The sequence below is a fragment of the Spea bombifrons genome, chromosome 1 (genome assembly GCF_027358695.1).
Source record: "Spea bombifrons isolate aSpeBom1 chromosome 1, aSpeBom1.2.pri, whole genome shotgun sequence".
Classification (NCBI taxonomy): Eukaryota; Metazoa; Chordata; class Amphibia; order Anura; family Pelobatidae; genus Spea; species Spea bombifrons.
In genome coordinates, this window is record NC_071087.1 from 14,189,392 (window position 1) to 14,333,570 (window position 144,179).

Sequence of the window (144,179 nt, forward strand, 5' to 3'; positions counted from 1 at the left end):
CCTTGTTTAACCAATATTACTAAAATGATTACACTCATTGCCTTTTAAGCGATATAATAGTGCTTTTTACACAACGTTTTACTTTTATTACAAAATAAAGGTTGGCTGTTCTACAATATATTTATATATATCTCTAAACAAAAATTATGTGTGTATGTAGTTAGGTAGGTAGATATGTATATGTATGTATGTATATATATATATATATAAATGTATTTATTAGTGATCTACTTTTAAATTCTGCTGTTTAGCACATTGTAAAACAATAAAAAAAGCCTAATATATATGTATATAATATATAATCGGAACACCCAGTTGTCTAGAATACTTTATAAACCCCTTCATGACTTTTCTGGCATCTCTCGATGTGTTCTCATTTTAATGTATCCAAATAAATAATATATTGCATTTTTTTAAAGGCTTTCTTTTAAAGCCCCATCCCAACATATAACCAGTCATTTGAAATGAATGAAATGTGACTGAGTAGGTTAAAATATAAACAAATATTATTTTATATATATATATTTTTTTATATAAGTTTCCTGCGTTTTTCATTCTACCAACTAACCTAAAACTAAACTGCCACAAAATATCCCGTGTTAAAATAAAAAGTAAAATCGTCTGTGCCAATGGGCTTTTTAAGTGCTCGGTTTTCTTAGAATTGACTAATTCCATTAGCGATCCACACACGGATGCGCATGTTTGCGGATCATTATTGGATTCATCTTTTTTTTTTTTGCTTAGCTGTTGCAATGTATATCATGGTGATTTATTAAACTGATGTGTGCCTGTCGTGTCGTGTTACCGTTAATGCGGTTTACAGCTGTTGTCGTGGGTGTAATGTGCTGAAGCTAATAAGCTGTCGCTCGGAAGATGTCTCTTCTATATAATTCTTTGTTTCCATGTCACAGAGAGTAGTGGATTTAGAGTTCTTGGCACAAAACGGTGATAGTTGTGGAATCACTAAAGAAATCAAAGGAATCTTCCTGCTGATTCCACCTGCCTTACACATCATACTAACATTCCAGCCTACCCTACTATCCTGTTAATCCAACTACCCTACTCATTACTTCCCATCAGCCGATTTTAGTATATTGGGCATAAAACGATAGTTAATGTTATTTTTCAGTCCACCAAATGCCATGTTGAATAATATAAATAAAGCCCTAACAAAGTCCGCTTAGATGTGAATTAGAAATCTGGTTGGCTTACCGTAGAACATCAGGAGTGATGGAGATGGACACAGGGTTAAAGTCTGGCTGAAGACCACACTTGGTCGCCCAACTATGTTCAACATACACCCGACGTAAAAAACCTAAAGATTATAACATGTGAATGCTTAACTTTTTTTTGTGCAAGTGACATTTAGATGTTCTGCTTTGTCTTCAGTGCAGAAATAGCGAACCTGACGCATGTAGATTCCTATTTGGAAGCCTGCCGCATGCGTATTTACAAAGATTCGACAGAGATACTCCTCAGGAACATGGCGTCTACCTCAACTCTTTCGTCTCAGGGGGAGAAACGGTTAAATAATGTTCTGAGTGAGCATTGGATGAACCTGGAGAACAGAATTCAGGAAGAGCGTCAGAGGAAGATGGTGGCTTTGACCGCCGAATGTAATCTGGACACCCGAAAACAAATGGACATGCAGTATCGCAAACAGAAGGCAGCAAGTGACGAGGCTGAAGACCTAATGAAGCACGTTGGAGAAAAGGTAACTTTTTTTGTGGGCTAAAATGATGTTTAATAGAAAATATGACCTTTAAACTGCTACAGAGCAGGAGCCCAACCATACCTTCTTACAGCCAGTAAATTAAACCATTTGAGTGTCGTCTTCTGAAGAACATTTTGGACTACTTGACCCGTTCCAACTCTTCCAAAAGAATTTTTTTTATGGCAACGCTAATGAAGTCCATTCCGCATACGTTCGTTAGTCAGAGTGTCTGGCTGCGTGATCAAGACTGAGTCATTCTGTTGTTTATCCCAGGCAGCATCGTAAGGAGGCAGGGTGTTTGTCTAGTAGATTATGCAAAAACAGAATGAAAAGAAAAACAGAGCAGTACTTAGACAACTCATTTTAAATCTGATGCTAGTCATAAAATTGGCGGGACTTCCCCTTTAATATCTGAACAAATAACTAACTCCGTGCACTCCAGCATTTTTGTCATACATATCATGGTAATATTTGGCGATGTAGCCTATGAATCCAATGATACTCACGTCATGTATGCTGTAGGGTGCAAGGCAAACCATATACTTGGAAAAGGCTACAATTCTGCTTTTAAATGGTATTTCATGAAAATTTTCTTTTTTTCCTTTTTTTTTCTTTTTTTCTTCTTTACACTGCTTCAAAACAATCCTTAACAAGTGTTATAAGATCAATAATTATTTTTCAAAGTTTACGAGTAACTCTTGACATTTACAGAAACCTTTCTAAAAATATCGTACCCTCTTTGTATTTAATAGAAACATTTGGCTTATAATGCATGGCACCTCCATAAGGCTTTTGCCTCCACCAATGGAATAGGTCACTCGTGGAGAATAAGTCTTCTTTTGTCACTTTGGAAGAAGAATACGCTGCTAACTGACCCTGAAGACGTTTTCATTCTTAAAGGTCTTCTTAAATACCACCAAGCACACAAAAACCTTCAATTAGCATATCCTAAAATAATATCGCTAATGCCAAATCTTTTTAAAGCACCATAAAAGAAGACAAAATATGCCTGGATTGGAGAATGCAAAAGAAGATTTGTAAAGCAGTGATAATTATTGAAAGACCCTTAAACCGTTTAGATATTAATGATGTGAAAATGTTAATGGAAAATATATTTTTCTTTGAGCATTAAATACGTTGCTGTATGTACCCAAAGCAGTATGGGCAAGCTTGGAAAGGTTACAAATAAGTGTCTGGGGGCCAAGGCACAAACGTAAAGCCATTAAAATAAACAATCTAAGGTTTTTCTTTTTGCAGTAACAATCTCTAAATAATACTATGGGGTTTATTCACTAAGGGAGACTAGTCATTAGCGTACCTGGGAACTCTTGGGGTTTAGCCCGGAGACTCAAAGCTGGAGCCATAGCTGGAGCCATAAAGTTCTCAGGTAGGGTCATGAGAGTTGCGGTTCCAACTCCCTCATTCGCTATTGATTATGAAGGGCCAGCACTAGCCTGGAGCGAAAGACTGAGCTGGCCCTGAGCTTCACCTACGTCAAAGGGTGACGAAATCTCACTGATTTAACTATACATTATACGGGGCCAGCCAAGCTCTTCCTGCAGCAGAAACTCAGTTGGGTCGGACTTTCATAATGTATAGTGAGGTCAAGGAGCTGAAATACAACTCTTCAAACACTCCTACTGACTCCCCCTTTAATGAATATACCCCTTCACTTATACCACCAGGTTCTATATGAGGCACACCAGTATATCTATACAGTAGAATCTTTTGTAATGGCGTGTCATATTTCCCACTTATGGTTGCCATTTCTTAGGTGCTCACAGATTACAGGCTCGCTCTAGACAAGCTGCACGGATTAGAACAAGCGGAGATGAAGAGACTTCTCCTGTGTAAACAAGAAGAAGAGTTTGCAAAGGCCTACAGACAGCTGAGCGTCTCCCACAGAAGCGAGCTGCATGGGGTCTTCTTCGGTCAGATGCAGGACTCTCTTTCCAAAGGGAAGATTAAATCCGATGTTCAAAGAGCGCTGATCGAAAACTATTTAAAAATCCAGGTAACGGCGCTCCAACGCCTGCATGGCTGCAGCATTATAAATTATAATATTGTGATTATCTCTACGTGTTCTATATGGCAATTAAGTTCGTTTTAATAATCGTATACATGCTTTTATGTTACTGTTTTTTAAAGTTATTATTTATTTTTTATCTTAAATGTGAAATAGTGGACAAGAAAAGGAACAAAAGTGACTAATTGTATGTGGGGTTTTTTAAAAATTTTAATTTGGAAATATAAAATATAATTTTTTCCCAGCTGGAGTCCCTTTAATCCTTTTTCACGTTTAGGTTAAAGCGTTAGTAAGCAGGATAAAACCATCTGCATTTAAGAGAATATATATGATATATTTTAGTCTGGTATGTGCCCAGAGGCCGAGCTGGCGATGACAAGGTGACCCTGGCACTTTAAGGCATGTTACATTTTTATACTCCGGAGTGGCAGATTGAGGGAGTATCGGGGCACTGTTGGCCAGCGGCCAGCGTGCCAGACGGTCAGTGTCTGTATCAAAGCAGGAGATACTCAATGCTCTGTTAATTCGTTAAGATGACAGCAGCTTCTCATTTTCCGTATTTAAAGGCTGGACCATGCCCAAGGCAACCCAAGGCTCTTGGGCTTGACTCGCCCGCGCAGATTGTCTTTTTTTGTTTCTTAATGGTAACTTCAGGCAGAGGTCGAAAGACCTTCCAAAAAGACTTCTGAGGTTGGACCAAGAGGTGGGTGAAGCTGTGGAGATAGCAGGGAGAAAGCAAAGGGAACCGAAGCTGTATTTGTATTCTGTAGACGGTAAATGATTGACGGTTCTGGTTCAATAATATGCAACAATGGAAGCACCGTTCCATTTATATACATATTTGACATTTTAGAAGTACGTATGAGCGACTTATCTTTAGGCAGAACGTCCCCTTTAGCTGCTACACCATGTTGGAGAGAGGTATATATCCCCTAAATAATGTTAACCGGGCCTTTTTTCTGTTGTAAATCTTTTTTTCATGTTTTTCATGTTTCTTAATGATTTCAGGAGGAAGAGGAAGATCTTTTTGATTTCATGCAAGCCTATAAAAAGTATCTCACGAGCAAAAGGCTTGCCGTTCGAAAGAATTTGCTCTACAACGTCCAGCTATGTGACAGCAGATCCCGCTGCCTGTTAAACACGGCAGCAACGCAAATAGCCAGTCTTCTCAACAAGACGGAAAGGTAACCAAAAAATACAAAGGTCGTTTCCGATAAACTCCGCAAAGGATTACATGTTTGCGATCATTCCAATTGAGGAGACAGGGATCCGTTTGCACAGATGTTTGGAATTACGCATCAGGTTGACTACTTTAGCTGGTTGTTCTGTAACATGAGGTTGGTTTTCATCATCTGGGCGTTCAGTTCTCCAACTGAAGTGATTGCATCTCAAAAAGATGAAGGACGGGAGTCAATATTCTTGAGCATTATAATATTTGCTAGAAAGTAACTGGTGGATGGAGGATCCAATGCTTTCAAAGAGTAGCAAAAGAGATAAAGAAAAGTGTGGATGTGAAAGAGACAACAGCTAGCCTGAAGCATATAAATACTGATATTGGAGTGGTGCTGAAGGGCCCAGTATGTACTTACCACAAAACAAAAGACCAGTATGTACCTACCCAGCAAATACTATGTAAAAGCACCTATATAAGGCATGACTATTGGGGATTCCATCACATTATATGGCCATAAATACCCCAATCTTGGCAAATCCCATCTAATTCTAACATGGCTATATTACTGTGGATTAGAGCCCTGAGCCGGACTGTTTTCTTAATCCCGCTCCCGCTGAATTTCTGACTATTACCGTCCACTCCGGCAACGTGTGTGTTGCACTCCTGCACGCAACATACAGTATGTGTCCAATGCCGCCCACTCCCGCAACATATGTGTCCAATCCCACCCGTTCCCGCAAACCTCATTCATTCCCTCATTCACAGATACTAATCATTCACAGATACTCATTCATTCCCTCACTCGTTCATACAAACTCCACCACCCCCTTACCTGAACTGCAGGTTCTGCCGCAGGACTGCCTTCACGTTGCTCGCACACAGCGTCTTCTCTTGTCCCGCCCGAACGGAGCATAGTCATGTGACGTAAGTTCACGTGACACCGCTGGGTTCCTGGGTGGAACAAGAGGAGCAACGTGAAGGCAGCCCTGCGGGAGCGTGCGGGATTACTGGGACCCGCAGGTGAATTGCCTGACCGCCGTGCCGGCAAGTTTTTTGGCCTGATGCAGTCCTCTATTGTGGATCTGTACCAGTAAGACTGCATTGCCAGTTAATCTACTGAGACAACAATTTAAAGCCCTATTTAGACTCAATTAAAAGAATGATAGGCTATTCATATTGGAAAAACAGATCTCAATCCAGAACAAATACCAGCAGAGACCAGCAGGATCTTCTATTTTAGTTTTTGTTAGATAAAGCTTTTCAACATGATTTGGGAAGCCAGCTACAAAATAGCTTCTCCAGTTGAAGAAATTGCCATCTTGTGTGTGTGTGTGTGTGTGTGTGTGTGTATCTCATGATCTACCCACTCCCTCCCTACCACCCCCCTTCTCACGATCTACCCACTCCCTCCCTACCCCCCCTTCTCACGATCTACCCACTCCCTCCCTACCCCCCTTCTCACGATCTACCCACTCCCTCCCTACCCCCCCTTCTCACAATCTACCCACTCCCTCCCTACCCCCCCTTTGTAGGTCACTTACCGTCAACTCCTTGCCGCCAGTGAAGCGCCGGCACCCGAGACAAACGCCTCACGCTCCCAACACTGCACTCTGGGCAGCGCTGAGGCAGGCGGCAATGGCGACGGCAGCAGCGGGGAGCGGAGGCATCCTGGATTTCTGTCAGTCAGGTGGCCCAAGAGTTGCCGAGCGGTCGTTTTCAGCAGCCGCTCGGCACCCCTTGGGCCCCCCTGACTGGCAGAACTCCAGGGCCCGGTCGCAGTCGCGACCCCTGCGACCCCGGTAGTTCCGCCACTGCTGGGAACATATTTAAATTTTCATATACACACAAACAAAACAATTTTGTAACTTTAAGTAAATCAAATGTTCAGCGTTGCAATTTCATGACCGAGCATATGCACAGTGACACATTTTATCTTTTATCCATCAATGTAACAGATGGTTTTTACATTCAGATACGTTTTTTAGGCACAGCTTGGAAGATAGAGGTAAATGAATTAGTTTCTCATTCATTTGGTTTAAAGCTGTTAGGTGTCATTCATCTCTCAATGTGCATCAAGGCTTTATTTGAATTATTTTATTTAGCTTAATATAAATCCATCATCCAGAAGAATAGCGATGGATCACCTTTTGGCTGCTGCCTGTGGGGGATAATGGGACTTGTAGTTCCTCAACAGATGCTTTGCCACGGGTCACCTACAAAGGTTCTAGAACAAATACTAAACATCTTAAGTAATCTTTCAAAAAATTACAGCTGTGGGAATTATGATGGAAACTGGTGGGAATAAACAATTTAATCTTCTAGCTCTGCATAATCCTTTAGAACAAAAGCAGTTTTAAATTAAAAATCATATATTGAAAAGTGTAGCGAACCTTTTTCTTTGGGAAAAATAAATAAAAAGCAATTGCATGCCAAGTTACTCTCCCTCCTAAGCACAGCAGTGGTGTTTATGAATATATTGAATTACGTGTAGGATATATAGGATTTTATACGGAAAATATGTTTATTGGTTCTGTTGTGGATCAACTGTGACGCAGAATTTAACCTTTTTAATTGCTGATTTTCTTTCCCTTATTATATATTTTTACATATATATTTTAGTATTTATTTTTAATGTATTTTTTAATACTTTCAGGGCTGGACATATATCTGAGAGCCAAGCAGAGCTTCTGTTACAAAAAGCACAAACTGAAGTCCTGAAGGTGAAGCAAAAATTGGAAAATGCATTGAAAAACGAAAAACGAAAATTACACCAAAAACTTAGCGCCAAGAGGAAACGTCATGTCATACAAAAGGTAATTACGGGGATCTTTTACTCCAGTTTTGCATAAAATAAGGATGCAAGAATAGTGTGATCTGCTGGAGGATTTTGTTCTGTATTTGCAGTCGTTGATCAACTCTCTCCTCTTTTATCTCCTCTGAATATAAAGTAAGAGCCATCTGGAACCGGTGATAAAATGGAGCTTTATATTTCCATGTAACTCATTTATCCGACGTAACAAGGTCTTAATGAACAGCTAGTTTGGAGATTTAAAGGTCGTTGGATGTTACTATATCACTTTGATTTGTACCTGGGAAAAGTTGGTTACTTGCTCAAGAAAATACAGATTAAAAATTAAAATTATTTCCCATTCAGGTTCTTTTAAGTTTCAGCAGTGAGTAGGACTACTAAACCATTGTTGATGGCCAGATCCCTACTGGAAATCCTCTGCATAAGAGGATCTAGCATTGAGTTAATCGTGATACGCCTTTAAAATCCCAAATGGCTGATATTTAATTACATGTGAGAGATATAAAAAAAAAAAAAAACAAGGAATCCCAAACCGGATACTTGAGAGTTTGATACCTTTTTTAACGGGCCAACAGATTCCTAGACCGTCACATGGAGTTCATTAGGCTTTTATGATGTGATGTGCAAGCAGACTAAGGCGTGATGAGAAAAATATGCATAATAATAGAAGGTGTCTTCAACTTTCTTATATAAAAAAGTTTTTTAAAGCAGAATTTGTGACATTGGTCCTTAAGATCCCCAACAGTGTTGTTAGGGTCCCCTTAACATAAATAATAGGGGCAGTTTTTTGTTTGCAGAGATGTAAATTGCCCCAGAAATTGCCTGTCTATACCACCTTAACAATACAATATACAGTACATGTATGTTTCTATAATAACACAAAATTAACTAAACTTGCGACTGTCTGGTCCAGTCCAGTGTGTACTTTTTTTGTGTATTTTATTTTTAACATTGCGTGAATGACGGTTTCAAATTATTGATACATTCCATTATTTTTTCTATTGTCTGTTTAGCTAAAAGAACAAAAGAAGGAGCAGATGACAATACAGGAGGTGTCCAGAACCACCAGTGAAGTGAAGCATTATCTGGAGCACTGGAAAAAGCTTTTTAGTGATCAGTCCCTAGAGCTGGAAGAGATTTTTGAACAGCATGACAATGAGGCTATAGAAGAACTGAAATCTCTGGAAACCAACCTGGCTGAGAAAGCGATTGAAGATCTTCACCACATTCAGAATGCTGTAATTATGCAAGAAATGTCAAAGCTCAATGTGCCCAGACTGCATCTCCAACAAGTGCTTGAGGAACACAAGAGAGAGAGCGCTCTCCTGGCTCAGCAGCTGGACAAAGAAGAGTGCGACAAGGCAAATGATGCAAGAACATCTCTGGAGAGCACCAAGAGAAAGCTAGAAGACGAGTTCAAGCTCACAATGAAAGAACAAAGGAATCTGAGGCACTGGGAACATTTGCTCTTCAAGTATGTATCCATCTGGCTTGTTACTGTAATAAAATACTAAGCTGGAATCACTTTTATTTACCTTTTTATATTTATGTTCTAATAACCCGTACAGATATAGACCTAGCAGGCAACATCTTGAGCCATGTTGATTTTCAAATATAGCTTCATGCCACCACCTTCTCTGTATATGAACGTGTTCCTGGGAAGAGGCTGGGGCAGTGAGACCGTATGGTAGTCAACCTGTCCAGCATCTACTAAGGGGGGCTTGCAGAGAAAGCATTTTGCATCCTTATGTCAGAAACTCTGAAAGAGACTCATCTGAACTGGGGACTGTCTTTGAGGCGTATACCTATTTGTTATAAAAATTGATTTAAATCGCTGACTGCGTCACATTTGTGGTGCGATCACACCTTGTGATCTCATCTAAAGTCTTAAGAAACGATCATTCTCTGCATTTAACTGCTTAGTTAGAGAATCTCATTTTTATAAATGTGAAAAGGTCTCATGTTCTTTTAAACAGTTTTTTTTAACGTTTTAACCCTTGTGAACAGGAGGATCCTTCTGTTACCTCTTTGCCTCTCTAAAGAAGATATACACAGAATAAGACAAGAATTCCAATGTGGCTTCTCACAAATGGACATCACTTTGGCTCTACCAAAGATACAGGGTAGACGCTTGCTCCAGACATACTTGGCCGAATGGAGGCGCGAGCAGCTACAAAAACTGGACCAACGCTTGGTGGAAATGGAGAAGGAGGTAAACTCGCGCCATGTTTTGACCTAGAAGTCATGTTTTGCTGTCTGTGTTCCACATTAACATATATAAGCGTCACAATGTAAAGGAAAGGCATTCACAATCACTAGAATGTTTAAAAATGTAAGGATCAAGGGGTCTTTTCAACTTCCAGCCTGGGGGGGGTCAAACCCAGCTAAGTCACAAAGAAGTATGATCGCTCCATACACAGGCCCTCAGGAGAACCTATATTGCTGTTGGGTCCTATTTATTTCAGTCAGAACATCTTTGAAGGCTGATAGCCCCAAACCCATGTCTAATTCTTTTTGCATGAAGCATGTATTTTAGGGAGCAGCACAACTGATTTTGAATTCAATATTCCAATACAAAGATTTCAAAAAATATTAATAGAAGAGAAAATTGTCATCTCAAAACTACCATCCCTCCAATCCACACAACGTAGAAACCAAACATAAAAAAAATGCAAAAAAAAAATTATAATAAAATTCTAATTACTTTTGTGCCGTTGAAATACCAGCGGTAGCTTTTATTTTTAAAATTTGGATTTAATTTCTTTTTTCCTGTTATCGAAGTGCCCCAGACAGTGTACTTCTCCGCTTTCTCTGCCGTCACGCGTTACAATCTGCCGGCGTTCACAAAATCCTTAATCAGAAGAAAAATATTCAGCCTTTCGTTGATGATTCTCAGAAGATTGCCTTTTTTTGTAATTGAGTTTTGTGGTTTGTAAATGAGTTATAGGACAATGGTCAGCCTCTAGACCTTTTCCCCGGCAGATAAATAAAAGCGCCGGTGCTTTAAAGAAGCCACGGGCTACACTGTTTATTCTCATGTAAAGATATTCAAGAATCGGGAACAATTTGATTACATGGCAGTGATTTGAACAACAAGATTTATTGCGTTGCTTGTAATCCCTATATTACATCGGCAGACATGTCATTATTTGTTAATGACACTTCGCATTTACTTCTTTTTATGGAAAAGCTGTCAAGCTCTGTCTGTGCTTCCGGTGAAATTAAAATATCGTTCAATCATGTCCGTGCCGACTGGTTAGATCATGTTCCGCAGAGGGGTTTAGCAGCCGTAACCAAAGTAGACTTTCTATAATCTGTCTCTATAAGCCCTGCTCGCTCTAGTAGGACTATATGCTGTATCTGGTGTATGTACTCTATCATATAATATACAGAAGGGTAGACAAGTGGAACAGCCTCCAGGCTGAAGTGGTAAAGGCTTATGCAGTGAGGGAATTTGAGCATAAAGCTATCTCGAATCTAAGACAAGATCAAGAACTAATTAAGACTACTCGTCCAGTCCACCACTTAGGAGGTGCCCCCACTTAGATCTTGCGCCCTAGGCCAGCACCTTGCTGAAGATATCACATAAGCCTGTTCACTAAACAAGGTGTCGGTAGGAGAGGTGGGGTTCTCACTGATTTAACTATGCATTATACAGGGTCAGCCGAGCTCTAACCGCAGCAGAAGCTCATTGGTGTTGGACCTTCCTAATGTATGGAGAAGTCATTGAGTTGGAACCAAAACTGTCCTTCGAGCTGTCCCGTCAACTCACCCTTTAGTGAATATACCCCAGTGTTGGAAAATAATAATAAATAAAATAAATTACAATAAAATACTTATGCAGACTGAGATTCTCCTGCGACTCAGAATGATGTGTCGTATTTCTTTCATTTCTTTTTTATTTCCAGTCATATTCCAGGAAGAAAGATGCTCAGGAAAAAACCATAGAGGCGCTGAAGAAATCTGTAGAGGATAAAATTCTGATTTATGAAGCCCAAATTTCAGACGACAAGATTAAACAGGTAACGATAACGAGAAGCGACCGCTGGAGCCCTTTTCAGACTTATGCGGTTTCACGACGGTTTGCTTTTGATCTGAACTTAAGTCCGGGGCGAGGAAATACGTCTCCCGTCACCAAACGCCATCTATTTAATCACGCAGGGAGGACTTCTCCTTTGGGTGAAATAATGCCCGGTTTCCTTCCCCAGCTGACTCTAGCGGTCTGGGTGTTCAGAAAGAGATGGAAATATTAAAGGAAAAAGCTTTTACTAAGAAAATCTGTTAACCCTTTAGGTGCTTGATTCAGGAAATGTATTAATTTAACCCTTTCAGGTGTAGTGACAGTGGACTTATCAACATATCTGAATTTTAATTGTTGAGGCAATACCTTTTGGTAACTAAAAAGTTGAAACAATGTCAAACCAAACTCTGTTTTTCTAGGTAGTCCTGTATGTTTTTCCACGTGTGTTTCCCTGTGTTTGTCTGTAAATGGTGATATAGACTGACGGTCCCTCCGCTGTCCCTCGCCAACGACACCATTATTTATCCTCATTAACTGTGACTTTGAGATGTATTTGTAACGAGGCTCTTTACTGTATCTGCGGAAGCTATCATCGTCCCCTATACGCCTCTTATTGTTTGTTACACTGGCATTAAACGCAGCTTGTTCTAAAGGTCCTTTTAATTCTTCTCTACTTCTTGTTTCTTGTGTTTAGATTAACGGTAAATCCGTATTCACACTGCGTAAAGCTTTCCTATATAACCCACCGGGCTTCACGCTGAGAAGTGGATTGTCTGTGCCGTGTTTTATCCTCCACTTGTCCGCCTCTGGTTTCCATTTACATGCCCTGTTTTATTTATTTTTTTCTCAGAGTTTACCTTGTAACACTTCTTTACTTTTCTGGGATGGTTTAAAGGTCCCGAGAGTGGATTTTATTCCTGAGCAATCTCAGACCAGAATAGCTTTTTGTTATCTTATACTATTGCTTGGCCTCTAAATAATTCATGACGAGTTTTTCTCTGCACCATTAGATAAACGGCATTAAACCATCAGCTCCTCAAATAGAACTTTACTGTAAGTAGATAATGGATTCTGCATCAATTCTGGGCCCCCATTGCTAGCTCTGTTGAGGGGCACTCGGTGACCCTGCTCTGTGGCTTTACATGGTCTTCTGCTTCATAGCTGAGTTGCCGATGGTCCTACTTTCCAATAATATCGCTTACAGTTGCCCGTGGAATATCTTTTACTTTATATCTATGATCCAGTCTGTCTGTCTAAACATTACGTACCATGTTGGAGCTTTTAGTGAATTAAAGCCTAGTGTGAAAAGAGCTGCTGTGGTCCGTTGCTCCATGGAACGACTGTTTCAGGTGACCGTGTGAACATGTTTTCGTATTTCGCAGGCCCGAGCGGAGCTGCTTCTCCAAAGGGTTCATCGGTTAAAAGCCAGGGAGTATAAACTGGGGGAATATATAACTTCGATGCAGTCCCAAAGGACGAACAGCAAGTGGAAGGCCCTGGAAATCCACACGGCTCTCCTGCATCTACAGTCCTTGCTCTTGGAAGAGACGTGCCGGTCCCAGATTGGGGATAAATCGGAGTACGAACTCCTTCTGGAGGCTCAGAGTCGCGTGAGTACAGAAAACCTCTGAGATAACATAGATTATGTAGTAACAGCGCCTTGGGTTAGCTGGCAGACTCCTCGGTGTACAAATTGAAGACGTTTGTCCCTCTTTTCACCCTGTAGAAGGAAGAAGTAGGCTTAGGGAGTTATGCATAAAAACTGATCTTGGTGCAAAGTTTGAACGGTATTCTTATCACCATAGCAACCAATGAAATGATCCAAAATTCTTAATTGGTGTTGCCCACCGCTTTTGATATGTCGTCAAACCCATGTACATGGGAATTCCCCGTTAAAGACTTTGAGGCTATGTGTAAAAAAGCACTCCTGGTGGTAAAAGTGAAGTCATCAGCAGGAAACATTTCATTGGTTGCGATGACGATTGCACCACCCTTAAGACTTTGCACCAGAATTGCTTTTTTTTATGGAGAACTCCTGTTGTGATTGGGGTAAAGTAAGAACTTATTTTCTTACTAACGCCTAATGTGCTTTTAGCATGTCCCCATCACCACGCGTGATAAGAAAAGGGTTACACGATGTACTAAACTCCATCGTAAGCATTATTAGTTAGTTTATACGATGTATTATAAATCCATATTTGCACATTGGTGCAGTGAGACTATGAATCATGTGAGACGGTTGTTTTCACGCATGTTGCTGTAAGTAATTATATTATATTATAATTATTATTATTAATAAGTTAGAACATAGTGTAGTAATGCCAGGAGTGGGAAGGTTCTCAAAGGATTTGCTGTGTTAAAAAAGGTACAAAAAGTTAACTTGACTTTGCCCTTTGTGCAAGACGATTAATTGTTGTCCTTGAGGTTTTAACGTTCAAGAACGTCTTGTACACGGAATCTGAATAGCTTTCTGCAAAAATATATTATGTCAGAAACCAAGGATTTTCCTTCACTGTCCTCTCTCAGGTTGTCCTTCCCATGTCACTCATAGATAGGGCGACCACATCAGCCATGTTTTCATGTACCGCTAACCGGCATGAGTATAGCGCTGCCCCCTGCCGTAGGGATGTGGGAGTGACTGGCTCCTTTCTGTGATCTTATACATTACACATACTGTACGGCGTTACTGGTCACCTACTCCGAGAGGCTTTCCAGCGCCGAAAACCTCCAGCCTCAGTCTGTGTTCTGCGATCTCCTTTCAACTATTGAGCGCCAACCTGTGCTACCCACGGCAATCTTGTTCTCAAACCAGGATAATGTATTTTCTCATCTCTAATGGATCACCTCGAGGGCTCAATGGAAAATAAGCCGCAATACGTGTGTGTGTGTGTGTGTGTGTGTGTGTGTGTGTACATGTACACTACTGTTCAATGTTTTCATGAAAAGCAAGGTAATTTCTGGCTGTAACATAATTGCAAAAGAGGATTTCTAATGATCAATTAGCCTTTTTCAACTTAAACTTGGATTATTGAACACAACGTGCCATTGGGACACAGGAGTGATGGGAGTGATAAAGGGCCATTGGGACACAGGAGTGATGGGAGTGATAAAGGGCCATTGGGACACAGGATTGATGGGAGTGATAAAGGGCCATTGGGACACAGGACTGATGGGAGTGTTAAAGGGCCATTGGAACACAGGAGTGATGGGAGTGATAAAGGGCCATTGGGACACAGGACTGATGGGAGTGATAAAGGACCATTGGAACACAGGAGTGATGGGAGTGATAAAGGACCATTGGAACACAGGAATGATGGGAGTGATAAAGGGCCATTGGAACACGGGAATGATGGGAGTGATAAAGGGCCATTGGAACACAGGAATGATGGGAGGGATAAATGGCCATTGGAACACAGGAGTGATGGGAGTGATAAAAGGCTATGAAATATTCAATTAAAAAAATCTACCGTTTCCAGCTACAGTAGGCTTCAGCTTCACATTCAATAGTACTAAATCCAAACAGTGGGAGTAACAAAAATACCTTTTTTGTATCATAAAAACCAAGCCAAGCCATCCCTCTTCACCCTAGAATACATCCAAAGGTCCTCTACTTCATCAGAAGTTTTATTGTTACTCCAGGTGCTTGGGTTTATAGATCGTATCTGTTAATAGGATTACAATGACCCTATTACCCCCGTCTTACAGGGCAGTCTTTTGTAATGTAGAGGCCCTTATTATAAGGAACTAGGCTATTCCAAGGAACCGCACATTCCGTCTAAAATATATCCTTGATTATATATAATATGGTTAAATTAAACTCCACTAACTCATTTATCAGGAGACTGCGACAAGACGCGTGGAAGCAGCCATACGTTCTATAGACGTAACACGATATCATTTGCCTTTAGGGGACATCTTCCGCGTGACGTCAGCCAGACCTTTGGTTGTTTGCAGTAAATGAGGATCACTAATGGGAAATGTTACTTTATGTATATATATATATATATATATATATATATATATATATATATATATATATATATATAATCAGTTTTATCATTTTATCCCGAGGACGCTAATTTTTCCATTTTGAGTATTTCTCTTTTATTTTTTTAAACTTATTAGGAAATCAGGAAAATCGATCAGAATCTGGAGACTTGGATACAAAAGGACGTAGTTGCTGACAAACAGCCGGAAGCGGATAATATCAGTATCTCGGCAGACGCCGTTCCCGATGAGTCCGATGACCTGCCGCTGTCCGCTGCGCTGCGGGTGGCTCTTAATAGGCGGAAACATGTCACCAACCTTTACAGAGACAGGTGAACACGTCGCAGTGTATCTATCTTTAGAATGTTGGGTTATTGTGTTAAAAATTATGCAAACTGCCCATCTGCTTAATAATTATGTTAAAATATTTAGTAGCCCACAATTGACGTTTTTGTAACTTAATCGGCAAACACACTTTGTGTATCAAAAATGCTAATTTATGAGTCGCAAGAATTCTATTTTAAAATGCAATAATGTTCTGTGCGGTCCAGAAAACCATAAATCCTTAATTCAGTCACTGTATGGGAGAAAAATCAGTATGTTTTTTATTTAGTAATAACCCTTTTTAAGCTATAATATAAATATGGCTTTTTTTTGTTTTCTTAGAATGCAAAGAGAAGAGATGGAATACGCTGTACTAGAGGATCAAGAAGAAAAGATTCAAATGGATGCGATTCTCCAGCTATACAACCAGGTCACTTTTAGCTGATGTTACATTTGGGTTTTCTACAGTACTTATGTCTATCTTATATTGATATACATATATAACATTTACATTGTGAAACTTGCTTGGAAGGGAACCATAAATGAAATTTAATATCTGAATTGAGAAATGTTCTTCTTGGTGCGCACGTTCTCATGTCGAATATTCAATTAGGTCTATTGCTTTCCCCAAATCTCATTTTACACTTCGGTACACAGAATAAACATATGGTGTTTACAGATAAAACATATCTATGTTACGATTTAACGGTATGTGTATACCAGCGGAGGCAGCCATCTTTACTTACTTGTCGTAGAATCTGCGCAATTATTCCCCCTCACTTATCACCTTTATTGTTAAGTTGCTGATTGTTGGTTATTGGTTTCGGCAGCCTTTGTAAGGGTTGGAAGGGAGAAGAGAGAGAACTCTCATGGGAAATGTCATCTTATCTTTATTATGTATGTTTTTATATTTATGATAGAGGGTTTTCATGGGGGGGTAGTGGGTTAAATTGGGAATTAAGAGTTTAGTGTAGGGAGAGGAAACATGTACGTATATATATGTATTAATCTATCTTACTGTTGATGCCATTAGTGTTGTAGTGGGAAGCACTGTGTTGGTACTCTAAGATGAGCATTGGGAAACTGTGTAGGTGCCAAATATCCATGCCTGACAAATAGCTGTTGGTCGAGTGTGTCAGACATGGAGTGCTTGACACGATGCCACTCATTCTTCCAGAATATCAGATTGACGGCTTATTTGACTAAACGAGCCAAGCTGCCGGAAGGGATGCTGCACCGAGTCTTGAACCTGTTGTTGCCTTCCAGCATGGAGAATGAAATCCTCTCTGTTCTTTATTCAGTGGGTCATAAATATTCAGGCAATGTTACTGAAACTGACAACAGCGAGGATGGGGCTGACAGCCGGGGAAGGAGGTAAGTGCATATCAAATTCTGCTAGCAAAATCCAGTTGTGACTTAATGTTTAGGAAAAGTCTATCCTTGGGCACCTAGACCAATGTCAACATGACTTGAGGTGGATCACGAGTTTGCAGTGTGCGTGTGTGTGTGCGCGCGCGCGTGTGTGTGTACACGCGCGCGTGTGTGTGTACATAAGTAATTCCCTTTTCTTTTTAATTGGGAAATCTACTTGTATAGGAAAGACTGTTTTTCTGTTTTAATGTTATAGCATTTGAATGAGACACATTCTTATTTCCATTTCAGCAAACACCACGAACTGTGGACGGTAATAGAGAAGAGATTGAAGGAAGAGTTGGTAACCTCGGAACAAGAGACAAATGTTTTCACCGGGAGAAAGAAAGGAAGGTAGGAGATTTCTGTCTATTATGTGCCCCCACAATGCAATTTCCAGAGCTGCTGCTTTTTACATGCCCCTGGCACTGAAAGCGTTAAAACGCATCTGTCACTATGTGAGATCAGATTATGATAAGGAGCATATGTGTTAGAAATCCACTTGTGTGTACACATGGGAAAAGCCATATTATCTTCCTTATTATATTATTTAGCTCTTTTTGTTGAGATTGCGTGCCCCTCCTCCACACTGGTTACTAAGTGTTCTCACAGTCCTTGTAAGGCTCTGGGAAGGAGAAGGAAATTATTATTATTATTATTATTATTATTATTAGTAAAAATAAATTAGACAGCGCCGTACAATTTAAATTTGATGTTTATCACATACATAACAAATGTACATTAACCCTTGCCGTGAGCTTGCCATCCCGCCTTGGTTTTCAAAGTTGGTGAATAGTTTTCCTCTAAAAGAAGTACAAGTATATATTTTTAAAGAAGTTGCTTTGTAAAGAACATCATTTTACCTACAGACATTTTCTACCAATTAACCAGCAAACATACAGATATATATATTTAAGTAATTTCAGCTGTTCTACATACAATATGTGCATTGAGGTTGCATTTGTACAAACCTACTTATAAAAAGATTTAATTAGTTCATGTTCTAGAAAAGAACAGCCAAAATAATGTTTTTTTTAATTATTATTTACAATTTTTGTCTAGTATTCGCAGATTTGGGTTTGACTTGGCGTTTGCAGAATGTTAAGGAATTTCTTATGAGTTAATTTTCATAAATATGTAGGAGGCGATGCTGTCATCGTGATAAACAACATTCCGGATTGCTTTTTCATTAAATCTGAGTGATTGTAATGGATTCCCTTAATCATTGCCACAGTCCTATTATTTTATGCAAAATGTTATAGCAATAAATGATGTTTTTACCTTTTTTTTTTTGGAATCAGTAATTTGTAATGTATGATCTAGAATTTAATGTTGGAAAAAATGGTGATAAATGTTGCAAAAATGCTAAATGCAGCATGCACTCAACAGGTTTTTACATTCCAAACTAATATTAAAAAGAAACAGAAATGTAAAATATTTTAATGGGTGATCACAGCCATTTTTTTGGAGGGAGGGGTAATTGTAGCACTCCATGGTTGCTTCACTGCCCTTGTTGAGTGAAAACATATGTGCTATTTATATGAGAAACTTCCTGTAACTTACCTTATGATGTCATCAGCTGTTAGTATGATGATATATGAAGGTTATATTGGAACACAAGATGCAGTGGAGAGGTCTTCTACTTTTAGGGAACATTAGAGAATATATAGCCATATAGTAGGCACTGGAGTCTTTATTATCATACCTGGGAACTCTCCGGGTTTGACCCGGAGATTGCCGGGTGAGCGCTGCTGCTCTGGTTCTCCAGGTCAAGACCCGAATCCTCCGGGTTGGGGGAGTGGGGTCTTGACACGCCCTGCTCCCCCCCCATTTTTCCCTTTACATGGGGGTGTTTCCCGCTGGCTTCTGTCCAATGGATTTTTCCCCTTCAGCATAAAATACAGTAATGCAGGTTAACATTGACAAAAAAATCTGGTTTTACCTAATTGTGTTCCAATAAACTCCCTTTTTGCGCAGACCTCTAGGATATTTTTGATGACTCTCCCTGCTCAAGCACCACACTGAGCTGGCACTTTATGGCAATGCTAAAGAAGTCCTGCTTGTACAATAACGATGCTTTCCTCTATAGAGACAGGGCTAATACGGCTAATATGCGGCTGCCTGAATACTTTATATTATGCATTATAAATAAATGGCACAATACTTCTGGATCTTCTCCAATCTGACACTAATGATAAAGACGTGGGGGTCCTCCCTTAACCCTTATTCACAGGGAAATGGTCACCTGATATTTAAACATCTCATTCTTCATCAAGCATTATATTTATCACCTTTTTGCAATTGCCTATATTTAGACTATTATCTGTCAATCACGAGGGATTCGTCGCTGCTTTTAGTATTATCTTTCTGTGCTCTACTTCTATCTCCGTGCATCTGGATCTGCCTGTCTCTATAAGAAATTCATGTATGTTTTTATCAAATGCTTAAGGAAAGGAAAGCTACATACTGTGAAGGCTAAATATTGGGTAACCAAATTTCAGTACAGCAGTTCTATGTAAATCCACTGCATGTGTTTGGATCATCAGATGATTCACCCCGTTACTTGTTACTTATATAAACGCTCAGTATAGACACAGTGGCAATTTGTTTAGTAATTTACGAATATTGCATTTGAATATTTTATTGCCTATATTTGCCTTAAATCCATTTTTGTATACTGTGCAATTTTTAAGATTTCCCCTGCTATTTACAAAGAAAGAAGCTCATTTTGAGAAATGGTGTGAGCTGTTAGGTTACTTGGTACTAGACATGTGCTCATGGACCAAAAACTAATTTTTGACAAATTTTTCTTTTTTTGGTCCATTTTTTTTTCATTTTCAGACTACAAATCTTGTTTCCTACCCTTTCAATTCGGATGAAATTCAGAGGGCTTTTTTTTTTTTTTTTTTACTCGAAAACTAAATTTTATTTATTTTTTGGTTCCCTCTCCGAGCCTCGCTCTTTAAATTAAGAATGATTGGACTCCCTATAACAAATCTAGTAAAACCCAAACATAACTTTAAATGAATTGCCTCAATAAAAAAGAAGAGTAATATGGTTATAGAATCACTACGGAAATTCATCAATATGTATTAAATATAAATTGAATACAAAAAAGGATAAGTGTCAATCCGTGTCAATCCGTCCCGAATTAATCCATTCATCCATATGATACTGGACGGTTGTCTTATTGTTAACAATAGTGAGTATGGTCCATTCTATGGGGGTAATGACCATATGTATCCTTTAAGAGTATGAAATAAGTTCTGAAGTACTACACACTTAGATACATACTAAACTTTGCAGGAAATTCGAATATAAAATGCATAATGAGGCTTTCATCTTTAACAGATTGTTCTTTTGTAGAACCTTTTGCTTAAAATCAAATCCATAAATTCTCAGACGGTACATTTTTTTTACGTGTATGACTAGCGGTGCTAGAATGAAAGAGAAGGGTACGAGTAGAACAAAAGTTCAGGCGCCTACGGGGATTTCAGGTATAATGAATTTCATTGAAGGCACAGTACTTTTACTAAAGATTAGAAAGGCTGGAAGAAAAAAGAGGAGCAGATGCACAGTATGTGGCAGGATGAGGCTACGAGCTAACGGTGATAAATCTAAAATGAATATTCTATCAACATGGGCATATGTGGTGATCAATGTAGAAACTGCTACAGAATCGCGTAGTATTTGTGTGTACATACAGATTCACGGGCCTCTATAGATCATTTTCTTATGTTGATGATGATGACAAAGTGTTTGTATATATCCTGGTTCAGCAGTCACACAGACACTGCGATGTCAGCATCAGCCAACTTACACATCAACTTACACATTCACGCTAACACACATACACATGCTTACACACACTAATGCTAACACACGCTACCTCTCGCATAAGTTGCACATACACATCCATGCCAACACACAAGTGTTCAAACTTACATACTCATGCTAACACACACTCCCACTTACACCGCTTACGCATACATGTTCACACACTGTCACAGTTCCACAATATAACAGTATATTTACATATAGTCGTCGGCCCCCTGGTTTCATAACTGCAACATGGATGACTTGTAGTGATGGGGACGGGGACCTGCCTTCCCTTCTTAACAGTTCAGAAGGCCACCATGGCCACTAACGTTCAGCTAAACATCGTATGCATTAGCATATGGGGAGGACCAAGGAGTGTCAGATTTTTGAATGGAGTGTGTGGGATGATGGGTAATAAGGAAGGTTCCTTACTTCCCTCCACCTCATCCCCACCTATATCTACATTGCTAGTCACCACCTTCCTGGGTTTGACAGTCTGCAACCCTTTTTTCCTCAGTTTGTGCCAATGTTTCACCAGTACGTTAGTAGGTTCCCCAATCCCTCCTTTAGAGACCCCACTAGCTAAGAGCCCCAGGAACATTTTTTAGAATGTTAATGAACTATGAACTGCCCTGGTTCCCTCTCCCACCTTTCTGCTCTTTCTTCAGCTTTGTATTACTATTTCTTTATCTGGATAAATATTGGGCAAGGCATGTAGATGGAATCGATACACTATCTGCCCACAGATACTGTAGAAAGATGGATTCTAAAGATGTTGCATATAATAACAAAAACTGATGGACCAGCTCACCGGTAAAGGTGCCGTTACTTGGTAAATTTACCATTGTATCAAGCTTTTTAACGTTCTAATTAATGTCGATATGGGCATCGTTGTGACAGCCGGCTCTAACTCTTCCACTGCAGTTTGTAATGAGTCTCTTTAGTTAGAAGAATGATATTTCACAAATATATCACAATAAATGACTTTAAGCTGCTGGCTATAAAGGATCTTGTTAGCAGATGTAATGTATTTGGTCTAATTGAAGATTTTTATGTTCTTTGTTGCAGCATTCTGAAAAAGAAGCGTTTGAGGCCGGTGAAGCGCGTCTCGTTCTCCCACGCAGAGAACTTCTCCAAGCTTCTGCAGTCTTATGGCCATTCAGAAGGGTTTGGGAGCGCGGAGAGAATAGATTTACCCGACACCGGGGAGAAACTGTTTATCTTCACAGCTCCAAGCGGCTCTCCCACGTCTTCAACAAAACCTAAGAAGAAGCGCAATTTCCTCAATTCCAAAAAAGCTAATACTAGTCATGTTTAATGAGATGATGTTTATATGCAGTCTTTAGTCACACGCTTAGAGGAAGATGTAATGTTACATTACTTTGATAAAAGGTGCCCTGAAAGTTAATATAACTTCACACCTTTTACAACGTTGGCCCAATCAAGGGTGTTAACGTCGACTAAAGACTCCATTTTCTCTTGGGCTGATAAAACTATAAGATTTTTTTAATTTTATTTTTGCAGTGTGTTTAAGGATGAGTTTTTTACATAATGTTTCATTTTAAATATCGATTCAATATTTTTATAAACTGGTATGTTTGCACTTTTTTGTATATAAAATATCTAAAAAAAAATAATTGTAAGTATACCCAAACCGTCCATGATTAAACTGAAAAGGTACCTTTTTTAGGCATGATTGTGTTCTCCCTAAATAAAAATTTTAATTGTTTATGAGATAACAGAATATGTACATTAAATTAATAAAATAACCAATTACATCACTAAAAAAAAGCATTATAAAATACCTTACAATTTGGTACATTTGTACATTATTAGAACTTAACATTACAAACATGTCTTAAATATTTTTCTACCTGCACTGTCAACGCTGACATTCCAGGCAGGACGTGTCCGAATGAACGGCGGGCGTCTACATCTAATGGCACATGTTTCCTCATCCAAAATGGGCTAAAAATCTAATCTTAAGAGATATGCATAAGAGATCCTGTCTTCAGACGCAATGTAATTTCTAGTTCTGAAGAAAGAACCTCCGAGGTCTGAATGCTTATGTGATGACCTGAAACTCTTTAGCCTTTTCAGGGCAATGAATACACCCATATCGGGCATGTTCTGCAATGCATTGATTGTTCCGTGCATTCTGCAGGGACATGTTTACCCTCCCTGGAAATGTGCCCAATCTCAGAAGTATTTGTTGGCTATTATATCGCAATTTATCTTGGGTTATGATATGATTCGACATACACAAAAATATATAGAGTAGCGGGAAGCTAAACATTTTCGGTTGACCTCCTAATAACAGAACGCTACTGGTGGATGCTTAAAGAAAACATTCTTGTACGTGACATATAAGCACATTTACATCTTACAGAATAAGTCCCTTTATAAACCAAGATGTGCATTATGTGTTAAATTATACATCTGAAGCTGTTGTTGAACGTCTGTCCCATTGATTTGTCACGTCTGACAAGTTTCATTCAAGCTCACTCAGTGGATTTATGTGTTTAGCTGGTACATCTAGTCTACAGTTTTATTAAGAAATTCTGCCTTGATACAATGAAAGCTTGAGCGAACACTCCTTACTGAAATTACACTGATTATTTATTTTTTTAATTATCACCTCTGATTATTTCAATGTTAATGCTCCAGAAATCAAGCATGTTTATAAAAAATGCATAATGCGAAAAGCTCACATGGTTAATTGAGTAGAAATGAATATCATTTTCTCGGTTTATAAAGGAATCCTTTTAAACATTAGAATGAAAAACATTTGGGATTCTACATGAAAAAAAATCCCTTTTGTATGTGTAACAAAATACTGCGCCAGCATTGTATGGATTTATGTAAATTGCTTTTTTTAATTTATTATTGAGTGTGATTTAAACTTGCTAAGGTTCCATCAGGAAAAAATAAATCAGAAATATTATTAAGAAAAAATAATACATGTCGACACGATAAAATGGAATTTGGTCGCTAATGTGATCTTGACAAGCGCATGCACACTCTGGGGACAAACTTCAATATGCAGTCAGATTACTTTTGGGTTTGTTTTGTTCGTCTCCGTTACCTGTGAAATATTAGATTATTCATTGGATATGATGCTGAAGCCACAGTAATCCCCTCATCAGTCAGAGGATGTTACAACAAATCTGTACAAGTTTGTCATTGTTACAGAAAATGTCATTCTTCACACTGACTTGGGATGTCGATGGGTGATAAATAGGCGTGAGGTGTCTTCACACATTTCATTTGTTTGTTTGCCGATGAGCACCAAAAATGCCTGCATCTGCAAAACTCAAGATTGTTACACATTGTAAATAATGAGGCTACGCATTTACTACATTGTGTGTTATGTTCTTCTACAATGGAAACATCTGACATCTGAAGCCATCAGCACTGGTTACATAGTGAAACCTGACATAAAAGAATCCATGACATAAAAAAAGAAAAGGAAAAACAAAGTATTTGTTCCCTTCCCAATTTCTTCAATTTTCTTGCTTATTTTTCACATTTAAATGTTTTAGTTTATCCAACTACTTTTAATATAAGACAACGTGATTAAACACAAAATGCAGCTTTTAAATGATCATTTCACTTATTAAAGGTAAAGAGTAAATCACCCATGTGAAAAAGTAATTGCTCCCCTAAACCTAATAAGTGGATGAGCCACCCTCGGCGGCAACAACTGCAATAATTGCCAATGAGTCTTTTATATTGCTGTGTAACTATGTAATGGATAATCCAGCAACTTTGTATCTACAATATGTCCCTCAAGAGCTGGGTATAAGAACCCGGAGCTAGATGGCTCAAATGAAAATCGGCACTGGAGAATAATTGGAGCATAATCCTAGGATAACAGGACTCTAGTCTCAAATCAGTATAAATTAGGGATATGGGGGTGAAGGCATAGGAAATAATCCAAACTAAAATGATGAGATCCTCACAATAGTCAGGGGTTGGAAACAGAAAAGTGGAATAACCAAATCCGTGTAATTTCTGTAAAAATTACCGACTACTTGTGTCTTTATAAGAATAAGTATAAGAATCCAAGAATCTTTGAACTTTTAAAAACCTATGGTACCAAGAGTATGTATTTTACACGCCATCTCTGGAATGTCCTCTCTATTGAAGTTTAAATTTTATTTACTCCATTTATAGTTTATTAATTACCGTATTGGCTCGGATATAGGCCGCCCCCGTATATAGGCCGCACCCTAAAAGTTTGGTGCTTTTTTAAAGAAAATGTTTTTTTCTTTAAAAAAGCACAAAAAAAAAACATGCTGCCACTGTCCTCTCCCCCCGAGATCCCCCCGAGATATGCTGCCACTGCCCCCCCCGAGATATGCTGCCACTGTCCTCCTCCTCCCCCCCGAGATATGCTGCCACTCTGCCCACCCCGACTTACCGGAGCAGACTCCCGGGTGTCTTGCGGGGCCAGTTGTATACGCGTATTGCGTAGATGTGCCCTGCCGGTAAGTCTTGGGGGCAGAGGTAAAACGCATCGCCCGGACGGTCACCGGCTGCGGCGATGTGGGTAAACAACCCGGAGGCTGTTTACCCGCATCGCCGCAGCAGGTGACCGTCCGGACGATGCGCTTAGACAACCTCCCGTGCCGGCACCCCCCTCCCCCCGTGGGAAGTGCTGGCAGGGGAGGCTGTCTGAGTGTATCGGGGAGTAGGATGCAGGTCCCCTGCACCGCTGCGGGGGATCTGTATCCTAACCCCGCTGCCTGCCCGGCGCCCGGGACTCCATGTCCCGGGCATTGGGCGCTAGACCCCGAATATAGGCTGCACCCCCACTTTAAAGACTTAAAGTGGGGGGGAAAAGTGCGGCCTATATTCGAGCCAATACGGTATTCAAAAGACTTATTGTTTGTCGCTGCTGGTAAAACACACAGTAAGTCTGTGGGGGAAACATTTATTTATAAAAAGAATAACTTGCAATCTTAAGATGCTATATTAGCTATTAAACCAATACAATTTTAAAAGACGACGTTCAATATTAAAGATCAAAAAAAAAAATAGCATTCTTGTTGGGTAACATGAGAAGTCTCATCTGAAGTAACGGAAAACGCTATATAATCCGTCTCTAGTGGTTACAGGGGTATATTCAGCAAGGCTATGGAACAACAAATAGAAAAGTCTGATCTCTGGGCATTCAATAAAGGTCTTAAGGTGCGATCTAACTGAATCCAGAGGACAACGCATTACGCCCTTTGCTGGATAGATAAGTATTTTAATTGTACTACTCAGCGGAAACTCATAGTAATTTTCCCCGAAACCAGTTCCTCTAAAGATTGGTGGCAACTTGTAGCAACTTGTCACAGTTTACAGTCCTTTGTCAAGCTTCGTAGACTATTCGGAAGCGATAGATGCTGATATAGGAAATATATCCTAAATAGGTCTATATAGGGAAAAAAAAAACTGGGAGTTTATATAGGAAGAAGTGTGTTGACCATTCCCCCCCCCCAAATCATTTCATTATTTTAATGTATTATTGATATTAAATGTTGGACTATACATCTAAAATTCTCTAGAAACCTCTACATGCCCTTGAAAAAGAAACATATACAAATCGTGGTTTCGGAAACCTAGCGTACAAATGCTACAAAAGTCACAGGTTTTTGGGTGCAAAACACCCTCCATACAGAAGGAATTAAAAGCACATTGCAAGTCAATCAACATATCATTTCAAACTTTACATTGTCAATGAAAAATGCAGACTTGCATAAAAATCACAAAATATTTACTGTTAATTTTTTAATAAATTTTTTTGTTATGAAGCATCCCTATCCCCTCTTATCAAGTAAAAATTAATCAGAAAGCGCCAAAAAATGATGCTTAAAAAGTTCAAAACATTGTATAGGAGTCTAATCCTTGTTTGTGTTTGAAGAGACAGTCTCGTTACATATGGCTAAGGTCTCGGTGTCCCCAGGCGATTATTTTTCAGTCCCCCATAGCCTGGTATCGGTGTTCTGTCTTTTGAAAGCCAGAAATATTTCTAATATCACTGAGCCAAGAAGTGAAGATTTATCACAATTTATGACAAATAATATCTGGCAGTAATAAATAACACCCACATATGTATTAAACTGCAAATATAATATCCAGACAGGGTTTCTAAATGATTGAACAGATTATAGAGTAGGTGCAGACAGGAACCAGTACAATATGTAGAGCATATAAATCATAATATGGGAATACAATAAACATGCCGCTCACATAATGCAGCAATACAATCACCAGTCCTACAACACAATGCAATTTATCCTCCCAGGCAGGGGAGGGCTGGCAGCCTAAGGCCTGGGGGGCAAGTCAAGTGAAGTGGCTCCGTCCCCTCGCGCTCACCTTTCACCCCTCACGCTGCTCCCATCACTATGCGGCCATCAGACTGCTGGAAAACTTATCCACCGGCCGCTGGGTGCTGATACCACCGGCCGGAGCTACTTTAATCCTTTTTTTTTATTTATTTAATATGCCGGATCGGCTTGCCATATTAAAAATAAATAAATGAAGTATTAAAGTAGCGCCGGCCGGCAGCATCAGCACCCAGCGGCCGTTTAGATTTTTCCAGCAGTCTGATGGCCGCATAGTGATGGGAGCAGCGTGAGGGGTGAAAGGTGAGTGCGAGGGGCGGAGCTTTCACCCCTCACGCTGCTCCCATCACTTGGCGGCCATCGCATACGGCCGCTGGGTGCTGATGCCGCCGGCCGGCGCTGCTTTAATACTATTTTTTTTCCATTTAATAGCCGATCCGGCTTGCCATATTAAATTTTTAAAAAAAGTATTAAAGTAGCGCCGGCCGGCGGCATCAGCACCCAGCGGCCGTTTAGATTTGATTTCGGGCGGCCTGGGGGGCAATTGCCCCCCTGCCCCCCGGCCCAGCCCGCCCCTGCTCCCAGGCCTTACTAGCGCATTAACGGACGATGTCATTTATAGATAATCCTTTATGTGGCTTTGCTTCTGTAACGATACGATGAAACATTTTAAAAGTAATACTTCAGAAACTTTGATTACTTTCAGTGATTTCAAAAGCAATTCAAATTTTTTGTCTTGGATCAATATAATGAAGAAATGCCTGCCGGCAGAAGTAGTTAAAACTATGTGAACTCTTCTTTTCTTTCTCATTCTTCTCTCGGCTCACCTTCTTATGTCTCTTCCCCTCCTGCTTTCTTTCTTCTCTCTTTTCTTTTTTCTCCATTGTCCCCCTTTCTTTCCCTGTCGTTTTTTGTCTCTCTTCCTCACTTCCATTTCTCCTCCACCATTTCTTCTCTCTTCTCTCTCTTTCTTTTATCTCTGTCTTCTCAACTTAGCTCTTTCTCCTCTCTTCCTCTTTTTTCTCTCTCTTCTGTTTTCCCCGATTTTTTTATCCCTTCCCTACAGATTACACTGTCAAACAGTGCCTTCCTCAGCCCCCACAAAACTGTCTAGCAGCCCCTCTAACCCACACACAACACTGCCTAGCAGCCCCTCTAACCCACACACAACACTGTCTAGCAGCCCCTCTAACCCACACACAACACTGTCTAGCAGCCCCTCCAACCCACACATAACACTGTCTAGCAGCCCCTCTAATCCACACACAACACTGTCTAGCAGCCCCTCTAACCCACACACAGCACTGCCTAGCAGCCCCTCTAATCCACACACAACACTGTCTGGCAGCCCCTCCAACCCACACATAACACTGCCTAGCAGCCCCTCTAACCCACACACAACACCGTCTAGCAGCCCCTCTAACCCACACACAACACTGCCTAGCAGCCCCTCCAACCCACACATAACACTGTCTAGCAGCCCCTCTAATCCACACACAACACTGTCTGGCAGCCCCTCCAACCCACACACAACACTGCCTAGCAGCCCCTCTAACCCACACACAACACCGTCTGGCAGCCCCTCTAACCCACACACAACACTGTCTGGCAGCTCTCTCTATCACACAATTGTTTGTTCTCTCTTGCACACTAATGGATCTATAGGTCCTCTCTCCCTCCCCACACATAATACTTGGACAGATTCTCCTCACCATCACTACACACTACGGATCAGTCAGAGCCTTGGTGTCAATTGTCGGACCTACTTTCAACTTGTTTTGCAGAAAGTTTTATCTAACAGACCATTTAAAAAAAATGTCAACAAAATTATGTTTCATGCAATGGTTTACTCGATTTGTCTGTAATTGGAATTTATACTGAAAAATGAACACCCAGGCCAATGTGGTATAAACTTTAGCAAATGACAGATTAATATCTTAACAAAGCGCATTTTAACATTTTTCTTTATCAAATGTAGAAAATCATTTCTATGTTTTTTGTAGTGGAAAAAATAACCCCCACCTTTAAAGAGTGGTGGCTACAAGCTCTACTTCTGAAATAAGTATATCTGGGAACTCTTCGGGTTTGGCCAGTCTCACTTCTCACCCATCAGTGGCTACCTGGGCTAGCTCTCCCCATTTCAAAACTTCTCCCCCACAAGAAGGAGAGCTACAGGTTGTCTACCTTCTGTAGTTCCTCGGCAGTGGCGTTGCTACAGGGGGGCAAGGGGGGGCAATTGCCCCCCCTAGGATATTCCTTGCCCCCCCTATTGCCCCCCCGCCGAATTTGGAGACACCCAGGACAGTCCCCTTGACTGCTAACAACGGCATGGTGCCGTCGCTAGCAGTCCCATTCGGGTGCTAACGACGGCACCATGCCGTCACTAGCACTATCTTACCTTGATGAAGGTCTGTGGACCCCCATCACCACCTACCCCGGCGATCTGCCCCTCACACTGAAGGGCATCACCGGGGCCACCCGATCCGGCCGGTGACGGCACGCGCAATGACGCGATGACGTCACCGCGCAACTTTATTAATAACTGACAATTGTCAGTTAAAGCGGTATGGGGGCATGCTGCTTAGATGCCTGTATCTCAGGCATCTAAGCAGCTACAGACCTCCAACATATACCGTTGGAAAGGTAATTATCTCACCTTTCCAACTGTATATAGCTTGTAAAAGAATTTAAAAAAATTACATTAAAAAATGTTAAAAAAATGATTTGAACATAAAGTAGTTAAACTTAATAAAAAATAAAAAAGTTTAAGTATTCTAGCTAAATGATCACTGCGGTAGCCAATGTTACCACAGCGATCATATAGCTATAAAAAGTCACATTCCCTTTTTAAAAATGGCCGATACTAATTTTTAATCCCATGATCCCTTTGATCATGGGGTTAAATTTAGCCAACGGTAGAGGGAGGCAATTTTTGAAATCCTGATGAACTGCAAATATTATTCAAATCAGCCATTTAGCCTGTGTGGTACGTGAGTAACCATCTCATCCCTGGAGCACATTTTTACTGCAAAACTTATTTTTGCTGTAAAAGTGATTTTTTTTTTCTCCCTTTACCATCATTTCTTTGGGATTGTAAGGGGAAAGAATGGTGTGTGTGTGAGTGAATGTATTTAAAGTATGGTGTGTGCTTCTGCGAGTGAATGGAGATATGAAAGGCGTGTGAATGATCAGTAATTAGGGTTGAAGCCTTGACGTGGCATTACTGCTCACGTAGGAAGTTAAATTATGGCACAAAAAGTACACATTTGCAAGAACTACACCCTTTGGCGCATCAAATGAGGGGCTATATGTGTTTCTAGTACAAACCTGGAGTGCGCTAGACACAAATGAACATGTCGCTATGGATAGAAAAAACATATTTTCTAGCCAAAGCGACATATTCCATCATTATTTGTGCACTCAACTTTTGTCCTAGAAATACATGTAGCCCCTCATTTGAAGCTCCAAGGGGCATAGTTTCTTAAAATGGATGAATTGTCTGAATGAGGGAGAGCATGAGTTAATGTGTGGATGAATTGTCTGAATGAGGGAGAGCATGTGTTTGTGTGTATCATAGATGTATAATTGTGGAAGGGCAAAGATGGCACTAGCAGGATGTTTGAGCCTTGGGGACCGAGATGGCACAGGCCGGGTGTATATGGGACAAAGATGGCAAATCGTATGTGTGTTATCTGGGTGCTGGCCAGGTTCTATGTGGACAGTGTGGACGCCAGGGCTTGCTTTGGGGAGTGCAACCTGTGATCTATGCCTGTAATTTAGGGGGTTTTAAATATACCTTTAATGCCGTGTTTTTATGTGAATTCCAATTGATCTGTACCTGCAAAGCTGGGTTTCTGTGTTATTCTGTAGATCCATATCTGCTATGCTATGTTTCCATACATTATTTATGTATACCTGCAAATACAGGGTTTGTATGTCTTGTTCAGTTGATTAGTACCTGCAATGCTGTTTCCATGTATTTATTTGATCTATACCTGCGATGCTACGTTTCATATATTATTATTGTATACAGGATTTGTATGTCTGATTCTGTTTATTTGATATATACCTTCAGTGCTGAGATCACAAGTGAATTTCAATTGATCTATACATGCAAAGCTGGGTTTGTGTGTTAATGTGTTGATCTATACCTGCTATCGGCAGCAGGCTCTAATATTTATATATATATATATATATTTATATATATATCGTCAGCAGGGACTAATATTAATATATATCGGCAACTGGGGCTAATATTAATATATATGGGCAGCAGGGGCTAATATATATATCAGCAGCAGGATCTAATATTAGGCCCTGAAATCATTTAGTGCAAAAGTTAAGGTATTGTGTTGTTTAAAGGATTTCAAGGATTAGTCGTACTAAATTGTGGCTTCAGGCTTCCCATGTTGAATGATCAAGTATTGTATTGTCCAATAACAAAAGTATATATATATATGTGTGTTTTTTCAGTGGTATGATTTAATGGTGGAAATTATTAATGCCCCCCCAGTTTGACTGTGGTATCTTGTGTGCCCCCCCTATATATTGTTTCTAGAGTCGCCACTGTCGCCACTGATTCAGCAACAAATTTGCACCTAGGCATCCTTGAATATGCTTGAACCTATAGAAGCCGTTCTTTGTGAATTAGGTTAGCATACATTTTGAACAACTCTTACCACATGATCAAATGAAACCAGAAGGCATCCAATTTGTGGCCAAGGAATATTTTATTTGCCAAAAACTTTAGAATATAGGTGCTTCCATGGACAATGTGTTTTTTTTTTATCGCTTACATCACTTTGTAAATCACATAAATCATTTTTTTATTAAAGAAAAAGCATGCTGAAATATAGTTACAGTGGAATTAATCATTTGAATAAGGGCGATCAAATTTCATGGAAAAAATACTGATGTGAAATTATGGTATAAATCATATATGATGAAACATAATTTAAAAATAGCTTTATATATAAATAAAACAGGATTTCATACAAAATAAGGTTATAAAATGATACAATTAATACAAAAAAAACTTTTAAGAAACACTAATTTGTTTAAAAAGTTGAAAATGAAAATCTGTTTTTAGGTAATGTAGACGTAATAAAATGAACCATACGGATCTCCAGTAAGATGTATTGGTTATACAAAATAGTACATAAGAGTGTAAACATAGTGCCAGGGGCAGACTGGCAACTCTGGGTGTTGGGGCAGGTCAAGCCACGTTCATATTGGAGTAGAATTTGGCCAAAAGTTTTAATTCTCAGATAATTCTGGTAGATAAGTGGAACAACCTCTTAGCATACGTAGTAGATGTCAATACAGTAAGAAGAAGACATGGAGTATCCTGATCCTAAGCCAAGTCCAAGGACCAGGTAAGGTTTGAACTTTACAATAGAAAATAAATGGGCAGACTAGATGGGCTGTATGGTTCTTATCAGCCTTTAAATTCTAGATTTCTGCGTTTCTGCATTCTTTTGTGTGAAAGAACGTGTTTTCTCCAGGCGTTTGTACTCATCACGAGGCAAATCCGTATGGAGCAAGCAATGATTAACGATTTGATCAAATGTTGCCTGAAAACAACGTGACACAATTTGTGAAATTAAAGTTGAAATAAAATGACTCAAATTATTTAATTTAGGTTAATTTCAAGACAGTCTGCCCCTGAAAATAGTGGAAAAGAAACAGCTCGGTTGAAATATTTCTTAAATCAGTATATTATCCGGACACTGTAGGAAAATCTCCTTACAGCGTCAAGAGTCACAGTATTGGTTTGTGATTTGTGTTAATACACAACAGTAGCGCATAAAGAACTGTAACGAGAAGGGTTGTGAGACAAACACAGAGAGAGACAAATACATTTTTAATACATCATGAGCCATACTCATCCAGGGTATGACCCCACAGAGATTAAACGTCATAAGATCCAGAACTATATTGAGAAACATCAGGGCTGTGACCATTGCCCAGTTTGACAACATATATGGCACAACGGCAAAAGAGACATCAAAACAGAGTGACCTTTAATATACTTTAAAATAAATCCTGGACTATAATGACATTGTCATAAAGCATTGTTTGTGTACTACAAGAAAAATCGGAGACAGAATTTTTCCCTAAAGCTCCTAAATAATTTTAGATAGCGGATTGAAATTTATAACTTTTATTTCATTAAATGTGCTGAGGCTGGATGACTTTTATCTAACCTGTGTGTAATTATATACTACATAGAAATTATATATATATATATATATACATATATATATATATATATATATATATATATATATACATATACATACTGTATACATATATATATATATATATATGAGTGTGGTATACTTAACATATCCATATATCACATCATTTAATAAAAAATTGCATTTGTGTTTTTATAGTATTTCAAAGGTGTTTTTTTTTTGTTACTGTAATATTTCGAGAAAATTGATTAGAATATTAAAAAAGAAAATCTGAGTTGTTGAAGATTTGTATGTATAGGTTCCATACTATTTAGTTATCTTTTTACTATTTTATAAACATTACCTTCTGTGTGTTTGAAATGAGCAGATGCATTTTTAACATCTTAACTACAATGTGTTATAGTAGCCAGAAAGCAACATGAAAGCAACATGGAACACGTGGCTTCCCAAACATTTTTAGATTATTTGACAGTTTCAATGGATTTTCTCTGACTGCAGCACGCGGACCCATATTGATCAGGGAATCTCCAGTGTCCTTGTCTCAATAACATCAAACCATCATTTTCCCCAAATGCCTTTTCCTCTACTGCTTGGTTCACCAATAAATCCACGACTCCCTATCTGGGTGATCCTCATGGGAGTCTCTGAAACTGGGTAGGGTGTTGGGATCACAAAGCTTAATGGGACTTAAATGGTGGCTTGACTTTTCCTTCAATCACTCTTCCTTTATAAGGAAACTTTAGAAAAAAGGTTTATATATATATATTATTATATATATATAATATGTCACAATATAATCTAAAATGGTGAGTTCCAGATTGGCAGATCAATTAAGTATTCAAATAGGAATACGGAAATACTTAGATACCACACTGTGCTTCTATATAGCGTATGTGACACTTAGAATTTGTGTCCCGTGGCTTCCCTTTATGTTTGCAAATGTTATTCATTTAAAATGAATCATTTGCGGACCATACACCATATATAATATCTCTAAAAAAGCATAACAACTAAAATCTATGTTCAAGTTTTATTCCAGGACATTGTAAAAGGTCATATTTTTTTTCCCCACTCAAAAATGGAATGTAACATTTTTTTTCCCGTATATTTAGATCGTATTTTACAAAAGAAACATTTGTGCCACGTGTAAAAGGTTCTAGTGCTAGGCTGTGCTTGGACGCTGTGTAAATAGATCACATGTTAAAGAGCAGTTCGCGGTTTTGTGTGAAGGCATGCAATGAACCCATAATCGTCCCACCATCTCCTTCGCGAGGGACTAGCTGCTGTAACCCCGGGTGCAACCTTGAACTAGAACGTTGTTGTTGGTGCTATGTCCGTCTTGCAGCTTTAAGTGTGGCTGGCCGTGACCTCTGCGTTCTCCATTTGGCGTGTGTCCGCATTGCTCAGGTTGTTTTCTCAGCCTAGCCAGGAAAACACATAAGAAGTTAGGAAACTCTAGAACCGAAATCAATTCCAGCTTAAAATAATAAGAAAGCCATAAAGCTGGTATTTTCTTTAGTTTTTTTTTTTAATTATTATTATTTATTGTTTTATATAGCGCCATCAAATTCCATAGCGCTGTACAATGGGTAGACAGGACATAACAAGTAGTATGTAACATAACAATTTGACTTACAGAGACAACAGGTGAGGAGAGCCCGGCTCAAACCAGCTTACAATCTATATTACTATATTTGTCATATTTTAAGGACATTTTATATTGGATGCAGAAATAATGAGATACAGTTTAAGTTCAAATGAAGTCAACAACTTGTTTAAGCTAGAGGACAACTGAAGGACAAGGAACCAGTTCTTCTTCCAACTGCACTCCTGATCACTGCCACCAACTTGAGTGCAACAAAACTTTTTGAGAATATCCAAGTTCAAGTGGAGACTTAAGATGGAGCTGAGTTGAGAGGTTTAAGTTTTAGAAGAGGATCTAATATCAACTAAAAGCTGAGATTTATCCCCAGTGTTTGTATTTTAATCAGAGGAATAACCAAGGTCTGGCAGAATTGTGACTTTTAAGGACGACGCTAGATACCCCCGAGGCAATTGTAGAAAACATTTTGAAAAATGAAATTTTTTCACCGAGTAAACAAATCTTTGCTGTATTTCCATTTGAATTTCTCATTACTTTTAATAAACAATAAAAGTGATTTGAAATCTGTGACAGCAAAGACTTCTTATTTCACAAGAGAACGCGGTTTCTTATTCACAGTGGGAAGGCAGACGCAGAATGTGCTTGCGTAACCATATTCACATTGTGCCTTAATTTATCCCTCTGTCTGCTTCCGATAAGGCCTGCCAGCAAACAATATACCTGATACATGTTACGTGGATCTACGATCATTGTGACCCACTTTCAGGGAAGTCATAACGTTCTAAAAGATAAAGAAAGCCTCGGAATGGAAATCCTCATAGAACGGACCGGGTGAAAAGCCCTTACCTATTCAGCAAAATTATCAGAGGGGCACGATTTAGATTTTTTTTTGTCTTGTTTCAGAGAGATCAGAAGTTCCCATATGAAAAGATGACATTTTCAACTATTTGACTCACACATGTAAACCCCCCTGACCCCCCAATTAATTTGTTCTACTTAGAACACAAAGAAGTCATACAATATTGTTATACAGAAACATCTTAAAATCCTATTTTTCATTTCTTGACAATGTGCGTAATATACTATTTATACACACGGCAGATATGTATGCGCAGTATGTATTCTGCAGTATTTTACGTATAGATTTGTATATATCTTAGAAGCTAAATGGCCAAGCGCTGTCCTGCAATATATAATAAATCCTCCTGCCTCTATCACATCTACAAAGCCTTCATGGAGACTTCTATGATCTTTGGGATGGGGGGGACCTGGTCCTGGTCCTGGGACAGACGAAGTTGTATATTTGGACCTGCGTAGGGAACTATGTCAATCTGTCTGTTTGCGTATAGGTATTTAAAATATATACTGTATGTACAGCCTTATATATATAAAATACAGAGGAACCCTGGGGTTTTCAGGGTAAATGGGCAGGCTTTTGGGTCACAGCCTGGAGCGGACGTCTTCATTTGGTACTGTGATATAATGACATTTGATTTTGATGCTCACTGGTATATCACAGCTGAGATCCCCCTTGAATAAAGGTGGCTTAATTAGCTGGCTGAATTTAAACTCGGCATTAGAACTCAGCATTAGAAACACCATTTTTGTACTATTACGTGCCAAACACCTTTAAAAGAGTAACTACTTAATCATGCACATTTGTTTAAAGGAAATGTTGTCATTTGACCCAAAGCAGGCACTATGGTTGTTGCTGTAGCAAAGTTTGCATTGTTTATAAGTTTAGTGTTGATTACACCTTCAGAGGAAAGAATGAAATGACAGATCTACTAAGTTTTAAGGTTTGGTTAACATGCTAAGGAATGCAATTTATGTTACCTTCTGGCACATAAAGGTTCCAATAAGCACAATTATTATAATCATTTGGTTTCCGCCATCAGTAAGTCGCTGTGATAGAAATTTTTTTTAAGTTTTAAAAACTGCATCAACTTCACTACCTTGATAAAAAAAATGACATTTGGAACTTAATTACCTATTATTGTACATAAATTATATTCTTCAGATCCACCATTAAGGCAGGACTAAATGGGTGGCTACTAAGGGTCCAAACATTCCACAGGGGCCCCAACCACTGTCCCATGCTACCAACTGAGAATGATGGAGGGGGTAAAGTACAGATGCTGGGATGGAGGTGTACATCGAAGGACACCCATTATGCTTGATATGGGGAATTAATAGCCCCATTTTTTTTATCTAGTGGTAGCCCAGGAGGGTGCATGCAAGGGAGCGTTGACTCTAAAATCATTTCTTCTAGTTCAAAGGTTGGATCACAGTTCAATCTTCTGTGTGGGAGAAAAAAAACCATGCACCCCCAATAAGTTTCATTCTGAGATGGCTAATATCATATGACAATCCAAGTATATATTATACTGGTGTTTTTCTAAGGTTCCAAAATTGAATAGTCATTCACAGCTGGGCTTCTTACATCGGTGTCACGTTTACAGCCCGGATCAGCACTTCCCGCTATACACGCTGGCTTTCTGAGGATTATTCTACATACTTCTGTTTACGAACATTTCCCACTAATTGTGATTTCGAGCATAAAGAAAGTTGCGCATTACCGCATTACAGGCAAGGAACACGACTAATCAATAAACAGTCTCACACCAGGAATCATACAAAGTCTGCCAGCAAAGGCCTTTTGCACCTGTAGTCACAATCATTAATCATTGCCAGTAACAGCTAAAAAAATAACCTCCAACGTTTCAAAGGCAATTTTCCTTGTAGAACACGTACACGTTTTGATAAATGCACTCACTTTTCTCTGTTGAATATGATGAATTCTTTCCTCACTGTTTCCAAGCACTGCTGCAGGTGCCCGTTCTGCAAGATAGTAACGTAAGCTGATCATGATGCAATGTCAACGCAAAACAACGCCGACGTAATACCCCGCAGATACTCACCAATTACCCCCTGCATGGCAATACAATCTCATGGAATTTTAACTACATTAAAGTACAAAGAACAAGAGGACGCCCTCTGAGACTGGAAGAGCGCAGGTTTCATAGACGACAAAAGAAGGGATTCTTTACAGTGAGGACAATAAAGGTATGGAATTCACGGCAAAGGGAGGTGGTGTTATCCAATACATTAGATGCCTTCAAAGGGGGTCTGGATATTTTTTTAAGAAAGGCATGACAGGGCTAGAAAAAGGTCTTTTTTCAACCTTATGTACTATGTATTTAGTACGGTATTACTGGAAAAATCCCAATTTTTCAATACATTTATGACATCATGGACACTAAACTTCACCCCCAAACTGTTCAATGCTGATAGATTTTTAGGAAAAATGTCTAGATGATGAAAAACTAATTTTACATCCCACAAGGCTCATGAATTTGAAGTTTAACACTCACAATTTAATGCCTGATTAAATAGGTACTAGCACAAAAGAGTTAAAGGTAAAACACATTTTATTCTGAATCAGTAAGATATCTCCCCTAGACATGGTTAATAAATTAAGTAAAGCATCATTGCTCAATTAAACTTACCACTTCAAAGTTATTTAATTGAACTTCTGCTACAAATGTAAACATTTTAAGTGTCAGTTTAGTAACCTCGAGGCCTGCACACACAAATATTATGTATACATGCATTTATTGCACGTGTCTTTTTGACAGCAATGTCGTGTGAGTTTGGAATCTAACATGCTTAGGATGACTTAGGGTGAGTTGACCCCCCCAAAAAAACATTAAGGATTTATGTTATTGTGGTGACAAAGGCATACAATGTATTACTATGCAAGGTTGAGTGCAAACAGAGATTTGAGATTTAGGGGCAAACAGGGTCCCATTAGAATTTGAAGATGGCCCTGACAAACAGAACATCTGGTGGGGTTTTGGACATGGCTGATAACTGTCTGCCTTTCGTTGCCCCTCACATAATCTGCAGTCTTAATGAACTTACCATAGGGCAGCTTTCTTTGGAGGCCTCTTTTGATTTATATTTGGCAAGTCTTTTCTTCTTTTTATGGAGCGGCTTGGACTCTAAAATCATTTCTTCTAGTTCAAAGGTTGGATCACAGTTCAATCTTCCTTTCTGTTGTGGGAGAAAAAAAACCATGCAAGCAATCAGTTCATTTAATGAATGCTGAACCCTACCTGAACTGCATCACCTTTATGGTATGTTTCATTATGTCCATAATAATAACTGGATATAGTGGCAATGGTCAAAGCATCGCTCCCATGTCCAGAGAAGAAGGAAAATGTCCCAGACACCTGGGGAAGCAGGACTTCACCCCAAAATTCCTAGCTGTGCATATAATTGTAGCTTCCCTTTATAATATAACTGGTTTGTTCAATCCCTTTCTGGTATTTTCACAGAAACATTACTATATAATAATACTACTACTACTACTACTACTACTACTAATAATAATAGTAATACATATAATCATGCAGGTGGATCCCTAGAGAAAGAGAAGTGCAGAAACCTTTTCTTTTCACCACGTATCCATCTACATTATTCTGGCCTCCTGGAACACTGCTGCATCAAGGTGGAGTCTCAGCTCGGAACACGGGGACAACCTGTCCTCCATTCCTCCAATCAGGGAAGATGTTATTCCCTTGGTGCGAGCTGGTGCCCTGCCCTGATGCAGAAGTGCTCCAGGAGGCCAGGATAATGGAGCGGATCTCCAGGAGAAGCAGTTCATTTGGGGAAGCATGAAGACACATTACCATGTCTTTTTAACTTAAACTCCGTGTGATTTAACATCCCCCTTGGCTTTTTCTTCGATGTGTGGAATAGGGACTTAGAAACAAGAACTACGGAAAGGGGCAAATCTACAATGGGGAACCGGCTTATCGTGATAGCTAGGTTTTTGTGTCATTACTTCTAAAAAGCAATTCAAGTGTTAGGTTTTCAAAATGATCACCATAGAAATGAATGCAACGGTGCAATAAGACTTTCCCATATACAATATGTATGTTGATAACGCCAATGGAAGAAGAATCGGTTACACTTTATTAGTAGTTTAAATGAGCCGATAAAAGTTCGATAGGAAGCTGAGCAGCATTTGATCTGCGGAGAACATGCCTTTATAAAGGACTTGAAGATGAAAGACACATTGACCTTTCTGCAGAGCACTCAGCACCATGGTTAGTAAGACTGGCAAATATAGGAGTAGATGTTTCCATGACAACCAGGTCATGTGATCTTTTGATGGACTTCTTCATATTTTTAGGTTTAAAACTGAGCCATTAATTGACCGTTTTCCATTGATTGTGGTTTTTTAACTGCACACAATATGTGGGTGTGATGAACAGGATATGTTATATTCAGGCTTCGGTAAATAAATTTAACAGCATAGACCCACGGACTATAAACTGATATACGAGATCGTTAGGCAGACATACGTCTTACCGGACTATTCAATAACAACGTGTTACGGAACACTAATCCATCTTTTCCACTAGAAGATTGAGGCCTTCTTGAATCAATGGAAGACTTTTGATTCCAGTTGCTTCCATTGCAGAATGTGAATTTACTTCAAACAGAACTGATATCAGTTTAATTTTAGTAATACCAAGAACCACCCATTTTAATAGAATACCGTAACAAAACTAAGAAGAAAAAACAAGACCGGCCTTAAGGAGGTATGTCTGAAAATGAAGATTTAGTGTGCTGATAAAATGCACAAAAAATACAAAACTTTTAAAATGTCACATACAACAAATCCCGTCTCTCCAGGTTTCACTTCATAGATCTCTTTTGCACGGTGGAGATTATGGGAATATTAACACCGGTTATTTAAATAGAGCTGGATGACCACCACTGTACAAGAGAAATATTGATGTATGACATCATAGATTTATACTTCGCACATAAGTGCGTGTTTATTTTTTTATTATTTTTAACAGAGATATTGTGCTTTGCAATATCAAATCTGGAAAATGTGCATTATTCTGATACCACAAAGCATTTTTATTTACTTATCACGGTCTCATAAGCACCGATCAAGTGACAGGCGTAGCAACACTAATTAACATGCTTGGAAAATCTCTGTCACCATTTAATAACCATGACAAAGGGGCACGGGGCAGTTATTAATCCACTTCATTTAACTTCTAAAACAGGGACTACCAGGAGTGGCTAATGAGACTACGTGAATGGACTTTCTAGACACAGAACCAGATGCAGCCAAGGACAAATACTATAGAATAACTACAGTGAATACACCACTGGAGATTGGTTATTATAGTAGACGGGTTTTGACGTAATATTTTGCTGCATTGAGACTATAGAAAAATATGGTTTTAAAATGTAATTTTAGTTAGAAATGTCCGTGATTGTATCCAGTGTCTATAATATACCAACCATCAGATTAAGTGTTCTGTTTTTCTAGGCTTGGTGAGAAATGGAACCCGTAGTAATTGTATATGATTTAGTTCGCCAATTCACTTTTTTTTCTGCAGCGGATTGTGTGACTTCTGTTGTAAGTGAGGGACATAGAGTGCTAAGTAATAATGTAACAATTATGTGAGATATGTTACATATAAAAGTACGGCCATTTTCTATACTATTACATATTTCTTGTTTTTCCCACTTTGGTTTGGGGGGGGAGAGGTAGTTTGATAAAGAAACTTCGACCTGTGTCTCCACAGAACTGCATAATCAGAGCTAAAACTTTAATTATATTTAAAAGCGAATAAAACATAATTTCCCAGTATTGGTGTTTGTGGATTATGTAAGTCAGATAAGTATATTGTTGCTAAGTAGGTTCCCATGATATAATGGTCAGTTATAGTTGTCCAGATGCACATTGGGCACCATGTAATATTAGAGGGCTTCTCTACCTTCCTCAAAGAAGAATATTACATTCTTCCTACACCAGGCCCGGACTGGCCATATGGCACCAGCCCCGCTTTGCCCTAAATCATACATTCTAATTTCTACCAAACAGATTTAAAACCTCAAGGCTCTTTTGTATATTTAATGACTTTATGATTTCTCCTCAGCATAGACCTCTTAAATTCAGATGAGACATGAAACCAACTTTAAATCTTTAAAGGGTTTACATGCCAAACATGAATCTAAAAGTTATTGTAAATCATGTTTAAGTTTTCATTTTCTGCACTCTAATTTATGAATGAAATACATTTGTTATGTTTAAAAGTCAAACTTTTGCTGTTATTTTGTTGTTATTTTGCTATTGTTAATGGTTTGCATGTCCCTCAAAGTTGACACCTTCTATTTGTACAATATACAAAAGGTGTAAAGTTACATGAGTTTTCATGATGTCTGAGGTCTCTTTTTCAGATGGGATCCTTCTACGTTGGCCCTTCAAAAACTTTCTCTTGGGCTAACATGATCATGAAAGGTAGCCTGCCAAATCCTCTAGCCACAAAAGAAAAGTCCTCCTGGCTGTGGTGTAATAATGGGGTTTCTGTAGTCAAGGGTAAAGGCATCCAGATTTTTTGGAGGCCTGCTGTGGCAATAAATGCGGAAGCTGAAACATGATGTCACACCCCGGCACTCTAATTCATACCGACCAAGACAAGAGAGGGAACAGGATTTAGGGAACTAACCAAAAGAACGCACCATTCTTCCCAGTGTAAGTTACCAGCGGGAGGAAATGGTGGGAAGTGGGATGCAAGTGGACATGGCCAAACATCACTCTCCTGTCGGAAGAAAGAAGAAACTGATCCACATACCCTGGGAGACAGAGGTTAACAACAGTTTGATCTCTATTTACTTTGTCCACCCTGGCAGGATAGACGTGAAAATGGGGGAAGAGAACAGGTGTCCCTATATTTATTCATATATGAGACCTCTTAGCAATCATGATGTGTTTTATGGGATGTTTCATCTACATATTGTAAAATAAGAAAAATTACACAAATTACACTACACAATTTCCCCAGTGACTAATGATAATTATTGCTCATAAGTCATAAAAAACTTTATATGTCAGAACACTACTTAGTAAACAGATATTTTCTGATGGCATCCAGGCATATTAGCGTTCTCCTTTAAAGCCTGTGGTTTTGATGCCAGAGAATACAGCTGGCACATGAAATGTTTGGAGGCAGCCAACGCGTTCTGCCAAAATGTACGCTGATTGAATATGGATGAGATGTTATGTACTATATTAAATATGCATGGTCATAATGTGGTACTCCTCCCGGTAAACATGACATTTCACTGGCAGCAATTCTAACAAAATGAGTTAGTTCACAGAAGACATATTGGCATATCTCAGTAGGTGAATATGATTGAATTTTACAACAACGCAAGCTGAATACTGTATAGTGGAGAGTTCGTTTTATGAAGTTCAATTAAATCCTGGAAAATGCTTGAAAAAGCCATGCTATAGGAAGAAACGGCAGTAATTACGTGTCTCGCAATGAGAGGAGACAGTCAAAGCTCTGGAATAATATTTGTACAGAAGCAAGAAGAAAATTGACACTCTGCGCTTGGTTTCTGTGCACGGATTAGCATTACAATGCGATGGAGTAATTGTATCCTCCTGTAGGGAAATCGCGTGAGAGGGAATTATTGAAGGAAATAGAGTGGTAGGTTCTTATAGAAGATGAAGAGCATTAAGCAAACAGCAAAGGTCTGGTCTAGAGCTAATTAAAAGAGAGGCAACCTCAGAAGTACTCTTCTAGTGTTAGTGCCCTGGCTTATTGTAAGGACTGTAAATGGTACCGTCGGACTCTGTTCACGAAAAACAGACTATTAAGGTATAAACCATAGCAACCCATGGTGGCGTAAATTAATCAGGTCAGTGTGAGTAGGGCCAGCTTTAGTACCTGATGTCCCAAGTAGCAGAATTAGGGTGCACTGGTCCTGGCTTCAGCAGGACAGATCTGGAATAAAAAGGGATGTTCTAATTAAAAGACATCCATCAAATGAGGGGTTCTTAGGCAGGTTCTCCACAGGTCCACACTACAAAGGCAACTTTGACTACTTTGTGGCTTGCAAGCTCTTCTCGTTGTGCTGTCGTCTACTTTGAGGATATCATAGCATCTACTCCATATCAATAATCGTTTGGTTACAAGATTCCAAAACTTTTTACCGTCTCTTTAACTTCTACTGGCACATATTCTGCAGCATTTGCTTCCTTTTTATAATTACACTACTATACCTGATAATAATGATCTTGTTTTGGATGCCTCAGAGTGAAGGAAATGTCTCTTTAACTGAGTTTAAGTCCGTAATAGCGGAGGTTATTTGGTGGAATCAAAACAGATGGTTAGCTCCAGAACCGCTCACTGTATAAGCCCAAGGCCATAACATGCAGATCACTTTGGGCCGAGAGGGAATATTGTATACACGCATAATTATGAAACTATTCCAGATGGCAGCAGAACACACAGACAGACTGCTATCCGTGAGGGGTCTTTGGCAAGTTGAATGTTTATTGCCCATTTATTACCGTGCATTAACAAAAACAAATACATAGAGTGATTTAAACAGAATTTTAAATCATGCCATGTGCAGTGATATGAAACGTGCTCATTAATTAACACATAGCCCGGTGAATTTGCTAAAATATGCTCTGCTCAGGTTTTCCATTGTAATTCAGCAATATTATAAACACAACAATGCACTATGGACCAATAGAGGAAGAACTCAATTTATTTCTTCAGGTTTCACATAGAAAATGAAGCCAAAATGACCAAGAGTTCAGACCAGTAGAATAAGGGGGGAGGGGGTCTACTATCTCTACACACTAAAGTTGACCTACTCAGAAATGAATGGAGTGATAAAATGGTGGGTAATATCGCTGTGTAGACCAGTGAAATTATAATACAATTTAACTCCTACCTCCGTCAAGCCTGAACAAGGTATGTAAATTAGAAAAGACCCTGACTGGCCAGAAGCAGGGCTGCGTTGACCATAAGAATGTCTCACCACCCAAGCACACCAAAGTTTGCGTTTATTTTCGTGTTCGTTTTTTGGGGGAAATTTTTTCGTATTTGACGAAATTCGTCCTACATTTTCATTTTAGGAAATCCCATTCGTCCGTCTGGGTCGCCATGGAATCAAGAAATAAGCACATAGAAGAAGTTGAATTCAAGTGGCGAGATTCTCCGCCTCTTAGTGTAGTCAAAATGGCGGCTGCCGCGACAAACAAATGGATAAAGATTTTTGTATTGCGCACATTTGTTTTCTGTATTTTTCATCCAATGTTGCATTCATTCCTTATATGGACGAATGGATGAAATGGGAACATTTGGCATGAAAACACACGAAAATTAATGTGCAAGTCTACTGAAAATATATATATGGGATGGGATTTGCACTAGACTGTTGGGTACACAGCTATTTACAAGTCAGAGAGTCTGTCTTATATGCAATATATTTCGTTTTATTGTAAACCTGGAGTCTCTTGAAGTCAAATGATCAAATTGTCACTCTCTGTTCTGCCATATTGTTGCATCTTGGTAATTATTATTCCCTCTCTTGTTTTGCCCTTTTATGGGAGGTTAACCTTAAATTTTTTGGTGTCCCACCATATTTCATGAACTAGGAGTTAATCACATTTTCATTGAGCACGTTTAGTCAACCATCTGCTACATCTGCTTGCTACAGACCAAGCTGGGTGAGAATTATGGACAGCGTGCTCGATAACTGGAAGACTTGAGGTTGTCTCTTATCTAGATTCTCACTAGTTATCCTCACCGAGAATATTCCAGCCCTGTGTCTATGTATCATATCAAGAAGTCTGAAGGGAAATTATATCTTGAAACATGGATCTACCAGAAGGTTATTCTTAAAGGGATCCTATCGCATCTAAGATAAAAAGTCAATTGGACCCAGCACTGAAAACCATTTATGAGTTGTGCTATTACAATATTTATTCAATGTTCCATTATTACTTTATTAGTACATATATTTCCTGACATTTGCCACGGGCATAGCTGTGGCAGGCCATGCAATTTTCCATAATTTGCCATTATACGTCAAAGAAGATTCCATTAGGTTCCTATTGTCAGTCCAAGCAGGGAGTCGTTCTGCACTTCCTGGCTGCTCTCAGAGTTGTTGTAAATTTTTATTAGTGCTTCAGCCAAAAGAAATAGTAAACATAATAAATATTTTGTATATAGTTACACGAACTAGACTTGGAGATGATCTATAATGTGACAGGTCCCCTTTATTATATGGTATTGTAGTTTTATGATATATATGTCACTGGAATCATTTATCTTTTCTCAAGCCCATTGTTTCATCTTTTTATGTTGATATCTCACACCTTTAAGAGAACTTAACCTCAAAGACAGACCATAGCACAGCACTTTTATTATTATTATTATTATTATTGGTATTATTATCATCATCGTCACCAAACTCCTGGGTTTGACCCAGATTCGGCAGAACATGGAGTTCAGTTAGAACATGGGAAGAGCTGGATTGAACAAACATTTGACCAAATCATGTCCTGTAACTCTCATAATATGCTATAATGCTCCAGAGAAAGTCCTGTCTCTAACCAAAAGGTATATTATCTCTATAAAATCATAGGAGACAGATAAAAATAACATTTATATGCCATATAAAGACCATGCTCCTCACGGAATTCAACATCTAGTCCAGAACCCTAAAGCACATAATGTGTAAAAACATTATTCTAATATCCCATTATTAAATAAATGTCATGTTGATTTAATATCTTCTAAACAATTCTATTTTGTCTGTAACGTAATTTATGGTTCCTAATGTAATTAGCGCAATATTAATGTTAACATGATTTTTAATATGGCTTTAAAAATTTATTTTAGCTCTAATGACTTGCAAACAAGGCAGGAGAATTTCTCCCTGAGATCTTAATTTAAGTGCTTAGGTTCCTATTACAAGTCACTTTTTGGGGGGATTTTAACCTTCAGTTCTAAATAATCAAATCAATTTTGGGGTACAATTAAATACATTTAATAACAGATATGATAAAATTCATATTTATTTTTTGGTTACAAATCTATTCATCTTTAGACTTTAGATAAAACAGTTTAACCATAACAATGATTTATGTTTTAATGTGTGATTACTAATCTTTGTAAATAGCACTGGATAGTAGCACTGCATAATACAGTAACATTTAATATGTCAGATATCCTAAAATATTGAATTTTACATTTTTTTTGTATTACAAATCTAAGCAGCAACATTCATATAGTGGTACATTGGACAGAAAAGCCAGAATTGCCCTGAAACGGATATTTAGAAGCAAAGCCACAAATCAATCATTCTGTATTTTTTTAGCAGAGAAGACATGAACGCAGGACATATAATTAGCAAGCAATTACAAAGCAGTATAAGATAAATAAAGCAAACTATACAACTGTCAACACTAAAATGAACGGTCAACAAACAAAAGTTATCTTCATGATAGGGAACTTTAAGAACAATGGATAATCTCACAGAACCGCGTAGATGCCATCATCCCATGGTAATCATAAGCACTCCTTATAGTACACTAAATCTGGATTTGACAATCCTAATAGAAATGAATGCCCGTCATTTATTGCAATCATTTATTGTAATCTAACACATCATTGTTCCAATTGTTTGCGATGGGATTAGAAGCGTTGCTTCTGTCGCAAGTGGTGGAGCAGGAGATACGTGGCTTATGCAGTTGCGCTCGACCTTCTCTTATTTCTGCATGATTTTCTGATATAGTGAATTCCATGTACTCTGATAATGAGGGCTGTTGGGTAAGTTAATTAAAGTCTTCTTTGTACTCGGTGAAGTGTTATTCTGCCAAAGAATTTGGCCAATTTGTTACCTTTCAACACAGTCCATCTGAATAGGTAAGGTATAAACTCAACCTCCAGTCTGCAGTTTCCCAATCGCACTTAAAACTCTTGATATAGTAAACTTTAAAAAGACAGCATAAGTTCAATAGAAATGTGCTAAATATTTCAAGTTGGAACTAATCTCTCGCTTTTCATCATCGTCCCTCCCTTTTTTTCTATTTCAAGATATTTGGAGAATAAGATACTCATATTTTGTTAATGCTGGAGAATCAGTTAATACCGTATTTGCTCGATTATAAGACGACCCCGATTATAAGACGACCCCCCAAAATCAAAATATAAATTTAGGAAAAAAACAAAAAGCCTGAATATAAGACGACCCTATAGGAAAAAAAGTTTTACCAGTAAATATTAATTCATGTAAATATATTTTTTAAATTTCCTTTTATTTGCCAACCTGCCCCCCCCCAGTTATGCCACTCTGCCCCCAGAAATGCTTTATACCCCCCCTATTTGCCACTCTGCCCCATGATATGCCTTATACCCCTATATGCCACTCTGGCATATAGGGGGTTAAAAGGCATATCATGGGGCTGAGTGGCATATAGGGGGTTAAAATGCATTTCTGGAGGTATATATGCATATCATGGGGCTGAGTGGCATATAGGGGGTTAAAATGCATTTCTGGAGGTCCAGAAATGCATTTTAACCCCCTATATGCCACTCAGCCCCATGATATGCCTTTTAACCCACCATGTACTGGCTGCCTTGGCTTGATAGGAGTGTGATTGCTGCTAACAGCAATCACACTCCTATCAAGCCAAGGCAGCCAGTACATGCTGGAACCTGGGGATGATAGTAGTGGGATTACAGCCTCCCTATGCCATGCTACAACCCCCACCCCCCTTACACATCCATGCTATCACACACAAACACACATTCACAAACATTTAAATACTCATTCATTCCATTAATCACACATGCTTCACACATTAATCACACATACTTACCCAAAAACCCTCCCCCACCCCCTTACCTGAACTGCAGATCTCTCACTCGAAGACTTCTGCAGGGGACCGGCTGTACCAGCAACTTCTCTGGCCCCGCCCCCAGAGGAGGGAGGGGGAGATAGAGTTCTGTGAGGAAGCTACAAGCTTCCTGTCCTCCTGCTTCTAACGGAAGAGACGCTGCTCGCGACCGGTAAGCAGCATGGCCCCAGCCATTTTTTTGGGGTCTGATTAGAAGACGACCCCGATTATAAGACGAGGGGTATTTTTCAGAGCATTTGCTCTGGAAAAAACCTCGTCTTATAATCGAGCAAATACGGTATGTTTGGAATAATTTCCTCCACTGCCTGAGGCATATTTGGTTCTAGAACTGCAGAGAGTTTTATTGCCATGTTATTACTGTTTATGATTAATTGCCTATTTAAATGCTGACCATTATTGTTTTTAAATAGAGTATCACTTGGCCACTAATTATGCACTGCACACAATACAAGTCAGTACACTAGCCAGTCTTATCATGAAATCCCCAAGCTTCATAATGACGACCCCAGAGATAAAGCAAAAAGAGAAACAACACAAACATCAAAGTAAAAAAGAGTCAAAGCACAATTAAGAGTCAAACTAAGAAACAAAACAAGGGGCAGGTAATAGCAAGGACAGAATAAGGACAGACAACAATCACTGAACTGTATCAAACAGGAACATTGGCTCTTGTCTAAATAGTATTTGACAAGCACCACGCCTAGAAACCTTGATTTAAAAGATAAAATGTGGACCTAGGTAAATAACTTGTCTGACGTGAGCTGCCAATGAGAGTGACAGTCATTGAAGTAGTCATGACGAATGTCATGCCCATCAGACGAGTCCTTGGCAGATCAGCGAACCCTTCAACCTTTCAAGTCTGCCCGTTTTCCCTGATGTATAATCAGTCCCTGGCCTGGAGTCCTTCCAGCAACAAAATAATAAAGCGTGGAAAAGAGCTTTACAGAAAAAGTGCATGAATGAGCACGTCCTGCGTCCCTCAATAACATACTCATGGCAAACATTGGCAGCTTTGCCTTTTGTTTTAACCACCCCAAAAATTTACAAATCTAAGAAATATATAGAGATGTCATTTCCTAATGAAAACCAATATTTTAAGTATCAACACAAACATATATTAATAGTTTCTTGCCGGTTTTATATTTTATAGACATACAGTATATTAAACCCACTAATAGCAAAAGAACATTTATATGTCCAGAACCCAAAGGGGAAATGCTCATAAATTCGGCTGTTTACTGTAAATTTAAAATAAATGAAATTATGAACACAATTTTAGTTCAGGTTCATAATCTATTAGTAACAGTAATGTTTAGAATGAAACTTACATTCGGGACAAAGCTTGGGGGGGCAGCTTTTTCCAAAACTGCATCCCAGTTTATATCTGCCAGGTAAGGGGAGCTTTGAATGTCTGAGAAACTTGAAAATCTGCAATCTGGATCCTTAGTAAGAAGCTGCAAGAATACAGAGACGGGTGGACAGTGAGTACGGTTACTGATTAAGATTTTACTGTACATGATATTCTCCTATATGACAAAGACAGAAACATTTATCGTTACATCCTTACATACACGATTTTTGTTTGCAGCAAAAAAGGAGAATTAGTTTGTATAAATCTGTTAGTATATTTATTTTAGATGGATATAGTTTTTATATATCAATAAATATAGGTCATTATTTCATATATTGTTTATAAATGATGTATTCCTTTGTACTCAAACTTAATACAAAGACATTTACTATTGTGTACAATGATAATCTTTACTAAAATTATTATTCATTACCATGGTAAATTTATCTCAAATATGAACTCCGACAATAACTTTTTCTGGGAAAATGGGGTTTCTTAACAAATTTCCAGAGCGCTCATTTTTCCAGAACCACAAAATTTCCCACAAGCCTCGACTCAACTAAATGTGAAGGGAGACGTGAATGTATTCCCAGGTTTCATACCTAATGGAGATGCAATCATCTTATATTGGCGAGCCAGACAATTTTTATTTTCATTTCCCATAAAGGGTCTTCAGATCATAATGTGTTTTTAAATAATGTCCGACCAGTTGTATAGCAATTGTAGAAATGAAATAACATATTTAGTTCAAAAAATAATGATCCTGTTATATAGGTTCATTAGTTTGGAAATAATATTGCCAATAATGGTATTTTAATTGAATCAGCATTGACTGGCTAATTGGCCAACAAAGTGTGTGATATCTTTTGGTGGGCCGAGTATGACAAGGAGAGATTTCAATCGATTTTATGTAAGATATACCCCCGAGGTATTTTGGGCTTACAGGGAATTTGTAAATTAAGCAAAGTACATGGTGGATTTTTTATAAACATTTTTCTTCAGTTCATTTTTTTATTTAAAAAAAAATCGAAAACAAAATGGGTCAAGACTAAAAGGTACAAAGAGGATCCACATGATTTTGACACTTAGTACAGTGATTCTTCATTTTTTGTTTATGTATGATGTTGCTTTAGAGAGGATTGATTAACCCCTTAAGGACAATGGGCGGTCCCTAAACCCATTGAAAACAATGCATTTTGAGCCCGTACATGTACGGGCTTTGTCATTAAGGGGTTAATAAATGAAACATCGTACTAAGAAACGTTTTCCATATTTCTCTAGGTGTCGAAACAGCTTTCAGAAGAGCGTTTGGATGAGCTGTTCTTTGGAGAAAGATGTCAAGTACACTTAACGTCTACAGGCGAGTCAAGGAGCGTTTTTCAGTTAATAATCATAAAAGTAAGCGTGTACTAGAAGTAGAATGTTTTCAAGGTCATATTACATAAAAACACACATAATTTCCATGTCTTTTTTAACAGTTCTTACATCATTTCCTGCTCTAGGTTACCAGATTTAGGTTAAATAGAAATATTTTTTTCCCTTATGAAAATATATTTAGAGTGGATCATAATATATACACAAATATCAAATTATTTCTAGGTTTATGCAATTCCTGCATGTCTTAATAGTGTTACAATTGACTTGACATGTGTAGTGCTATGATTCACTTACATAGAAACATAGAAAGTGACGGCAAATAATAACCATTGGGCCCCTTCCGGTCTGCCCATACTTCATGTGGTTTTGGCCTTTAATTTGGGGGACTTCCGATTGACTTAAAATTAGAGTTATTGAAGGTGATGACTATAATAATAAAATCAGTAGCAGTGATGGTGACACAATGTAGAAGGTCGGCTTCCTTGCCGAAGCACAAGCTTCTTTCCAAGGGTTCTCTTACTAAACATTTGCCAGGTCTGTCTCAACAATCTTAATGGGCAACACATCCCATCCTTTCTTACATGAACATTTATTTTCAGAGAACCCTTAGATCCATGGTTGAGATAGAGACTCTGGCAGTAAAATGGCTGATATTGACCATAGTGTACTAACTGACAGAGGAGAAAGATACTCTTGTAACAAAACGTGCTCCCCTAAAGCAGTTATAGCTCAAGCCCCTGTTTGATAAGGTGGACATGGTCCTTCTCAACAAACAGAATAAACCATATCAAAACTTACAATTGTCTGTATCCAAAGCTCACGTCTGTCAAAAGCTCTATTAATAATTATAAGTTCCTATGTCCACATCAACATAAGCTTCATCCAGTAACTTAGTTATCAATACATGTACTACTTGTTTAAGTTAATACAGATTTTGAAAAGAAATGAGGTACATGATTATATTTTACCTTCTTAAGTAATGCCACCATGCTCTTGCACCACGTGGAAGAATAATACACTTGTTCTACCCTGAACATGTTCAGAATTTCATCAATTGGCGTCGTTGAATGAATTTCATAAGGTCTCTAAAAACAAGGCATTATAGAGTTATATAGAATTGTGTTATATATATATTTATATATCCTGTATTTGCAGTTGTGATATTTATAGCACACATTTTTAAGTGAAAAAATACATCCCTGACAAGTCTAGAATATATTTTGTATTAGGTGTGTGATTGTTCGAAGATATCAGATTTTCTTCAGTAAGCCAAGCTAAGGTCATTAAAATAAATTATGAGACCTGGGTGCTGGCGAAGTCTTCGTGTTCAGCTTCTACGAGTCTTTCTGGTCTTCACCTTACCTGGTAGCGTATGTACAGGACAAAATTGTTGAAAGGTAGTAATGCGTTCCTAAAAATCCAAAGTTTGGAGTCCAGTAGAACCTTTCCATATGACTAACTACGATAGTTAAGGATAACTATAGTCCTTTATCTTGTCTTCCACTACACTGCTAAAAAAGTGAAGTCTGCCTCGAATTTGTGATTTTGATTCTCATTAAAACCATTTATTTTGGTGGTTGTTATTCAAAAAGAAGCCCGCGTAAAGAACTGGACAACATGAAGTACAAATTATTCAAGAGATGAATCAAGGAGAAGCTCATCTTTCTATCTCCGGTCATCAACGTTTAACAAAAATTGGGGGTTTATCAAGTTAGAAGCTAAAGACGGTAGAAAAAACAAACTGTATCTTTTCAGACCAATTTACTAATCGGGGATGTTTATAGGCTAAAAAATACCTGGAGCTCAGCATGTTTTTCTGATTTAAGGACATGAAATCATAAGATGCAAGTTTGCAGTCTATTTCATTTAGAAAGACGCTGCATAGCTTGAGGAGGCCTACGGACTCAAGTATTTCATTAGGCAGACCAGTTATGCTAAAACATTGAAATAATTGTTTTTTTTTATAGTTTTATGATGTGTACTTTTTCTATAGCTTATGCGAGATATGACGTGTGATGTGATGAGGGGACATTTACAATGCTCAGATGCACTTATTTTACACAACAAGCACTAAATAGTTAAATACAAAAATATGACTTTTGGAAAACTATAATAATTTGGCCAAAACAAGATGACATGAATGATTTTTTCTTTCTTTCTTCACACATCAGTTTTTGTCATTAATAAAGCTATAGCTTTTCTGTTTTCCGACAATGTATTTTATTTTATGTTTTAAAAGTAATTCAGCGTAGTGCATCTGAATCACTGGGCAGATGGTGGCCAAAGCTACAAAGCTCACCACTTTTCTCTTTTCACTTTTAAACAAACCCGGAAACTGACAATGTAGATTCCACTCTGTTTGAAGGATATCTGAGAATACTAACTGGTGTCGGTATCACTGTTATTTCACACCTAAAACCCCTGATTACTTCACTTTATATTTACCTTAGTGAAAGAGTGATAGGTTGTTGTGAGAAATATTCATGTAAACACAGAAAGCTCATTAATTCTATGATATATCGAGGCTTATATCTATTGATTATTATTATTCTAAGTATCATTAGGTATGTGTGTGAATTATACTAGGCTCTAAAATGTAAGATGTGGGAATGAGACAGCTCATCTGTATGGAGGCTATAGATAACCTTGTGTACTATTTCTAAAGTTCAATTATGAAACATGCCCCTCCCCCCAAAAAAAAGCATTTATAAAAAAAAAACATTTTTATATCTCAGTATACTGAGGGGTGACATGGATTGGCACATTTGATTTGAAGTGACCACCAAAAATAACCACTGATGAAATACTTGTCATTCTAAATGTCTTAAAATATTCCATAAAAAGCATATGACAATTCTTACCCAACCTCTCAGTAGCTCATAAGCTGTAATTCCCAACGACCACCAATCTACAGGATACGAATATCCAGGTCCCACCTCCATGAATGACTGGAACACCTCTGGAGCTGAAACATTACGTTTATACAAGGTTTATAAAGGTTTATTTTATTTATAATAATATCAAAAATATGGCATGGTCTACAGACAAGAAGAGTACTGAAAGCTGGTAAAATAATGAAAACAGCTTACAAACCCCATAATCACGTATTGTAACTGAACTGGGCTGCTTTGTCCCTGTTTGTCCGCTTCAGTAGTAATATAATAGCCTCTAAAGCCTTTTGAATACTCATATCCATGACTCTGGGATTTTAATGATTGACTCACAGATTTTCCTGCTACATTAGCTCTTTGACACTCAATTACATTTGCTCTTCAAAAATTATTTTTTGAGGCACAGTTCAGTATGGCCAGGTCAGGTCAGGTCAGGTTGACAACTTGTTCCCTTAGGAGGATCCTGTAAGGGTTGCAGTGGAGTTGAAGAACATCTATGTTCTCACCTGTAGCTCAGTTGGAGACATCATGCAGCATTCTTCACTGCACATAGGATTTTATAGACAAAAAAAGGAACTTACTCAAACGTGGAACCACAAAACTGAACGATCTGGTACCTTATTGTTTCACAAATTGTTTGTCACTGAACAAAAGAGGACTGGAAAGGGGGTGTAGGGGTCAACTGCCCCTAGACGGCTCTGAATTAAGCATTTTGGGCCGCTATCTCAATGCATGTTGCCAACCAGGTTCTAAAGCCTTCTTAATGAATTAACTCATGGAAACCTGTAAAGTCTTCTAAAACTTTTGAAAGGGCCATTTAAAATTCCATTGGTCAGCGCTATGGAATATGATGACACTATAGAATAATGATAATAATAATAATAATAATAATAATGATAAAAACAACAATAAAACCACAAAAGTGGTAAACAGCATAGTTTTAAAATTTTAAAAAGCAGCAAGTGACCACTAGGTTTGAAACGTAGCACATTTACATTCAGGTAACTATGACCCAAGGTCTTTTTTTCCCAATAATAATGACTGTACAGTTAATTAAATAGGTCCCTTTAGTATTAGGAATAATGTAAGTGAAAGAATGGCACCATTTTGCTTAAGGTTTTACAAGGTTAACAAGGTTCATGGTGATTCTTCTAATCTACTTAATTTTAACAACCTTCACATTTAGATGGAAAAAGTTCCATTAGTATTCCATTCCATTGCAGTAAATTCTATTTTCAATTATCTCCGACTACAAATTGCCAAAAGGGTGGAATGGCAGTAGATTACAACGCGTTGCTTGACAAGCAGCTCAGGTTTCTATGCATACAGAGAACATTGCGTGTACCCCAAAGTTTTAATGAAACTAATGGAATTAATAGAGTTGAGAAGCAGATATTTGTTAGTATGATCCAACCACATAGGAAAATCTTGGTCCAGGGCTGGTAGAGATGCCATTGATTGATCTGATTATAACACATAATGAATTCCGCTATACTATCATGTCTAAAGGGACAAATCAATAGATTTATAGGCATGCCACGACGTATGTTTACAGCAACAGGCATGTGCATCTGTATTTAGGTCCCATGTGCATTTGGGGTTCTACAAGTATTTATTATTGTCAAAATTTCTAAAATAGAGCATTATTACCAGGGATTGCTGAAGGCACTGATAAGCCGAGGCCCCGTACAATGCCGCACCTACCCTCTGTCATACTATTATGAGAGCTAATCATTCTGGATGTCATTCAGACTGTTGAGATAACCATCATAACCTATGGCAGTAGTAACAGAAAGACCTGTCACCTACATGACAAATCTACCATCCACAAAATAAGGATAAGTACCAGAATAGCATGAAAGTGGAGCCTGACACATTTGTAGCAGAATGTTTTTTTAAACTAAAAGATAGGGTTATGGACATTTGTCTCAGTTTCTCACTTTAAAGCTCCCTTTGTCTTTCACATCCCCTATACAGTCTATGGACTCAGGTTTTACGGTTAATTGAACTGTATATTTCATGTAACTAGATATGGCACACCTTGAAATAATGTTAAAATAGACCCATATGGCATTTACTCTTTTTACCTTTTATTTATCAAGCACCACCAAATAATGCAGGGCTGTACAGTTTAATTGGGGCAGTTAGCACATACAAAACAAATATACATTAATGCATACAGACACATCAGGAGTTGAGAACCCGTCCCATAAACTGCCATCTAGTATTTTGGTTCAAAGTTCCTGGCAGGAATGGTGGGTTTATGAGGACCCCCCTCGCGAGTTTACAATCTAAGGGACTTGGATGTTCTAAATCTTTTTTGTTTCTATCCTGGAATATCTCTTTCTTCCAAGGCCATGGTGACCTCTACACAGTAATGTACATGCTGGAGCGAGAGATATAGTTTGCATTGGGCTCCAGCAATCCAAAGGTCGATCCTGTTGCCTTCACCCGTCTTAGGCCGATAAATCTTTATTTTTTTTTTGTTTTCGAACTACGGTACCAAATTTTTATTCACTAAAACTGGAATGTGCAGAAAAATGACAGTTTCCACTGACCAACTATACATTATAATGAATAACCCTGGAAAGGTATTCCAGCAAGGCATGGTAAGCTGGTAATGCTTAATACACAATGTCGTTTTCAGAAAATGTTAATGATCCCGTCTCTTTGCAGAAGCCGCTGATGTATGAACTTTTGAAATACATAATGATGTCAGAGACGCAGTACTAAAACTTGTCTGCAAGCTAAGCTTTTAATGAATAGACCCTTGTTTCCCTCATTGTTTCCCTCGTTGCCTCTCTTCCTCGCTAATCTTTATCTTTCCAACCATATCTCTTTCTGTTCATTTCTGCAGTCCCCTTCGTATGACCTAATCCCATTTTACTCACCTCTGTTATTCTATGAAGTATTTATTAAGCTTTAAATAAATATGCATACCACTGATTCAGAGATCATTTAGATCTCATCAACATTCACAATCAAAAATATGTCTAATCAAGGCTTTTCTCTTTTTTTTTTTGCATTGAGCACATCCTTAATGTACAGCTTAGCTTTAGGTTGCAGGAGCACAGTAATTGTCAGTGCTATTAATCATCATCCATTAAATCAGATGAGCATACGTTACATGAGCAAATGAACCGGCATAAAGATAAAGGTCAACTCGACATCATTAAGTCAGTTAAGGTAACTTCCTTTTGATGTTTTCTCTGTATCCTCTCAACATATCAGCCATCAGCTACAATCAAGGGCATATTCTTCTCAAAAGAAACAAACAGCATCCTTAAATTGCAAATCAAGTGATTCATTCACTCGCTCTCTGTATGTTATCTGAATTTCAAAAGAACGCTTCTGTTTTTATAAATACAATCAATGCCAATGGCCTAGAAAGGAAATCCCAAAGCTCTATCCAAGGACCTTGACCTTTGCAAACAAGAGAAGAGGCAGTAAGTGATTCAGAACAAATTGTTCCAGCATATTCATAAACCCTCTCTAAAACTGAACAGAGCCGCTCAGAATGCTGTTGGATGAGATGGAATGCTGGCTGATCATCGGGTCCAAAACACATCATGGGGTCAACTGTCTGATGCATGTTTTAAATGAAGATAATTTTAGTGCTGTAAAACCAAGACTTGGAACTTGCAGCGTATGTACTCCATGGGGTATGCCTGAATGTTATTCTACAAGGCTGTTTGGACTCGGTTAAATCCACCCTGGCACTTAAAAGAAGCAAAAAAAAAACAAAGCTATGTTTGCTTTAAAGAACCACTAAAAGATCAGTGAATTCGAAATTCCTGTTTTATTTAATGTGTCCTTTGTTGGATAAGGTATGAGCAGCAAAGTTTGTGAAAATGTGGGTAAGGGCATGTGATGTATTTTTTTTGCAGCCATTCTTGTCTAATCTGGACAGCTGTTAATAATGCTTAATTATGTCTTTTTTTTACCATATTTTCCATATTACTTATGAAGAATTTAAGAATGAACTTGAATCATTAAATTGAAATTAAATAACTTAAGTGGAAATTTTTTTATTTTGAGATTTACTGTGATAAATATACTTTATGGCATTTAAATGATTAACAGCCAAATCCTGGGTAAGAATTTAAATTTAATTTACCTTTTTGCCCAAAGAGCAAAGTGCTTATTTTAAAGGTGTGCACAAGATAATTTGGTGTCCATGTCCATAATGATCAATAAACTAACAGCAAAAGGCAAAAGGCGGAATGAGTTGAGCTCATGCGTGAAATAAAAACATCCATTGGAATGCCCTTAGGCACATGTCCCTGAGGATAGTTATTCTCATACAAATATGTGCTGTCCCATGGGGCAGCTTTGGCATCAGATGTTATTATTTGCGTTCATCAGAATGCATGAAGCTCAACTGTTGGATGCCATTATGCCAGAGATTGCACCATTTTTTGTTCAATTACTAGGCAAAATGTTATTTCTAAAATAAACATAAAATGACAAAAAACACATATATAGATATATATCAAATAAAAAAATTAACCTAAAAACGTCAGATGCATTGCAAAACAAACAAAATGAATAATCGAACATGACAGCAGGATCCAGTGGATTTGAAACCATTTAACCATGCTTAACCAGTATGAATAATGGCATGCTGGACAATCAGAGGCCTCGGTGCACCACTGAGTAATGGTGGTAGAGGATCTGAAATCTCCCTTATAACACTAGGGAGGTCTGAACCTAGCCGCCACAGCCTCCTTATATTTACCCTACACTGCGTGTCCACCTGATGACATCATATCCCAACGCTGAGCAGAGAGGACAGTGGCCCCTGAGTGCTCTAAAGTAACGTAAGCAAATTCATCATCTGTATCAAAAACTTGACATGGTCTCTAATGGCTTCAATAAATAGTTATAAATAACTCATTAAACCACCTCAAAACAGAATTTCTGTGCTCCTCATGTTTGAAGGTTGAGAGGCACACGCGTGTGAAGGTTAGCTCTATTTAAAAGCTAGGCCACTATTATTGTTCCAGTACCTCAAAAAATGTCTCTTGCAGGTGCCCCCAATAACACGACGGGCAAAAACATCAACTGCCTCTTCCCCACAAGAGGACATAGGGAGCATCTGACCAACGCCGTGTCATGTCCCAGGGTCCTTAGGCAAGGTGGCAAATCAACACCTCCCAGACTCTATGTTTCTTAGCTAAAGGAAAAATCCAGTCCAAGGTACATTAAATGAAATATATATATATATATATCAATATTTGACGTGGTGATTATCATATTTTTCTAGATTCTATACAATTCAGCCTCTAGCTTCCAATTTTTGGGATGAAAGTGACTTTTTCCTGTTTCTGTGCCATCCCTATGTACCAATCAATTATTAGAAGCAGGAGCAAGAATACAAAAAACAGCTTTAGATATCAATACCCTTGATCCATTTATGCCAAGAAACCATTAGTAGTGGGGTAGCTTTGCCTGTCTTGTTCTCTTTTGCCACCCGGGGCAGTTGGAGCCGTTGCTGACTCGATCAGTGCATTTTTATCTACCGTTCTGGGTTTTTGAAGAATCTTTTATGAAATGTCAGAAATGTCACAATAAACTTAAAAATGCAAAGTTCAAATACATTTCCGTTATCTCTCAGCGACAGGGAGACACAATATTATTAAATTACCAAGCAGTATCGCTGTATCTTTGACATGCATCCGAGCTGAAATTCAAAGAAAATTGCATATGAAATGACAGTTCCATTAAATACTCCTGAATAAAGCCGAGCGATGACACGCGAATACTGCTTGCACAGCAGACTGCTCCGGAATTATATTTGTCAGCAAACTATAGGGAAACACATTGAACGGTATTATCAGAATGGCCGAATTCCGTATAACCCAGTAACCAAAATCACCGACTCCGACACGACGTGGCTTGTATTACCCTTTAGTATGCTGCTTATAGGTTATTTTGCAGATTCACAATTGTTTTCAGAACATTTTAGTTTACAGGGATTCCGGTAAATTAACAGCTCGTGGGCCGTGCCTATTTTAGGTGCTTTTAGACTTGCTTTCTCTCTTCAACTGTGATTTATACATAGAAAGAAAAAAATTGACTGCAGATAAGAACCATTCGGTCCATCTAGTCTGCCCATTTTTACTGATGTAAAGTCCCAGACCTTTATCAGTCTTATCTTCCCTGCCTTGCTGCATTACTCTCCTCTACCACTTATGATGAGAGGCTGTTCCATTGATCTACTACCAATATGTGTCAGAGATTAAAACTGTACATTATTGGCATGCACTACGCAAAAATGCTTAGGACTTCTTATGAAAAGGGCCAAATGGCTCTCTCAGACAGCACAGCATTGTTAAAGAAGCTTTCTTATGTTGCTATTTTGCGCTATTCTGTTGGAAGCGACATGTGGTCAATGTAACCTTCCAGTTATTATTTTTGTAACTTATCATATTTTTTCCTATGTACTTTGTACGAATATTTGCCCGAACCGAACACAGGAACGGGCGAATATTCGTGGAATATGAATACTTTTTTCCCAGCGAACACGAAGAGTTGTCCGGCGCCCAAGTCTAATTATTTTTAATGTTCCACCAAATATGAGTACATGGTTGACTTCAAGGGTCCACTTGGACAACCACGTATCCCATAGTGGCTAGCATTCTATGGGTTTAAAGCCCTCAACACAATAAATTCTCTTTAGGTGTACCAGACGGAACAATTGAGTCTTGTTAATACGAAGAAATGACTTCCTTAAAATCCTTTATCCTAATGAGACGTCTTTTGCACCTGCTGGTCTAGGCATTGCCTGTGTCCTAATTGTTCATGTATGGAAGTCTAATTCATTTTCACAGACGAGCTGTAACCAGCAGCTCCATTTGAATTATTTTTAGAGGAAAGTCTAAATAGATTTAGCTTTAACAAGTGACTCGCAGGCAGTCAGATGGTGGCTTTTGGTTTTATTACCGGAGATGTAATATTGTGTTGGTCAGCAGCAGGCATAACCTTCGATAACATTTACCCTGGATGCTGCCGTATGTGGATGTTGCCATTAACGCATTAGATAATTATATGTAACTAAATATAATTAACCATCATTTATTTCATGTAGCTACCAATTTGTCTAGAATTTCATATGTTTAAATTATGTTATGTTGTAGAACCAGTAGTACAACGCAACTGACGTGTAACTAATGCAGAAAATCTTTCTATAATGTTATTGCGCTGTGCGAAAAAGAAAGCCCCAATTTGTGTGGATCTTCATATCTTCAAAGTGTTTCTGTTTGAGAGAGACGATCTTTATTTGTCCTTCTTCCCTCGTCTGACGTCTCTCTGGAAGTAGGTCACAATGTTTGCTGGGAATGTGTATATCACAATGGGGTCTATTCATTAAACTGCGAGTGATTGCCAGTTGGCTAAAAACCCAAGTTTCCAAATTCACTAAAGCCAACTCATATCAACACAAGCAAGAATTCCCTCACAACTTGCGTACACTTATCCGCTGAGGAACAGGTGCGAGCGGATGCATGCTGGAGAAAGCGAGCAACTCATTCATTTACCTGCAAGCTGCAAATGTGAGATTGAGCTAAGCAGGGCCGGCCGAAGACTTAACGCCGCCTGGGGCGAAGTTTAAAATGCCGCCCCCCGCCGGTACTTACCTTTAAACAGTCCTGCGGCGAGTCTCCCTGCTCTGCCACGGTGCCGGCTTGTAATGCTGAGCGCCGGAAATTCACGTCACTTCCGGCGCTCTGCATTACAAGGCGGCACCGAGACCGAACAGAGGAGAGAGAGGGGCGCCAAGCGGGTAAGCGAAAACCACTCGGTGCCCCTCTCTCTCTCCTCCGCTTAAAAAAAAACAACAAAAAAAAACGCTTGGGGCGGCAAAGTGCCGCCCCTTCTAAAGTGCCGCCTGGGGCAATTGCCCCAGTCGGCTCCATTGTAGGGCCGGCCCTGATTGTCTACTCTCAGGGTTTTTACACCAGTCTCAGGGTCTCAGAGTAAAAGGGCAGATACTTAGGGTTTTTGGGGGGAATCAGGAGATTCTCATGTCTTTTACCCCAATCTCAGGGTCTTACAGGGAATGCAGATTCTTAGGGTTTTTACCCAAGTCTCAGGGTCTTAGGGTTTTTACCCCAGTCTCATGGTATTAGGGAGAAAGGGAATAGATAGATTATTAGTTTTTTTACACCAGTCTAAGGGTCTCCGAGTGAAAGGACAGAGTCCTAGAGTCAAGGAGGCAATGGTAGATTTTCAGGGTTTTTACCCCAGTCTCAGAGTTTTTACACCAGTCTCAGAGTCTTAGGGTGAATGGATAAGTTGTTAGGCCTTTTACCCAAGTCTGAGGGCCTCGCAGTCGACGGGAAGAGTCTCAGGGTTTTTCCCCAGTCTCAGAGTTCTGGGGTGAATGGGCAGATTCTTAGAGTTTTTACCCCAATCACAGGGGAAATGGGCAGATTCATCGAGGGAGCTCTGCAAAGCAAGGGTTTGGCCCATGCGTGCCTGGGCCTTCGCCCCACCATGGCCAGTTTGCTCATCACTGTCTCTCCTCCACCAAACAATCTGGTTTCTCCCTTTACAGCCGCTCTGACTTTTAACATCAGCAGAGTGGAACCACCAACCCCGGCACCTGAAGGGGCAGATGAAACTGGAAACCAGTCCAGCGTACGCCCAACGGAGCAGGAAGCCATTCATTTCAATCACATCTCTAAAGTATTTTCCCATTGACTTGCCTGATGTTCTCCCATAGACTCAGAAGGCAAAGAAATATTGTTCTGGAGTAAAAAAAAACCTTTGATGCAATAAAGTAACTTCAATGTAAATAAAGAAATGATACATTGTATATAAAGTGAACAAACACACGAGCTGCAGAACATTCCACGGGATCCTAGGGTTTGTGAGGCCAGATCCAACCACACAATGCTTTACTGCACAAAAATATATATATATAGAGAAAAATATAAAATAAAATATATGCTCAATATATATATGAAACAATACAATGTTCTCTGTCCTTCTGCATACACTTTTATATTTACCCGTGAAACGTGTCTTCAAAAATTGACCTTCAGGCAAAAACTGTTTATAAAAATTTACAGATTTACTGCTTCGTCTTGCGCAATTTCTCATTAGTAGAAGAAAAATGTTTTGAATAAGGCTGGGGCCAATCGGTACAGAACTGTAGACACCTCGCCTGTGCCACCTCTAAACGAGGAGAGATACTCATTGTACAGCGCTACAGAATACGATGGCCCTATATAACACAATAATTAATAATAATAATAATAATAATTTGTAGTAAGAGACATTAAAGTAAATAATGTATAATTTCCTTAACCAAAAACATCCAGAAAGTCATTACAGGATCCATACCGCATCCCCATTCACCATCACTGTCCATATATCTTCTGGGCTACCAAGAGGAGGACTCGTATCTCCATCGGGTCGACTCAAGACGTTCTCTCAGGTTCTTCAACAGCCAAAAGATTTAAAGCCCATTAATGGAAATTAATTTACTGATTTCCAGGCAGGACACATGGGGGGCTCCATAGCTTAACAATCTCCTAATCATTAAGGGGCATCAATAGAACATTATATAGAAGAGCAAAATGACCCCAAAAGACCCTTGAAAATGCTGAATACCATAAAACCTGCTTATTAAAATGGAGCAAATGGCCCCATATTCCGCACAACCTCCCCTTCCAGTATATCCAGCACAGATATGCAGACAGAAAATGCTTTCTAAACCCATACATTCAGCAATTCAGTCTTTAAGAATTAATGTCATTTTAGATTTGTTCTCACAAGTTCAGAAATTGGTTCTGTTGGTTGCTATGGAGATTGCACCAATTGGTTATTTTGCAAAACACATTATATATATAACCATACATGGAAACTCTCAGGGTGTCGGGGTGAAGGGGCAGTTTCTCTGGGTAACACAGTCTGGAGCCGATTCCTTCATTTGCTCCTCTGATTGAATTATATTTACACATCACAACTGCTGCATTTCTCACTGCGATATCACAGCTGGAAACCCTGCTTGAATACAGGTCATTTCATCTCATATATTTGGGAAAATTAAGATGGTACATATTTTTTATCTTTCTACATGGTAACATTCTAGAAAGCTTTGGATTCTATATGACATCATCGATGGTAATATTGTATAGTGATGTGTATTATTCATGATATGATAGATGGTAACATTGAAGAGTGACATGTACTGTTTATGACATAATCGAGGGTAACATTCTAGAATGTTTATGTTGTTTATGACATCATTGGCTATGTCTATAACTACCTAGGTAACTGAGAAACCGGCTAACAGACAAGCGAGAGGAGTCTAGGAGTTGGTCTGATTTTTTTCTGCGGTTCTTCTTTCGAGAAAGAAACAAGAAAACTAACTATCGGGTGACACCATGATTCGGGTGTCACACATCACGTTTGTGATGGGCTTGGTGCTTCTGGCACAAGCCACTATCTCACTTGGTGAGGAAGGGATCACTGTGGCCTGTTCTGGCCAAATTCCCTGTAAAATAGCCGTTGCCTCCCATAATCCCATCATTCTAACCTGTGTGAACAGGCCCACGGACGCTTCAATTTATTGGCAATATCTAGATATTTCCAATTCCAGCGCAAAACCCGTTACCCTCGTCCAAAGTCAAGGATCAATCTCCACCATCCCGACAAAGCTTCTGGAAGTGATGAAACGCCCGACGCTGATATCCGGCGATTTGAAGATTCTCTCCCCGGAAGTGAAAAACACCGGAATCTACACCTGCAGATATGGAGAGGCGGTTCTAGCTCATTACGCCCTAGATGTCCAGAATGTAGAAGACATTTACATTTCTCATGCAAGTCTGGGGCAGATGGTGCAACCTAATACCACTTTAGACTTTGGAGATAAGGGTTCGGTTGAAATGTTCACGGTTTGGGGGGAATGGCAGCCCTGTGATAGGTGCGGGGTTCAAGGAGAGAGGAAGAAGCTTGGCTTTTGCTACGCCAGGATGAACATCAGCTTGGATCTGGAAGAGAAGGTTTGGCCGTGCGGCCTCCTAAGAGTCATCTTCAAAGAACTTCCATCTACTCACAAACCTGAACTCAGGATAGAGATGTGTGAAGACAGCTGCAAGGAACCAACATCTTCTGAAAATGAGGTTCAGCTTCTTCTGACTGACAACTTTTACACAAACCTCCACGCCGACGCATTACTCAAATGCCCCACGGCCTCCATTTACAGGTAATGATCTATATCTCATCATGTTTAAGTCCCCCAACGCTGTGTAGAGTAATAACCCCCAAGAGCTGTATAAAGTAACACCCCCCAGCTTTGTATACAGTTATAACCCCTAGGGCTGTATACAGTAATAACCCCCCCAGCGCTGTATAAAGTATATTTATTTACTCTTTCTATGCATTGTTTTGCAGACCTGTTTACTGGGAGCGTGAATGTGTTTCTATATCACGTCTACAACAGCTCCGTGGCAGCAGTCCGTATATTTTGGATAACGCCACCGGCGGGGGATCCTTGCTTATTCCAAATCTCAACCAATCAGATGCCGGAATTTACAAATGTTACGTGGATCACCGCCTGGCCGGGAGGTTTAATGTGATCGTCCATAAGCTGCAGTATACGTGGGAAGTGTGGCTCTATACTTCTCTGGAGTCACTGATACTTGGCATCGTCTTATTCCTAATCTTCCTGATAGTTCTAGGCATTGCCTTGGCTTTCAACAAACCTTGCAATGATGCCATCAGCAAATTACCGGTGCAAATGTGTTCATCCTCATGTCTAACTGCCATCACCTTTACGTTTGTTATCAACCGGAAATAAAAGACATGATTTTGGAGGCATAATTAATGTATCATGTAATTATTTTATTGGGATTGATGAAGATGCTTTGATGTCCATCAAGAAATTTGTCTACTCTGCATAAATTGTCTACAGCGCCGGCCGAAGACTTAACGCCGCCTGGGGCGAAGTTTAAAATGCCGCCCCCCGCCGACGCCGGGGGGGGGCGGCATTTTAAACTTCGCCGACGCCATTATCTACCCCCCCCGTACTTACCTTTAAACAGTCCTGCGGCGAGTCTCCCTGCTCTGCCACGGTGCCGGCTTGTAATGCTGAGCGCCGGAAATTCACGTCACTTCCGGCGCTCTGCATTACAAGGCAGCACCGAGACCGAACAGGGAGACTCGCCGCAGAGGAGAGAGAGGGGCGCCGAGCGGGTAAGCGAAAACCACTCGGTGCCCCTCTCTCTCTCCTCCGCTTCAAAAAAAACAACAAAAAAAAACGCTTGGGGCGGCAAAGTGCCGCCCCTTCTAAAGTGCCGCCCTGGAGCTAAGTGAGTATGCAAGATGTTAACATGGGACCTCAGTCAGCTCTGATCATTCGAGTTTACCTTTACATCGACTGCCCACTCAATGTTTTAGTGAATAGACCTAGATTCATACAGCTACGAACAACAAGTACATTCTTCTAAGGCATGCTATTGCCTACATAGCTATCGGCATATGTCATGGAAAAGCCCTTTTAAAGCCACATCCACTAGCTGCACTCTCGACCACGTTACTCCCGCTTATGTCTACTCTCGTCCATCCGGTTTATAAAATTCTATTGATCAGTCTTGGTTACGATCCACCGCCCCTCCACTTATGGCCCACCTACAGACTCCTTATCTTTGAAGCCATGCCACATATGTAGTTATGGGACACTAATAGTGGAGGCAAAATAAAGGGCGACTATTGCATCAAAGTTCAGTAGGTAAAATATTCAATTTGTTATTTGAAAAAATAAGTAAAACACCAAAAAAATGAACCTACTGAAGTATGGGGAAGTTGCAAATCCAATTTACCGTAATGACTGATATCAACGACCTTTAGTAACCCCTGAAATTATTGACCCTGAACCTCAAGGCATGCCACTATCTACTGAAGAAGGAGATCGAGAAAATCATGTTCTAGCTATTAGAAGCGTTAGTGGAAATATGAACAAATAATTCATGCTTACCCATGTAAGGCTTCGTTCCCGCCATAGAGGATGCTTTCTCTGATCCTTTTACAATGGTGGCGATGTTAAAATCAGTAATATGAACATGTCCTGAAATGAAACGATGAAAATATTAATGTTTGTTTATTATTGTTTGTTGTTTTTTTTGTTATATTTATATAGCTATTCAAGGAACTCTTCGTCAAGTGAGAATTTCCACTCATTATCCGCAAGCTCCTTTTAATTAGGTAAGCTGCGTTCTGTAGGGTTGCAGTAGTTGTAAAGGAGGTCCACCGTCTATATTTTCTTGTAAAGCAGATGTCCTTAAACCAGGGTGGTGAGGTTGCATATGTCAAATTTAATAATTCAATGTAGTTTGAAGAACTTCACAGAATTTTGCACGCGTTCTCGGATATTACACCCGTGCAGGATTAATTCAACTTGAACAAAACTTTTAGACATAGGTTGACATATTGACTTGACATAAATGCTCCTGTGACCGCCAAGGTCCTTCTGTCATCAAAATAACTAATGAAATAGTGGCAACACTTCTAAAATATCTTTGGTAGTCAATGCACAAAATGCTTCACACATGTAAAAGGTTATTTATCAAGGGCACCTTCTAGAACCAAGAGTATGAAATAATCACTTCTTTGCCTATATATTTAAAAAGTTTTGTATGTTCTTCATCTATACACATACTGTAGACACGACCATCATTATCAGTTAGATATAGTTTCTTTAAAGATACATATAGTAATAAGATGAATATCATAATTTTAGAATATCTCTTTTTAGGGAAAAGGAGGGATACAATTCACAAGAACATGAAAAAATAGATTGTAGATAAATAAAGTAGATTGTGAAATTGGGGGGATGGGATGATGTGAAGTTCTTGAAGAAAACTCATGGAAGATAATGTATGATGATGATGATGGATATAGATGGCATTTAATACACTGGGACTTTGTTGTGGAATTGTGTTGAGACATAAGATTCCAATTTGGAGATTCGGGATTCGGGGTGGTGACCTTGGAATGTGGGGAGTAGTGCGGCAATAAAGAGAGGGATTTGGATATAAATGGGGGGATTGAGCACAAAGGAAGGAGAAATTTGATTAAATGATCTGAGTCATCCTTACAAGTAATGAGGGGTAATTGAGGAGCAAGAGTTTGACACAGGCACTGTAAAATTGGTGATATGGTGGAGTAAGAAAGGTAGGGATGCCGAGAAGGAACAAGGTGCTGAGATGATGGGCTCATTAATCAGTGGGCTGGGGATGTGGAAAGATGGAAGCACAAGTAAGTACTTAAAGAACGAAGTAATTAGATAAAGGACAAAGCCCCACTTGCTTATATAGGGATAATGTAATATAGATGACTAAAATATATGACTAACTGAATAAACAATGGCACCAATATGTTAGAAGCAATACTGAATGACTCTGATTCCTCTGCCCTACGCACCGTACTCACAAATCTAACGCGGCTGCATGTGTTTCGGAAACGTTATAGTCAATCTGTGAAGGAACATTACGCTGAACTGCACAATATATTACAGGGCACAGTAAATCAGGCAGATTCTGCGCATGAGAGAGCAGAATAAACCGGGGTCAGTGTGGAGGCAGACAGTACAGGACTGCAATATATAAAAGCTCGGTCTGTCTCTAACACCGCAGAAGAGCATAAATAAATAAACTAGTGGGGCAATGAAATTATCCTCCCTGAAATAAAAAATGGCATGATTATTATCATTCTTTTTAGTTTCTTTAATTGAGAACTTTATAGTTACAAATATAGACAATGGCTTACCGATGGGGTACTCCATATAAAGTGAGAAAAAAAACAGTATCGTTATAGGATCCAGTTGATTATCTTTATCCTGATATCAGGTGTATCTCTGTTTGATATCCCCATCCGGCTCATTTACAGAGCAGACACAGCCTCCATTACATGCTGCACCCACAGCCCCAAGACCTTAAGAAGTGGAGCTCGGAGACGTCTTCCAGTATGGACAACAGACGCAGGGGTGAACCCAGGGGCTACGTTGTTGCTGCCCTGAGCCAGGTCTTCAGAAGTGCCCAAGACAAATGCATCACTAACGGGAACCTAACCTAACTGGATATTTAACTCAAGAGCATATATGACATAACATATTGGTAGATCCTTACATACCTAAACCAACTAAACCCTTAAATAGGGATATCAGAACCACCTTTAGGGAGTAAGTAGAAGCAGGGAGGTGAATGATAGGTAAATATTTTGCAACCTCTTTCTTTTCTTGTGTGTGAAGTGAAGGCAGGGAATACTTTTTCTTGAATCTTTTCCTTCCCTTTGCTTCCCTTTTCTCTATTCTATTTTCATTCCCTGTCCTCTGCTATTACAGCTTCATCCATGGATTGTCCTCAATCAACAAAGTTCAAAAGTACTCTCAATAGGCTTTGGGCTTCACGGTGACATGGTGGTCCATGAGGCTCATGATGGTGAGGATAGTGCTTGTTAGCCTCTGGAGTCCCTGGAGTTTTTGTATTATGAAAATAATAATTTTCTGAAACCATGGCCATAATACACGACACTGAGGAAAGTGTCCTCATTTTTTATAAAGTTTTTTTTCAAAGGTTATTAGCAGAGTAACTTTGTTGATATAAAAAATTGGGTCCTAAATAATTAGGACGGTCTACAAACGTAGTATTATTAGATTGTTTGATACAAATGGAAAATAAATCCGTTATCATTATTAATATGCCTAATTATATTACAATATGATTTATTTACTTTGTAACAATTTCATTAGCAGATCGTCACTGTGGCACATACTGCCCTTACAAAAAATTACTGCAGTTTTTCTGAAGTAATACTGCTATTTTTTGGACATGAAAAAACTGCAATACTGCACTTTTACTGCAGTATTACTGCACATTTACTGCAGTTTTACTGCATTTGTACTTCACTGTACTGCAGTATTACTGCAGTTATTTTTGTAAGGAAGTACAAATGCAATAAAGCTGCAGTACATTGAATTACAACTGTAGGTTTGCAATATAAAAAAAAAGTGCAGTAAATGTGCAGTATTGCAGTTTTTTCATGTCCAAAAAATAGCAGTATTACTTCAGAAAAACTTCAGTAATTTTTCGTAAGGGTGATATTTCATTTATTTGCTTGTGGACGGCATAGACTTGTCAAATATGAACTCGCATTAACCAGGGGAGTAATTGGCATTTTTTAAAATACATTTCCCCAAAATTCTTTATAATCAAGCTACCTATCGTTTATAAAAAAACAATCAAAAAATGAGTTAAACTTGGCTTTTTCAGAATACAACACCCATAATCCTCAAAAAAAAGGAAATAACTGTGGATGGTGGAGATCACAGAACTCCTGCAGGTGGATCTGACCTTATCCGGTTAGGAGTAGCACAGGAAAGGTACAGAATACATCATTCACCCTTCTTTATTACCATTTAGCAAGTCATCTCGTTTTAGAAGCTGCTAAGCATTTTATCCCTCTTTGCTGGGTCAAGTGTTTTTGAGATTTAATCTCTTAAAGATTATAACAAAGGAAGAGAAGAATAATCAGCACGCTGCAGACGGAAATGTTATTCATATATACGCAGCGCTTGCAAAATGTTACACTTACCGTGTTCATCCAGTAAGATGTTATCAGGCTTGATATCTCTAAAAGAAAAAAAACATATATATATATGAACTTTTTCGTACTTGCGTATTGAAAAATGTGTCGCTCAGGAATAAAACATCAGGTATAAGAATTCATGGAGACCCAAAGTGTTTGAGGAACTGTGAACATATCGGGGAAAAGGTTCTGATCTCACCTAGACTGTTTGATGACTATTATCTTGAGCTTGACCCAGTGCAGACCTTACTGGTGAGACATCCAGTACGTAGTCAATACAGTTTATTAAGGGCAACAATTAATTTACAATATATTTCTAAATGCCACCTATGAAATGAGTGGAGATGCTGGTAGACTTATCTTTTCTCCTTGGACTCCCTGTCCTTCATCCATTATCACACGGATTAAGTGAAACGGGGGCCAGTGAGTTCCTGAGTGTCTGAAGGAGACTCCACTCAGAGCTTTCTAGATTCCTTCACTAATAACGTAGTATGTCCTCTCTGGCACTACAAACATTGTGGTCTACAATTCCCAGCTTATATAGTTCCATCATGTCAACTTCCACCTACCCATATCTGATAATCCAGAAGAACGCAAAATAACAAAAAAAGTTCATTGATCTTAACGAGTTAAATAAGGTATGGGAAGAAGAAGTTAGATGTATTTCTTTAATGAGAGAATGGTTTATAAGGAAAATATTAAAAAAAGTATATTAGCACATAAAGTGTAAATATGAGGGTCTCATAAACAGAGGACAAAGCTGAGGACCTGAATAGTTTGGAGTGTTACAGCAGAAGAAGAGAGTAGATGGTCCGAGCGGTTCCTTATTAGCCAACAAAATCTGTTTCAATGGTTGAAATACCAGGTCCCGGGTACAATATATAAAAGAGGAATTCACAGAAGATGCACTACTATATAATAACAGAACCGTGAAGTGCCCGACAAAGGCAAGCAGAGATTATTACACTCAACGAGGCTCTCATTACACGCAGAAAAATGTGATATCAATCGTTTGCTCAAATGGAATAAATGAAACATTTCAAACGAGCAAAGACTTTGTACTGAAAATCTGATATAACCCAAACATTGTTAATATACCCATTTATATGTAAATTGCTATACACAATATACTGCATAAAAAAATTATATATAGGGAGCATAAATGCAGCCAATAACACAATTGAATTAATATTATTATACCTTAGTAGGACAACATGCGGCTTTAATGTTAATAGCTAAATTATAGACTTTTTTGTAACTCTGAAAATGTATTTTCGTTTTTTTTTTTCAAGGTTATAACTGAAGCAGAGCTTTCACGGAAAAGAAGGTAGGGAATGAAATGAATGAGAATGAAAAAACTGACCTGGAGACATGGGGCAGAAGGGCTTTCATCGGGTGACTGAGGGTCAAACCCAAAGTTCCCAGTTATGCCCACTGGTCATCGACGAATAAATCGTTTGTGTCATGTGATTGTGGATCCTTAGACCAAATCAAATTCAATTATATATAAATGACTTTGTAAAAAAAAAGGCCAAACTTTAAAGCTGAATGAAGTACACCAGAAAGAATGAAACATGATATCTGATTCAATTTTAATGTAAAAAACCTAATTTTTTTTATTCTAATTTGTGCCAGCAACAATAGATTTTATACAATTCCCTTAACCAGGGTACTTCTTTTCTATAAACTAACCTTCATACGAGCAAGAGCTTTTTTCTAGGTTTTTTCTAGGTTATTATTATTATTACCCGGTGAATGTGTGCAGCATGCTTTATGTTCGATTAAACAAAATGGAAAAAAAAATAGAATTTTTCATAGAAATACATTATTATAAGGAACCATATGGTGTTTGTTGAACATTAATATAATTTAGCCTGGAAAATAATGTGAAGTTAATATGCATGTGGAGACGATTCCGCTTCTGCCTACTGTTAGAAATAATAATGTGGATTCCACGTGGGTCTGAACAACAGAGGTAGGCATCTCTCGTGAAAATGTGATTTCATCACGCTGTGCATATATATGGAGCAATTATATAAATTATCAGACTATTCTGGCATAACCTCATTCACAATCGTGCTAAAGGTAGCATGATGGACAGGAAATGTGTAAATATGAACTTGAATGAATATTCTAATTGTCCCAATTATTAAAAATAAATAATTATGCTGTTAAACTCATTTCCCTTAAGTAATTGCGCAATAAGGTCTTTTATCTTCCAGTGAAATGCACAAGTCACAAAATTAGAGACTTAATGTACAATTAGCACGATTGGTTTTCTTCCCCAACTGCATGATTTTACATTTTTCTGTGTTAAAATGCACCTGTCAGATAAATGTCCAATCTATAACCCCTTAAGGACAATGGGCGGCCCCAAAACCCATTGAAAACAATGCATTTTGAGCCCGTACATGTACCGGCTTTGTCATTAAGGGGTTAATTTTGTCTAACTGTCTCTGCAGGAGGATAATATTCTGTTCACATTTTATTATCTTTGCAAAATTTTGTGTCATCTGCAAATATTAAGAAGTTGTTTTCAGGATCATTAATAAATAAGTTCAAAAGAGCGGGTAACAAAGACCAGACGTCGGGGCACAACACAACATTTTCGTTGCACTGTAAAATTGTCCATTAACAATGCTTCGCCCTACTCTTCCAACCAGTTCTCTATTTAGATGGAGTTAGATGGAGAAATATATGTTTTATTACATTATGGTTTAATAAAAATATAATGTGTTTTCCAGTGTGCAGCTTTTCCATTACAGCTTAATGGAATATAAAAACATTGTCTGAGTCTGGCTTTAGGAGACGGCTTTTTGTGATACACTTTTCTTTATTGAATAAATAGCTAGAGACTTTCATCACAATGCATCTGAAAGGGAACAGACTTCAAAGGTAAACGGATCTGAAACATCCAAAGGTACGTCTTATTTATTTGCATTGCCTAATTCGAATTATAGATTGAAAGTCTGCTAACAGGAGAAACTCTCTACAGAGAGTCGATAATCGACTTCCCAGCAGCCCACAGTCTCGGCAGTTACTGCAAAAGCAGATTTATACTGTATTAAATAGAGAATGCGTTTACAGGATGAGAACACAAAATTGGCTATTTTTACGGTAGATCCTTGGTAAGACCGCGCCTTGAATATACGGTACATTTTAGGACAATAGTTCACCAAAAAAAGACGTAATGGAGGATATGGAAAAGATTTAGAGATGGGCAATGAAATAAATAGAAACGGAAGACAAACTTTTCAAAGTAGAGATACGATTACCATATGTATTTAAGGACAATACCTACCCATGAATCTTTTCATTCATAGAACAGACGGCATGGCGGTATCCCCTAAGGTTAAAGGGAAAGAGATTCCATACTATGCAAAGGAAAGTTGTTTTTTCTACAGTCATGGCAGTTAAGATGCAGAATACACTGCCAAGTCTAGTGATTTTGGCGGGTGCCATTTCAATGAAAGGTTATCTGATTGCCTTTTGAGGCCAGAAAGATTTTTAACCCCTTCAGGTGAATACTAAAAAAAAAGGCTCACTAGTCTTCTGTCTTCTTCTGTAACAAGGTATAGATAATGTGATGAGTGCTTTTTTCTCAATCTAAGTAGCTATTTTATTCTGTATAGTATTAAAAAAATAACACAGTATGAATCATACAGCATATAATTCGTTTTTTTCTATTAACTCTTTTATTTGTCTCTTAAATTTAAAACAGATCCCACAGGGTGCCCTGTTATACAAGACTTCTTATGTCCCTATCATTTCCAGTGCCCTACCCCCGCTCATCAGACTCTTTCCTTACCCTTCAGTTCTTGAAAAAGAATGTAATGTGATTTATTAAAAATTCTGAGCAGACTCTACTCATCATTTGTTTGTATGGATCCACATTTTTCTGCGCCATGCTGCTTATTTACCCCTTGTACAGCACTGCAGAATATGACGGTGCTATTTAACTCAATAAATAATAAGTAAATCTAGTACTATTACATTATTAAATGCAAAGGAGAAAAATGTAATAGTTATTTATAGCATCAACTATGGCCATACATAATAATTATAACAAAGTTATGGATACTGTTCGCTCCACATTTTGTTTAAACATGTCCCAGAGCTCTCAGTGGCACTTTAACCCCTTAAGGACAATGGGCGGTCCCTAAACCCATTGAAAACAATACATTTTGAGCCCGTACATGTACGGGCTTTGTCATAAAGGGGTTAATAATGTAAGGTTGGAGAAACATTCTTTAAATTCATGAAATTTATACAGTCAAATAAGAATATGCCACCTTTAATATATATATGATGATATTGCTACTGAAATCTGATGCTTCTCAGGACCTGAAGCTCCCTATTATGAACGATAAGATGGGAAGGATGTTATTCCGTGCATAGAATACATTTAGGGATTCACCAAGGGCAGTTTGAATTAATTCCAATGCTCATTTTAGAATGTAATGAAAATTCCATTTTTACATCAAGCTTTGTTGAGATGCCACAGGTTGGGAAATGATTTCCTGCAAAGTAAGTTATAGAAATATATTTAAATGAATGTGATTATGGCAAGCTGTGCATTTTAAAACTCAGGAGATAATATCAAGGTTCAGGAAGCAGGTCACTGAGCTAGAACAAACAATTGTATTTTGTTGAAGTATTAAAAACAGTAATAAAACCTAAACAGAAAAGAAAAAAGAAAATTCTTGCTCCAATGCTCTCCTTTTGTAAGCATGCCCTTTCCCACACTATATGACCAGATCATTGATCTCCTCTAGCTGTACTGTTCCTATATGAGTCCCGTGGCTGCCATGTTTGGGTGCCCTTGTTGCCAATATACCGAGTTCCTATGTCCCCGTGTTCCTGCATTGACTGACTCTCTTGATTCTTTTTTCTACCAGTCTATGATTTTCACACCAATATTGTTCCTCAAAGGTGTCACATAGCCCCCACTCAAGTCAGGACATTTGGCAGCTATGGTTAACTATGTAGTTTCTTTCAATGTTCATATAAACAAGTGTATTGCATGCAGCCTTACATATCATATCTCATTGGAAGGAGTGGACTGGTCGAGGAGCCAGGGGGTAAATTCCCTCCTGGGCCGGTCCTAAACTCTTCAAAAACATGAGTTGAGAGGGCAAGGAGTTAGGGAGGGAGTAAGAGAGTAAGAGGGTGAGGTAGTTATGGGGGGAGGACTATATATGTATGTATGTGTTAGCATGAGTGTATACTTGTAAGTGTGCGTTAGAGGCCAGTGAGGATGGCATTTCTGGATGCAGAGTGACATATAGGGGGTCAAAAGGCATATCTGGAGAAAGAGTGGCATATAGGGGATTAAAAGGCATATCATGGGGCAGAGTGGCATATAGGAGGGTATAAAGCATATCGGGGAGGCAGAGTGGCATATAGGGGGCATAAGGCTTTTCTGGAGGCAGAGTGCCCCATGATATGCCTTTTAATCCCCTTTATGCAACTCTGTCTCCAGAAATGCCTTTTAACCCCTATATACCACTCTGCCTCTATAAATGCCTTTTAACCCCTATATACCACTCTGTCTCTATAAATGCCTTTTAACCCCCTTTATGCCACTCTGCCTCCAGAAATGCCTTATACCCCCTTATATGCCACTCTGTCCCATTATATGCCTTTTAACCAGAGTGGTGTATAGGGGTATAAGGCATTTCTGGAGGCAGAGAGGCATATAGGGGGTTAAAAGGCATATCAGGGGGCAGAGTGGCAAGCCTGGGGCAGATGTGCATGACTGGGGGGGTGAGGTTGGCGAATAAAAGGAAATAAAAAAAATGTAGATAGAAGGGGGTAGGGATAGGGTAGATAGCCTGAGAAGGGCTCAATTGTATTGAGTTATAGCGTCCTTCAAGAAAAAGTTTGACTCACAGGAGAGCTCACGCTTTACATATGTTCCGGTATGTAAGTATGTAAATAATCTATGCAGTGTAATGCAAAACCTGTATTTCTGATTGGAAGATCAATTTCTGTTTAAAAGATATAAAAGTGGAATTTTGTGCAAGCCAGTCATTTAAAATAAAATGTATTATCTCGATGGATCCAGCCTACTTCTATTCAATATACGTAATAATATTTTTTAGGACCTGAATAAGATTAACTTACACGGTGCGACCAGATAAAAGAATTCAAATCAATGGAAACCAAAATCTCGGTTATTTTCCCTATAGTGGAAGAAGGAATGGTTACAAGAAACCCACGGAGCTTTTGGTTCTTCGTCGGGCCATTCCAAATGTGTTTTGGATCAAAATGCATTGGGCCATTTGGCTAAAGGTTGGCAGCCTTACCTGATTTTGATTTGCAGAAACAACAGGTGAGGAGGGCCCGGCCCAAACAAACTTACAATCTACAGGGAGTTGGGTGTATTACCCATGAGATAAGAGCGCCGCTGGATGGACCTGCCACACTAGTATAAGTATTGCAGGTATTCTACCTTAAGGCCAAGCAAGAAGTCGTAACGCTCTACCTTTGTTGCTTTAGCACATGACACGTGATCCGCTAACGCTAGATATAGCTGCAAAGCTATTGTCACAAATATCTTATGGCAAGTCACCAAAAAGGGATGCGGAACACGATGTGTCACATACAGCACCGTAGAAAATAACAGTGGCAGTTGTTATATTAAAGAAAACAAACATGAGTTATGAGCTGAATATAGTAAGAATTAAGACTAAGTTGATCTAAAATTTGATTAAAATGGTAATAAATAGGTCAGAAGGACAGACTGGCAACATCATTTTGATACCTTGCAGCAGCCATACACTAGAAAAATATAATACAGTGTATTTGTATAATAAACAAAACTAGAATGAGTTGGTCTGGTGTGACATTAATGTGTAATCTACTGCGTAATTTCTACCTGTGACTCCTAAACACGCAGAGTGATTCTTTATAAATCAGCCTTATCATCATAGTAGCCAACTGAATGTTCCTACTAATTGGACCATCCCATGGATTGCTTTCGTGATTAGACAACATTTTGTACCAAAATCGCTTTTATACAATTTCAGTAATCACTTGATCCTTAATGTAAGATGCAGAAACCACCCAACGACAATTAATGACTTGACAAAGTGGAAGCCTGACACCATTGTTTGAAGTGACCTTCAATGCTTTCCTATGACTTCAAAACAATAGCTCGGCAAAGATCACATAGAAGTGAATCGCAAAGCATGACGTCTTACTGACGTTCTCTTACGTGACTTTTATGAATAATCTTCCGTGAATAAATAATTATATTTTAATGAGTAGCCCAATGTGGAATTTCAACAAATGAATTCCATACTCCTTGGTATCTGCCAGTTATCGGTGGCAGATATTTAAACATCACAATAGTATCCCTCAAGCAGATTGGATGTGATCTTCTGTTACCCCCTTGATGATGCCTATGGATGTTTGGCCATTAACAAACACGTCAACACATTACATGTTTTCAGAAGAAGCACTTGACATTATGTCAAGCACAACTTCGACAAATACTGGCTTTGGGAGACACTGTAATTACCAAATCATTTCTAATCAAGCACCATCACAATACTCTTACCTATGGATGATATAGTTCTTCTGTAAATAGTCCAGGGCAAGTGAGATTTCACAGATGTAGAGTTTAACAGCTTCCTCATTAAAATGCACATTCTGCTGCAAGTGATAGCGTAAATCGCCTCCAAGCAACAAGTCCACCACCATAAACATGTCTTCTTCATCTTGGAAAGAATACCTGGAAAAGGAAGTTTTAAATGAATAAAGGAGAAACGTCGCAGAAGATGAAAGAGAAGAAAATCTAAAGGAAATGACAACGTTCAGTAGGGGGTGAACAAGAGAACTCGATATTTTGTTCAAATGAAAGAATTCTTAAAAAAAAAAAAACCCTTTATACATGAGTCGTTTCTTCATTTATTTAGTTAAAAAGAAAAAAGAAATTATATCTTCAACAGAAGGTATTTTTTTTTTTACACACTGTAGTGGGGAAATATTGCAACCTTAAATAAAAGCTAATTTTCCTTTTTTTGTTCATTTCCCACAATGCATGTGATAATGTTTATACAGAACTGGAATGAATCTGGTACTTCAGTAAAGAAATAATTACCGATTTACTTCTAAACTTCTAATAAACTAACCTCTCGAATCCACCCAATTCTTCAAGAATAGGACGTACTGAGATTAGTTTTTTGCCCGCCTGCTGTAATTGTATTTCTGTAAGCTTCTTATACGCTCAGAGACAAAGAACACACAGAAAAACTAGATTGACTTTCAAAAAGATAAAGTTAGAACCTTCTTTCCTGCAAACAGGTTACTTGATTCAGATCTTACAAAAACTCATACTGTGCAAACTAATAAAAGGGACCTTTTAAATTGTATAATTTTTGAACACGCTTATTATTATTATTATTTTGTGAACAAGATTATATCACATACTTTACTGTGTTTTTTTGTTTTTTGTTTCTATAGCATGTGTTTATCATAGACATGTGTCCTTTAGTTCCTTAAAGACCCGGGCTAGTGTACGGCACATATACTAAAATTATATATTGCTTATTTTTTTCATTAAAAGGACGAATTTCATTTAAAATTATATTTACGTAGCACAGAAATTGTTAGGAGTAAATTACAAAAAAAAAAAATTAGAGTGTCACAGCTAACAAGCAAGTCATGTTTAGCAATATCATTGAAGTAGATCAGTACCCTACATACATAGTGGGATGAATGCATATGATGACCAAACCGTTCCTTACACACCATACTTTGTAAATAAATACCTTTGGTTTGTTGGACGGCATATTTTATATAACATTTCTACAAGAAGGCGTAAAAATGTCAGCCTTCTAAACTATTCACGCCAAGTCAGGCCCCGCTTTTTTTTTTTTTATGAAGTTGGTTTCAAGCAGTCCTCTATGCCGAACCTCCAAAAGTCTGAAGTTGATGTGATGATCCTAATAACCAGTCTTTCATACTGGCTGCCAATTATCTTGGCAAAAATTACCTGGATGTTGGATAGAACACCCACTTAATGTCAGCAAACTGTGATGCTTATTGTGCATTATCAAGTGCTCTGCCTTCTTCTAGGTTCAGGTGGCCAATGTTGGTAAGCATGGTATGTTTTCCTGCAAGTCCACTCACTCTGGGTACAGTGTTACATATATAACTAGGTCCTAGAAGTCATTGTAATAATAGCACCTGTGGACGAGTCTAGTTTGAGTTTGCCATGTTTTATCTCCTGATAAAGTTCTAGAAAAGCACTAGGTGTGATTAAACGCGTCAATGCCAGCTTGAAACTGCGGTTGCAATATGGCTCCCCAGACATCTTCACATTTAGTTGTAATTACTATTTAATCAGGATAAGTATTTCTTCTCTGAAATAAGACTTCCATTAATTCCCACATGAAATTACATTTATGACACAGATTTGGTCTTCACTATAAGCCACGCACAATAAAACAGCTTCTTACTTAAGAGGAGCATGTTATCAAGGGAAAAGCTGGCAATTAACTCTGCCGAATCCACTCTCCATTAATCCTGCTTTGTAGATTTCTTTTCCTAAAGAGACCTTTTTGTTCTCATGGAAGTTTATTCTTAAAATGAATCCATAATTCTTTTTTACCCCATGGCAACCTTGCATGCCAAATGGGCCCAGTTATCTCTTTCATTTTGTATAATATATGACTTGGAAAGACCTATGACGTATTATGAATCCATGTGGTTACCACAATATTTGACTTACACATTCATTTTTAAACACTCATATAAAAATGAAATGCTTTAGAACAGGAACATAAACTTCTTGATTTGGAATTGCTACATCTGATATAAAACCATTGTTAGTCTCAGCATTGAATTCATAATGTTTGTAACGAATATCTTTACTTAATGTTCTGTTTTAGGTTATTCAGGCCGTTTTGAGCAAGTTTTTCCATTATTCATTAGTGAAAACCCTTTGTGTGAGTTTATCCATCCAAGATATTACAGATGGCAGCACTTTACATGTCCAGGTAAGCAACACATGAAATTATATGTGCCCCTCAAAAAATAGCCTTTGTGGTATATGGGAGCTGCTACCTGGATGCAAAAACACAACAGACGGTACAAAATTAATCAAATTCCAAATAAATTCAGGATTTGCACTGTTGTCTATTCAACTGGGATCTCCAACAGTCAATCCTCATCCTACAGACCTGGAAAATATGAAAATATACCCCTCGGAATGAAAAAAAAACATCATTAGCCTGGTAGGCCCTAAATCATCAAACACCTCCTCAACAGCTCACTAATCTCTATTAATACAAATATATTAATAATAAAAATACACATGAATAATTTTGTTTTGTATTATACTTGATTTCTTATTTTTTTTATATTTTTAAGATAGAATTAGGAATATTTGATTTTTTTTGGCAAGCTCTGCTTTTTTTATCTCTTTGATAGGTTTATCATACAAATTTTAACTACATTAGAATTAAAGGGTTAATTGATATATATATATATATATATATATATACACACACAGAGATATATAGATATATATTGTCTTAGACAACCACTCTGAGCAACTTGGCTTTGGAGGAACAGGGATTTGAGTCCCCCTGGCAAAGGGCAGGGCAAGGTACACGTCCGAGCAACTTGGCCTGAGGAGACCAATGGCTTCGGTGCCAGGATTTGAATTTTAAAGGTCTATAAGAGCGACTCTATTTGTTGATTATTTTAATGCTGTGAGCTAGGCTTTGTTTGTTGTTAATGTGTTAATATGAAATGTGTAAATACTTACTGGAGCTTCCAAATTTAACAAAGTATAAGAGAGAAGTTTATGTCAGAGGAGAAATGCTAGAACAAGAGGTCATAGTCTAAAATTGGAGAGTCGGAGGTTTAGATGAAATGTAAGGAAGTTTTACTTTACCGAGCATTAAATAGGACGGCCTACCATCAGAAGTGGTAGAGGCTAATACAGTGAGAGAGAATTTAAACAAGCAACAAAAGGCATAAAGCTATCCAGAGTCTAAGAGAAGAACAATGACTGATTAAGGTCTGAGCCTCTACCCAGCCAAAAAAAATTGACGGCGAAGCAGTTGGCGCAGAAGGTAGATAATATTATGACCACCTGCCTAATACTGTCCCTTTTGCCACCAAAACAGCCCTGACCCGTCAAGGCATGGACTCCACTAGACCTCTGAAGGTGTGCTGTGGTATCCGCACCAAGATGTTAGCAGATCCTTTAATTCCTGTAAATTGCGAGGTGGGGCATGGATGCATCATAATCCAAGTGATGCAAAAGAAAATGTGATTCATCAGACCAGGCCACCTTCTCCCATTGCTCCGTGGTCCAGTTCTTATGCTCACGTGCCCATTGTAGGCGCTTTGGGCAGTGGACAGGGGGTCAGCGTGGGCACCTGACTGGTCTGCGGCTACACAGCCCCATACGCAAAAAACTGTGATGTACGTTGTGTTCCGACACCTTTCTATCAGAACCAGCATTAACTTTTTCAGTAATTTGAGCTACAGTCGCTCGTCTGTTGGATTTGACCACACGGGCCAACCTTCGCCCCCCACGTGCATCAATGAGCATTGGCCGCCCATGACCCTGTCACCGGTTCATCGCTTTTTGTTCCATGGACCACTTTTGACTGGACTGACCACTGCAGACCAGGAACACCTTACAAGAGTTTTGGAGATGCCCTGACCCAGTCGTCTAGCCATCACAATTAAGCCCTTGTCAAAGTTGCTCAGACCCAGGTGCCATGATAAAAAGATTTTCAGTGTTATTCACTTCACCTGTCAGTGGTCATAATGTTATGACTGATCTGTGTAGTTTCTTTGCGTCTCTATATTACCATATTTGTATATACTTATACCTGGTGGCACAGATTTGAGTGGGGCACCGTCTCTTAATTCATTTAGTTTATTATTGACTGGTGTGTCTTTTTCTGAATTTTGGTATATCTAGACTTTTGTCCCAACACATTTGAGAACCTCCCAGATATTAATACCTCTTTCATGGCACCTGAGATGTCATACATTTGGTCACCGGCTGGATACAGGCAGGCATGTTTTACTTTTCTACACTCTCGCATCATTTTCTGCTGATGGCCACACACTGCAGGACCTAATCTGTCTCTGGAGTGGCCATACGGATAAGTATCCACCGGACCACTGGGTGATGGATGGCATAGTCAGGGCCGGTTGATGATGATATAGTATCAAAGACAACAACAATGCTGAAGAAATAGTGGGTAGAAAACATTACAATTGAACTTTTCAGACAATTTATAACTATACTGTAATTGTATGAATCTTTAGTTATAAACAAGAGACACAGAAGATACATGGTCTGCCCCTAGTAGAATTGTATAGTTCTGACGTTATACTTGATTTCTTATTTTTTTAGTTAATTTATATTTTTAAGATAGAATTAAGAATATTAGATTTGGTTTTTAAGCTCTGCTTTTTTTATCTCTTTGATACATTGTGTAAATGAGTTATGACCCAGTTAATCGGCCTCTGTGTAAAACTTCTACCGAATGAAAAAAAAATGAATGGATGTGAGATTAGCAACTTTCAATTGATAATATTCATGTAATTTAATTTAACGGCAAATTTCCACATCTCATCTCATTCTACTTAAGAAGCACAGAATTAATTAACGCCTCTTGGTATTCCTGTTACATTACTGAACTCACACTGAAAATATTAATGGTCCTCGATAGCAAGTAAGTCAAACACAAAACCTTTACCACTATAAGGTGCTCTCTGCCTAGAAATAAAGCATTGTGACAAAACCGTGTTGGCTGAGACCACGTTTAGGGATCTTAAGCTCGGTCCTCTGGGACATTAAGGCTCAGGCACACAGACTTGCAGCAAACTGCGTGTTTTACTTGCTTGCCAAACTTGGGGTACTTTGACGTAATGGTGGGCTAACCAAAACATGGACATATAGTGTGACCGAATCCCCAATACTTTAATGGTATTTACCGGGTATGTGCTGAACGACGTGTGTGAGCTGCATGGGTGTGAATGTGTGTATGCATACATATGTACATTTATAGTGTTGGAGTTGCTGTGTGTGTATGTATGTGTGAGCGTATATTGTTGTATATTGTGCATGCATGTATAGTACTGTGCAAAAGTTTTAGACAGGTGTAAAAAAATGCGGTAAAGTAAGAATGCTTTCAAAAACAGTTAAAGGAAATGGAAAACAAAATGCAAACTGAGTGAACCGAAGAAAAATCTAAATCAAATCATTCATTTGGTGTGACCACTCTTTGCCTTTAAAACAGCATCAATTCTTCTAGGTACACTCGCACGCAACATTTTAAGGAACTCGACAGGATAGGTTCTTCCAAACGTCTTGTAGAACTAACCACAGGTGTGAGGATTTAGGCAGTCTCAGTTTCTTTCCTCTCTTCATGTAGTCCCAGACCATTAATTAATTACATTTACATTATTATATTAAATCAGTACAGAGCACATTGTGTCATTTTTCATCTCTTGACCTTGTTTCCACCTTGGTGGTATGACTTTTTGGCCTCAAGTCTTAAATGAAGACCACTTCTGACCGGACTTCTGCGGACAGTAGATGGGTGTACCAGCGTCCCACTGTTTTCTGGCAATACTGAGCTGATGGTACTGCTGGAAATCTCCCGGTATCCCAGTAGGCCAGTCCAGCTCTGCTATCATTGGTTTTTTTTTAAAGTCCCTTGCATCTCATCAGATATCACTCTCATTGTTTCAACTGCAATTTTGGTTTATATTGGCCTACAAGATCCATGAGCTCTTCTTACTTGGCTCCACTCTTTCTTGGTAAGTTCTATACATGTCACAGATGGATTCTTTTTACGGCTACACATGTTTTTTTTTCTCTGATTAACCATCAATCTCTCTTTCTTATTATCTAATGGGGTCTTTAAAATAAAGACAGAGTTGGGGTCTTATAATAAAAGACAGAGTTGCTCAAGTGTCCATCACCTAGGAGGCTTCTTCTTCTTCTCACAGCTGGTGGTGATGAAAGTTTGACATCATATTCTATGAAGATAAACGGTACTACGGCATTTGTGTCCTTTTGCCACAGATGAACTACCTTAGAGCCACTATTATTATACTATAGAAAAATACTCAAGGCGGCAACCAGATAATGATAATTTATTTTCCTGTCTGCTTTCTCCAGCGCTCTTGCACAATGAGCTTTGGCATGGGCAGTGGTAGTCTTTGAGGTGGACATTTTCCAAAATATCCAAAGCCAGGAATGACTTTCACAAGCCTTTTTCTGCAGACGTGCAGATACTTTGCCTACTGTTTCTATTTTTACCCAGAATATGTGTCCTTCTCTTCCTCCCTTGTAACTCCCAATAGCGTCAGAAGAATGTCAGCGAGCATCGCAAATGCGGTTCTCGCTGGGACTGACACATTAAACATGGGCTCAGCTGCAATCAGGGGCAAAACAATATGTTCGATTACAGGATCTATGCAGAATCTCACAAAACCTAAGCTGTTAAACAGCATTACAACTCAAAGGGAGTTGGAAAACACCCTGGCTTTGATAATTGTATATAAAAACTATCATCAGTAGTGGATTACTGATAATTCTCTAGCAAAGTCAAATTTGTAGATAGGATTAGTGGAGATTTTTGTTTATTTTGTGAATGAACAATAAATAACAACGATTTACACGGTGAATATTTAGATGTTCTAATAGCAGAATAGAAGAAAAATTAAAGAAAAATAGAATTTTGGAGTGTAGAGAGATATTTGCTTGCATCATAACTGACCTGTTGGAGCCAGTGAGATTTGTATCTGTTCAGCAGCAGATGCAGTCGATGTTCTTGTGTGCTCCTGGGATCTTACTGTCTTAAAGAATTACTTATGTATGACTTGTGACTTGCAACCTCATACTCTGTCACTAACGCACAAGGGAACGGCAGGGATATACTGAATACCCCATAAGGTCGTGCACGTTTGTAATTAAATATAAGGTTTACAGCAAATCATAAAAGAAAATGTTACATCACGTGATTTTACCTTATTTTTACAATACAAATTAAGAAAATACGTACATTTTAGACAGGAGCGTAACTAGAAACCAAAATTGCCCCAGGGCCCTAACTTCACAGCTGATCTGTGCCATCATTGCCCAGACACATCCATGCGCGTATTCCTTTAAGAGGCAAGGTCTTTTGTATGAGATCAGTAACAAATCACAGAGACCTAGTTCTATTTACGTTTATGAGCAAAACAGCAGCTGATAAAATAAAATAAATAAAACAAAAGTTCTTGCTAGATATACACTGATTGTACTACATATAGCTGGTGGACAGACCAACAAATCAAACAATTAAAAAACATACTACACAATGATACTGATAATACTACATTACAGTAAGGATCACTGGCGGTGTTACTCCTAGTCAGGGGCGGGCTGGGCCGGGGGGCAATTGCCCCCCAGGCCGCCGAAATCTAATCTAAACGGCCGCTGGGTGCTGATGCCGCCGGCCGGCGCTACTTTAATCCTTTTTTTTAAAATTTAATATGGCAAGCCGGATTGGCTATTAAATGGAAAAAAAAATAGTATTAAAGCAGCGCCGGCCGGCGGCATCAGCACCCAGCGGCCGTATGCGATGGCCGCCAAGTGATGGGAGCCGTGTGAGGGGTGAAAGCTCCGCCCCCTCGCACTCACCTTTCACCCCTCACGCTGCTCCCATCACTATGCGGCCATCAGACTGCTGGAAATCGAATCTAAACGGCTGCTGGGTGCTGAGGCTGCCGGCCGGCGCTACTTTAATACTTTATTTATTTATTTTTAATATGGCAAGCCGATCCGGCATATTAAATAAATAAAAAAAGGATTAAAGTAGCGCCGGCCGGTGGCATCAGCACCCAGCGGCCGTTTAGATCAGTTTTCCAGCAGTCTGATGGCCGCATAGTGATGGGAGCAGCGTGAGGGGTGAAAGGTGAGTGCGAGGGGGCGGAGCCACTTCACTTGACTTGCCCCCCCAGGCCTTAGGCTGCCAGCCCTCCCCTGCTCCTAGTACTTAACCAAGTGCTCCATATAGTTAAAACAAGCAAATAGTTAAAAAAAAAAATTCCAAGTCCTGTTTTTATTGCGTTCCTCACTTTAACTGTGTGCCTCTCCTCCTTGTTTGTGATGGAAAACCGCAAATCTTGAGATATTTATTAGTTGTGAACTGACTTCATTCAACCATGAAATTGGCTTGAAAACAGAACCATAACTGGTTTGCACATCTTCACAATCATGTGATCTACCCCCAAATCTTTTTAAGTATAACCGGCTGCGTTTTCATCTGCAGGGATGAGATGCCAAAAAATATACATTTTTAATTCCTTTAGCATTTGCAGCCATGCTGCTGCATTTCTGTAGGAGATTTTTCTGCATACGTGTAAATTATGTGCAAGAATGCTATAAACCAGAGCTCATCTTAACAAGGCTGGTAACAGATATTCTCACTTTTTTGGCACATGTCGTAGATTGCCTTATTTCACCGTAGATCACGAAACAAAGGAATAGGCAGAAAATGAAATTTGTAGCCCAAAAATGAATTGGCCAAATGTGTCTGAATGGGTTTTTGGCCCATTTGCACCTATCCAATATACATTAAAGTGCAGATGATAGCTAATGTTTCCCTTTAATGTTCTTTAACTTTGTCTATTATTATCCTAATAGCTGGATTCTATTTTAGTATAAATTTAACCTGTCAAAACATCTTCTTTATGGGAAAACAAGAAAAAAGAGGCACAATAACCAAACAGGGTAAGTCACAGGTAAAGATAGAGAGATTCTTATAGTAACCTACCATAGGTTTACCAGAAAAGGATGTTCAAGGCACTGCATGATCTGGAGTTCTCTGAAGACATTTCTCACTTCATCCCTTTCAATGCATTTCTGTTTGTTCATATACTTCATGGCATACATTTTTTTCGAATCTCGCTTTTGCACAATGCACACCTAATCATATAAAACAGGCATTGTTTTCAGAATTGTAACATTAGAACGATGGAACACATGAAGCACCAATGTGTGTGAATGCAAATAGATAAATGTATGCAAGTGATCTATTTTTTATCAGAAATACATAAAAAGATTATGAGCATTTTCTTTTAATGCCAAGATGGACCAGAGGATGAGAACTGATAACAAATGATACTATTACTCAGGGCAAAAGCAGAATGCCTCCTGAAGAACATTTACAGAATAGTGTCCATTAGGCATTGCAACTACAATGGTGAAAAAAAGAAAGGAGCTCTTAGAATAATTCTAAACTCAAAAGAACCCTGCACATAGGTCAACATGTAATATGGAGTCCCTGCACAGATATGTCTCAGCTGAATCAAAATGGGAAGATGTTAACAAGAAAAATCTAAGCATTATACTTGCTGACCCATTGTTGACATCTAAAATATGCGTCATCTTTAATTTTAATTTTATGCATTATTTGTTAATTTTCCATCAACTGGCAGAAAAAAAATAACTCCTACCTTTCCGAAACTCCCCTTTCCAATAGCTCGTAGTATTTGAAAGTGGTCAAAATCAACTGTAAACAAAAGAAAAAAACATCATTTTTAAACTTTATTGATTTATTAAACATCTTTCTCTAATATCATGGCTGATAAAGACTTGAAATGCTCACATGCTCATATGTGTACATAAAAACAAGTCATTTTTACAAATATAATCCTTACATCTCTGGCTTTCCAGGTCTAAGTTACCCAATATTACAATAAGATTGTGGCATATGCCCACAAAACCTAGACTGTCGTGGCCAGCAGAGTAGTGCATGCTAAGTCTATTGTCTTGACCAGTGTTCATATAAGAGTCTGAAGTCAAATCCAAAGCCTTAGGCAAAACTAAAAACCTATGAACACCAAGGTCTTCTAGAATGCGAGTGTGGAGAAGCTAGATTGAAATCCTGCATGTGGTATTTAGGAAGCGGTGCCAGCTGATCTTCCACTAAGGAGCTAGAAAGCTGACGAAACATGCAGTATCATTCAATCATACTCAAAATTAAGAAATCGCTTCCAAGTGCACAATTCCAAAAAATGATCCCTAACAAATGCACAAATAACAGCCACGTACTTTTGCCGTCTAAGCCACAAACAGAAAAGGAACATCTAATTGATGTGAACACAGGTCATTGCCACAGCAGAAGCTCATCACAACCAAATGGTACTGCCGGTAATGTAAGTAATTTCACGCTTGTGAAATATTTTCACGTATACCCTTTTGTTGTTTTACTTATTTTACCTTTACAGTTAATGACATGTATAGAATATTATAGTTAAAAATAACATCATTACATCTATGCGCTAAGTCATAATAGCTGATTGGATAAGAAGTTGCACCTATAAAAATGACTATAATAGTAATTCAGTTGCAATAAAAATACTCTGCTTCCCCACACCACAGTCTAGAATCCATGATCAGTATTTGGAGGTTAAGTCATAGAATTGGATTACAGAACATGTATTTTTATCCCCTGTTAACACTATTTAAGTTTTAGGCTCATCATAGAATCAAGACCATGGAATAAGTGGAACCAGAGACTGAGAACACGAGAACGTAGTCCCTGAAGCATAACCTCTCAACGCCTCCAACAGAGGAAATGTACAGTGTGGTAAAGGAAAACCCTAGGTAAAATATTGTGATGTGAAATAACAGAGGTCTTTTGTAAGCAGCTAGGACTTTGGCGTTTACATTGGAGCCATTTTCTACTTAAGATTGCTCAGACACCGTTGGGAAATGATATGAGTTTTTAAAAGAGATGCAGAAGATGTTAAAAACAGCTATTTTCAGATCTAGCAAATATTCCCATTGCCATTTTAACAAGTATGCCCTGGGGCAAAGAGATACATTCAAGTTACTAACATTAAATTATTGCATTATTAATGATACATTTTCTACTAATGACATGCGATTACCAATTACACACTATATTCCTGCACAATTTCACAGTATGGTTATCTTTGTATTCATATTTATGGAATAGGTCCTCAAAATGTCATAGTACATTTTTTTTCATCAGTCTATTTTCTCTCTTCGTCTGCATCTCCGCAGACATAACTTCCTTGGGGAGAACATTACTAGAAGCAGAAGTTCACAGAAGGTTACCTTAGGGAAAAATGGTGGAGCTTCCGGTGACTTCCTCTCCCTGATCCTCCAGTCAGGAGAGAAGATGTCATGGGAAGCTCCACCATTTTCACAGAAGTTTACAGAGATAGCTTAGGGGAAAATGACTAGGGGTTCCAGTGAGGTCCTCTTCCCTGAACCCTCAAATCTGGGTTGAAGATGTCGGATGTCAATGGAAGCTCCGTCATTCTTGCAGAGACGCAGACACAGAAAGAAGAGAGACACGTAGCTGCCATTGAAAGTGGTCGGCAGAAATGGTAAGGTGACATTCAGAGACTGGGAGTGAAAGACCCCATGAAATCATTTGCTTTTTGCTTAGTTTTTGTCCGTTTCGGGGGGCCACGTTTTTCGGAGAGTTGTACGAATTGCCGAAATAGGTAAATGTTGCTAAATTCGGATGAATCCGAATGCACAACTCTGCTGGTCACTGCTTTCACCAACAGTATTTTTTTCTGGTTGTAGTGGGTCATACGCCCTTTTTTGTTATACTTATTGTTGGCCTACATACATGATGCTTGGTAGAGTTTCTTCTATATGGGAGGTTATAATATGTCACTGTCACACAATGCATATACGAAATGTAATATGAACCAGAAACCAACTGCTGTGGCTGCCATGAGGATAACTGGCAGATTCGCGATAGAAAACATCAGTTTTCACTGAATTTTAGACTGTAACAGGGTCAACAATGAAAACAGATTTCTTGCCCAAAGTCAGAGTTTATGCCTGTGAAACAGGATTCATATTTGTATTCAGTGGCATAACTACAGGGGTCGCAACTGCGATGGGGCCCGTCCCACTAGGGGGCCTGGACGACCCTTGCTACCACTCCTCGTGTCGGTTCACAATTGTTCAGCAATGGCCCTTTTGACCTTGAAGGCACAGGAACGAGACAGAAACGCAGCAGAGCCACATTGCTTTATGTCATGTGACCCCGCAGTGAACCCATGGTTGCTCACACAATGTGCTAGCAGTGGACCGAGGGAGCATGTATGTCTATGTATAGGTGTATGTAAGCACGACTGTCTATGTATTAGTGTATGTGAGCATGAAAGTCTATGTATAAGTGTGTGAGCATGAATGTCTGTATATGTTTCTGTGAGCATGAATGTGTATGTATAAGTGTGTGTAAGAGCATAGATGTGTAAGTGTTAGTTTTTTGTGTGTGAGCATGTATGTGTAAGTGGTATGAGACGTAGTGTGTATGTTGAGTGGAAACCTGTGTGTTAGTATGAGTAAGTGTGTATGTTAGCATGTGTAAATTTGTGTGTTTATCTGTACATTGGAGGGGGAGAGGCAATGATGGCACAGTCAAGCTGTTTGGGGGACCAAGATGCCACAGATAAGCTGTCTGAGAGTTAGCATGGCACTGATAAACATCTTGGGGGCACAGGTGGCACTCACAAGCTGTTTGGGGGCAAAGGTGTCACACGTTGCTTGGTAAAGTTGGGGAGCCCCGGGCCAGTCTTCGCACTGGGGCTCTGTGGTTTCTAGTTACATCCCTGTTTGTATTTACTAAATCTAAGGGGCAATACCTTCTGGCTATAAGCAGATGAGCGGCGGGGTGCTGAAGTGGCGGCAGTGTATATACTGTATTCAGACTTTAGTAGAAAACAGATATATGACAAAAAAAAACCAGCAGCTGCTTCTAGATGCAGGAAGATATAAAGCAACTCTGTCAGTTACAGTATAAACAAAGAACTTAGTATCAGAGGAACTGCTTCAGGCAAACCTTTGGATGAGCTAAGCAAGCAATTTGCCAAACCAGCTGGGCATGTGCTTCAGATGAGAAGAGATGCTGATATACTGCAAGTTGAGCATTCTAGAATGCACAGCAAGCTAAGAGCCAGGAGAAGTATGAGGAAAGAGTGAGATATCATTCCCTGTTGGAAATGGAAAGTACAACATAGAAAACAACATCAAAATATTATTGTTATATGTGTTATGCAACCCCCAACATATTCCACAAGACATACACATAAATATAAAGAGGCTAGGCAGGGATCTAGTTGGGTTCTAATCTAAAATTAGATAGGATTCGCCAAACATCGGAGTTTGATGTAGTGGCGGGCTAAGCAATATGTGGCCATATAGTGTGACAGAATCCCAAAAATGTATGCCTTAGATGGGTTGTGTTGAATTCTTGAATTGTTTTGTGTATTTGATGATCTTTATTATTCTAGTAGCAACTCGGGAATCTGAATGTGTATGCCCTTTATGCATTTTAGATTGTGCGCTCCTTTTTCTGTATATTTTTTTTGAGATATGGATGTTTGCAGGTTCTGACCAAACCTTGGGATTGAGCCGCCCCTCCTGCCACACTGGCGCCTCATTAATGGTGTCCAGAGAAGGCCTTACATTTCTTAAAAGTCTCATTTGGGTTAAAGGGGGGGGGTGCAGTCCCATTGATTCAAACCTTGGTAAGCAATATAGCCATGAATAAAATATTAGATAGGACTCGCCAAATAATGTAACGGAATCCATTTCACTGCTTTAACTTTCTTCAGTTCTGAATTGATGACCTTTTATTTTTTTGCAGTCCTATTAATGAGCGGGTCATCAGAGAGTGACTGGTATCGCCCGTATGTATTTATATAATGTTATCATATCCCTTCTAAGACGCATTTTTTTTAGAATGTAAACAAATTCAACGTCTCTAGCTTTTCATCATAACTAAGATGTCCAATTCCTGTTAGTAACTTCGAAGTCTGCCTCTGCACTTTTCCAAGGTAGGATCTTAGCATTGGGTAATACGGAGGCAAAATTAGATTTTTCTCCCGTGGGTCAATACCTCTTTTTATACATATTTTTATATATCTACATTGATAACACAGAGGCAAAAAATAGATTTATAACATCTGCCTTCTCCTGATATTCACTAGCCAAATGTTTAAAGGATGTCTACATATAATTGGACTTGTGCAAATGGCCAAAAAATTATTCAGATGTATTTCTGTTTCATTTTTGGTCAAATTGGTTTTCGGAAAAAAAATGTATTTTCCTGCCCTTTCGCTTCTGACAAAATTCTGTCAACGGAAGTGCCGCCATTTTAGTGGAAGTTTGCGCTAGGTTATGTCTCCAGAAATGTGGACTACGATAGAAGATTAAAGATAGAAGATGAAAGAGAGAAGATGAAGAACAAGAAGATGCAGAAGTGAAAGCGTGAGAGAGTGAGCGAGAATGTCTTCTTCCTCATTTTATTCTGTCTATCTTCCTCCAGTGTGTTTTTTGAATCAATGCAATATCTATTGTATCCTTACACAGAACGTCAAATAGCATTTGTCTGTAATATACGAAATGCAATCCCTGTACATGAATTAAGACACATTTAATCACATTCTGTTAGTATTCCTCTGGACGCATTAAACTCAACCTCCTCTGCAATTTGATATCTACATATCACAAACATATCAACCCGTATGCCCTAAAAGTCCCAGGAAAATCGGTTGGGATCTGGGAACCCTTCCCAGAATCAACTCCACATGTCATCAAACCCGTAACCCGAAATGGAACACACAGCGGGGATTTCAAGTACTAAAAAATCTATAGCAGACATAGCTTAAACAGTAACGCTTATCACTTGTAATTGTTGCCGACAAAATACATTTCTTCTGGCCGTCTACGGTTAATCTTATTATAAATAAAGGAGATGCGTATCATTAATTAATGCTCTTAGCGTCCAACTCCATTTCCTTTACTTGTAGTGAGTCTAACAGGAAATCCCCACCACCTTGTCTTCTAATTTGGTAAATTCCTTTCTTCTAATCCCATATGATTTGAATTATTAGTATATATTTTTACTATGGTGCTACAGAGTGCAAAGAATAACTGTGAAGTGGTGTATTCTAATATAATAAATATTATTACCATTCACCATCCCATGACCTACTATTGATCAGCGGCAAAAAATGGCAGACCATTGAGAAGGCAGAGAGCTCTGTCTTCTACCTCAGGGAGAAATTAGGTTATTCTGTATTTTTTTTTAACTTTTTCAATAACACGTTATACTCAGAAAGTAGCAGCCCTTACATTCATAACGTTATGAGTTAACATAATATAAAACTAATAAAAAAAAATGCTTTTATTTTGTCTCTATCATCAGTGCATTTCAAACCCAAAGTTCTCCGGTAAATACAGTCACTGGCTTTTAAGCATCTGCTCTCATTAATTTTAAAATATCCGTGAATTGGAATGGACTTAATGCAAAATATGTGTTTTCTTTCCGTTCCTGCTGATAACAAGCGTGACGCTTGTTTTAGACAATGACTATTCAATGGGAGCAGCACAATTCAATTAAGTCCGTGTGATGTTCCTACACAACACAGGGAGCCTAATCTATAACGCTTCACAGTAGTTGCCCATTAAGATTTCATTGACATTCAATCTATTTTGCCTGCGCGAACTACTCCTGAATCAAAACTGTACTAATAATAAACAGAAATCAACTTCACAGCTGTTCAGATTTACTTCCGAAGAACGCAGGGACCCAAGACATCTCTGATCTATTAAAGCCGGTTCATTGTTATGCATTAGTGGAAGAGATTTTAGTTTTTTTTAAAAAAAGCGTCAACTACAAGATAATATATACCATGATTATATTTCATGAAATAATTCTGGCCGCAAGATGTTAGCGTTGCGTATATTTCATTTCTATAGCAAACAGTATTTATGGAATAGGAAAAAAATGAAATGCTTTGTTTAAAGGGACAGCCTGATGTCCCTGACCCCCCTCTAAAGAAGAATGCATACTTAAGTACGAACAATAAGGCTAGGTTTCCACTTGTTTTTTTTTTTTTGCTAAAAACGCCCATAAAAACGCCAATTCAGCCACACGGCATTTTTTTTGTGAAAAAACGCTGCGGCCAGATGTTAGCTGTTCTTCAATAGGAAATCGCACAATGCCATATCCACTTGGCGTTTTTTTGTTTGGCGTTTTTTCAGTCCTCTTTAGCGTTTTTCTGCTTTTTTGGGCTCTGTGGCAGTTTTTCAGAATCGCAGCATGTTGACACTCTGGCGTTTTTTGCAAGGAAATCTTGGCGTTTTTCTCCAATAGAAGTCTATGGGAGAGAAAAAACGCCATGAAAAAGCCATGTGGGTTTATTGCCTTGGTGTTTTTTATGGCGTTTTTTCCACAGTTACAATGCAGAGGATGGACCCAGTATCTGTGTGTCCTACGAGAAATAGGCTGAAAACAAACAGTTTCACACAAAACAAAGTTCATATTGAATTTTACACCATTGGGAACAAACATGCCATTACAAACAAACATACCCAACGCATCAACTGGATCCTGCGTGCCAAAAGCAACAGCAAACAATTTGCACCATCATTTGGGGCCAATCTTCCTAGAGGAGCAGACATTCGGAATAAAGCATGCCTTACAAACCACAGAAAAGAGACAAAAGGGTCCGCCGGGGCGTTTAAGTAGAACTCTACCAAGGAAATGACATCAGGAGAGGGCAGATACTTGCCATTTATCCTAATCTCTTTTAGCTGGGTGACAATTCTAACGTGTAAAGGCTGGAAAAACTGCCTAAGGTCAAAAAAAGCAATTTCCACAGAAAGGCTAAACCGCCAGAAAAAACTCCAGAAAAAACGCCAAAACGCAGGAGAATGCAGTGGCAGTTTTCTTGGCGTTTTTCATCAAGAAAAAAATGCAGGACAAAAACCCAAGTGGAAACCTAGCCTAACTGTCTGTGAGTACTTTAATATGTATTTTTCCAAAACCAAATAAAAACAGGTGACCTAGTTGCAGTCCTGCTGCAACAGCTGCCCTCCTCCTCCATGGTCTAACTTGAAGCAGCCAATCAACGGCAAGAAAATGACATCATTTATAGGAGTGCCCCTGGGGTCCGAGCCCAACCTGTAGCCTTCCCCGAGCCAGCGAAGGAGCTGATTGGATGTAATTATATCTCGGCGGAACACATCTACTGCACGGCATTTAGCTGGGGGATGGGAAAATGCATATGAACAACGCAATAATGTAAGGAGACCAAGCAGCTATCATATGCATTAAAGGGCACATCCTGGCTGGAGTTTCCCTTTCATAGTACAAATGCGCAAAGGCTTATATGAAAATATCTGATATTACCACATCCATAAAATATACATTCTAATTTTTAAAAATGAACTTTTAAAGGGTCTGCTTCCGTCATAGAAAACATGAATTGGTTATACATAAAACATGATGCTGCGTGTTAGCCGAACCGACAGCCACATCCATTTCTTTACATTTCTTTAAACATCTGCCAGGTTTTGCAGAGTGGCGCTTGTATCGCTAATCTGCTAATTCTGCGCTTGCAACACCGCTTAAGATCACCCGAGATCTGACATCTTATACTTTCCTCTGAACGTTAGTCACGAAAACAAAACAGAAACTTTTATTTTTTGATTATATGGCAACAACCTATCAGTGCCTGGTTTGATGCCTGCATTAAATTAAACATTCCCTGAAATTTGATGAAATAAATGAAGCCAAACTTTACATTTTAAAGATCTATTTCTCGGAAGACTTTGGACATTCTCCAGACTAGGGATGATATTTCTGCCGCCGCTGCTGTTATAAAGGTTCTGTTGGATGGGGTAATCATTAAAATATAAGTTTACATGTATTAAAGTCCAACTCACAAATCCATCGAACCCCACTCGCTTTTGCACTCCAGTGGAAAAAAGCAAGCAACAAACATTGACCCCATAGTCGCTTGCGACTTGGAATAAAGCCTATATTGGCCAAGAAGACGCGATGACTATTGACTCTTCGTGTTATGTGCAGTGGGGTGGAGGGCGATTAATTATTATCAGATGAGGTACAGAATCCTCCCCTTCCTCTTCCTCTTTATCCTATGCGAGGCACGGAGCTTATCGTGCGCCTGTCCCCTGGATTATAAGTAATTCAAAAACCTTTAGGGCATAGATGCCATGAATGGTCCCTGCTCGTTGGGATTTGGGTAACAATAAAATGCCAATCTACTCTTTGGAGAGGCACCAGCCCTATCCTGTAGCTCTCCCCTCCCTCTGTCCATGTCCCGTGGCATGTAGTGGGTCCATTTTCCTCTAGCACAAGCCCCTCTGAGTGGAATGAGGTCCATCCAAGCATCCTTTTGGTGCTAACATGGTGGACATTGTCTTTGAGGCCTCCCCAGCCCAGGGAAAGGAGCTGTCAAGTCCTGATCTTTACCCAAAAAGGGTTAAGAGAGAAACTCCTTTGTATTTAGTGTAAAAATCATTTCCATCGTGTTGCAGCTCTACCAAAACTCATCAAACATGTAAGATATTTGTAATACGATTTACACTTCTTGTGTCTTCTACTGAGAAATGAGTGCAATATAACGATCCAAACTCTAACACACCCATGAATGTAAAAAGTGATGAAGCAGACATGAAGCAGACATGTGTGACATTCCCTCTAGCCAGCCAGAAGACAACTAATCGATACTACTGCTTTATCATTGCTTAGGCAGCCAATGCTCGTTTCAGTTTGATTGATCCACCTCTGTAACCGTATCCTTAAAGCGGAACTGTCATTATTATTGCATTGATTTTACCCTGTTAATCATTTGAATAAGCAAAAAATAAATAAATTGTAGAGATAAATTTGGTTTTCTTAAGGAATGTTAATTTTTGCTCGCTATGCATACCTCTGACATTGTATATGGCCAAAGATGGATGTTTTTGTTTAAGGAGGTATTTATTTTAAGAGTAGTTTCCAAGGAAAAATACCTTTTAATGGCATTTAAAGCTAAAAAAATGTGACTTGCCTTTAGTTTTTAGGAAACAATTATTTGGGCTAATAGAACTCATGGACAAAACCTCTTTTTTTCTTAAATAAATACATATATCACTAAAACAGAACACTAAGTCCCAGTGCCAAAATGTTAACCCTACAGGGGCAGACAGGACTGGTTTTCTACAAAAAATAAATAAATTGAATAGCACCTGGTTACCCAATTTTGGGCAGTGACTCTGCATTACCTATGGTTGGGTTCCCTGCTTGATCACTGATATTCCATTAGTCCCGAAGCAAGCTGAGAGTTCATAAAACTGAGCTAGGGACATCAGTGTCTTCTGAAGCAAGACTTTCCAGTTTGCCCTGAAACTGATTATAGTATATATAAGTATTATAAGTATATTTTTATATAGTGCTAACAGATGTACTATGTGCTGTACAGTTTCCAGTATAATAAAGGGGAGGTACTATAAGAAGCACAGTAGTCATACAGACATTATGATCGGAATGTAAGAAGTATTAGGAAACCTATCGTAATCATGTCTGCATGTATTTTTTATGCAACTATCGCTCTCTTGAGCGCTGGCTTTTCTAGGTAGGAGTGGCTTCATCAGGGGCAGGGCTAGCCATTTCATGGAGGTGTGGCTAGATGCATATAGAGGTGAGGCTAGCCTCTGGCAGCTTTATGTGGGAGGGTAGTAGGGGGGAGTGGTCATCACAAAAGACCACGCCCCTGTGTGGAGAAAGAAGAAAGTGACCCAGAGACCTGGGGAAGCAGCACTGTACCTGCAGACTCCTGGTCAAACTCAGGGAGTTCCATAATATGAACATGGGAATGAAGGCCTTTGCCCTCTAGAGCTTACAGTCTAAAAAATGCATTACAAACTTGCGCTTAAAATCATCCTGGGCCAGATCAATCAGGGTGCTCACTCAGCTGGTAGAAATTAAAAAAGGTGTCATAGACTATTTTCTAGTGCAGGGACAGGTCATTCAATTGTCATTAATTGGGGACTTATTAATATAATAATTTATTTGTATGATGTATAATGTGTATATATATATATATATATATATACATATATACACACATATATATATATATATATACACACACACACATATATATGGGTTTTGTTACATTTATCTATATGTATCTAAAATTCACTTTTTCTAAACATTTGATGTATCTATAGTTATTGCCTTCTTTCATCAATTCCTTTTTTTAACATACCAAAAATGACTTGTTTATAGTCACAAGGGCCATCAGTGATTTTTTTCTCCTGAAGCAAAAATACAGTACTGTGTACAGTAACGCTGGTTAGAATGGCTTTACCTTTTTTATTATATTTTGTTACAATAAACGTATTTATCTTCTTCATCTTTGGAGGCTATCATTGTTGTCAATCGTGTTTTCTTTGGGTGAGTGTCCTGATGGGTAATTAAGACTGAGCCATTCTACAGTTTACTACAGGCAGACTGATACAGAGTGTTTGTCTAGTAGATTAGGCTAAAATAATAGAGCTAAAACCCATAAAAATGGCTAAAATGCAGCTGTCTGAAAACATTATATTATGCACAAACTAGAACTGTTTCAAAAACAAAAGGATCTCAATATTTTTGGAAATTTCTTTTTAATTTGATACTATGACAAAGTAAAAAAAAAGGATAGTATTAGTATTTTTTCTTCTATATCCTGAAGACGTGCTGCTGACTGCAAGCTCCTAAAAAATATTAGCAGTATAGCGCGCTTCTGTAATTAATTTGATTGACAGCCTTCACATATGAGTGCTGCTGCTACTTGGAGAACTTTCATAAAGTAGACTTCTACAACCCTTGTAAAAAAAAAACAACAGGTTAATCTGTAACGTGTGACTCAACTCTTAATTTGATGATGTAATAAAAATCATGAACGTTCTCATTGAGTAAATACGCTCTACACCCATTGTCTTTTTCTCTTTATATCAATAGATTGTGGCAGTAGTTAAATTGGAGAAGGTGCTGGGCTGCTCTGGAATAAGACAGATTGGGTTTTACCCCCATGAAGCACAATAAACTGTATTATACAGGTGTTGATGATTCAGCACACACGATGCTCAGAGTATTTCTTCAATAAACAACTGCGAGCACTTACTAGATAGAAAGCTGCACATTTTCTACTTTGAAGCTGTGTATCCCCTGGGGTTTGTGGATGCCTTTAGCAAATGAGCCTCCATCTGCCCGGTTCCCAGGATCTGTTCTAACCTCTCTTAATAATAGTGTTTCCAACAGAATCATACACTGCCAACCTACAAGAGGACCTCTCAAGCCATCGGAAAGATGGAATAAAAGCAGGAAAGTACCATGCGTTCCATTTTTTTTAGTAGTTGTAATATACATTCCAGCCTTTAGGATTGCAGTAATCTATTCTTTCATAATTATATAATTGGTTCAACTGTGTTTATTCCCCAGATTTATAATTTACACACACAATGTAGTGTGGTGTTTCATATCGGAGCCGGTGTGACTGACGCAGTTTGAACTGCTGAATTCTAAGAATTCATTTTACTGCGTGGCTGAGTTAAAATATTTATCGCCTATTACCAACTACTTAATGGGCTTTAGCAAAGTACAGGAGGGACGCTTTTTCGGAGAGAGAAGCGTTAGTGCAAGAAGTGAGAATCTAAAACTAGAGGGTCAGAGGGGCTTAGATGTAATGTAATGAAGTTGTACTTTACTGAGAGGGTAGTAGATAGGTGGAACAGCCTCCCAGTATAAGCACTGCATGCTAATACAATGAATTAAAACATACAGGCTTTCCTGATGAGGTCTGATTATAGTCTTTACATTTGGAAAAAACAGGCAAACTAGATGGACCGAATGGTTCTTATTTGCTGTTTCTATTCTGTGATAATATGGTGGTTTGGGATGTTACACAAATGTAAAAACCAATACTATTGATCTTTATTTGTCAGGAGTTGGCTTCACATTGGTAATATGAGGATACGATCACAGAGCATGTGGTGCTTTCTTTAGGATGGCTAGATTGATGACGCCTTTTGTGGCATATGCCTGGGGTAGAGGACATTGATTCAATAGAAACACCAAAAAAGGAATAAGCTGAACATTTCCAATCCCAGTATTCACTAAATCAGATGGCTATGCTGAACCGGGATGCAGCTGGACAGGATCTCTCAATGGCTTATAAAAAGTAAAATATAGGGGAAAGCTTTTAATATTATTATTATTCTGCTAAATTTGTTTATTTGTTTCTACACATTTGCATTAACGGAGGCTCATCTCAATAATCCTAAAAACAGATGAGATATCTAAAATTCATCATGACTATTTGCAGGTTTCGCTACCTAAGGAAGTGTAAGGATATATGGAAGTTCTACTTTATGGGGGTGGTAGTAGATAAATGGAACAGTCTCCCAGCAGAAGTGTTGGAGGCTACTACACTGAGTGAATTTAAACAGGTATGGGACAGACATAAAATTATCATCACTATGGGACCAGAAGAAGGACTTATAGGGTTTAAACTCCTTACTTCGGCAAAAAAGGGCCGAATGGGTCTTATCTGCCATCAAATTCTATGCTTGTATGTAATCTAGTATACCTTCAATTACAGACTCAATCCTCTTGTGTACCGATACGGCCATATCCAAGTTCTTTACGAAGCCACACTCTGTGGCATGTCAAAATGGACATACGCCTCTGTGCTGTCTGTACATATTATTGGGTTAAATGTGAAATATTATCATACATTAGCGTACATGTCATGGTTTCATCTGATTAATGTGTGGATGTGACCTCGCGTTGGAGTAATAAGCCATTTCAGTCTCTGCTCAGCGATACAGGTAATCCGTATTATGACGCCAGCTTGACCTTTTCCTATAATCTCTAAAGCTAGGGATGCAGTGAAATCGCATTAGAAAACATTTCCTCACCTTTACCATTTTAATTATATTTCCAAACAAAATGTAAGAGCGAGTGCGGCTTGGTTGTCGTGTTTTTCATTGAAATTGTAGACAAACTATAATCTTACAAAGTGAACGTTCAAAATATTAACTATTTCTTCAAACATTTGCATAGAACATGATATTGTGTCTCTTATAAATTCTAACTTTATATAAAAAATGAGATATCCCTTCAAAGCAAAGCCACTTCTATACAGACAGAAAAGTTCCTTGTCAAACAATAACCGACCTCCTAAAGACCATTTATTTTGTCTGTACTTCGGAATACAGACGCAGAATGAATGTAACAGAGAACGCCGTAGACATATGATGTGATGAATGAAATACTGATTAAGGCAGTATATATATATATATATATATATATATATTGCATGAATATCATCATATCTGTAATAAAAGAGTTAATTATCACCATTGCAGTGATCTATACACCATTACACGCTTACATATAGAAAGTCTTTAAAGAAGGGTGCGTTGTGAATGAGTAAATGTGGTTGATTGCAGTTAACCCACTTTGGGAATATCACAGATAAAGTCATGCAGGGTGCTAATACTGCGCAATCAGCATATTTTTTTGTTTGCTATAATAAGTGTGACGTATCACACACACGCCTTAGGTCATATAAGGTTTAAGAGCTATAAGGGTCAAGGTGTGCCTCGGCATTAACCCTTTGTGCAGCAGAGAGGTGAGGAGGGCTCTCTCCTGCTGAAATAATTAAGGGCAGTAATATTAGGACCTGAGACGTTCAGCAGCAGCAGCCCCGACCCTGCTACCTTGGACAGCTCCTTACCATCTTCATTCTCGTCGAATACTGGAGTTTTGTGAGAGTTGTTGGCACCCATATTAATGATCCACAGAGTTTTCAGCATCCCCAACAGAAAGAGTGGTAGTGTGTACGACCATCCAGCTTCAGGTAAGAGGAAAGCAATCAGATCCAGGGGAAATATCCATTGCAATAGCTGATACTATTGTAAAGAAGACTCAGCTGCACCTTTGCACCTTGCAGATCATCAGACTACTGGATACAGGGTGCCCATGGAGCACCAAGCCTTGGAGATGTCACCCATTGTCTCCGCTGATCTCCCGTTGGATCCCAGTCCAGCGATGTGTATATGATCAGCAGCAGCTGTAGTGTACTGCCAGTGGGAAGGGGAAATCCTCTCTGTGCTGGAAAGCATTTTAGGAAATGAAATGATCCATCTCCCCTGTGACAGACAGCATTGCAAACCTGATGCACATTGCATAGCAATTCACTGGAGAAGTGGGGAGAGGCAGAGATGGATGGGGGGGAGAGAGAGTGGGGGCTGTGAGGGAGAGGAGGAGGAGGAGTACAGGGGCAGAGATCCAGGGAAAGAGATACACACAGCAAAGTGTCTGGGGCGAGTAACTCATTGCCAGGAAATGCTGAACGCAGTGACTGGACCACAAAGGGTTAATGGAACAAATAAGGGAATGAATAGGGAAATGTGTTTTTTTTTGGGTAAAAGAAGAAGTTTCAGGTTTAGCTTCACTTTTGCTAAAATAAGTAGCTACTTCCAGCTCACAGAGATACATTCAGCTAAATCCAGGTTTTTGCACCCAAACCTACCCCTATCTGGGGTATCAGGGGCATTTGGAGCACAAGCCATGCCCACATGCCCCATTCATGCACCCAAATCTGCCATGCTCTTTACAAGTTGAATAGCCTTCAATGCATTAAAGTTAAAAGTGCTGATTCTCATACAAATTTCAATGATTTAAAACAAATAATATTTACTTTTGCATCAAAATAAATGAATACCGATACAAACTATGACACAATATTTGCTACAAAGTAACTAAGAAAACTCAACTTTGTCTTTATGAGTTACCAAACAGTTAAATGTACATTTTTATTCATTCCACCCTGCTGACTGCTAGATTAAGAATTCTCCAGTCATTTTGAGTGAAATGTTGCGATTCTAGAATAGCACTGCCCTCTGCTGTCACACATTACATGTGAGTGGAATCAAGGATTTATCTGCTGCGCTACCCAAAGGCAATTATTATTTACTGCTTATTGATTTATATAACGCCATCATATTCAGCAGCGCTGTACAATGGGTAAATTAGACATAACAAGTAGTGCATAAAATAATAACTTAGACTTACAGACAGGGCTAGACCCGCAATTATTGTCCCTTTAAGGCCAGAAGGTATCTGAGTATGGGGCACTGTTCGCCAGCGGGCCACCGGGCATTTGCCCAGCATGCTGGATGTCCAGGTGAGCCTATTTACAGACACAAAAGGTTAGGACAAAACAGCTGTCTGATTTGATATTTACTAATGAATATGAAATATTTTCATATTTTTTATTTTACTGCATGACGTAAAATCCCTTTAAAATAAAAAAAACACTTCTTTAAGGGCGCCGACGAACTTACCCATTAATTAACCCCCTTCCTCCCATATTCCTTTAGCTCACCTCTCCTAGTCCCTCTCCTGTAATACTACAACGGCGCTTTTACCTCTTGTGTAAGACATCCCAACTCCCTCCAGATTGTAAGCTTGTTTCGTCATATACTGATTGTTATGTCCTGTCTACCCTTTGTACAGCGCTGCGCAATCTGATGGCGCTATAAAAACAATAAGTAATAATAATGACATAGGTATATACTATATATATAGATCACTTTCCATAAGATGATAAAAGCCAATCAATTTTGCCCATTCTAGAATTAATGTTACATTTATCATTCTTTACTGCATAGCCGTGAGAGTAATCTGAATAATATACATTTGTTATATGATGGCCCGTGAAATCTATATTTCTGTGCTGAAAGCATAGCTGACGGTGGTTATCATTCTGTTTAAGTTCGTGTAAACTGGTGCTTTGTTCCGCTTACTCGTAATTTATACACAATTGATTGCAGGCATTCTTAGAAAATTCTATATTACATGTATTGGTGCCTGAGAGCTTCAGACAATCCATTTAGGACATATTCCCACTCATATGTCATTTACACAAAGGTTAGGCTTTACGCTGTCATCCAAGCATGTAATTAGCCATTTTTAGAAGAACAGAATTGAGCTGAAGTTGTTGTGCTTCCTCTATTATCCAGTGCCATAACGTGGCATTACTGAGGAATCCATGTATTCCCTTTATAAATATATCTTTGCTTATAAGTCTATTGATCCTAAGCATAATTACAAGCAGGGCTGGACTGGCCATCTGGCACACCCGGTAAATGCCCAGCGGGCCACTGGCCAGCATTGTTCCATGCACACCCAGAAGCAGATCAGGCGCTGTAGTGTGCAGCCACCGGATGGATATGCCACGCGCACAATCTCTCATATACAGCAGTTGGCCGCACTTACGTCATTGGTGGCCTTTGGTCTTAAAGTGCCAGGACCACCTCATCATCCAGCCCTTACTACAAGCTTTCAAAACACCTTGTGTCTGTAATATGAAATCATCCAGGGATATTGGGAGATATTGTGTAATTTCATATAAAAGTATTTGCTCTGAAGCTCTGTATCGAACTATCCCGTAGAGTATCCATGACCTTCCATAAAGAAAGCTTGAACATTGTGCATTATGTTGCTACCCTTCTTAAGAATGCTATTGATATGGTTATCTAATATAATGATTCTCACTATTTGCATATTCTCCAAGTAATTGTTGAATTTAAGGTCTGCTCCTTTCATATATACACAGAAAATTAAACGTAAAAACGACATTAAAAAATGCAGTTTGGTTTAGGCGCGGATAATGCAGCCTCTGGAACTGTTTGTTTCCCATATGTCTCTCTAAGCTTATTCAGGAGCGAGAATGCGTTTTCGTAAGGAAAAATGTCCATACGTTTATGGACCAGGGCTGGACAAAACTCGGGAGAAAAGCTGCCCTGGCACTTTGAGGCCAGCAGCCACAAAATGATACATATGTAGCCACTGGGCCGCAGATTTAGGTGTGTGATGCTTTTGGTCACCAGCCCACCCGAAATTTGCCGGTTGAGGGGAATGGGGATGATATACCACATACATCTATGAGTGGCTTAAATTGATTGCATCGACCAGTGTGCGAATGATGTGTATTCTGTAACGCTTTTGGAATCATACAATAAACTGGTCATACATTTTAAATAAATTCATTATATCCCACATACATGACTGTATGTTAGACTTGTGCATTCGGACTCGTACAGATTGCAAATTTACTGAATTTTGGTAAATTTGGCGATTCGTACAAGGCCCCGAAAACCAGGCAAGACTCCCCACAAATGGAACAAAAACTAAGCAAAAAGCTCTGAATTTTTACCTTTCGAAATGTGTGGGTCCACATTCACTCACACTGTCTCACTCTCTCACACTTCCGCTTCTTCTTCAGCATCTTCTTCTATCTTCTCAATTCTTTCTTCGTCTACATCTCCTCGGACTTAACATGACGGTGTCCTGGTGCATAGATGAAAGTAAGCAGCCAGGAATGAAACATGGAGGGGTTGGTGGTGTTGCAGTTGGGAGCCCCCACTGGACAAGGGGAGGACTGGGGGGGGCATTACACCAGTGTACATTCTAAGCACCATTGGGCCACACTTTATAGCAAATTAAAATATAAAAATGAGAAAATGCCTTGTGGTCAGAGTATAGGTGAAAAACGATACAGCCTCAGCAAAATGGGTGACTGTTTTTGTAAATGTGCTGATAATCAATATTGAAATAAAATTAAGCTCCATTCCTTTTATGTCCCTTCATTTTAACCATTTATCTGGGTTTTCTGTATTTATTTCTTAACTAAACAAAATGCAAGCTCATGGTAGCACCTAGGTAGATATGCTTCTTTATATTGCAATGCCCTGTAGCATGGAGACATAACCTTCATTCGGGGCTGTCGGGTGAAATCCTGATGAGACCAAAAGAGTTTTCTTTTCATATTTATGCCTCACACATCGTATATCTCAATGCATTTATATATTTTTTTTAAATCAGTCAATTATTTTTTTTCCCTGAACAAATGAACATTGACTGATAGTCTCGGCAATCATGCAAAAGAAAATGAACAAAACGTATTGGACAAATGTGAGGATTTTGCTTGATATGGAGTCTCAATGGTGCTTTAATATTAACCCTTACTGGTTTAACCCGCCTGTAGCACTCGTAGGGACCTGTTGGACCACAATTCAACTATTAAAAGAGCTATATATGTGCCACTACCAATGATAGACAAGGCTTGGGCCCCTTCCTGGGTGGCGACTAAATGGCAGCTTGTAATTCCCTGTTTTACATGGAAGGCAAGCAGGAATATGATTAGGTTGCCAGCAGGCCCCATTTACAGTAACAATTTAGGGCCTCTGTGTTCATTGTAAGACTTAATTCCCCATATAACTGGGTGAACAATGTGATCTTGTGGGAATTACTGCAGAAGCTCTGTGATTTTGCCCCCTTCACTGGTAACTTCCTGTGGGAACTTACAAAGACACCTTCAAAAGTGGGTTCAAACTTCCAGTTCCCGCTCTCTAAGATCGCGGTGACTATTTCTTAAGCCTCGTGTTTGTCTTGATATTAGTTAATGATCTTATGATTTAATCATAATGCAGGCGACACCAATGGCCATGGAAACTGGCGAGACTTTTTGGGGATTCAAGTACAACCATCTTGACAAAACCTTTCACCCAACTTTATCGACATCTCCAAAAAAGTTACAATCGATATCATTTTCCAAATTCGCTGATCCTAGCAACAAATATTTGTTCTTTGCGAACATCGTTGATCCGGAACACACACCACTTTTATTCTCAAAAATATTTGTTTTGGAATATTACATTAATTCCCTCGACTTGCTCCTGAAAGAGCCATTTATAAGATGTATTTTCACAACATGTTATTTTTTGGCGCGTAATACAGAAGGGCACTTGTAATGTGTTATTTCAGATACCACCCGGCTAAATACATAAAGCTTGCTTTTTGCTCATAATGTATGTTTTAATACGTTTATTTTGATATATATATATTTTTTTTTAATTTATAGAATTCTGCAGTGTCTGAATAATTATTATTAAGGCTGAGCAGGGAGCTTAGCTTAGTTAGTCTAAAAGTTTATACTTTCAAAGGCATGGAAGGAATTTTCTCATCAAACAAAATCCCCATTCATGATGAAATAACGCATTGCTGTGTCTGTCCAAACTGCTTCTAAAATTAAATAAGGTCCAAAAATAGTATGTTACATAATAATGGAAACCTTCATGCATGTTTCAAGCCAGTGGCGTATTTTTAAGACTTCCAGTTCGTTTATATGCTCTACCCAATATGAACATTGCTTTAAAAGCCCACTTTACTGCTCTTATCATAAAATGTAGAGATTTTACCTAATTGTGGAAAACTCAGGAAACATTCCTATAAAAAGGAACAAGAAAATAATGCACCCTTTTTTACCTACTTTACCCAGGTTTGGGATTAAAAGGATAGGTAAGCCAAAAAATGCTTCTCCCCAGTCCTCATGCATTTGGCTTGAAGAATAAACCCAGAAGCCTTGATTCTAGATATGCTGAGTGCTTTAGCGAGGAGGTAGATTGTCAGCTTTGCAGCCCAGCACAGTGTTTCTTAAACAAACAATGGAAACCCTGTACAGGGAACAAGGTGTAATGCAGAAAACCATTATCAGTATAACCCCCATGCCATATATTATCATAGGCCGCTGAAGGTTGTTAGTGGCCAATGTTTAAACACATTCAGGGGCTCTTTGAGTAAGAGAGCGATTATCCGGCCCACCCTCCCCACGCCTAGGTGTTTTTTTTAGTAGATATATTTAGACTTTAAGTAAAGTTTGACTAATGTCATTGACAGTTTATTGGAATACATTTTATTAAGGTTATATCTCTACTGCTTGAAATGTTAAATATTGATTGTTTTTATGAACAAATGTAATGCCACGGCGTGGTTCATGGCTGGCCCCCACGGCCAACTATTCATCCCATTTAAAAATATCGAATAGTTTCTATTTGGGGTAAGAAGACCCCTAGGTGGCCCCTCAGCCAAACTCGCTGTACCAGTAAGTAAACCACAAATAGGTGGAGGGTGGGGAAAGAGGCGAATGCATATGCCAGGGGGGACCTACGAAAAGAGACGACTCAGCTATCACACATCGTCATCGCATTCAGCAAGCTTAGAAAGCAATGTCAAGGCATTCAGCAACACCAAGATCGGCACCAGGGGCCGTGTCTGGAGCCTCCCGGGGGCGTCAACGTCCGCCATACACTTTACGGCGGTGGACACCTGATTTAAAAGAGCTTAGGAGGCGATCAATGATGGTATCTGAAGAAAACCCTTCTTGTCCAGAAAAAACATTATATATCGGAATAGGAGAGGAGAAAATTACATTAAAACAGCTTTGGTCCTTAAGGGGTTAATGTGTGCTCCAGTTGGCGTGAGGGATATAAGATCCAGGTGTGAACGTCTTCTTCCAAGGAGTAATGGACTAAAATATATTTTTCCCCCTATAGTTAGCCAGACTTCTTGTAAAACATAACGAATAAATCCCCCACAATGTGTGGATTCCAAGCAGCGGCCACACAAACTCCCAAACCGGACAAGATGAACGTGTTTACTTTATAAGTTATTTTATGAGAGACTCTGTCTTTTGCTTTTTTTTTTTTTAGTAACTGAGCTAATTTGTGTATTTTGTCCTTAGTCCTCCCCTTGGGCGCACAGGAATGATACAACTTCTAACACTGCTGAAAATGTAAACACAATTCGGCCCCTTTGGCTTTGAGCCTAGCGCTTTTTTTCCCCCTGCCGTTGATTCAGCTGTCGGTATAAATCGGTGTTGACTGCTCCTCTATGTGCCCATTGATTTAGAGACCACAGCGGTAACCATTAGCAGATTTCTGCTGACGAGATGCAGCCGGTAATGAAGTTATTGCTGAGCCTCCTAGCCTTCGGTACGCTCTTTCTCTCCTCTCGCTCCGCTCCTCGGACGTGCTACTCGAGGGTCTTAAACCTCAGCAGAGAAATCACTGAAACTTTTCAAACATTACAGAAAATTGTCCCCTCGGTGAGTAGCCTGGAGCCCCTGCTGAATCGGGAATATAGCAACATCCTAAATAATAACTCCATTCGTTTACTTTAACAGGGACCATGCATGGACCTCCTGCCCGCTCTTTACCTGGATATACACGTAAGTGATCCAATGTCATTTTATAAGCCTTCGCTGCATCATTTGTAGTCTATGAGTAACATATCCTGCGTCAGGCTGTACAGATTGAGTTTTATATATTATTCATCTCTTTGTGAATCGTTCTCTAAACCTTGCCTGGTGCAAACTGCTTTCAGCAGATGATCGATAGATACAAACGCTACTTTTATGAGTATGAGTATCCACTAAAGTGAACTTAGGTGAACCTATCCTGAACTTGGGAGCTTGAACTTGTCTGTATTGATGGACCACGGATCCGTAATCGGTTGTTATATGTAGACGTGACCAAAGGGCTGGTTTCTCCGGAGTTCCTACCAAGCTTACCTGGGAATTTGGGACTTCTTTGAGATTGATGGCTTAACTAGTTAAGATTTGGGGCACCTTGGAGGCTAGTGAATTACTTCTGCTGGCTGAGCCAGTCCACATGACAAACTCCACATTTCAGCAACTCACCTGGGTTTCAAGTATTAGCCATGGGTTCACCAAGCCGACTTTTCTTGAGTTTGCCTTCAGTGCCCCTAAAGTAGCCGCAAGATTTCGCAACATAAGTGGTTCAAAGATAAAACCCTGTCTTTAGAAAGTAAACATTTTGGGTGCATTGCTGGTTAGGATGTAAATATGTAGAATATGATAGAGTGATTGCGGCAAATAAATCCAACCTAGATCGGAGTAACAAAGCATTCCGAAAATCATGGCTGCTGGACGAGATGCTTACATTATACTTTCTGTAAGTGATACATTTAAACAAAATGTCGGTGATGTATAGAAATAATTGTTGAAGAGTAGTACATTTTTGACGCTTAGAACTTTGTAAACCTTACTGCGGAGGAGCAGTCCTGACATCATAGAAAGCTTTTCAGGGCAGATAAGAACCATTCAGCCCATCTAGTCTTCCCATTTTCCTGATAAAGCCTCAGTCCTTAATCAGTCCTTGGGCTCGTCTAAGATTCAGAAGAACCATATGCCTATCCAATTTCCTTACTGTATAAACCTCTACCGCTTCTGCTGGTAGACTGTTCCACTTATCTACTATCTCTTTATGGAGGGTCTCTATGCATCTGAACTGATAGTGGTTGCTAGATACATTGCTATGAGCTCTCTAAATTCACAACCTCAAAAATAAAAAAAATATGAAAAATGAAGCAAATTGCATGTATTTTTAGTGTTCTTTACAATAAAATAGAAATAATACAATGTTAAAGGTATGTTAAATATATATGCCTTATTAAATATAAATTATATTTTTTTATTTTATATATTATAGCATTTCAAATATTTAATTGAATAATTACAGTATTTACAAAATAATTAATTGAAAATGCTTAACTCTTAGCTGCTTCACAGCTAGGCATCCCGATTCCTGTGCCTCTATTTAAAGAACTGCTTCAGATACCCCTGGGGTTCTATTAAAACACAGAATTTATTTTGGCTGCTAAAAATCACAACATGCGCCAGGAGGATGAGGGCATCCAAACAGTAACAGCGTTTTTTTAACACACGGGGAGAGGATGCAGTAACTAATCTTTAGTATTTCATCTCTTTTCTTGTTTTTACTGGCTGAAATCATTCCTTCATTTTAATAATGAATTAAACTCCAGGGTTCAAAGAATTTATTTCCTCCAGAAGTGCCTGCTGATCATAGGATCGTCGCCAGAAACCTTTCACATCTTGGGCCAGCCTAGTGGTCACTTAATGCTTTTTATTTTATAATTCCAAAGCTGTTTGGCCTCCAAGTTCATGCACGTTTAGTCTAAATATTACATTTTTGCGTGGCTAAAGTTTTATTGCCAACACACACACATACACCATTTCTTCTTACCTTTAAAATTGCTTGATTCCCAGATTTGCCTACAAAGATATGCCGAGATCTGCCTATAACTTCCCTCTATGTATTAACCTCCCACATCTACTGGGAGGCGGTTCCACTTATCTGTCACTCATTCTGTAATTGAAGATGCTGCCAAATTTTAACAATGAGAACTGTCCTTGTCGTACTTGAAAACCACTAAATATGCTAATATTGCACGAATACAATCAACGTAATAATTTATCGTGTAGATTATCTTGTGCGATTGGGTTTACATTCCAGAATAAATATTTGAGAAATGCAAACATGTTCAAGAAACGTGTTCTCGCTAAACGTACAAATGTTGTTTCTTCACAGAATTCTTGCGTGATGACAAGGTTACGAGATTTTATTTCAACCCCACAGTGTGGCAAATATCCCAGGGTAACAGCATTAAAGAAGAAAGTTAGGAACTTGTATATCATCATGAACTCGGTCTGCAAAAGGGTATGTGGTTTGCTATGCTTTGTTATATTTGCTAAGGGGTAAGGGGGCAACTTCAGCCCTGCTGAGGGCTAGAGCTTTTGGCTGAAAGCATAACCTGCCCATCACAAGAAATATAGGAAGCCTTGACTCTACAGAGACACATGGTGGTGGAATGTGGAATTGCAAGTGAAAACTGGTCCTGCTGGAGCCAATAAAAGAATGCGCCTAGCGCCCAATAAACCTTATCAGCCCGCTCTAGTGTGCTTGTGACCAGGGCCGGACTGGCCCACCGGGATACCGGGAAATTTCCCGGTGGGCCGGAAGGTCCGTGGGCTGGGCGGCCATGAAGACAGCCGCTGAGCTGCCCCCCAGGCTGCCCAAAATCTAATCAAAGCGGCTGCTGGGTGCTGATGCGGCCGGCCGCCTCTGCTTTAATGCTTTTTTTTTTACTTTATATGGCAAGCCGATCCAGCTTACCATATAAATAAATAAAAAAAAAAGTGTTAAAGTAGCTCCGGCCGGCGGCATCAGCACGCACCGGCCGGCGGCATCAGCACGCACCGGTCGTTTAGATTACATTCCCAGCAGTCTGATGGCTGCATAGTGATGGGAGCAGCGCGAGGTGGAAGCTCCGCCCCCTCGCGCTCAGACTGCTGCAGCACCGGATGTCAGGTCAGTGGCATCCTGTCAGCATAGAGGAGAACGGTGTGCAGCTACCAGGAAGTCAAGTAGAAGGTGAGTAAAATAATGTATTTTTTGTACTGTATGTTTTTTGTATTTGTTAAAAACAAAAAAAATCGGCATGTGTGTGTATGTAAGTGTGTCCCCCTATATGCCACTCTGCCTCCAGAAATGCCTTATACCCCCCTATATGCCACTCTGTCCCATGATATGCCTTTTAACCCCCTAAATGCTAGAGTTGCATATAGGGGTATAAGGCATTTCTGGATGCAGAGTGACATATAGGGGGTCAAAAGGCATATCTGGAGGCAGAGTGGCATAAAGGGGGTTAAAAGGTATATCATGGGGCAGAGGAGCATATAGGAGGGAATAAAGCATATCGGGGAGGCAGAGTGGCATATAGGGGGCATAAGGCTTTTCTGGAGGCAGAGTGCCCCATGATATGCCTTTTAACCCCCTTCATGCCACTTTGCCTCCAGAAATGCCTTATACCCCCTATATGCCACTCTGTCCCATGATATGCCTTTTAACCCCCTATATGGCAGAGTGGCATATAGGGGGTTAGAAGGCATATCATGGGACAGAGTGGCATATATTATTTTTTATTTAATATGACAAGCTGGATCGGCTTGCCATATAAAGTAAACAAAAATGTCCCATGATATGCCTTTTAACCTCCTATATGGCAGAGTGGCATATAGGGGTTAGAAGGCATATCATGGGACAGAGTGGCATATAGGAGGGTTGAGGCATATCAGGGAGGCAGAGTGGCATATAGGGGGTATAAGGTTTTTCTGGAGGCAGAGTGCCCCATGATATGCCTTTTCACCCCCTTTATGCCACTCTGCCTCCAGAAATGCCTTATACCCCCCTATATGCCACTCTGTCCCATGATATGCCTTTTAACCCCCTATATGACAGAGTGGCATATAGGGGTATAAGGCATTTCTGGATGCAGAGTGACATATAGGGGGTCAACGGCATATCTGGAGGCAGAGTGGCATAAAGGGAGTTAAAAGGGATGTCATGGGGCAGAGGGGCATATAGGAGGGTATAAAGCATATTGGGGAGGCAGAGTGGCATATAGGGGGCATAAGGCTTTTCTGGAGGCAGAGTGCCCCATGATATGCCTTTTAACCCCCTTTATGCCACTCTGCCTCCAGAAATGCCTTATACCCCCCTATATGCCACTCTGTCCCATGATATGCTTTTAACCCCCTATATGGCAGAGTGGCATATAGGAGGTTAGAAGGCATATCATGGGACAGAGTGGCATATAGGGTATAAGGCATTTCTGGATGCAGAGTGACATATAGGGGGTCAAAAGGCATATCTGGAGGTGGAGTGGCAAAGAGGGGGTTAAAAGGCATATCACGGGGCAGAGGGGCATATAGGTGCGTTGAGGCATATCAGGGAGGCAGAGTGGCATATGGGGGTATAAGGCATTTCTGGAGGCAGAGTGACATAGGGAGTAAAAGGCATTTCTGGAGGCAGAGTGGCATATAGGGGATTAAAAGGCATATTATGGGGCAGAGTGGCATATAGGAGGGTATAAAGCATATCAGGGAGGCAGAGTGGCATATAGGGGGGCATAAGGCTTTTATGGAGGCAGAGTGCCCCATGATATGCCTTTTAACCCCCTTCATGCCACTCTGCCTCCATGAATGCCTTATACCCACTATATGCCACTCTGTCCCATGATATGCCTTTTAACCCCCTATATGGCAGAGTGGCATATAGGGGGTTAGAAGGCATATCATGGGACAGAGTGGCATATAGGGGTATAAGGCATTTCTGGAGGCAGAGTGGCATGTAGGGGGTTAGAAGGCATATCAGGGGGGCAGAGTGGCAAGCCTGGGGGCAGAGGTGCATAACTCGGGGGTAGGTTGTCAAATGAAAGGAAATAAAAACCAAACATGTCTCAATCATAGCTTTTATTAAATATGGAAAAAATAGTCTACATGAATTAATAAAGAAATAAAAGTTTCTTACCAGAATATGGTGAAGAATAATGTGATCAGTGTTTTGTTCCACTGAATAAAATGGAACTTTTTCAGCTAAAAATGTTCGCAGTAGTAAATGTTTTGATCCCATTATGTGTAATATATTTCATTTATTAGGGCCTTTTAACACTTTTGCTTTCTGGCATTTTAATACAAATAATGAGATAAAAAGAATGGCACATAGTGTGACTCGGGTGTGTATAAGGGGTGCATGTGGGCAGGGGCGTAACTAGACCCCTCAGGGCCCGGGTGCGAGAATCTGTTAAGGGCCCCCCACCCCCCCAAAAAAACATGATTTTTACCCAACAATTTTTTTTCAACAAATTCAATTTACATATTGAATCATTTCTGTAAAAAAAATCAAAGAAAAAGGGGCGCATGTTCAAAGGGCATAATCAAAGAAAAAGGGGCGCATGTACATAGGGCCCTTTTTGTACATGCGCCCCTTTTTCTTTGAATACATAAATAATCTTTCCACCAAAACAGCCTGACTGTGGCATTTTTGCCACCAAAACAGCCCGCCTGTGGCATCTTTGCCACCAAAACACCCCGCCTGTGGCATCTTTGGCCCCATAACAGCCCGCCTGTGGCATCTTTGGCCCCATAACAGCCCTCCTGTGGCATCTTTGCCACCATAACAGCCCTCCTGTGGCATCTTTGGCCCCATAACAGCCCTCCTGTGGCATCTTTGGCCCCATAACAGCCCGCCTGTGGCATCTTTGCCACCATAACAGCCCTCCTGTGGCATCTTTGCCACCATAACAGCCCTCCTGTGGCATCTTTGCCACCATAACAGCCCGCCTGTGGCATCTTTGGCCCCATAACAGCCCGCCTGTGGCATCTTTGGCCCCATAACAGCCCGCCTGTGGCATCTTTGCCACCATAACAGCCCTCCTGTGGCATCTTTGCCACCATAACAGCCCTCCTGTGGCATCTTTGGCCCCAAAACAGCCCTCCTGTGGCATCTTTGGCCCCAAAACAGCACTCCTGTGGCATCTTTGGCCCCAAAACAGCCCGCCTGTGGCATCTTTGCCACCAAAACAGCCCGCCTGTGGCATCTTTGCCACCAAAACAGCCCGCCTGTGGCATCTTTGCCACCAAAACAGCCCGCCTGTGGCATCTTTGGCCCCATAACAGCCCACCTGTGGCATCTTTGCCACCATAACAGCCCTCCTGTGGCATCGTTGCCACCGTAACAGCCCTCCTGTGGCATCTTTGGCCCCATAACAGCCCGCCTTTGGCATCTTTGGCCCCATAACAGCCCTCCTGTGGCATCTTTGCCACCAAAACAGCCCGTCTGTGGCATCTTTGCCACCAAAACAGCCCGCCTGTGGCATCTTCGGCCCCATACCAGCCCGCCTGTGGCATCTTTGGCCCCATAACAGCCCGCCTGTGGCATTTTTGGCCCCATAACAGCCCGCCTGTGGCATCTTTGGCCCCATAACAGTCCGCCTGTGGCATCTTTGCCACCATAACAGCCCTCCTGTGGCATCTTTGGCCCCATAACAGCCCGCCTGTGGGATCTTTGGCCCCATAACAGCCCGCCTGTGGCATCTTTGCCACCATAACAGCCCTCCTGTGGCATTTTTGGCCCCAAAACAGCCCTCCTGTGGCATCTTTCCACCAAAACAGCCTGACTGTGGTATCTTTGCCCCCCCCTTACACATCCATGCTATCTCTCACACACACACACATATATATTAATTCACAAATATTTACTCACTAATTCACAGATAATCCATTCAATCATTCAGATATTCATACATTGATACTCATTAATTCCCTCATTCAGATACTCATTTACATATACTCATTCACAAACATTCATTCACTCACTCCTTCACAGATATTCATTAATTCTCTCACTCAATCTCAAATACTCCTTCATGCAGCCTCCCCTTACCTGAACAACCGAAGATGTAAAAAGTATGTGCCGCTCGGCGCTCGCAGACCAACTTGTTCAGTGCATAGGGGGAAGCAGATGCGCAGCAGGGTCATGTGACGTACGTCACGTACGTCACGTGACTGTTGGATTCCTGCGTCCCCCGGCATCCTCGTCTGCCAGTAAGTAGCGGCCCCCCGCGGAATTAATCGTGGGGGTTGCCCGGGCCCCCTAGAGTGGCGGGCCCGGTAGCAGCTGCTGCAGGGTTAAGGGGCAAGTGCCCCTTTTGCCCTGAGTTATAGACGGCCGTAGAGGCCGCATAGGCCCAGTCAGTCCGGTCCTGACTGGGCCTATGCGGCCTCTACGGCCGTCTATAACTCATAGACCTTGGGCCCCCCTGCCACCGGGGCCCGGTCGCAGTCGCGACCCCTGCGACCCCGGTAGTTCCGCCACTGCATGTGGGTATAAGAGCTTCACCGTGAGATAAACTATATGGGGCTGCTCTCCAAATTTTTCCAGGGCTGCTTTTCAGTCCCAGTCCGGCCCTGCTTGTGACATCCATGGAAGAGCGGTAAAGGAAGGAGGGTAATCAGCAGAGTATATAACATATTAAAGGGACGCTCCAGACATCATTTGCATGATCATGTTTGTCCTCTCTACAAACGCAGAAGCCCCCCATTGCATTTGTAGTATATTCGTAACTCCTTGGCTTGCAGGGGATGTTTTCGGCTAGACATATATTCCTCATTGGTGGGTCTTAGAACCCTAGAAGTCCTAAGCATAACATTTTAAGAGGACCTTCTCTAACATTTTTTTAAAGAAGTGTAATGCGATGGTGTGTTAATTCAGTAATGTGTTGCAGAGAGCGGTAATATTAAAATACATTTTCAGTGGTATTTTTTTTATCCGCCATTGCAGCAGAACTCTGACCCTAGTAACAGGGTCCAAAAAATTAAAGCTAATGTTGGGAAAATGATTGTGAAATGGGCAAAATAAGACCAATACAGAGTTAATGTATTATATAAGATAATCTGTCATTCAGTTATGGCATCTTATGTGCTAGAAAACTCACTCAGGGCTGCATTTCTGCCATTTTCGGGCTGACAGGGGAAAAGGAATGGGGGATGCAAATAGCTGTGCACCATGTTTCCTACGGCGGTGTCCGGGAGGATAACTGGGGACTTCCATGGTTAGGACTGAATGGGCTACCTGGGCGGAGCTCACAGCTCATAGGGGCAGGACTACCCATGTGAAGGGGTGTGGCTGCCCCCAATTAGCTTTCAGTGGATGGGGAGTAGGAGTGGGTGGGGCAGTGCGCATGGCAAAATGCTGCTCCCCTACCTGAGACTCTGGGCCAAACCCACAGAGATCCTAATAGGTGTGCCTAATGACTCCTTGGGGCATAAATGGATCCTTTGATTCTGGCACTAATAGCATCAAATGCTAAGGATTTCTGTAGTTTTTTTTATTGGGTATAAAACACAGTGTTTAATATCATATCAATTTCCTATTCACCTGGAAAAAACTGAGACCTGGTATGACCAGAACCATAATATAACTGTACACGGTTACCTTCATACGTGTCCGAGAGAAGGAGGGCTTTGTTGTTAAGTAAAAGGAATGGTTTTCTTACTTTTTTTTTTTTCTTTTTCTTCAGGACTTGCTTTTCTTTACAGACGACTGTGATGCTCTAGACGGATTTCCGTCATCACCTACTCCAACCACTGTTGTTTCAGGATAAGGTAAATCTTTACCCGAGGAAGTATGCCTGTACATCCGCGAAAGCCAGAAGCAGACCTTGTCCGGCGAAATGCTACTGTGCTTCTTTATCAGGACAGCAAATTATATGGAATAATTCATATCGTTATCCCTAGCAAATGTAACAATTCCCTAGTTTCCTATGAAACAATTAATCATGTGACCATTTCTATGACTGTAACTATCCATTTCAATGTACGGAATAGGATGGCGCTATATAAAACAATAAATAATAATAATAAATAATCCTATATTCTCTGATACAGCAAAATGTATTCTATAACAGAACTTATTAACGCCTATACATTGCTAGAGAGAAAATCAATGCATTATGCGATTCATTAATAAATATGTTAACAAGGAAAACTAGGCAAGATCATGGGTACAATAACTGAAACTGGGAATACAAGACGCAGATGTGGTAAAGAAATATATAATTAAGGGGTGTATTTATATAAGTCTATACTGAATAACACAGTATAAAATATATATTGTATGCAATTTTTATACATATATTCCTTTTTGTACTGTTAATAAATATTTTTCAGAGAATGATAAATGTTGCCTGGTGTTGTATATTATTTAATTCTACTGCAAATTATGGAACTTTTAAAGATGGGGTTAGTTATAATAACACCTTGAAGTTCATTATAGAGCGATTAACTAGGCTGCAGATATATCTAAGCGAGAAGCCAATTACATCAGCGCCCCCGTTTATCACGGATTAATTCACAACATGTATGTGGGCTTCAACATGCGCTGTAAATGCCTCCTGTGAGTTAAATGTCCGTGGATCTCAGATATGAAGATTATAGATCAATCTTTAAGGTCTGAGGATGACTCTTTTCTCACATATAGGAAAGCTTGTTGTTATATAGACAAACTTCATTACTTGTGACCATTATCATGATTGTTTTAATTATTTTTTATTAGTGATAGGGATATGCATTACCCGTTAATCTGTAATATGGCCATGACATTGTGCGAGTACCATAGAATCTAGCACTTCTTCTTCACATGGAGTTGTTGCATTCTGTTCAGTTTTGATCCAGCCTTATATGAGCTTCATATACTAAATCATACGTTGTAGGTAAGTTGGCTGTGAGATATAAAATTGTATCCTACCCGTGGGTTGGTAAAGTGTTCATGACAGACTCTTCATAGTCCATGCTATAGTTCTTCTGTTGAACCAGAAAGGTTCTGGACTCTCCACTGCAAGCATCTCATTGACCAAAAGGGGAGAGTAAATAGTTGAGATGGGAAATCATAAACATGAAGAAAAAATAGGAATAACGAAACAATTTGGACAGAGAAATTAGGGTTGGTGGGTGGGTAATGGGTAAATAGGGAAATGGGTAAGTTAAAGAGAGAGGGAGAAAGATGTTAGAGAGAAGATTGTAGGACAAATTAAGCTGGAAAGAGAGGTTTGAGAGTGTTTTTGTGAATGAAGAGGGGAAAGCCAATGTATAATGTATTATGTATAATGTATAATGTATAACGCCAGCTTATCCGAGCAGAGCAGTGTATGATGAGGCCAGTCCATCTGCTCAGAACGGTATATAATGCGATCTGTCTGTCTATCATCACAAAGCAGGTTATTATATTTCCATACATTAACGTAGAGCAGCGTTAATTGTGGCCGGTCATCATATTATATAACGTGGTGTTTTAATCCACACTGAGCAGTGTTTGATTCTTTCTATTCTCACATAAAGGTGTCTGCTATGATCATTATTTCTGGGCACTTCCGCCAGTGTATGATGTGGTTAGCTGCTGCATGTAGTTTAAGCTGTTTGCCAAATAACAAAACAAGATTTTGCCTAATGTTAATCTTTATCAAAAACAACATAAACAAATGCATATGGGAACTGTGGAAAGACTAATAAACGTGGTACGTTAATCCAAACCCTATAAAACACTCAATCCAAAATAGATTGGAACTAGATAATGCTTTTATTGGTAATAGAGGGGCAGTCTTGTATTGCGTTCATTGACAAGATGCATCCGTCTATGACATTTGTGAAAGTTAGTGGACAGGAATTTTTCCTCTCACCATAACTGCCCCAGAAATAAAATTAGTGAAGTCACCAGTTCCACACTGGGTATTAAAATCAGACCTGGTACAGGACAGGGGGCCAATAAATTATATATATTTGGGTGGTGGCCCAAATGATGGTGGTTCTACACTCTTGCTCTGTTTCGGCATGTGGCTTTTCTGAAGTAATACTGCAGTTTTTTGGACATGAAAAAACTGCAATACTGCACTTTTACTGCAGTATTACTGCACATTTACTGCACTTTTTTTTTATATTGCAAACCTACAGTTGTACTTCAAAGTACTGTAGCTTTATTGCATTTGTACTTCGTACAAAAATAACTGCAGTACAACTGCAGTACATTGAAGTACAAATGCAGTAAATGTGCAGTAAATGTGCAATAATACTGCAGTAAAAGTGCAGTATTGCAGTTTTTTCATGTCCAAAAAACTGCAGTATTACTTCAGAAAAAACTGCAGTATTCTTTTATAAGGGACCAGCTGGTGGTTGCACACTTAGGGACAGGATCTGCCACACAAGCAACAGTAAAGATACGTGACCGCCGCCATCTGGCACGGCCCACTAACCCAGTTTACTCGGACCCATTTTGGGTCCATTGGTGCCTATTGTCCCACCAAAGGCATCTGTTCTATGACAACTAAAATGTGGGAGAGTCAAGGGATATCAGATATATTTTTAGATCTAGAAGATATGCAGCCCATACAAAGTCCGTTCTCATACCTGGGTTATCTTAGTGGAAAGAAAAACCAAGACGAGTCGAATTTTCTCTGTGAATTTCCATTTGATGTACTCGGTAGGGTTGTCGATTCAGCTATTATTTAGTTAGCAGGAGAACACAATGGGTGCCGAGCAATCACAATCGCGCCTGCTGGGAGGCACCTACTGTTATATTCATTTTTGTTTCCGTGAGCAGACAGCTTGTCTGTTAAAAGCCCGAAAGTCTGGATAACAATGGCCATAGCTTCCTACTCCCTATATAAAAAGACACGGACCACAATGCGAAATCCCTTCAACTGTGCGAAATAAAGAATCCTCAGACAAAAAAAAATCTGTAATTTCCCACTATAAAAATGGGTAACGTTACGCTTTCATCATTTAGAGACACACTACAAAACCTTTTTTGTAGTAAAGTTTAAAAAAGTTAATATTAAATCAAAAAATGGATGAAGGAAATTATTCTCCAAAGAGGAACTGTCACCTTTATAGTTTTTTTAAAATCATTACATTTTTTAAAAATCATTAGATTTTGCTTAAAACTAAAACAATTTTAGCCCACAGAAACTAAGCATAAAAATGAATTATATGTCCGGGTACCATCTTTATCAAGGCTACCAGAACTGGTTTCCACTAAAGGGGAAGAGTTACCAAAAAATGAGTAATTTTATATGTTAATAATCCCAGATAGCCCCTCTAATAAAGAATGCATATTAAAGTCATTTGTGAGTTCCGTAATATGCATTCTTTAAAATGTTTAAAAAAAAACCTCAAAAAACTGGTTTTGAAATAGTAATGTGCCCTTAAATAAGGCCATTGAGCCATGACCTGGGAACTTATGGAAAAACGCTCACTCTGTATACACACGGCAAGGGTACTTGATTACAAATCAATGTATCTTTGTGCAAAGTGATTTAGAAAGCAATTAACTAACGGGCATTAGTGTTTATTGCACAATAACCGAGACATTCATTTCGAACAATAACAGCTACCATGTTCTTTAATTATTTCCATAAATCTTTATTAGCGTCAAGCCTCTTCTCGTAGTAGAATATGTTCTAAGAGTTATTTGTACTTGTTAAAAATGTTAAAAATGAATGGGGTATCAGAATAGAGATTTATCTTTCATTAATGTCATAAACCAATAGCTAGGAGGTTCTAGGAATGAGCTAAGCAATACATGGCCATAAATGTGACGGAATCCCAATACCTATGTTTGAGTAATATAGTAGCGAATTCTGTATTTTAATGCTTGTAAGGGTGTGCTTTGCTTTTTGTATATGATATGGTGAGAAAGGAGTATCCTTCAAGTTCATCCATGGATCAATTAAACAGCCCTTTGCAAATGGAAGTCAATGAAGTTGAACATAGAAGATAGAACAACGGCCAAAAAGTTTCTAAAGGGGTCTCCATGGGCTGAAGAATTTGTTTAGCTGGGATTCTTTGGAGAATACCTATTTAATAGGTATTTTGGAATAAGGCATGTAGCCAATAAATACCAGGAAGGTAGATGAGTGGTAGAGAGGAATTTAAGCAGGCATAGGATTGTCACGAACCGGGTGAGCAGGTCTGATAGGAGCCCAGGTGCAGGGGATACGAGGGGCTCTGTCTGTACCCCACGATGCATGATGGCTTGGGGTTGGTACAGACAGGCGCAGGAAATAAATCAAAGACAGAAGACGCGGATTAAGAGTTGTATTGCATAAGATGGTACAACAATATATATACAAGGAAAGTCACTTGGCAGGAAGCCCTCTGGTGGGGGGCGCACACGGCTAGAAGCCCTCTGGTTGGGGGCGCACACGGCTAGAAGCCCACTCGCGGGGCGCACACGGCTAGAAGCCCACTCGCGGGGCGCACACGGCTAGAAGCCCACTCGCGGGGCGCACACGGCTAGAAGCCCACTCGCGGGGCGCACACGGCTAGAAGCCCACTCGCCGGGCGCACACGGCTAGAAGCCCACTCGCCGGGCGCACACGGCTAGAAGCCCACTCGCCGGGCGCACACGGCTAGAAGCCCACTCGCCGGGCGCACACGGCTAGAAGCCCACTCGCCGGGCGCACACGGCTAGAAGCCCACTCGCCGGGCGCACACGGCTAGAAGCCCACTCGCGGGGCACTCAACCAGGGAGCCCAGATGCAGGGCACTCAACCAGGGAGTCCACTAGTGGGCCGCAACTCAGGACCAAAGCAGGAACCAAAGCAGGAACCAAAGCAGGAACCAAAGCAGGAACCAAAGCAGGAACCAAAGCAGGAACCAAAGCAGGAACCAAAGCAGGAAGTCCTATAACATCAATGTCAAGGCCCAGACTGCAGGGCTGGGCAGGTTTATAAAGGCTGGCTTGATCAGGTAATCAGTCTGAGTGGTTCTGAGTGGCAAGGGCGGCCACTAGTGGCTGGAAACATGAAATGAATAGCAGTATTACTATTTACAACATTCACACGATCAGATTTCGCTAATGATTTTTTTTTTCCCTTTCAAAAGCGTTAGATAAGATACAGATCTTCCCTCCACCATGTTTCTACACTCAAGTGGGCTTCCCATTTACTTGGCAATGCCCTCTGACCCAATAGGATGAACCGCCTTCCAGACAGCAAATATATAAAATGCTTCCTCTTTTAAACGATACAATAATTTAATTTTGTAGGAACACTGCTACAAAAAAAATAAATAAGTCAACGCTTCCTGAATAGCAAATGTTCATTTTTTAACATATCAAAAAGTAGCGACTATTTACAAATGTTTCTTCTGTAGCACAGAAGTTCATTTTCTATCAATACCATCGCTTACAAGCCAGTGTTACCAGCGCTATCTATCATTTCATTTCTTATTCAATATTTACAAAAGGACTGTTTTTTTAAAAAAAAAAAAAAGAAAATCTGCCACTTTGTTTCAAACACAACCTTGAAAACATTGTAACACTTTTACAAATCACCCGCTCTGCCTCACTATATAAAATATTTCTCTCTGCGGCATAACGCTGGTTTTTTAACGTATGTATATATTATTGAAACATGCCTCTTTGGTTAACCATAAACAAATTCCAGTATACTAACCATTCTAACTGTTTAACTCTTCGAGTATAGTTTTATGCTCTATTATAGGTACACTTTTTTAAAATAATGACACCAGCATTATTTTTATTTTACAACCAAACAAACTCGTCAGTGGTGTTCATAGCAACCTCCGGTAGAAACACTAAGAGGAAGCACAAATCTAATATCTATACCTAGATCTATATATATATATATATATATATATATATATATATATATATATATATATATATATATATAGGACAGGCGTATGGCTATTCTAAACACAAGACCAAGGACTGTTTAACTTATATTGGGCACACTATATGGACCAGATATTTCTCACATAACATCAAATTCTAGGTTTCTATTCTATTGGATAGACCAACATGCAGTGGCGGCTGGTCGATAATTCCAATGGGGGTTCACAATACATACATTTTGAAAATGAAATGTACATTTACGACGTAATGCACAGGTTAAAATAAATTTCCCTAAATTAACCCTAAAGACCTCATTGACCATAACTGCCCCCAAATTAACCAGAAACACCCCATCAACCATAACTGCCCCTAAATTAACCCTAAAGACCCCATCAACCATAACTGCCCCTAAATGAACCCTAAACACCCCATCAACCATAACTGCCCCTAAATGAACCCCCACCTCCCCTAACTTTCAGCAGCCCAAATATTAATTTTATACTCACAGATGAATTTCTGAGCAGTGTGGATGCTATAAGGAAAGGGGTGGGGCCATGTGACTGCAGGATTGCAGTCAGTCACTGGGGAGGGCGGGGAGACACTGGGCTGGGCGGGGAGTGTGTTGGCTGGGAGCTCCTCCCCCGATTGCACAGCTTTTACTGTGGGAAGAGGGTTCAAACGGGAGGCTCAGCCTTGAGGCAGCAGCATTGAGCCAAATAGGATCCTTCTGCCTACCGCATGCGCATGTGCAGAGGCATAGGCAGGCTACAACAGGGGACAGGAGGATTCATGGCATGTGAATCCCAAAGCACAAAAGGAAAACAAAAATTGCAAAATTCATCAACAATCCATTTTAATCTAATCTCATGTTTTTTTTTTCCTTTTGCGCTTGGGGGTTCACGTGCGCATGTGCTCCTATGGAGGAGCCTCCACTGCCAACATGTGCCTAAAGGGCTCTGTTTTTAGGCACACAATGTCACCAAAAGTGACTCTCCCAGCGCCTATCCAAAACCTAAATTTTTAGGTGCCTCAGAGAAGGCAACGTTTATGAGCGTTAAGAAAATCACACTTACATTAGTCTATGCCTGGCTTATTTTAATCAAGTTCAACCTGCCTCTCATGCACTTTTTTATGCGTTTGCCTCTCCTACGGAGCGGTTTATTTTATGAATAGCTGGGGGACGCCAGCGTCTTTTGTCTTTAAGGTGTCTGGAATACAAGTCATGTCTCGGTATTTGCTACAGTTTTAAGGGAACTTGTCTGAACACCAAAGCTATTAGTTCAGCAGTTTGCTAAGCAGAACAATCACTAAGAATTCTGGTTTTCATCTAAAATGAACAGGAATTGAGTGAAAGAAATGTCACGTTCCTGCAGTATCTGAATCATGGGCTTGACATTGACAGTCTCCGAACTTCAAAAGTCCCCGAAATTACTTTAGTGAATACCCCAAATCGGGGATGCACTAGGGCCAAACATCTGCACCCAATTGCTCCATGTGCCCCTTGGTAATCTGGTCCTGGTTACTAATAAGTGTTATTACCTCAGGAAAAAATGGACTAGTTCACAAGAATGATCAGATGGAAATAGATAGCCAGATACGTATATAATGAAACGTTTACATTATACAGACGTTTCCCCTGTAATGTCCTATTATTCCATATCAAAGCTGATTTGTAACATGGATGTGCTTTATAAGAAAAATAAAATAAAAGCTTAAGGGGAAATTGATATACGGAATTCCATTCATTGACTTTTTGCCTCTGAATATAGACTGGATTGCCATAGCAACCAAGCAATTCAATATCATCAAACAGTATTCTAAGACCAAGATTTTCCCCGATCAAAATATATACACGAGTCTGTTCTACAGGAGAGAGAAGCATTGATTACCTCCATTACTATTTCAACGCATAACATTTCATTTTGACCAGCGCATATTCTTTGATCCAAGATCTAGACCGTTGACAATGGAGGAGTTCAGACTCATCACTACTCTGACCACGGGTTGATGACCTGCAGTAGGGTGCTTTGTTAATGTCTGGACATCCATGTTGGACACTTTAAGTTGACATTGTTTGTGCCAAGTGTTTAGGAGACCCAGAGCCCCACTGGATGGCTCAGGGGTGTAGCACAGACTTCAGGTTTTAAGGGGGCCAATGGATCCTTGGTACAAAAGTGGGACAACTTCAGCCACCATATGCACTTTAATGCTGCATGGTCTCTTTAAATCTTTATTCAAATGCAGAATCCTCCCAAATGCATTCGCCTCTTCTCCCGAGGTGCAGATGTTGTATTTGGAGTGCTAGCTCTGGTGGACACTGCACGCAGGGGTTTGTTTAGACCCCTGTACAACCCCAGTACCACCACACAAAGGCTTCCCTTTGATTTCAATGGGATCACGTTCTTGCTAGTGATTTCCAGCTTCAAGCAGCCAATCAGTGGCAAGAAATTTCAAATCATAACGTAAACGACCACTTTTGCAGCACGGCAAATTCTACGCTTTATTTTTATTTTATTTGGAATTCCTCCATAGTAAGGTTTTCAGGGACTTTAGACCATCAATTTAATGATGTCTGCAATATTTTATTAATAATAATATTTTGTTGACATATAAGCCATATATCTTTAAGTTAAAAAAAAGTTGTGTTTTCATTAAGTACTGTTGGCAGCAAATTATTACAATATTTGAAACGCGTTGTAAAATGTATTTGCATATTTGTAATGTTATTTTATTTATTTAATAAAAGCATACAAATAAAACATTGCAATAAAATTTCGGGTTTTTTTCCATTTTTATCAAACACAGTATACAGAAACGAAGTATTTCAGTGCATTTCTTTCCCAGATCTGTCTTTGGCTCTACGCGTGTCATTTTACTTAGTATGTGAATTTGTATCTACCTGACTGATTGTGAGGTGAGCTGCACAATCTGCTGACTTTTTAAGTAGTAAATGTCCAGTTTGTTTCTGCTGAAGTTGTTAAAAATGATTGCAATTGAGCTCTACATTTTACTGGAATTCTAAGGCAGCAATAAGTTACTACACCAGCATTAGCAAACATTTAATGAAAAACAACCAATTTTAGCAAAATGTGCCACCTGGTGGACTACTTGAAAAGTAAACTTTAAATAGTATAGTAGGGTGAAAAAAAGACTTCATTCCATCAAGTTCAACCTTTCACACATACCTATCAGATTACTCCCTGGATCAACTCTCTAATATGACTGTCCTTTTAGCAGTTGTAGCCCTTTATGTTATGCTTAACCAGAAAAACATCCAGACCTTTCTTAAAAATATCCACAGAGATATATAATACAACATCCTTAGGCAGAGAGTTCCATATTCTTATTGTTCTTACTGTGAAGAAGCCTTTCCTATGCTGAAATCTCCATTCCTCAAGTCTCATCTGATGACCCTGTGTCTTTTGTAGAGACCTCTTGGTGAATAGATCACTAGAGAGCTGTTTATACTGACCTTGTATGTATTTGTACAATGTGATAAGATCCCCTCTTAGACATCTCTTTTCAAGTGAAAACAAGTTAAGCGTTTCTAGTTTTTCTTCATGAAGCCATTGGAGCAAGCGCAGCTTAGCAGAGGAGGACCTGACAGTGCTAGGAGGTGGGCCTTAGGGGTTTTGATTTAATTTCATTGGTCAGTTAAGGTTAGGGGCTGGGTTATATAAATAGGTAGCATCCATTTTGTTTTTCACAATTTTAATCTGCTTGTCAGACCTGTTGCTGTCCCTCCCTCCCTCCCTATTTATGGTTTTAGGGGGGGTGGTTCCCGTTTTGTCACAGCGGCAGGGTGGAGAGGCAAGTTTGGAGAGTTTTGAATGGGGGTTTTCGTGGAAAAAGTTAATGAATGGTTGTTGGTTGTTATTTTTTGTAGGTTTCGAGCTGGTCTGTGGCTCAGAACCTGGGGGTGTAGGGGTATCTGGGTATACCCCTATTTAGGAGTTGGAAATGTAAATTATTGGCACTTTATTGTTATGTTTTTGGTCACTGTTAATTTATTGTTTGGGTCATTGTCATGGTGTGGGTGGTGTCGGGCTATTTGTATTTTATTGTTTTTGTATGACAATGACTTTTGTTCGATGTTTTCAAGCTGTGGAGTTATAAATAATTTTCCACTACATTTCTGGTGTCTGTGTTTTATTTGGGGATGGGTATTCTGGTGGGGTTTTTACCGGGGACCCACATTTCGACAATGCGCCTGTCATAACTAAAATTCTCTATTCCTCTAATTAACTTTGTAGCCTCCCTCTGCACTTTCTCCAGCTCGATAACATCCTTCTTAAAAACTGGTGTCCAAAATGTCACTGCATATTCAAGGTGAGGCCTCACCATTGCTCTACAAAGAGGTAAAATGATATCTCGTGATTTAATACGCCTCTTTATGCATGTCAATACCTTACTGGCTTTTGCAACCGCTGACTGGCACTGCACTTTGTTGCTAAGTCTATGGACTACAATTATACCTAAGTCCTTCTTCTTTTCTGCTATTCCCAACGCAATGCCCTTAAGTGTGTGAGTTGCATACTTATTTTTGGTACCAAAGTGCATTACCTTACACTTATCTATATTGAATCTCATCTGCCACTCATTCGACCAGTCCCCTAGTTTATCCAAATCATTCTGGTAAAACAAAACTAATGTACTTATTAGTTTTACCCCCTATAATACCAGCTAAAGAATATTTGGTGCTGAGAGGTGACAATACCAATATATTACTATTTATCTCATTGGACCTACAGAAAGCTCTATTGTTCAATTTGACTGAACATCTAGAAGGGACACTGGAGACTTGATCCAAAGCCATGCGCCAAAGAAACACAACTTTTGAAAGCAGATAAGAATCATTTGGCCCATCTATTCTGCTTATGTTTTCTGATGTAACAACCTAAAACCTCATTTGGTCCTTGAACTTGTCTTTTATTCCAGATAGCCTTATGATTATCCCGCACCTGTTTAAACTCCTTCACTGTATTAATGATCAGTTGGAAGGGCTTTTCGTTACATAGAGTTAATCAAAAAGATAACAGTTGTCTGTATTTTCTCATGTCAGCCCCCTAAAGAATAATTGGAGTTATATAGAAGTGCAGAAGGGTTAAGAATATAAGAACGTGATCGGTTCTCTCCAAGCTTCGGTAACGGTGCTGGGTTATTGGAAACTTCCATCCTTCTAGAAATTAACGTCCAACTAGAGAGAATCCAGAAGACAATGCTTTCAAACAGTAAGGATGGCCCAATAAATGCCATTTACTAGTAAGTAACTGAGAGGCCAGCTTAGAATAACTAATTGAGTCTGTGGGATATTAATTTAATGGCTATTTGAAGGAGCTCTCCAACTCATTGCCAAATGCAACTTGATCCATATATTTATGGCAGCCCCTCCATGTGTGCCAAGCAAATTGTGCTGCCTCTACCAGACAATGTGTTTTGACCTCACCCCCTTTCACTTAGTTGGTCATAGCTATTACGGAACAGGGATATAATGCCTTGATACCTACATTATGTCGCCCTTCGAGAGCAGGCTTTGATTGTTGTGCACAGGGCCGGCCGAAGACTTAACGCCGCCTGGGGCGAAGTTTAAAATGCCGCCCCCCGCCGACGCCGGGGGGGGCGGAATTTTAAACTTCGCCGACGCCATTATCTACCCCCCGGTACTTACCTTTAAACAGTCCTGCGGCGAGTCTCCCTGCTCTGCCACAGTGCCGGCTTGTAATGCTGAGCGCCGGAAATTCACGTCACTTCCGGCGCTCTGCATTACAAGGCGGCACCGAGACCGAGCAGGGAGACTCGCCGCAGAGGAGAGAGATGGGCGCCGAGCGGGTAAGCGAAAACCACTCGGTGCCTCTCTCTCTCTCCTCCGCTTCAAAAAAAAAAAAACGCTTGGGGCGGCAAAGTGCCGCCCCTTCTAAAGTGCCGCCTGGGGCAATTGCCCCAGCCGGCTCCATTGTAGGGCCGGCCCTGGTTGTGCAAGTTAGCTAGTGTAGGAGCAGTGGCGGAACCGGGGTCGCAGGGGCGACTGCGACCGGGCCCTGGAGTTCTGCCAGTCAGGGGGGCCCAAGGGATGCCGAGCGATCGTTTTCAGCAACCGATCTGCGCCCTTCTGTCTCCTCTGCTCCCTGCCGCCGCCTGCCTCAGCGCTGCCCCGACTCCAGTGGTAGGAGCGTGAGGCGTCTGTCTCGGGTGCTGGCGCTTCGCGCTGAGTGCCGGTATATGACGTCATATGCCAGCACTCAGCAGTGAAGCCATGCGCACTGTGGCAGAGCACCGACACAGAGGCCTCGCGCCCCCACCACAGGACTGCCCGGTAAGTGACCTACAAAGGGGGGGGTAGTGAGAAGGGGGGCAATAGTGAGAAGGGGGTAGGGAGAGGGTAGATAGTGAGAAGGGGAGTAGGGAGAGGGTAGATAGTGAGAAGAGGGGGATAGGGAGATGGTAGATAGTGAGAAGAGGGGGGTAGGGAGAGGGTAGATATTGAGAAGAGGGGGGTAGGGAAAGGGTAGATAGTGAGAAGAGGGGGTAGGGAGAGGGTAGATAGTGAGAATGGGGGGTTAGGGAGAGGGTAGATAGTGAGAATGGGGGGTTAGGGAGAGGGTAGATAGTGAGAAGAGAGGGAGAGGGTAGATAGTGAGAAGGGAGGGAGAGGGGGTAGATAGCCTGAGAAGGAGGGAGAGGGGTACATAGTGTGAGAAGGGGTAGATGGTATGAGAAGGGGGTAGATTGGGTTGGGGGTGGGGGGCCTTAACAGATTCTCACCCTGAGGCTTCTAGTTACACTTCTGTGTACGAGACCTGTCCAGAAAAGAAATAAATGAGCCAGCCAACGTTATGGCTTGTGGTGCTTCACAATAAACATGGCTGGATAACAACTGGTGGAGTACGGAGTTGAAACCGCATCTCTCCTGCAAACGTTCTGCTCAACTCTTCTTTTAGTGAATAAACCACTCTCTGGCTCTCTCTGGCTCCTAACAGATCCACCTAAGTTGAATTGCCTTACTGTATCGTGCGCCCAGATGTGACATCATTTCCCGGTGTGCATTGTGTTAGAAATGTGGACAACAGGACAAGTAAAAAATCTGGACATAGGCTCTACCTCTACTAGATATAGGAAGACCTTTATACATATAAAAAAGTTAAAATGCAGAAAGTACAAATTAAAACAAAACTAGCAAGTATTAAACAAAAAATACAGGATTTAGTTGATTCAGGTTTAATAGATTCAGGTTTTGGAATGACTTAATTAAATATTATTTATTGGTACATCCATGTGTGCCTGTAAAATAAAAGCAAGCCAAATGCTGGCATGTGGTATCGACATGTTTGTCTAATTACGGAAAAGTAAATTGCTTTAATTGGCTTCCTGATTAGTGAGCATGCCATAAACAGGAACAAGCAAGTCATGTCCAGTTTTATCTCCTGTTTGTTTAAAGAATTGGTACTAATGCAGCTTATTGTGCTCCGGGATCGTTGTATTAAACTTGTTTTTCCTATTTGAGTTCAGATTGACCAAAACATCCCTGATGCATTCCACTGGGTCCTCTTACAATATACTCACAATCTAAGGGTTAATGTAAAAACTTGGCGAATATAGTGGAACCGATCCACCAGACCACAAATGAGTCTTTCCATGGATAATATGTAACATTAAAGGAATAACTTAGGTATTTAATAATATGAACTCACGGACAATTTAGGTTGGCATTAAACTTATCCTAATATCCTAACTGGATATGATAGCAATCAGTTAAGATATTACCATAATACCTTTGTGTCAGCTCAGTATTGAAGTTTTAGTGATATTTGGGTAAAGAGCCCACATGTAGCTGATGTGGTCTGGAATATTTTGGGCGTCCCCAACTGTAGTAGCCATGGTTATACCCCACATCCACTAACACAGGGGCTATTGGGTGCAGGCAGCTCTATGAATACCCTCCACACAAGCTGACTCTATTATCAAAGGATTGGGACGCTGTCCATACAGCTATATTCTTCTTCTTCCCACTGCACGTGCCCCTCATCCCACCGCATGTCGGTGGAAAGTAGCGAGGTGGCCACTGGACCCCATTCTTTGAAGAAAGAAACAAGAAAAACCCAAATATTTGAAGGAGGTAAATAAAAGATTATACGTGCAATGAAGATATTGAACTTTCCCCCCTAGAAGCATGATGCTCATGTCCATTGGGGGATTATCCATTAGGCACGTGCCCTAGGAATGTGTCCATGCTAGTAAACCATAGGGGCTCCAGCAGAGTCCAGCAGTCCTCATGTCTAGAAGCCAACTGAAAAATTTGGTTGGTCCATGGGATCCCACTTATTCATTCCAGTTATTGTTATATGTCATTAGGTCAGTATCTAATTAGACAGAACTTCCTTCAAATTGGTGACTCCCAACACAAACCAAGTTGATGATCTAGGATTTTTAGATGTGATATTTTATATCAAAGTTGTGTTTGACCTTTTAGTGTTAGCTGAACACTTAACAAGTACACTTAATTAGTGCCACAATTAATGAGAGTTAATCACTGCAGTAATCCACTAAAATGCACCAAGTATAAAAAGGGTTAAGTACCGAAAGAATTTTAATGCATAAAAGCTGAAGGCAATTTTCCATATAATGCTATATTTAATTGTCTCTGCTAAAACATTTGGGTCTGATTATCTGCTAAGATGCACGTCCTTTGAAAAACAAAAGTATTTTCAAAGGCAAACAAAAAGGAATTCTTGTTCAGTCATCAGTTATTAATGGCGTTTGGAGACCACCTAAACTTTAGACACAGAATCATTAGCCCCACTAAAGGAAGGAGACGTTATAGACGATTGAAAGAAATGACAAATGCCCTCTTCACATATATTTGTTGTCTTGTTGTGAAGATCTTTTTTCCACCCTGAGTTATGGTATAGCTAGGCCAAGACAATGCCGAAGTCTAAGTCAAATTCCTATGGAATGCCCATTTTTGGATCTTTAAGATTATTTCGTTTTCTGCAATGTTTGATGAGAGTCTTGTTTAGCCGGAATAAAACATTGGGCAGTTCGATAATTCTGAACACCAGTGTTATTACATTACCTAGTTGGGCAGATTCTGGCCACAGTGGATCCCAGCTACAAAGAAGAAAGGGGGCAACATTAAGAATTAGGCATAAGGACATGGAAATACATAGATAATTGTTTGACTATTTTGCAGTGGTATGCTGTAAGCTAGGTAGACCAAGCCTAGAGTAGTAGATGTAGGGTCAGCAGCCCCTGGGTCACTAAAGCAAGGGCCAATCAACCCCAGAAATATATTACTAATCAATGTCATGAACATGGAGCCACGGGGTTCATTGCTGATGGAGGAAATACATTGTGAAAGAAAACTCTTTTAAAATTGTATGGCCACCACGTACACTATTATCATAGGAAATATTACCCTATTACAAAAGTATTAACCCCTTAATGACAAAGCCCGCACATGTACAGGCTCAAAATGCATTGTTTTCAATGTGGGGTTAATAATGAGACAAGTCCATTTGTTCACAGATCAAACCCCTGGAAGAAAATGGTTTTGAAACATCACAATGATGCAGTTCTGCACTGTGGGTGGGTTTTCCTTTTGGCCCAATATTAAATATCATACCTTAGTATTGTGTAATTTGTGCCCCTTACCTACAAATTCCCCCAGAGTTTTTTCGACTTTGGTAATATAAACCAAGCAGTACCTGGACTTTTATCGCATTAATGAAAACAGAATACAGTATGTATGTATCTATTAGACTTGTGCATTTTGTACAAATGTGTTTTTGTGCCGAATTTTACCTTTTCGTCTGTTCGTCGGAATAACGAACGCAATATAGGACGAAAGAAACGTAACATGGATGTGCGCAATACAGAAATCTTTCATTTGTTCATTCGTTCATCGCTGTGGAGGAGAATCTCGCCATTTTGATTCAACTTCTTCTACGCGTTTATTTCTGGCTTCCATGGCAACCAGGCAGAGAAATGTGAATTTACGGAAACGAAAAGGTTTGTACGAATTTTCTCCGAACCAAAGAAAAGGACATTTTGTCCCTGAAAACTAACATGAAAATGAACGTGAATTTCCACTGGCGCCCGAGTCTAGTATTTATTGCTTTAAAATCTTAATTTTAATAGAACTAGCTTTTCCCATTTTCAAGGACGTAGTTCAACTGTGATTCTTCATAAAAAAATAACAAAATTGAAATTTGCCCTCATGCTCACAAATTAATATTAAAGGTAAAATTTGAACCATGTGTGCATTTTCCATCCAATCGCCAAATGAAATTTATCAAACATACTGAACAGTCTGTTAAAATGGATTGATTAAAGCATTCTTCAAATTGCTTTATTTTATCCTGGAGAATTATTCTAAACACAACAAAACCCTTTTTAAATTTTACAAGACGTTTTCAGAAAATGTAGGCCTTGTTGGGAGAAATTCACTAATTATATTCAGTGTTGGGGAGTTTGGTTATAATTATGCTTTTATTCCTGAATTCATGAAAATAATTAAATCAGTATATTGCATTTTCTTCCATAAATGTTTACAGTTCATATAAAATTCGTAATTCACATAAATAAAGGTGATATGGCGATTAGCTGGCTTTCTTATTGCAGGTTATTATAGTTTCCTAACAAAGTAAAATAGTTCACAGTCACAAAATAACAACATACATTTGAGACGAATTACATATGTGTAACATTATTATATATAACATATCATATTGGAGTGAAAATTGTAAAAAAAAAATAATTTTGCTTAGTATCTCTTATATAAGGTTCCAGCGCTGAAAATAAACCCAATTTATGGAGCAATACCCAACATAAATAAGCTTATTTTGGTTTATTAGGACCAAAAACACTCCGTTTGACACTAAAATATTTTATTAGATTTCAATGCCTTTAGGTTTGTGGGCAACAAAGTTTGGGAAGGTGTTTGAGAAGTTTTGACCCTTTTTTTCATGAAAGTATTTTTCTGAAGCTTTGTTATTTATTTTCTTTTTGAAAAACTTTTTCTAGCTTTTTTTAGTGCACGTCTTTGTATCACAGAGGACGGGGAAAAATGTCAGGACAAGAAATGTATGTTGGATAATTCTGGCTCTTCCACAGACTACTACTACTGATCTTAAACTCATAAGATTATTTCAAAAATCAATTAATCTAATCTAATTAATCTAAAAAATCACAAGTTTAAGGTTTAAATAAATTAATCATTATTAATATAAAAGCAGGATAATGCAGATATACAGCATACAGTAAAGAGGGGGGCACTTGTTAGTTTTACCTGCTTGAAATTTTGACATTCAAATAGACTGTGTGTCTTAAATGGGAAACTGTTTCACAACTGGAGCGATGGACCATTCTTACAAATTGTGGTAGATAAATGGAACAGTCTCCCATCAGAAGTGGTAGAGGTTAATACAGTGAGGAGATCTAAACATAGTGGGGTAGGCATAAAGCTATCTTGAATCTAAGATAAGACCAAGGACTGATTTAGATCTGAGTCTTTGCAGCAGGAAACATGGACAGACAAGATGGTCCGAATGATTCTTATCTGCCGTCAAATTATATATTTTCTATGACAGTTTAAAGGGATACCAATAAAATGTATATGTGTGACCCAATTTCATCAGTATAGTGTGTTACATTCAGCAGTTAATAAGATCAACACTAGGTGGCGCTCTTACATATAGAAACCATCTGTGGGATCAACGTGTGCGCGATATACATACATACGTATATCTACGGAGTGAGGAATAGGATTGCTTTAAGTTTTTAGGCATCCTAGCGAAGTATGTTGTTCATGAATTTTTTTAAGCATGTTTCTTTTATTCTTTTACTGAAAAAAAGCATAAATAAAACTAAAAACAATATTTAGTCGGTAATAGTCGGACTCAAATATTCCTTGATTGCTCTATTTCACAACCAGATGCAGTAAATACAAAATGCTCACAGTCGGGGTAATTTCGTTTCAAATGCCATACAAGTTTTTAAATGCTTTTCTTTTTATATTGACTAGAAAAAATAATTTTAATAATGTCCAAATTATGTTTTTTTACACCCTAATAGTTTCCTTTGTAATCCTTGGAATATGTAAAATAAATATTATTTACATTAGTAGAGTAATTATTTCAGTATATGTTTAGTTACTTTCAAATATTTATCGTTTTCTTTTTAGAATAAATATAAATAAAAATGTACGGTATATAATTTAGATAAAATATTATAAAATATAAATAAAATTGTCTATACATGTTAAAAATGCTACAACGTTATATTCAGTATTTATGAAATATTTCGTTGAAATACCTGGACTCTTTCATTTTATTTCGTTTCATGCTTTAAAACTGGAGACTTGGTGATTATACCACATCTTACAATGTTAATAAGATGAATGCCGAGAATGAATTGTGGCGATCAATCATTTTTAACCCTTCAAACGCCAGAGAGCTGCGCAAAACATTCGTACAACAACACACAGAAACGAAAGAATCCACCAAACCCATAAATATCTCTTTAACTACTAATTGGATGTAAGTGCTGGTAGAGTTCGCCAAACACAATGAAATAAGTTGTGTAAAATATTGATATTTACCATATGCCATTTGTGTTTATAGTACTAGAAGAAAATATGACCTTTTTTCAAAGACTCCAACCTTATCTGGTCTTGTACAATCAGTGCCTATAATTTGACCCAGACCAGGCAATCTCAGCTTATTTCATCATCATCATAAATATATGTGTGATTTATGGAGCTGGGCAGCTATCTCCAGCTATCAGATGGGAGTCCAGGGCTGGAGGCAGAGGAGATTGCAGCCCCTGCTTGAGATCTCCCAAGACCAACATTAAAAGATCACATCAAAGCCCTGGCCAGAGGTCCTGGGGACAAGGTAAGGGGCTGATTCCTCGCAGGGAGACATGGAGACTTGATTTCAGGTACCAGGCGTGTGGAAATAATGAGCCAAAGACTTAAAAGGAACAAACAATCCTCATTAGCCTAATGTGAGCACCTTAATCTTACCTTGTATTGTAATTCTCATTGTTACCCTGGAGTTTGTGTTATTTAAAGTATCCCCCCCCCTCCCGAATACACAAACGCAGACTTCTAACACAATAAAGAAAACGTCCTTACAGATAGAGGAGTGAAACCATACATAGAGTAAACATACTTAATTATTATTGTTATTATTATTATTATTATTATTATTATTATTATTATTATTATTATTTAGTGAAACCAAGTAGTGTACCAATGCTTTGAGACTATGCTCTGTAGTTCTAGATTGTCATTCTATCTGTTCTATAATTCGCAGATCCACATCATATTCCATACGAGGAACCCATACCGACTCTATTAGCGAACTGGGATTTGTATCAGTTTATTAGTATCCATCCCGCAGTAAATAAAAGCGGTTACTGCATGCACCCAGGTGAGAAATGTGTTACCCTCTCTGGGGTTATTGAATATTTCTCTGCCCTGTGACAGAATATGTGGGGTTAATATACAGCGTGTATCTTCTTCTTCTTCTTCTTCTTCTTCTTATATATATATATATATTATATATATTGACAATGCCACATTGTATCTGATGGAATTAAACATGGTCTTGTACAATCGCCCCCTGTCCCACCGAACTGGATCTGGTTTTATTAAAATATATCTTGGAATAATACACTGTGTGTGGAGTTATTAAAACATATTTTTCACTGGTACACGTTTTATGATTGTAATAAAATATACTCATTACTGTATCCGGAGTTAGGGACGTTTTGCTTCCCACTATTATACTGAGGCTATTATAATGTAATCTATATATACGATTTTATTAAAAGATAAATAATGATATTTTATTATTATTATTATTATTATTATTATTATTATAATCTTTTAAGTAGTGACAAGAATAATATCCATATACAGAAACAAGATTAGGAGGGCCTTGGTCAAAGAAACTTTTATTTTAGAATGTAAAATTGTATCTGTACTTATACTACATCTGGAGCTACAGTTACTCTGGATCCGGAGTTAAATGTATCTTGCAGCATTTCACTGTATCTGGATTTACATTTAATCTAGATTCCATGCTTTTTCAGAAATGATGTACTGTTATTTTATATGAGGATTTTTTATATATTTCATAAATATTATATATATATATATATATTATAGATATTATTTGTATCTACATTAAACTGCATTAATAAAAACACATCCTTTCGCTGCACACTTACCAGGAAAATTATGCCATTCCACATTGCCTTATTCTATCCTAATCGATAACCAGGGCTATTCCGCTTCTCTTTTCTTGCCCCTGACTTTATTGCCCGTATGGATCTGTGCTTTGGCGATATTATGCAGTTACTGGGGAGCTTTCTGGTTATAAAACTAGAAATTCCTGGTAACATTGAAGGAATTTCTACAACATGGAATATGTGAACGCAGTCTTAAATACAATCCCGAATCCATAAACGAAATAAAATAAAAATAGATAAATAAATAATAACAATACATTGTTGATATTATTATTAGTATTATTATTCATATTATTATTATTAGTAATAGTAGTATTAAATTTGGTTTGACTTGAAAAGTTACATTTACAGTGAGAAACATTAAGCAACATGTTAAGACTGATCCCTTTTTGTTACTTTTCTTGGTGAAAATGTATACCTGTGAATTATATATTAACCAATAAAAGTTTTGAACATATTATGCCCCTAGCTCCTCAGATGATAGTAATATGTTTTCAAAGTAACAAAAGGGCTTATTTATTTTACAAAACAATAGCAAAATAAATAATAAACTGGTATGCATAGAGCTGAAAAAATCTTTACTGCATTGATTATTGTCATTTGCTTTTATTTTAGATTTCAAAAAGCGATGCTTTGTAAGTCATTATTTTTATATAATATTTTACACATTGTGTGATAACTGAATTGCAGTTAAAGTCCCTTCACCACATTGTCAGCATCAATACAATAACAGCCTAAGATGACTAGTATTGCAAGCATCGATTAGTGTTTAACACCGTGTCTGTAATATTAATGACTGGCATGGGAGCCCTTCATCTAATGTCTATTGATTGGTTTTCATAGCAGGAGACAAATCCTCATTGATGTGTCATTTGTCAGCTGGGTTTGTGTGTGCTGTGTGTCTGCCTGTGTGTGTTTGTATGCATATGCTGGGGTTTGTGTCTGCCTGTGTGTGTTTGTATGCATATGCTGGGGTTTGTGTATGTGTTGTGTGTTTGTACACATGTGCTGGAGTTTGTGTATGTGCTGTGTGTTTGTATACATGTGCTGGGGTTTGTGTATGTGTTGTATGTGTGTGTGTGTACATGTGATGGGGTTTGTGTATGTGCTGTGTGTCTGTATACATGTGATGAGGTGTGTGTTGTGTGTTTGTATTCATGTGCTGGGGTTTCTGTATGTGTTGTGTGTTTGTAGACACGTGATGGGGTTTGTGTATGTGCTGTGTGTCTGTATACATGTGCTGGGGTTTGTGTATGTGTTGTATGTGTGTGTGTACATGTGAGGGGGTTTGTGTATGTGCTGTGTGTCTGTATACATGTGATGAGGTGTGTGTTGTGTGTTTGTATTCATGTGCTGGGGTTTCTGTATGTGTTGTGTGTTTGTAGACACGTGATGGGGTTTGTGTATGTGCTGTGTGTCTGTATACATGTGCTGGGGTTTGTGTATGTGTTGTATGTGTGTGTGTACATGTGAGGGGGTTTGTGTATGTGCTGTGTGTCTGTATACATGTGATGAGGTGTGTGTTGTGTGTTTGTATTCATGTGCTGGGGTTTCTGTATGTGTTGTGTGTTTGTAGACACGTGATGGGGTTTGTGTATGTGCTGTGTGTCTGTATACATGTGCTGGGGTTTGTGTATGTGTTGTATGTGTGTGTGTACATGTGAGGGGGTTTGTGTATGTGCTGTGTGTCTGTATACATGTGATGAGGTGTGTGTTGTGTGTTTGTATTCATGTGCTGGGGTTTCTGTATGTGTTGTGTGTTTGTAGACACGTGATGGGGTTTGTGTATGTGCTGTGTGTCTGTATACATGTGCTGGGGTTTGTGTATGTGTTGTATGTGTGTGTGTACATGTGAGGGGGTTTGTGTATGTGCTGTGTGTCTGTATACATGTGATGAGGTGTGTGTTGTGTGTTTGTATTCATGTGCTGGGGTTTCTGTATGTGTTGTGTGTTTGTAGACACGTGATGGGGTTTGTGTATGTGCTGTGTGTCTGTATACATGTGCTGAAGTTTGTATTGTGTGTTTTATGTTTGTGCATGTGCTGTGTATCTGTATACATGTACCGGGGTTTGTGTGTGTGTTGTGTGTCTGTATACATGTTCCGGGGTTTGTAGGCTGGGTGCAGGCTGTGTGATGACTGGGCCATTGATCAGGGAGCTGGGCTTTGACTCCCTTCCATCACAGGGTCCGCCTGGCGCCATCACACTTTACTTAAAAGACTAACCCATTCTCACTTGCAACTACCCGTTGAGATCCTTAAGACGACAAAAGACACAAAAGTGAGTGTTATTTGGTGCTGTGCCTGGGGCAAAAGAGGCAGAGAAAGAAAAGCCAATTCCCGCAGATCCCTTTTTGCTCTTTTGTATGAGTATTTCCCATTGAGATGAAGCACTCAACCGTGTGATTCCTAAAGTATTCTTATTAGCTATTTATTAATTGTTCGCATCTGGGTTTAATTGAGCAGCTAGCGACTTTTACCCTATAGAAATTAACCCCTTGTTTCCTGGCCACCCAACCCTGATAACCTGACCATAAACGTTCTAAACAAACATTTATCTGGAATGATTGCACAGTTTGGGAGAGCTGGTCCTTGTGTTCCTTGGATGTGTTATATATTTATATATATCACACTCTTCTTATTGTCTGGATCTCAGAGTCAAATCACAGGGATAAGGAGTCAAAAGGTGGATGACAAGCATGAAAACTGGATCCCAAACAATCGCTGAAAGACGATTTGCCTCAGGACCCTTCCACTGACTTCTGTCTTTTGATCTTTGTCCACAGCTTCCACAAGACAGTTGTGGTACAAGATCTAATCAACAGTGAGGCAATGTTATTCAAAGCATCTTCAAACAGAGGAGATAGAGAGCCAGTGTTTCTGATCAGCCCTATCTGGTAGAGAGGGGTCTGACTCACTGGGCTGCAATGTTTGTACTGAAGCCACTTAACACCAGCTCATCTTATCTCTTGTGTTTGTCATTGTAATGATGACACAAAAAAATAACAAAACACGAACTTAACATTTCAGTTAATGGAGACGGGGTCTCTTTTGGCCAGTAGACTTTATTTTGAATGTAGTTAAACAGTGGTGTCACAATACCAGGCTTTGTCTTCTTGTTTAGATTGTGGGTAAGTGAGTGAGATAAAGGGAAGGAGGTTGCTGAGAAGCTCTGGATGCAGAGGAGATAAATGTAATTATTGCAAATAAGGGAGGGATGGTGAGAAGGTCTAAATGGAGGAAGACTGGAGTATGTAAGAGGATGAGTAGCAGGGGAGGGTTAGGGGAATCCAGGAAGAGATGGTACCCCAAGTAGTATCTGCCTCTTTAGGATATGTACCCCCCAAGTAATATATGCCCTCTAAAAGATTGTACCCTAATTATTATTTCCCCCTTGTGTGTAAGACTGACCTTTCCACTTAAACTGTCAGCTTTAGGAGGAAGAGGATTCTTTACCTTCTCCATCTGATGCCTTGGGATTGTCATTATGCTTCATCAGCATTGGAAAGCGCTGTGGAATATGCTGGCGCTATTAAGATAGATAAGAAGAATGAGGCGAATACAGTTTGTACGTAGAGAAGTAATCTGAAAGTAGAGTTATGAGAGTCAGATGGAGACAGATCTGTGACTTAAGGGGTAAAAAAAAACCAAAAGAGAGAAGATGAGATAGAAGTCAAGTAGTTGGAGAGAAGAAATCAATTTGAAGCAACTAGAGTCACATAGAAAAACCCATAAGGGGCAAGTTAGGTTCTCTAACAAGGGATGAGCATAGAAAGGGTATCATATAATAGAAAGGGTATCATATAATAGAAAGGGTATCATATAATAGAAAGGGTATCATATAATAGAAAGGGTATCATATCACTGAGAGAGGAAACAAGCAAGGGAACAAAAAATGGACCATGAATGGGGAACCTGTTGATTGTAGGATATAGAAGACCTGTAAGAAGAGTTAATCACCGGTGAGAAGTGAACTTATGCTCTGGGAGTCTGTCAAATGATGTTATAGTCAGCTGGGACTGATACCTAGATTTAGAGAAGAGGGTCCCTTCAAGACACGATGTATAAAGGTGGCCATCAGGACCATCATTGGAAGGGATAATAACTAAAGACAGGCAGTCAGCGAGAGTCTGTGGGTAATAAGTCTCTGAGAACCTTGAGCTTGTCTGAAGCAGCAATGGCTAGAAGTGACAATAATGAAGACTAAGGGTACATCAGGTGAGGGTTCTTCAGACAGATGAGGATCTAAGTAAACAGGGATGATTCATTAGAAATCAGGCAGCTCACCCTGTACAGAAGCATCCAGGCATTCACAAACAAAGAAGTGTGTGGTTTCCCACTTCACACACAATTAACACACTTACCTCTGTGTATTTTAAGCTCTTAGAAAGTCATAAAATTGACTTCTGGAACTCAGTGTGTTGGAGTTTCCAAGATGTATGAGTTTGCGTTTAATATGTTTATATAATCATGTTTTCAATGTTTGACAGATCACTAGGATTTTATGAGTTATATTGTGGAAGACCAACACAGGGTTAATGATCTAAGGGAGCAAGACTCATGGGTGGGGGTGGAGGGGGCAAGAACATTTCAGAACTATCCACTGGCAGCTGGGTTATTGAAAGCATCATGGAGATTATTGGTGCCATGGATGCCCCCCTTTACCACCCCCTCCCACCCCTTCCTCTTTTGCCCCCAGCCACAGCCGAACTGGAGCCAAAGTCTGCCTCCAGGAGACTGCATCATTACTCCAATTATGTGGCTCTGACTTTGTCTGATCCTAAAACTTTTTTTGTATGTCGAACTCAGCAGAAGAGAAACAAGTTAACAAAATGAAAGGAATCAGAGAATAATTGCAATTACATTGTTGCAATCATATCATGCAATCATCGAAGTTCCACGAACTATTACATCTGTAAACTAGGCTGGCCTGAGATGCTCCATGTATGTGTG

The 144,179-nt window shown here is 39.3% G+C and overlaps 3 protein-coding genes across 4 annotated transcripts in view; 2 read left to right on the forward strand and 1 right to left on the reverse strand.

Annotated features, from left to right (window-relative positions):
• EVC2 (EvC ciliary complex subunit 2) overlaps positions 1-22,971 on the forward strand; it is a 41,828-nt gene extending 18,857 nt beyond the window's left edge. Inside the window, exons 10-22 of one of the 2 annotated variants that reach the window (XM_053458268.1) lie at positions 1,390-1,714; positions 3,489-3,728; positions 4,749-4,924; positions 7,568-7,727; positions 8,737-9,197; positions 9,731-9,935; positions 11,632-11,745; positions 13,127-13,354; positions 15,870-16,063; positions 16,398-16,485; positions 17,233-17,429; positions 17,718-17,819; positions 22,353-22,971. In XM_053458268.1, the coding sequence (XP_053314243.1) occupies positions 1,390-1,714; positions 3,489-3,728; positions 4,749-4,924; positions 7,568-7,727; positions 8,737-9,197; positions 9,731-9,935; positions 11,632-11,745; positions 13,127-13,354; positions 15,870-16,063; positions 16,398-16,485; positions 17,233-17,429; positions 17,718-17,819; positions 22,353-22,602 (2,740 nt within the window). In that variant the 3' untranslated portion in view covers positions 22,603-22,971. The remainder of the gene's footprint in view (positions 1-1,389; positions 1,715-3,488; positions 3,729-4,748; positions 4,925-7,567; positions 7,728-8,736; positions 9,198-9,730; positions 9,936-11,631; positions 11,746-13,126; positions 13,355-15,869; positions 16,064-16,397; positions 16,486-17,232; positions 17,430-17,717; positions 17,820-22,352) is intronic. The other variant, XM_053458269.1, reaches the window with a different exon arrangement.
• Positions 22,972-34,621: 11,650 nt separating this feature from the next.
• STK32B (serine/threonine kinase 32B) lies at positions 34,622-103,448 on the reverse strand. The gene is made up of 12 exons (XM_053458270.1): positions 103,014-103,448; positions 88,893-88,948; positions 88,211-88,362; positions 78,964-79,137; positions 71,406-71,443; positions 67,792-67,881; positions 54,777-54,880; positions 52,884-53,000; positions 50,516-50,641; positions 39,347-39,478; positions 38,199-38,263; positions 34,622-35,240 (listed from the first exon to the last, which is right to left on the reverse strand). The coding sequence occupies exons 1-12, from the start codon at positions 103,090-103,092 to the stop codon at positions 35,096-35,098; spliced, it is 1,278 nt and encodes a 425-aa protein (XP_053314245.1). The 5' UTR covers positions 103,093-103,448; the 3' UTR covers positions 34,622-35,095.
• Positions 103,449-110,011: 6,563 nt separating this feature from the next.
• On the forward strand, positions 110,012-119,524 carry CYTL1 (cytokine like 1). The gene is made up of 4 exons (XM_053463618.1): positions 110,012-110,228; positions 110,307-110,351; positions 112,534-112,662; positions 118,865-119,524. The coding sequence occupies exons 1-4, from the start codon at positions 110,073-110,075 to the stop codon at positions 118,946-118,948; spliced, it is 414 nt and encodes a 137-aa protein (XP_053319593.1). The 5' UTR covers positions 110,012-110,072; the 3' UTR covers positions 118,949-119,524.
• The last annotated feature ends 24,655 nt before the right edge of the window (positions 119,525-144,179 follow it).

Coding starts and splice junctions, on each gene's coding strand:
- CYTL1 (XM_053463618.1), top strand. CDS start 110,073: ATGCAGCCGGTAATGAAGTTATTGCTGAGCCTCCTAGCCTTCGGTACG. Junction 110,229..110,306: donor TACAGAAAATTGTCCCCTCG/GTGAGTAGCCTG, acceptor TTACTTTAACAG/GGACCATGCATGGACCTCCT. Junction 112,663..118,864: donor TGAACTCGGTCTGCAAAAGG/GTATGTGGTTTG, acceptor CTTTTTCTTCAG/GACTTGCTTTTCTTTACAGA.
- STK32B (XM_053458270.1), bottom strand. CDS start 103,092: ATGCTGAAAACTCTGTGGATCATTAATATGGGTGCCAACAACTCTCAC. Junction 88,363..88,892: donor GAAAGGGGAGTTTCGGAAAG/GTAGGAGTTATT, acceptor TTATATGATTAG/GTGTGCATTGTGCAAAAGCG. Junction 38,264..39,346: donor CCAAAGAAAGCTGCCCTATG/GTAAGTTCATTA, acceptor ACTATCTTGCAG/AACGGGCACCTGCAGCAGTG.